This window comes from Notechis scutatus, chromosome 11 (assembly GCF_049901735.1).
Source record: "Notechis scutatus isolate UNSWTSFEM ecotype Mainland chromosome 11, rNotScu1.2, whole genome shotgun sequence".
Lineage (NCBI taxonomy): Eukaryota > Metazoa > Chordata > Lepidosauria > Squamata > Elapidae > Notechis > Notechis scutatus.
In genome coordinates this window covers 9,668,880-9,790,775 of record NC_142019.1, presented here as the reverse complement: position 1 = coordinate 9,790,775, position 121,896 = coordinate 9,668,880, and the positions used below count along the sequence as shown (strand labels likewise).

Here is a 121,896-nt window from a genome sequence, read left to right as displayed (position 1 = left end):
AGGAAGGAAGGAAGGAAGGAAGGAGGGAGGGAGGGAGGGAGGGAGGAGGGGAAGGAAGGGAAGGAGGAGGAAGGAAGGAAGGAAGGAAGGAAGGAAGGAAGGAAGGAAGAAGGAAGGAAGGAAGGAAGGAAGGAAGGACCGTTGTGGTACAGTGGTTACAATGCAGCATTGCAGGCTAACTCTGTCGACTGCCAGCAGTTTGATCCTGAATGGCTCAAGGTTGACTCAGCCTTCCATCTTTCCGAGGTCGGTAAAATGAGGACCCAGATTGTTGGAGGACATATGCTGACTTTGTAAACTGCTTAGAGAGGGCTGTAAAGCACTGGGAAGTGGTATATCAGTCTAAGTGCTATTGCTAAGTTGGAACGAAGGAAGGAAGGAAGGAAGGAAGGAAGGAAGGAAGGAAGGAAGGAAGGAAGGAAGGAAGGAAGGAAGGAAGGAGGGAGGGAGGGAAGGGAAGGGAGGGACGGAGGGAGGGAGGAGGAGGAAGGAAGGAAGGAAGGAAGGAAGGAAGGAAGGAAGGAAGGAAGGAAGGAAGGAAGGAAGGAAGGAAGGACCATTGTGGTACAGTGGTTACAATGCAGCATTGCAGGCTAACTCTGTCGACTGCCAGCAGTTTGATCCTGAATGGCTCAAGGTTGACTCAGCCTTCCATCCTTCTGAGGTCGGACCCAGATTGTTGGGGGCGATAGGCTGACTCTGTAAACTGCTTAGTGCTGTAAAGCACTGTGAAGTGCTATATAAGTCTAAGTGTTATTGCTATTTTCACAGTTACAACTTTTCAAGCATCCCCAAGATCACGTGATCAAAATTCATATGCTTGACAGCTGGCTCATATTTATGACTGTTGCTGTGTCTCAAGATCACATTATCTCCTTTCATGACCTTCTGACAAGCTAAGTCATGGGGCAGCCAGATTCACTTAACAACTAGGTTACTAACGTATCTACAGCAGTGATTCACTTGACAACGGAGGCAAGAAATGTCATAAAATGGGGCAGAACTCACTTAACAAATGCCTCACTGAACCACAGAAATTTTGGGGTCAATTGTGGTCATAAGTCGAGGTCTACCTGTAGTTGGCACCCAAACAGTTGGCTGAATAGGCACACAATTCATGCTTCCTCAATCTTCCCCTTAAATGGAGACTGTGTTTATATTTAAATTTCAGTAATGTTCATCTACCCCAATAAATCAGAACACAAATAGTTCCATGTGGTCCATCTGTTTGCTTTGCAAATTGGACATCTCAGATGACCTTAGCTGACCTACATGGAGTAGTGTTTGGGGTGGCATTTTTAGGGCAGGGATGGGGGGGGTGAGACTAGATATTCTTTTCTAAGCTCCTGGCTGATGATTCAGCATTTCCCGAATTCTCCTGGAGCAGTTCATTTGTATGAACACCAGCAGTTAGGATAGCCCATCCCTGTTCACAAATATTGACCCAGCAATCTCCATGTCCAGTGCTAGGAATAACATTTCTAGGGTAGCTTCATCAGACCAATCTTTGCAGAAGAAAAAGGAGGTGGTGGGAAATGGGTGCTATCAGTCATTTGGACATGTTTTTAGGATCGCTATCAAAGAAGGCTTGTAGTCCTTTAAATCAGGGCATGGCAAGACTCTACAAATACTGATGAAGTACAGTTTGACTATCAGTTATACTTGTCTAGGCTGGTTTAGATAGCTAAGAGTGGTACTTCAGTGGTCCCCAAAAGGCCACGGTTTGCCTAATCTTAGACCAGTTCAATAGTGGTGAAGCCAGGAAGTTAGAAGATAGATATTCCAAGTAGAAACCATTTATCCTTTTGTAATTTACAGCATCTTCACACCATCATCCAAAACATCACTGCACTGATATAAAGGTTTTGTAATGGATAAGGTAAAGGTAAAGGTTCCCCTGCTAGTCATTTCCAGCTCTAGGGGGCAGTGCTCATCTCCGTTACAAAGCCGAAGAGCCAGCACTGTCTAAAGACGTCTCCATGGTCATGTGGCCAGCATGACTAAATGCCGAAGGTGCATGGAACTCTGTTACCTTCCCACTAAAGGTGGCCCCTATTTTTCTACTTGCATTTTTACATGCTTTTGAACTGCTAGATTGGCAGAAGCTGGGACAGTAATGGGAGCTCACTCCGTTACATGGTGCTAGGGATTGGAACCACCGAACTGCTGACCTTTCTGATCAACAAGCTCAGCATCTTAGCCACTGAGCCACCGCGTCCCTGTGTTTGTAATGGATATAATAGTTTAGATTTGTTTTTACTGTTCCAAATTGCTGGCACACTATATAGATTAAGATAAAGGTAACGGTTTCCCTGTTCAGTTGTGTCTAGGGCACGGTGCTCATCTCTGTTTCTTAGCCAAGGGAGCCAGCATTGTCTGAAGACATTTCTGTGTTCATGAGGTCAGCATGTCTATACCCTGAGGTGCACAGAAAGCTGTTATCTTCCTACTGAAGTGGTACCTATTTATCTACTCACATATGCATGTTTTCAAAATGCTAGGTGGGCAGGAGCTGAGGAAGGAATAGGAGCTCACCCTGTTGCACAGAGCTCGAGTCTCGAACCCAGACTGCCAGCTTTCCAGCTGACAAACTCAGCATCTTTAATCGTTGAGCTGTCATGCAAAAATACAAAAGCAAATAAATAAGTTTATTTTGGCATAACAATGCTTGATGCCACTCAAAAACACTGTAAGTTACTAGTGGAAAAATGACTAGATGATGCTCATTTTCTGCACAAAGACCTTCAAGAAACTTATAATATGGAAGCATATCATATGACTTTTAGAAACTAGAAATATAGACACGCCTCCATATTGAGAAAATTGCCTGAAAATCCCTCTTTGGGGAAAAAAACCCCAATCTGTATTTTAATAGAGATCACACACAATGACTTTCCACTGCCTAAATCCCTGGCTCTGATGGCACATCAATCATTTTACATCTTTTTTTCTATTATATGTGTTCTGCTATATTGTTGTTGCTTATGATTGCTGGTCAGTAATATCATTTTATCTTGGACTGTAAGCCACTTGAGAGTGCCAAATAAATCAGTTTGCAGATTTAAAAATGATAGCTGGCTCACAAGAAAAAGATAACAGTAGAATACATCTAGAGGCATTAGTGTTTGTTCTTTTAATGTTTAATTTTCTGACTGGTTTTCCATATGCTCATACCCCATCTTCTATGGAAAAAACAAATGTTCATGCAATCCTACCATTGGAAATATTTTTTAAAAATATATTTAAAAGATTGGAAAAGAGGAGCACAGGTTCCTTCAAAAAAAATGAGTGAAGTAAAACCAAGAGAAAGTCTAATAATAAACCTAACCTTCACTTCTCACCATCTCATAGTCTGGAAATGTCCTGGACCACAGTAGTCCCTTAAACATCATTTCAGTATGCTAATTTTACAAATGACGCTAGGGATGGAATCATCTCTCAAATTCATGAAAATATATGGACTGGAAAAAGGCACCAGAACTGGTGTATATGACTAAACTGACATTCAGTATTTATTTAGCCAAGTAAGCTATAGCTTAATGATTTTAGTAATGGCAGAACTTAATTTATATCAATAATATGGATGTGGTATTGGCAGGGCTTGTATCCCTATGTTTCTATATAGATTCCCACAGTGGGAATTTTGGACTTTCTATATAGATTCCCACAATGGTATTTTGGATTTTTTTTAAAAAAAAAAAAACCTCAATGGGAGGCTTCCAGTTTTCAAATCCATTTTATCCCAGCCTGATTTTGTGCAAATTCTTTTCTTCAGCTTCCAATTGAATTTACTCTGTTGTCATTTCTCATTTCTCCACTCACAACTTGACAGCATCTTCAAGAATCATTAGACCTTCATTGCGATAAAATGAACCATGATTTAGCAAGCCAGTTTCCTCAAAAGGTGAGGTGGGTGGCATATAAATTTAATAAGCAAATAAAAATAAATAAGGATAAGCTTCATAATATTTCAGCAATGGTTGGAAGATGCTATGAAGACCAGTAGAGAGATGATATTGGAATGCTTCATACATTTATTTGTTTGTTTGTTATGTTATGTTTATGTAGAGGTGGAAGTGGAGAGAGGTGGAGACCCTTTGAGAGCTGTATGCAACAAGATTTCATTTTAATGTATGCCGATTACTTTTCATTCAAAGTGACAATAAAGTTATTCTAAGTCTTCTAAGTCTGGAAAAACAGTTTAGAAGTCCAGTCCCGATAAACATAAATAACCCCAGACTGATGAAAGGTATTTCCTTCCCCTCCTTTCTTTTTTCTTGTTTCCAATGTATCTATTTTTTCAATATTTAAATATATTAAAGAAAACTGTGGTTCTGGAGAGAAGGGAGGGTATATCCCATTACTTACATCATTAGTGTTCCCAAATAGCATGTCAGAAAAACAGAAATAACTGCATGAGGTTTGCAGAGATTTTGAACAGGATCTTTATTTGGAAACAAACAAATCAACAAGTGGATTCTTAAATCAAAGTTCACCCATCAACTTACTTGCTAATTCCATGTTCAGTTCTTTGTCCTCAGTTCATCTTGGTTTTGAATAGAGGAACCTGCAATATTTTCCCTGAATTTCAATTCCGATTTACTCTGGGATTAAACCCTTTGATCAAAAAATATGGCTTTAAAAGCAGGGACTGTTGTGGAGTAAACAAATATTAGGTGGAAAATGTTTACCTTGCCATTTATTTTAAAATAGAATCTCTAACAAGTGGGTCCTCTCTTTTTCTCTGTACATTTCATACCACCAAATCAACTCAGATTTTTAAAAAATCATGATTAGGCTTATATTAGGTTCATATGTAAAGGAATAAAAGCAACATGAAAAAAGAGTTTTAAAAAACTGTTGTGAGTCAGCTATAGACATTTCCTAGGAAGCATACAAATTATTGAGATAAGCAAATAAATATAAGGAAGGTTTATTCAACTTCAAAAAGCAAAGTCTGAATTCTGCTTTTAAATTCAAACATGTGAAAACTATAAAAGAGTCCAAGCAAATGTCTTTGTAGCCATTTTTTTTTAAAAAAATTGATATTTGTTACACATTTGTGTCTGTTTAGAAATTACGCCTTTTTCTCTGCTTGAGCTCTCCCTTAATTGACTAATTGTTTAATTGTTTATAAATTAAAAGAAACTGTATAGATCTGGCCTTGATTCTTTGGCCCACCCTTTTTTCATTTGTAAATAATAAAAAAGTGAACCTCAATGTTTCTGCCTTAAACAAGGAATATTGAATTGAAAGAAACTCCCTCAAAGAGGAAGGGGGGGAAATCCTCCCCCAAAATTAAATATTTGGAACAAAGTAACTTCCCAAGCAAGAGAATGGGGGAACATACATTCAAGCATTGGGTTGATCACATTTTTGCAACCCAAATATGTAGCCTTAATATAGTATATGTTACTTTGAACTTCTGAAGGAAAGATGGCAAAGAAACAAATATCTAAACTTGTAGATTGCCCTGCAATACCACCAACCCAACTCCGACACAGGGTTAACAACTTTGCACAATACATTGGTTTGATTTTGATTCAAAGTTAAAAACTAGCACTAACTTTTATAATATTTAAACAATATGGAAAAGCAGTCTCTTGTTGAGGTACAGTTTTACAAAGGAATGATTGAATCTGTCATTTGCACCTCTACAATTGTCTGGTTTGGCATTGCAACCAAACAAGACAGATACAGACATCAAAGGATAATTAGAATTACGGGGGGAGGGGGGGAAATTGCTACCAACCTGCCTTTCATTGAGGATCTGTATAATGCATGAGCCAGAAAGAGGGCTGTGAAAATATCTACAGACCCCTCACATCCTGGATATAAATTGTTTCAATTTCTACCCTCAAAATGACATTATAGGGCACTGCACACCAGAACAACTGGACACAAGGACAGTTTTCCCCCATGCCATCACTCTGCTAAACAACTAATTCCCACAACACTGTCAAACCACCTAGTAGGGCTGCATTACTATTATCCTTCTCATCTTTCCTATTACCTGTTCCTTATCTTCTTATGACTATAACTTTGTTGCTTGTATCTTACAATTTATATTGTTTTATTTAGTATCCTAGTATGATTTGTGTTGATTGCTTATTTAGTAATCTATGACTATCACTGATTGTTGTATCTTATGATTTATGATGAATATCTCTTGTTGCTTGTATGTCCACTGAGAGCTTATGCAATGGAGACAAATCCGTTGTGTGTCCAATCACACTCGGCCAATAAAGAATTCTATTCTATTCTATTCAGCATGTTGTGCAAATGCTGTTTAAGAGTGAATGAAAATGTTATTTAAAAAAATAATAGAATGTGCTGAGATGGATAGATTAACACTTAAAATAAAAGACAAGGAAGAAACAGAATATTTATTGACATGGGACTTGTTTCATCAATGGTTAATAGAATCAGAGATTAGAAATTAATAAGATCTAAAGGATAATAAAAACCTTTGTATTGAGGATTTTGTAAGATGAATAAACTAATTGTATGATTGTTTTGCTATTATTACTGACATGTTTATTATGATTACTGCAATGACATGTTGATTAATATTATATTTCTACTTAATATGCAGACAACCCGCTGTTCAGATTGATATGGAATTTTTAAAAATGATATAAAGGGAAAATGTATTAATGAAACATGTTTTTTTTAAAAAGTGAACAGGGTAATATGGGAACATCTGAATAATGGGAACACTGGTTTGTGTTTCAAGCCTCCTCCAGCTTTTACCTCTGCAGAGTAGAGAAACATTTCGTGAGAAACCATGAAACTTTCATGGGAACCCATAGCATAGCAACCGTCAGTCACCTGAGGTATTCCCTCTATCCATCTACAAGATCAACAGAGTCTTTATTTGTAAAGAGCTGAACTCACAAAATTCTGGCAGAAAAATCAACATTCTGTATTCACCCATACTATAGTCACAACATTCTTCCATTGCCCAGTTTCATCGAACATCGGAAGGGATATACAATGCATTCAGCTTTCATTTGTTTGTCCATATTAGCACCTTCAGTTTTTTATTTGTGCTACATTCTTAGCCCTGTGATTAGCAGAGAAGTTAAAAATGCAAGGGATGGACAACTAGAAAAGAATGGTGAAGTTGGAGCTGGGGTGAAATGGAAGCATTTAAACTAGGTAAAGTAATGCACGTGAACCTTTTCCATCCAAGGTATCTTCTTTGGTACTTACCTGTCCCATCCCAGACATTAGAGGAAATGAAAGCATCAAGAGAAAGCAAAATACTAGCACTTCATGAATAAAAATCTTTTTGGAGTGGGATAGGCAGGGGTGGGATTCTACAGTTCACACCTATTCTCTAGAACCGGTTGTTAACATTCTAAGCAGTTCGGAGAACCGGTTGTTAGAAGAAATGACTGGCCTAATCCTGTAAGGAAGGCAGGAAGGAAACATTCTGGTGTTGCTTACAGAAACTGTCTCTCCGTTAACCCTTATTACATTCTCGGCAGAACTAGACTTCCTGTCTCAGGAACTTCTCTGGAGTTTTTTTCCCCTCCTTTGCTGGTACTTTGCTTGTGTGGAGTGACCATTCAAAGTTACAATGGCACTGAAAAAAGTGACTTATGACCATTTTTCACACTTACAACTGTTGCAGCATCCCCACAGTCATGAGATGCCAGGCAAAGAGATGCATGCCTCGATGTGAGTGATATTGCCCATGCCCAGCCAATAACATGACTACCAAGCCACACCCACCAACTAAGCCACGCCCACAGAACCAGTTGTTAAAAAATTTGAATCCCACCCCTGGGGATAGGAGAATCCATCCCCCTTCAAGGGAGTATCTCCCTTGGCATAAGAAGAAGAAAAGGAAGGAAGGAAGGAAGGAAGAGGAGGAGGGAGTAGAAGAAAACTTTTGAATAAAGCAAAATTCAAAAGATTTTATATACATTATATACATTATCCTGGAAGGGAATTAATGATGTAAATAATGTAGCCTGTAGCTTCATCTTTATTTCTAAGATTGCAAGTTGGCAAACATTATGCATTTTATATAAAATTTTACCTCCTTGTTCTCATTTCTGAAACGTTGGCTGTATTACATGGCATAATTGAGAGACATTAACCTTAGAGAGTTTATCTCTGCTTAGCTTTCCTGTGGCTTAGGGCATTGTTTGAGCTCAACCTATATGATTCTTTTAAGACTCAATGTATTGTGCAAATCTAGAAAATGGGTAAATCCAACAAATCAGGTGGAATGTGTTGTATGAATGAAGCCAGTGGTTAAGCTGGCAACTCAAGCATTTATCAGATAAGGCTTCCAGATGCATTTACAAAGATGAAAGATTAAAAAGCTTGGGCTACCTAGGAAGGAAGCAGAGAGATAACTGCACTGAGCCAAGCAAACAAAAATAAGATTAAGCAAGCTTTCTTTAGTAACCTATGACTAGTAACCTCCTCTGAGGTTACTTCCTTTAAATGAAATGGATCAAATCAAGAATTTCTGACATTTATTTATTTGGAATCTGAATGTGCTATCACTGATTGTGCAGCTGGTTTTTACTGTAGTGTGTAGGTTGCTCTACTTCCTGAGAGAACTTTTTGTTTAATAAAAAGACACAAGCGTTTCCTGAGTCAAATAATAGGGATACCTAATGAAAACGTCAATACTATCCAGTAATAGCTCCAGGGTTAGAATTATAGTTGAGATTTAACATTTGTGTAGCATTTTCAAACTCTCCAAGTTGAATTTGCCAAAGAAAATGTTGTAGCCTTTGTTTAATTATTGTGGTGGATTGGAATGGAGATCAATTTATTTCTGCCTTCCCCAGGAGGGAATTTGCTTAGAAGTAGAATTCTTGCCTTCAGAGTTTTAGGAGGCTGAGTCAGCATCCTGCACAGAATACTTTTTTTCCTTCATTAAGATTTTATTCAGAGAGATATAAAGATTTACCTCTTCTTCCTTGGGGCTATGTATTCAGCTAGTGGATTATGCGGTGTTGCAGTGATTAGAAGCCATGGGTGGCACAGTGGTTAGAATGCAGTACTGCAGGCTAATTGTGCCCACTGCCAGCAGTTCGATCCTGATTGGATCAAAGTTGACTCAGATTTTCATCCTTGTGGGGTTGATAAAATGAGGACCCAGATTGTTGGGGGCAATATGCTGACTTTATAAACCACTTAGAGAGGGCAGTAAAGCACTATGAAGCAGTATTTAAATCTAAGAGCTATTGCTACTGCTACATTGAAATAATGGAGAGTTGTGTGATGGAGAAAAAGAACACTACCCATATCTTTGCAATAACTAAGATTTTTTTACAAAAACATCCAAAGTATTATATGAATAAGAACATTTTTGGAGGTGGATAGGAGAAGAAAACTTTTGGAAAAGACCTTAGCAAAAATATGTTCATCAGTACCATGCATTAGGCTTTCCAATTCATTTTAATGAAGTCAAAGCCATAACACTTTTTATCTAATTTAAATATTTATTTCAATTGTAAATACAGCATATAAACCAGTGGCAGACATGACCTTCTGATTCTAACTCTTCCTTGGACTTGAGGGTGGGATCGCCAAAATTAAAAGATATTATTTTATCATAAGTCCACCTGTCTGGCTTTGCCACCATTTCTTTTCTGAAAAAGACTTCCTGGGGAGACACCCAAACAGGCATCTTTGTAGAAAACCTTATTTTATATTTATTCCAAACATTTAGAATGGCACGTCAAACAAAATGGTTGTTAAAATCAACATTTACTTTAACTTTGCCATACCATAAATAACCATGCCATCCAAACCTTAGTTCATGACCTTCTAAATCTAGTAGCCTCTTATTCTAGAAGTTCACCCACTCTTTTAGCCAGGCCAAATAACAAGCATTGAAATACAGTTTCAAATCCAGTAAACCCAAACCCCTCTTTCTTTAGCATCTTGCAATAGGAATACATTTGCAACTGAGGGCAGGACAAAAAGCAAGGATGGAAATTAATCAAGGACAGAAGCAACCTAGAACTAAGAAGAAATTTCTGACAGTCAGAACAATTAATCAGTGGGATAAGTTGTCCCCAGAAGTTGTGAATGCTCCAATACTGAATTTTTTAAAGAAGAGCTTGAACAACCATTTGTCTGAAATGATATAGGGTTTTCTGCCTAAGCAGGGGGGTTGGACTAGAAGAACTCTAAGGTCCCTTCTATTCTATTCTATTCTATTCTATTCTATTCTATTCTATTCTATTCTATTCTTGTTCTTGTTCCTGTTCCTGTTCCTGTTCCTGTTCCTGTTCCTGTTCCTTTCTCTTCTCTCCACTCCTCTCCTCTCCTATTCTATTCTACTCTACATGGTAGTTCCAAAGCACCCAAATTTTGAAGCCATAACCATGGGGATGCTGTGCTGGCTGTAAGTCATTTTTTTCTATTCCATTGTAATTTTGAATTTACAACAAATGGTTGTAAATCAAGAAATCCCTGTCATGATTGATGCTATCCACTTAAGCGGAAGGCTGGGAAAGGCTCCCTTATAGCCTTCCAATGCATTCCCAGAAAAAGTCTAGTTGGAACAGGGGATTTCCTGATTTTTAACTTAGTTTCTTAGCCTTGTTGGCTTAATGCATCCTTTTTCTGGCTGGTTTGATGAGTAACTGGAAAGATACAGAAGGGGTTATAAAGATAGCTGGGTTGGGATAGCTTTTAAATAGAGCTCACTTTGTAAGGCAGTCCTGTCCTTTTTGGGCATGTCTGCTGCTATTTTTTGCCAGTGGATGAATAAGCCACAATATTTGGGAGAGGGAGGGTACAGAGGAGGGGGTAAGAAAGCTTGTAGCTGTTTATACCTAGCTATGTAAAGTGCCCCAGTCTACACCGCCTGCCATGAGAAGGAGTCTCTTTTACAGCCAGCCACTGCAGGTTAAATAGACACATTGTCCCAGAAACTTTTGGCTAACAACAAAGTGGTGTTAACAACCTGAAGGCCCAACCCACCTGTGGCTAACGAAGAAGGATCCATCTGTCCCAGATATGAACATAAATCTGTTGTAAGTGTCATGACATGGAGATTTCAATTTTGACTTCAGCACATGTAACCCAAGAAGTTGAGAAGAATCCAATCAAATTGGACCAAAACCCCTGCTGGTCTTCTCTACGGACTCACAGACTCCATTTATAACACCTTACCTAATAAAATATCTGGAAAATACTGATATTTTTTTTACATGCAATTACTGTGATCAGATCGGTATGAAGTAGTTCCTCTGAATGTGGCCAAATTCTGCGATAGGGAAAAGTAAAAAACAATCCCTGCAGATGTTACTCTGCCAGTCATTGGTGACTATAGTGGGAGGTGCTCATCTCCGCTTCAAGGCCAATGAGCTAGCACTGTCCGAAGACATTTCCATGGTCACGTGGCCAGCATGATGTCATGGAGCATTGTTACCTTCCCACCAAAGTGGTTCCTATTTATCTACTTGCATTTGCATGTTTTCAAACTGCTAGGTTGAGAGGAGCTCACCCCATCATGTGGTGCTCAGAGTCTCGAACCTGTACTGTCAGCTTTCTAGCCAACAAGCCCAGTGTCATAACTGGTGAGCCACTGTGTCACCCCTGATTCTGCTATTCTGCTGTGCTGTGTGCAAAATTAGGCAAACTTTAACTGCCCACTGTTAATCCACCACCAATTGCAATATATTATTCTGTCTCTTATTTTTATTTTTTGTATCATTATGGTTTTAATGCTTTTATTTGCTGGTCTGTGACAGTAATAAAAAATTGATCAGTTGATTACTGGTCTTGGATCTTTACATGAATGCTTACCTATGAATGATGCATGGAGGTTTTCCCTGGGCCATTCTTTTTCTTCGGTGCACTACAAATAATGAAGATGAGGATGAGGTCTATCATGAGTGAGCATCAAAAACTATTGGTGGTGACATCAGGATGTTGTCAGAATAGATAGAATAAACTATCCCCCTGCTTTTTTTTTCCATTTCAGGGAGAGGAAAATGAAACAAAACAGCTATACAATTTTTGATTGAATGAAAACAAGACCAAAATTGTGCTGCTGAGAGCTAATTTTCAATGGCACCATGCTGGAGGGTCTTGGAGCCTGCAGAAATAGGGAAATGGGTGTCAAGTTGCTCATTCCTGCCCATTCCTGCCCAAGGGACTCTAATATTTAGGAAGCCTATTGACCCTGAACCAAGCAGAGCTAAGCATCTAGTTGTCATCCATAGAGAGCCTGCACAGCAGTCTTTAGAATAACTGCCTCCTCTTCCCTCCACAATTCACATCTCTGGAATTCATCCACCCAAAAAATCAAAAGGTTTCTCTAAACTTCGCTGCTTATAAAAGAAGATAAATGTTCTCCCTCTGTTGTCATTGCATCATCAACATCTCGGTGTTAGTTTTAACAGTTCAAAAAAAAAAAAAAATGAAGCTCAACTCCTGTAAAATTCCAGATAAGCTTCAGAACTAAGAATCATTTAAAGACACTGTCACTCTTCCTAAAGTTTTTTTTTTATATAAACTACCCAAGTTGACATCACTTTGGAAAACTGACATGGAAAATTCCATAAATGTTACAAGGAGTTGTTATGAATCTATTAGACTTTTCCAAATGATTTTTATTTCCTTGTGAAACAGGATTCTGGATTCTTTCAACCTTCATTCTCATCCTGTTTCAGAACGCATTTTCTAATTATTTTATGGTTTGGGGTCTTATCGGATGATTTCCTCTTATAGATAGAAGGATATATTTGCTTACCATATTTCTGTTGAGAGAGAATTACTTAAGGGGTGACTGTTGGGGTGATGGGACAGGTGAGCTGAAGCAAATGATGGGTAGGCAGGATTGCCTGCCATGGAATAAAAAAGAGAAGTCAAGATGATGGCTGCAAATGTACAGAGCCACACCTCTTTTAACACGCTTGATACACATACTGTAAAAACAGGCAGGATTTCAGACAGCTGCAGATGCCATGTTAAATAATTGTTGCTCCTATGGATGGCCCTGACATGGAACCAATATCCAGAACTCATCTCTTCTCTCTTCTCTTCTCTTCTCTTCTCTTCTCTTCTCTTCTCTTCTCTTCTCCTTCCTTCTTTCCTTCTTCTCTTCTCCTCTCCCCTTTCCTTCCCTTTCCTTCCCTTCTCTTCTTTTCTTTCCTCTTTCCTTCCTTCCTTCCTTCTTCTCTTCTCTTCCCTTTTCTCACAGATGATCCTCATTTAATGACTAGCAATTGTCCAGAAACTATTCAAATTTAAGACAGCACTGAACTAGTGATAACTATGACCATTGCAATGTCCCATTACTTTAAAGAATTGAAGAAGGATATTTACATTAAGTGTTCTGTCTCCCCTCACCATACACACTCTGAACTATCTTTATTGGATCTAATCTAAGCATTGATCCAATACCATAACATAATAATTAAAGCATAGTATTCTAAGATTGCATTGGCTATCAGTTCAGAAGGTTTTAAAACTGAAGGTGTCTCACACAAGCATGGATATACTTGTTTTGTTGCTTGCATACAATTTTTGAATCACAAATAGCATCCCTTAAATAACATCTTAGAGAGAGCAGAAGTGAAGACTGCTATCTTCCTGTCAATGCTTATAACCTTCTTGGCCACTCTGTGTGTGCATGCGTGCAGGTGTATGTGTGTGCATGTGTAACAAGATGTTAGAGTAGTCAGGCCTTTAGTATGATCCAGACTCAAAGTTCTAAAGCAAGGGTCTTCAAACTTGGCAAGTTTAAGACTTGTGGACTTCAACTCCCAGAATTCCTGAGCTAACATGACTGGAGGAGGAATTATGGGAATCCACAAGTTTTTAAGCTGTCAAGTTTGAAGACCCCTATTCTAAAATTCTTAAAAGAAGAGGCCATAAAAAGATCAAAGAATCAAAACTGCCATCAGCATTAAAACCAGCTGCTAAATGCACAGCCACTGCACAGGTTACAAAGTCACAGATATCCCTAGTTTAAGGAGATATATTGTAATTGTGTTCAGATGTACCATTATTTCTATGCTTGCATGCTTTTGTATGTGCACATTACTGGATACCTAATCAGATACGACATGGCATTCTTTTTGGGGAGAAATTGTTCCTTAGAAGTGATGCCACTCATCCACATCAGCAGTCTCTGAAGCCAACCAAAAGATCTGAAATTCTGCTAACTTTCCTTTAGTTTAATCAATCAGAATAGAGCTGGAAGGAACCTTGGAGGTCTTCTAGTCCAAGCCCTTGCTCAAGCAGAAGACCCTATACCATTCCAGACAAGTGGATGTCCAGTCTCTTCTTCAGTGATGAAGCAACCACAACTTCTGAAGGCAAGCTATTCCACTGGTTAACGGTCCTCGCTGTTAGGAAGTTTTGCCTTTAATTCCAGGTTGTTTCTCTCCTTGATTAGTTTCCATCCATTATTTCTTGTCCTGCCTTCTGTGCTTTGGAAAATAAGTCCCCCCCCCTCTTTGTGGCAGCCTCTCAAATACTGGAATACTGCTATCATGTCACCCCTGGTCCTTCTTTTCTCTAGACTAGCCAAACCCAAATCCTGCAACCGTTCTTCATGTTTTAGTCACCAGAACTTTAATCATCTTAGTTGCTCTTCTCTGAACTTTTTCCAAAGTCTCAACATCTTCATTTTGTACTATGGTGACCAAAATGGATGCAGTATTCCAGGTGTGGCCTTACTAAGGTTTTATAAAGCTGTACTAATACTTCACGTGATTTTGATTCTAAACCTCTGTTTATATCACCCAGGATTGTATTTAGCTTGCTTGATCTGAGCCACCTCCTATGTAAGATGCTGAATATTTATTTCAAAAGCCAGCTTTGCAGTAATATTGACTGCATTGCAGACACTCTCTTTTTCACTCATCCCTTCTTGCTCAGAGATTGAGGTTAGATGTAGCTGCTTTTTTTTCTCTTTTCAATTAAGTCGTGGTCCTCTGAATCTTATTCCTTGGCTCACACCTTCCTTTTCAAACACTTGTGATGTACAATCTGGCTGGTTTTCCCTCCAGAGGATCCCACATTTTTTTTTGCAAAATCCTTCATTTATGCCCAAGAGCTTTCTGCCTTTCCCTGTTTCTTCCTTCCTCCAAGAGGTTTGGCTCATACTTTTGCTCCTATTCCTGCCTCCCTCCTTCCCTCCTATCCACCCCCATCCCCACCCACCCCTGCCACTCTAGCCCATGTCTTATTTTTCCTGGATCTTTGCCTACCTGACTCAAAGTTTCAGTCCCCTTAGTAATCCACCAACTATAGCAAGAGGTATCTAAAGAAGAACAGGAGGAGTCACAAACCGTCTGCTGCAGACAGTTGCAGCTCAACTTGGACTGTTACTTCGCTCCCTCCTTTCTTCATTCATTTCGACTTTCATTCTAATATTAACCCTGCTGCTGTTTTTGCTGCCTTTCCGACTGAAAATTTGATACACCAGTACCAGGAACTTTGTTTTTTTTGAGGGGTGGGGGCAGGGGGATAAATCAAGAACAAGGTGACCCCAGAGAAAAAGCAAGGACATCTGGAGGCTGTGAAGAAGACTTAACAGGGCTGGTCAGAAGTTATCCTGTCCTCCTGAACTCCCTCAGACACAACTACGAGACTTCTAGCCTTCATTTGGGCATATGGGACTTAACTTCTCAAAGCACTGATTTGTGAAAGGTAAGATGCCGCCTGTTCTTTCTGCTTTTACATTTTAAGGTGTGTACTTGATAAGGGTTTTTGTAGTGATCAAGGGAAGTTGGGTGCATCATTTCTCTCTGCTAGACAGCATTGGGATCATACAGCAGGGGTGAATGTCTTCAGGCTATGTTGATGCTTCCCTAGTAAAATTGTTCCACTTTTTTAAAAAAAGGATGTTGGATTAAGCAGAGGAAACCTTATCCTTCTCCATATAAACATGCAGAATGTCTTTTAAAGCCTACATTGAAGGGGGGGTGGGAATTATTCTCTTTGCCAATTGTTTCAATTAAGTGGCATCCATGAGCACTTGGCTGCCGCAACAGAAAAAGTTTGTTCATGATGGATGGTTGGGTAGATGGATGCTTATCATTGCCAGGCAACCAAGTTAAGGAACAAAACTTACACACAACTTCTTTCCTTGATTTTGTTTTGGGGGTAGTGGGAATGGATCTGTAGACAGAAAGAAATAGATAATTCAATGATATTGTTTTATGAGGGAGGGGTTAGAAGTGAACTCCCATTAAATTGAGATAAGAGAGTATTGAGGAAGGGGGTTCTTTAGCAGCAAACTGATTTGATCCAGCTCTAGGACCAATGCACTAGGAAGTTACGTTGGTTATTGCAGATTCTCATTATTATTATATCACCATTTCTCCTGCTCTGTTAATCTGCTTGGCATGTAGCCAACTTACAGAAGCACCATTAACAGATTTAACAGATAATCAGAGTTGGAAGGGACCTTGTAGGTCATCTAGTCCAACCCCCCCGCCACCCAAGGGGGAGACCCTACATCATTTCTGACAAATGGCAGTCCAATCTCTTCTTGAAAGTCTCAAGTGATGGTGCTCCCACAACTTCTGAGGGCAACTTCTGTTCCATGGGTTGATTGTTCTCACTGTCAGAAAGTTTCTCCTTATTTCCAGGTTAAATCTCTCCTTGTTCAGTTTCCATCCATTATTCCTTGTCTGGCCTACAGACAATAAATGGGTCCTTTCCCAAATAATCTACCTTAAGACTAGGATCACACTAAGCACTGATTGCTTTAACTGCAGTTTACTGAATCACAAATTCACCGGCTTCACACAATGCATAAAACCCTAGTTTACAAACTACAGCAGTAACTATAGCAGTTCACAGTCCATCAAACATTACGACTTAGCGCAATGTATGTCTGCAAGTTGGAAAAGCAGAGATGGAGGGAGGAATGTGGCTAAATGCAACGGATGCTTTGGAATGCGATCTCGAGAGAAGATAAGTGTTTATTGGAGTAAAGAAGTTAACAAGTTTGCAAATATGCAATTAGGATGCAGGCACATAGGCATTTCAAAAAAAGAGAGGCTTAGTCAGTATGATAGCTACTTGCATTATTCATGAGCTAAGCGGTCAAAGTAGCACTAATGTTATGTCATTACTAAGCTTATTAACTACACAACTCCCTCATCCTTTTTGTCTTAAAGGATCACAAATGCCCAAATAGATTTTTCCCCTTTTCTTTTTATTACAACAACCCTATAAGGTATGTTAGACTAAGAAATGAAGATTCCCTTGGCATAACAAGCTTATTCAGGTCAAGCAGAAACTGTGGAGCTGAACTAGGATATCATATTAAGGTTTAGTAACGTTAATTTTGGGTTTTCTATGTGCTTTTGTTTTGATTTGTTCCACAAGTTCAACCCATCTTTTTCGTTTATGGTTTACTATGTTGTGAGAACCTAAAAGATGGGTTCATCCACCAATTAGGTCAAGGAATTTGTGTGAATATAGGCAGCAATGTATGAAGCCATTATTAACAAATGAGGATTTCAGTGGAACAACTTGCCTCCGGAAGTTGTAAATGCTCCAACACTGGAAGATTTTAAGAAGAGATTGGATAACCATTTGTCAGAAATGGTATATAGGGCTTCCTGCCTGAGTAGAGGGGGTTGGACTAGAAGACCTCCAAGGTCCCTTCCAACTCTGTTATTCTATGTCTAAATAATCTTCCCAGTTCAGTATCAAAGTGCTTGGTCATTATTCCATTTTTCTTGGTTATTCATTACTCAGAGACTAAAGCTCGACATTAAAAAAATTGTGAAATTATAGATCTACATCTGCAAACCAAGAGTTCTATTATCCGTTAAGGTACAAACCCGTAATATTTGGCAGTTTGTTCTCAGAATGTTGTTCCTTAATCTTTACTTCGGCCTGTAAAGCTGTCTGGAAAGATGGGATATTTGGCAAATGTAAAAAAAAAAACACATACAAATGATGATGAATGAAAGCATTAAGAGCTGGGGGAGAACAGCGGCCTTAGATCCTGCTTTTCTTTTAAAAAAAAGTTTCTCGCTGTAAAACGTTAATCCTATGTCCCTGGTGACTTCTTACAAGGTCTAGAGTGACGAGGGATTTTTTTTAAAAAAAAATCCAACACATCAGCTTAAAATGGCTAAAGACCTACTTTCTTTTTGAATGAATGCACAGAACTCTTTTTTTTTTTCAATGTGGTTTCATTTTAAAAGAGACTGTGTCATTTCTTCAAGGAATCGGCTTTTTCAAACCCTTCATTAATCCTGAATGCTTGTATTTTCTGCCTGGTGCCAAACCCTTAAACTTTAGCCTTAACCAATTAGAACTATGCTTTGCCCAAAGAGAAAAATGTGACCACATACATTTTTTTTTTTAAAAAAAAAAGGGAAAAAAAGAAAGAACAGGGAACATGCATGGATTATGTTCCTTTATTCTATTAGCCTAGTTCTTCGTGTGTTCTTTAAACTCTTTTTTTTATTGCTAATGGGTAAGACCCAAAATACATGCAATCATTTTTTTCCCTATGGTTAAAGGAGATTGCTTTTCTCCGGGAATAAATCAGTTCCCCCCACCTCTCGACCATAGTAGTTTCAAGATGAGACATGCTGCCAGTGTCAGAAAAAGTTTGACAAACTTTTTAGAAGTAGCCCAAACCACTCACGGTGCACACACTTTCATAGAAGTCAGTAGATTATATAAATAAAACAATCACAACAAAGGTTTATACCTATAGCATAATCACATTTTGGTTCAATAGATATTGAAAATGGGCATCCTTCTCATGAAAAGACTATCACAGTTCTCACACAGAGCAAGTCTCAAATGACAGCCATAGAGATGGTTCCTCATATCATAAAAAAAAATGTTGAGACTCTAGAAAAAATGCAGAGAACAGCAACCAAGAGGATGAGGGGACTGGAGGCTAAAATATACAATGAACAGTTGCAGGAACTGGGCTTGGCTAATCTAGTGAAGAGAAGGACCAGAGGAGATATGACAGTACTGTTCCAATATTTGAGGGGCTGCCACAGAGAGGAAGGGGTCAAGCTATTTTCCAAAGCACCTGTAGGCCAGACAAGGAATAATGGATGGAAACTGATTAAGGAGAGATTCAACCTGGAAATAAGGAGAAATTTTCTGACAGTGAGAGCAATCAATCAATGGAACAGAAGTTGCATTCAGATGTTGTGGGAGCTTCATCACTGGAAGCTTTCAAGAAGAGACTAGACTACCATCTGTCAGAAATGGTGTAGGGTCTCCTGATTGGTCAGGGGGTTGGACCAGACACAGGGGTGTATAATCTAACACACTTCTAAAAGTTGCTGCTGTATTGGGATATTTAAAATTGCAAGGGATGGGAGGTGGGAATTGCTTAGATTGCTGTTAAACATTTCTCTCTCTCTCTCTCTCTCTCTCTCTCTCTCTCTCTGTGTGTGTGTCTGTGTGTCTGTGTGTCTGTGTGTGTGTGTTGGCTCCTGGCAACTGATTGGACAAGTCCTTGCAGTTTTCTTGGTGAGGTTTTTCAGAAGTGGTTTGCCATTGCTTCCTTCCTAGGGTTGAGAGAAAGTTGGCTGGCCCAAATTCACCAGATGGCTTTGTGCCTGTGGTGAGACTAGAACTCACAATTTCCTGCTTTCTAGACTGTACCTTAATCACTACATCATACATGAAAGCAAAGAAATGCTTTTGAATCTAATGACTTTAAGCCTGGATCCATCCATGCCATTTACGAGGCAAAAAATTACAGAAATAGTTTGCCCTGGCCTTCTCTCCTCCAAAGATTGACCAGGTACAGCCCTGCTTAGCTTCCAGGCTTAAAGTCATCCAGAGTTGGTCAGTTGATTTTGTCATTTTTAATGAATTGATGTTTAAATGAATTAACCTTTTTTGTCCCAATTTGACTTCTCTTATTAGTATTCCACTCAAGCTCAGTATGTCCTTCATCTCAAGTTGTGCCTCTCAGTTTTAAATAAAACTCCATCTGTTAGCCTTATCTCCTGCTTATCCTTTAGGGATCTTCCACCATTTTTTTTCTCTGCACCTATTAAAAATTTACAAAGCCTTTTAACATCATAATGTCTTGCATCCCATTCCAATTTCTGATATTGGAAGAGGCCATTCTTTTCTGTTCCAGCATGACAGGTGATTACCTGGTCTCAAATCAAAGTATTCTCAACCCAAAACAGCAGCAGAAATGGTCTGTTTTGAATTTACACCTTTACTTCAAAGCAATTCATATAGTGCTAGCAACAACTTTGTGAAACAGGTTGGGCTGAAATGACTGATTCAAAATTAACCTCAGCTTTGATGGCTGAGGGTAGATTTTTCAAATCCAACCTCCTAAAGGTTGCATCATGCTGCCTTGATCTAAAGGCCTGTTTAGTTAGTCCATTTAACTTTAAAGCTTCCTAAGAGATTAGAAAAGGAAGCATTTTGTCTTTGGGGAGGTAGGCACTGAATAAAAGGCAATAAACCAGTACTTTTATCAATACTGATGAAAAGTATTGGAAGATGGGGGAAGGCGGAAGGCCAGACAAGGAATAATGGATGGAAACTGAACAAGATTCAACCTCAAAATAAGGATAAACTTTCTGACAGTGAGGACAATCAACCCATGGAACAGAAGTTGCCTTCAGAAGCTGTGGGGGCTTCATCACTGGAGGCTTTCAAGAACAGACTGGATTGCCATCTGTCAGAAATGGTATAGAGTCTCCTGCTTGGATGGGGAGATGAGAGTAGATGACCTACAAGGACCCATCTAAATCTATTATTGTGTATCTATCTATCTATCTATCTATCTATCTATCTATCTATCTATCTATCTATCTATCTATCTATCTATCTATAGCTGTAGCTGTAGCTGTAGCTATCTATATCTATATCTTTTTATCTATCTATATATATTTTTATCTATCTATCTATCTATCTATCTATCTATCTATCTATCTATCTATCTATCTATATCTGTATCTGTCTATATCTATATCTATATCTTTTTATCTATCTATATCTATATCTTTTTATCTATCTATCTATCTATCTATCTATCTATCTATCTATCTATCTATCTATCTATCATCTATCTATCTAATCTATTCTATAAGAACAGTTACAGGAACTGGGCATGCCTGGTCTAAGGAAGAGAAGGACTAGGAGTGACATGATAGCATCTTCCAATACTTGAGGGGCTACCACAGAGAGGAAGGGGTCAAGCTATTTTCCAAAGCACCTGTAGGCCAGACAAGGAACAATGGATGGAAACTGATCAAGGAGAGATTCAACCTAGAAATAAGGAGGAATTTTCTGACAGTGAAAGTAATCAACCAATGGAACAGAAGTTGCCTTCGGAAGTTGTGGGAGCTTCATCACTGGAGGCTTTCAAGAAGAGACTGGACTGCCATCGGTCAGAAATGGTATAGGATCTCCTGCTTGGGTGAGGGGTTGGGACTAGATGACCTACAAAGTCCCTTCCAACTCTTATTATTCTGTTTTTTAAATCATTAATTCTAAACATGTGCAGATTTACAAGCTTTTTTTGATGTAGGGTTTGTTTGGGTTTTTCTTTTTTCTTTTTTGGCCAGGTTGTGTGCAATGACTGCCTAACTAGCTTTCGGTATTCATTTCTCATGGCTACAAGTTAATGATAGGTAACTCCTTCATAGCTAGGGTCACACTCTGGCTGGTGGATAGTGACAATGTGCTGCTAATGAAATGACACTGAAATGTTGAAGGGTCTGTAGTTGTTGTCTTTTCAGTGTCACTGAGACAGGTGAAATGCTGATATGCTCTGTTCATTCTGGCAGGGCTCCAAGGGAGTGTGTTTAGCGCGGAAGACTTTCTTCCATTGTCATTTCTAAAATGAAACAGCGAAAAGTATTCCAGTAAAAAAAAATACAGTGTCATCTTAGGACAGCTTCATATGGTCTTGGATTAATCTGCAACCCTTGCTTTAAAGTGAGGATCCCAGATTCATTTGCATCTTCCCCAGAATGCTCCTAGATCAGACATGCAAACCTCAGCAGCCAAATGACCTATTAAAGCTGCCCTTTCTAGTGATTTTTGTTCACTTGCTTGCCTGCTGACTCTCAATCTGGCCTAGAGCAAAAAGACCACACAATTGGACCCTCACTCCCATCAAAGGCTTAGAAAAATACATTTCAATCCCGCTAAGTATACAACTCCTTGGCTGGAAATAATTGACTTGCCCAGTCCTGCTTTAAAGGAATGGAAAGCTCTGATTTAAGAAGAAATCACACAGTCCTCAGACTTTGCATCAGCTGTGCCAATAGAGCAAGAATAAGCCAACCTGGCAAGCTCCCAGCTCTTTATTTCTCTAGAAAATTAAATGACAGGTTGCACCTGTTGAAGTCCTCTTTCTACACATCTAGAAAAAGAAATATGAATGGCTTCTCTGGTAGCTTCCTGCCCCACCTATCAGATTCTCCCATTTTCATTTGCTCCACCATCATCTTGTTCTGGCTCCGCCTTCATCAGGGTTCCAAAAAGAATTTATGATCTTCTTCTGGGGCTTTATCTCATTTAGATCCACTCATGAGGTTCACCTACATAATAACTATATATATATATTTTGCATTCTGCAAGTCCCTGCAAGTTGCATCATATGTGAGCACAGGATTGGGTTGACATGCATGAACCTGTGACTCCCTTTGTTCATATGCATGTCTCTCTCATACATTTCTCTTCTACCCTTATGTTGCCCTTGCATATTAACTTTGAGCAGGCAGGGAAAGCAACAAAGCTTTCTCCCACTTGTCATAGATAAGTTGGTTTTATTTGATATGAAAGACCAGCAGTTTTCCCCCAATTAAGTACTATAGAATTAACTCATCTGCTTGGTGTTCCTTATCTGGTTTACCCTGCAAGGCCAACCTCAACCTTGCAAGTCTAAAACTACCTCATCCCTGTCTCCTTTACAGCCTGAGAAACTGTTTCCACCCACTATACAATTGCAGGCTACGTTGTCTCTTATCTGACTGTTCCCTTAACAGCAGCTCTTTGCCCAGACTCTCAAGGTCTTTCCTATCTAACCATACAAAAATAAAGACAGAATTGCTCTAGAATTGCTCTTCAATTATATGTCTCGAAAAATGAGAACAGGTAAAATAGCAGGTAAAGCATTCCCTCCTACCACAATAATCTTTTTTAAAAAACAAAAAACAAAACCAAATGTTTAAAAACATTTCACAATCCTGCAAGATGTAACATCCACCAAGAGCCATGATGGCGCAGTGGATAGAATGCAGTATTCAATCCTGACCAGCTCAAGGTTGATTCAGCCTTCCATCCTTCTGAGGTCGGTAAAATGAAGACCAGGTTGTTTGGGGGCAACATGCTGACACTGTAAACTGCTCAGACAGTGCTGCAAAGCAGGGATTCCCCAACCCCCAGGCCATGTCCCACTCTTGGGCCATGAACTGTTCAGAGCCGGGCCACCCAAAGCAGTGGACAAGCGTGAAGGTGTGCACCCCCAACTTGTGTGAACAGAGGGCGAGCGTGTGCACATATGCCACATTTGCATGAGCAGCAGGCAAGCATGTGCACACCACTCATGTAAATAAAGTTGTGTGGACCAGTGTTCTTGCCTGCCACTCATGCAGACCCATCCCCTCTCTTCCCCCACCACCAGTCCACAAAGTCAGAAAGGTTGAGCAACTCTGCTGAAAAGCACTATGAAGCGGTATATAAATTTAAGTGCTATTGCTCTAAGTGCCGTCATCTCGGCCACCTTTACAATGGATGAATATAAAAGGATAGAACAGTGGTGGCTAACCTTTTTGGGCTCTTGTGCCAAAAATTGTGCGCGCACTTGCACAGGTGCACTTGCGTGCCAGCACCCAGAAGGCAATGTGTGCACCCCCCCACACACACCCCTGTGCATGCGCACGCAATCCCCCGCCCCCTTACCTGCACTGTGCCTCCAAGATGATTTTCGGCTGGTTTGAGGCCTTTTTCGGCATCCCAGGCTTGAGGAAAGCCTCTGCAGCCTGAAAAATAGGCCAGTATTTCTGGAAATACAGGAAATGATGAAACGGGCCTATTTTTCAGGCTGCAGAGGCTTTCCTCAAGCCTGGGAGGCCCAAAAAAGGCCTCAAACCAGCCGAAAATCAGCTGTGAGGCGCGCACATGTGCAGTGAGGTAAGTTTGCCTGCGGCTCGCATGCCAGCACAAATGGCTCTGCGTGCCACAGGTTTGCCATCACGGGGATAGAATAATAGAGTTGGAAGGGACCTTGGAGGTCTTCTGGGCCAACCCTCTGCCCAATCAGGAAACTCTATATCAATATGACTCAAACAAAAGGGATAAATCTTTAACACCCATTTACATTACTGCATGTTACACCATTATAACCAGCAACCTACTCTTACAATGGTTGGATTTTGGCATAAAATTGAACCGACTCATCAATGCATTATGGAAATGGGCACGATGGCCTAGTTCATCCAGCATGCTATATTAATTGATCATTAACATATTGGATGTTCTAGGCCATCATGCCTTTTTTTTTTTATCATTGAGCTATCCCATTTTCTGCGAGTCATATTTTGTTCATCCAGATTTAGAATTTAGCATGTTGCTTCCACCGAGCTCCTGGGAGTTCCGACTGGCTTTTCTAATGGATTCCTAACTTTCCAGTACTGCCAGTCCCGAGAAATCTGGCCCATTTCAGACACAATAATTCTGCTCTACAACAATGCAAATGTTCATGGGCACAATAGGGGTAGACACTTGCTGAGGTTATTATTCAAGACCTGCTCACTTAAGCAAACTTTTCAAGATCGGAATGGTCCATCACTTCTGCAATTCTCACACACAAAGCTGAGACAATGCTATGCCAGGAGCAGAAAACAGGGGCCAAAAACAACAGGATGCACTTTTATGTTTGATTTTATGTAACACCATCCGTGGACTTTTATAGAAACATCATTCAATTCCCAGTTCCTTCTCCCCGATTTATAGTCAGTAATTATAAAATGGGATTGTTATTAGTCCAGCCTTCTTGATTCCTATCCCATGCTCATTTCTTCCCAATCCAGTAGAAATTCAAATACAGCCAGACAAATGCAACAAGGTGATTTGCATCTATCCCAGCCTCCATTATTTGCTCACTTTATGTGGGGAGCCCTGTATAAGTTTCCTTGGTGCTTGGCTTAAAACAAAAATAATATTGGCACAGCCCTGCCTTTATTTTTCACAAGGAGGCACATTGGTATGCAGCTGGAGTCAACTCTCCCAGAGTCTTCGGCGTCTTCATTTCATTTTAGAGACCGACAGGCAGGTTCATCGGTTTTAAATAAGACATTTCCAATACTACTATCTGTCTGCTGCTGCTGTTGCTTCTACTTTTTCTTTGCTGTTGCAAAGTTTCCCCTTCCCATAATTTGGTCATCTCCTCAAAGGCCTCCACTACAATTTCCATTGCCCTGAAAAAGCCAGCTGCCATGTTGCCCATCAGGCCAGGACACAATGAAATCTCTTTAATTTTGGTTCTGCAACCCAACAAGACAGACACAGACTTCAGAGACTAATTAGGATTGCAGAAAAAAGTTACTACCAACCTGCCTTCCATTGAGGACCTGTATACTGCACAAGTCAAAAAGAAGGCTGTGAAAATATCTACAGACCCCTCACATCCCTGACACAAACTGTTTCAACTCCTTCCCTCAAAATGATGCTATAGAGCCCTGCACACCAGAACAGCTAGACACAAGGACAGTTTTCCCCCAAACGCCATTACTCTGCTAAACAAATAATTCCCTCAACACTGTCCAACTATTTATAAAGTCTGCACTATTAATCTTCTCATCAATCCTTATCACCCATCCCCTCCCACTTGTGACTGTATGACTGTAACTTTGTCGCTTGTATCCTTACGATTTATATTTACTGTTTCCTAGTATGATTTGATTGCATATTGTACCCTATGACTGTTATTAAGTGTTGTATCTTATGATTCTTGATTCTTGATGAATGTATCTTTTCTTTTATGTACACTGAAGGCATTTGCACCAAGACAAATTCCTTGTGTGTCCAATCACATTTGGCCAATAAAGAATTCTATTCTATTCTATTTCACAACATATAAACAGACTTAACCATAGCTTCAATTGGGAAAATGTAACCATCCTAGATCAAGTCAATTCCAAAAACCACAAGGAATTTCTAGAAGCCTGGCTTGCTGACAAATTAGCCATCAATAGATACATAAAAAATAATGGCGACAATTTGCCTTAACGATCTTAAAGTGGCAATCAACATAGAATGAGGTATACTTCAAGGTGATACAATATCACCTATCCTTTTCTCAGCCTGCCTTGAAGAATTATTTCACAAACTAGACTGGGTAAAAGATGGAGTAGAAATCAATGGCACCTATTTAAATCACTTAAGATTTGCAGATAGTGTTGTTCTCATGTCACAAGATCCAGAAGAGCTACAAAGACACATACAAGAGCTGTACAAAGCAGGAAAACCATTTGGCTCAAAAATAAGCCTGAAAAAGAGCCAGGTTATATTTGATAAATTCACTAAAGAAAGAAAGATTTTATATCTTGAGAAGAACTAGTCATAATAGATCAGTACATACACCTTGGCCAATAGATCTCAATGGAAGACGATACAATAAAGGAAGTAGAACAGCGTGTTAAATGTGGTTGGCAAACATTTGGCAAGCTAAGCATAATTTTTAAGCAAAATCTCCCCGTATGCTTGAAGAGAAAGGTTTTCAATCAGTGTCTGCTACCTGCTCTAACATATGCCAGAGAAACATGGACACTAGCTGTCAGGATTCCAGCAGTTACCCCAATTAAATCATGAGCCTTGCACCAAACTTCCAAAACTACAAAGGATTTATTGGGAGTTAACATGTCAGCATGACCTGGATGTAGCAAACTCTGAGACACATAATTCACTGTCACTCTTGAACCTGTTTTTCCCCCACTCCTCTGGGTGTATCATAATTCATATTCCCCAAAGAAACACGTCCATAGCCAAGAGTCATCAATCATGTTCTCCAATTAGATTTTTGCACAGCAGAAACTTCAGTCGCCTAGTTACAATCTCTGGAAAAATATGAATGGAATGCACTTTCAATTCCAAACTGCTACACTGCTCTTTCACACTCCTTCCCCCCTCCCTCACTTTCTGTTGGCAACTATAAAATCGGCATAGAAATGTTTTATGAGTTGACACTAACCTCACAATCAATCCAAAGGCTACGAGTGTCACAAAGAGCCATGGAAAGATACATGCTTGGCATTACAACACAAGATAGATGGATCGACCACATCAGCAAGTATTGCGGGTGAAATTGGCAAAAAAAAAAAAAAGCTCAGGACCGTATGGGTTAGAAAGATGCAGAAGAGACCTTCATCCTGCAGCAGACAGAAAGTGGCTAAAATGATGATGATGATGATGATGATGATGATAATGATGATGATGATGATATACACAGACATTAACAACATCTACAGACAATGCAAAAGAGACAATCAACCAGCTAAAAGGAGAACAAAAGATCCAAGCACCTCTCCACCAGCAATAACCACCCAGATCAGGATAGCTTAATTCCAAGACTAACATCAGACCAACAGTCAAGTAAACAATATCCCAGTCAAAAGAAGCCAGCAGTCATCAGCACAACCAAAGAACCTCTAAGACCAACCCCGCTAGCACTGGCAGGGCATATCACTGGAATATAAACTGAGAGCAAACTACACTGCTTAACTAGCGTTGATGCTGTTACCTAGTTGGGTAATGAAACATCTGCAAGGGAACAAGCAAGCTCAGAGAGCACCAAGGATCCCATGTGTTTGCCATTCCATAGCCAGTGTCTCTGCAACAGCAACAAAAATTGTGTTCATCTCACAGTCCATACACTGCTGGCTTTTGCCTGCTGCGGAGCATGAAAGACCTTTAAAACAAGGGTCTTCCAACTTGGCCATTTTAAGACTTGTGGACTTCAACTTCCAGAATTCCCGAGCTAACATGACTGGAGGAGGAATTCTGGGAGTTGCAGTCCACAAGTCTTAAAGCTGTCAAGTTTGAAGACCCCTGCTTAAAAAATTCTTATTAAAAAAGTTCCACTCTTTTTCTGAAGAGGGCAAGAGAGAAGGGTGGCAGGGTGGCTGGGATGGCTGTTGAGGTGGAGTGAGAAACAGAGCAAGTGGCTACATATTAAATTAACCCAAACAAGATGCAACGGCAGAAATCATAGCATTTGCTTTTGAAAAACTCCCTGTTCTCCTTGGAGGGGAGCAGAACAGTTCGCCCTATGTTTGCATAACTACAACTACTCCAGTCTCCATCCATCTGTGTATACAAGGGGAACGGGTGTGAGCAGCTGTTTCTGCCCATCTTCCCTCAATAGACTTACAGTGCAAGCGTATAGAAGCTTTTTTGTTGAGCCATGGAATAGATGGGGCCTTTTTTTAAAAAAAAAAAAACTCTATAATGGGGATCATCCAGCTTTAAAAAAAAACTATTCACAGCAACTGCACATGCACATACAAATTTGAGACTGAGCCTCATGGAGATTTCCTCTGAACAAATGGATGGATTGTGTCTTTAGATTACATGCTGTTGGACATAAAAGAAATTCAAGAGGTATCTCATGAGATTGTCACAGGCTAGCTATTTTCACATGGAACACCAGGTTATGTTCCAATGCAAGGGTCTCCAACCTTGGCCACTTTAAGCCTGGTGGACTTCGACTCCCAGAATTCCCCATTTAACCATGCCTGCTGGTTGTTATTTTCCCCTCCTACTCCCTAGAGTGGAGAGATTGCAGAGGAAGGGATGACAAGAGAGTAAGCAGGCATAGAGAATTGAAGTCTTAATGAAGCTGGCTGGGGAATTCTGGGAGTTGAAGTCCACCAGGCTTAAAGTGGCCAAGGTTGGAGACCTCTGTTCCAATGGGACCAGATTGCTAGGGGTTCAATACATTGTGGGAACCTTGCCATGGTCTAAGAAGGAACAGGTGGAAGATCATTAAAGAGAGGTCCAACTTAGAACTAAGGAGAAGTTTTCTAACAGTGAGAATAATTAATCAGTGGAATGGCTTGCCTCCAAAGTCGAGAATGCTCCATCACTGGAGGTTTTCAAGAAGAATTGGATGCCATTTGTCTGAAATGGTATAGGCGTTCTGCTTGAGCAGGAAGTTTGGACCTCCAAGATCCCTTCCAGCCCTATTACTCTAAGCTCTATGGTCTTAGCTTAATGTGTGAAATAGGTAATCATATTAAATATAATGTTTGCTCGTCTTGTTTTTATGTCAGTTTCCTGAATTTGGACTCTAAGGCTCTGATTGATTTTCTTGGAATATCTCTCCTATTGTTTAGAGTTTATCTCTGATTTATGCCTACCTTCTGATTGAGTATTCAATTAACAATGAGGTTAGTTAGCTCCCCTCACTTACTAAAGATGCAACAGGATATTTTCTCCCTTGACCCAATGATTGGCACCAGAATATAATTTTCCCAATGGCCTTGATGGCTGTTAGGACACTGGGAAAGCTATATTTCCTCTAGTAGCAGAAAAATGATTAGCTTCAGATTCTGGAGAGATAGAAAGGAAAACATGCACACATCAGTAATGTAAAATGAAAGGAAAAGGAGCAGCTGAGCCAAGGAGAGAAATTCAGAGCAAGTGTTGTCCTTTGGCAAATTTTAGGAATGACATTTAGAGAAATATGATATTACAGCTGAAATCCCATTGGCTGTAATAAGCAGGCCACAACTAGTCTGATGCCTGAACATCACAAGCGTCCACCTTCTACTTGTATACTTCCGTGGAAAAGCATCTAAAAACAGAATAAGAGACTTGGAAAGGACCTCAGAGAAATTCTAGTCCAACCCAATGCTCAGGCAGGAAACCCTGTACCATTTTCAGACAAATGGTTGACTGATCTCTTCTTAAAAACTTCCAATAGTAGAATACCCACAACATCTGGAGGAATGAAATGGCCAGAGAAATATTTCTAGTAATACTAAATATGTATAAATTATATGCTGACTAAACAATTTGTACAAATTGCTACTCTTTGGTTTAAGACTGGGTGAAGGATGGCCAGGGAAGGGTGTGACTTTATCTAAAACTTGATAAATGTGATGTCTTTCAAGACTCACGCAAGAGCTAAAGTTGCCATAAAAATCAAGGAGTGGGAAAAGTGTCTGCAAGATGAGAGATGCAGGGAGGTGTGAAATTTCTACAACAAAGGGGGCTTAGAAAGAGCACCCAGGGGCAGGGCACTTTGGGATCCACCCAAACCACAGCCCGGACTGGGGAAGCAGACAGAAGCTTCTTTGTGAAGCAGAAAACCTTCGTGTTTGTCTCCTTGTTAAGCTATGAAAAAGTTATGTTGGGTTTTAATTCTAGGTGTGGCCATTTCAAGCAATTTCATTCATCTGTGGTCTTGTTTAAATGCAGATGTGACTCATTCAGCTCTTTACTCACTAGAAAATAATTTATTCTTTTAAAAAAAAAACTGAAATGAGAAGGTTGTTCCATCTACTTTCAGCCTTGTACAAAATGGTTCTTCTAAGCATCTCTAAGCATGAGTGATTTGACATAACAATGGCCATCTTGTTTTTGGAAATGGTGAAGTTCTCCAAGACACTCTGCTCCAACCTGGATGCTCCCAGATAGATAAACTTCATCTCCCATAATTCTCAGCCATTTTGGGAAGCGTTAAAGATTCTGGAGTTAAATTCTCCAGAAACTCCACACATTCAGAGGCGTCCTAGTTAAGAAAGGCTAATCAGGAGAAAAGATTTCAGCCTAGTTCAAGGCAATAAAGATAACAAATTAACCAAGTTATAAATAAACATAGTTTGAAGTATCAGAATTTTTAGAGCTCAGTGCTTTAATTAACAACTCAATTACCTTGGAATTTTTGTGTTTCTAAGAGTGTACTTATTCCATGTTAGTTATAGAAAGGTTTATGATATTGTAATTAATAATTCAAATATCAGAGTTATAGAGTTCAGTGATTTATGGTTCTCTGTATAGTTCCTTTGTAGCAAGGGCACGAAGTCAACTGTTTTAATGATTAACTTACATTGCCTTGAAACTTTTGTGTTTGTGTTGTTTGAATAAGAACATACTCATTCAATGTTAGTTATGGAAAGATTGATGATATTGTACTGAAATGATATTCACATTGATTGGTATAGCTGTGTTTTTATTGCTGCTGTTCTTAAATTATTATTGCCTTTAACATTGTTATTTTGCTTGTAATCATGTTCCTAACTGCTTAGAAGCTGAAATAAAATGGAACAAAATGAATGGAAGTAGGGTTGATTTAATTATTATTTTTTAAAGAAGGTCTAATGAACATTTGCAATAGACTAAAGAATGTGCAATTAACACAATTCAAATGTGAAGGCAACATATTCACAGCTAGGAAAAATTCTCAGGACTTAGTTTATTTTTAAAAAATGTCTCTCTTTTGCATATTTCCCGTTAAGAAACAGAATGCAAGAGAAAACTCCTTGGGCAGATTTGGCTTCCTCAAAGTGCAAGTTAATTTATTAAGTGAACCTGGCGAGACTGGTGGCATTTTTCAGGGCAATGCTTCATTCTGTGCATTGTCTTTTTTATCTCCTTCCCTCCCTTTTTTCTTCTGCAATTAAGTAGTTGACAGACCAGTAAGGAAGGACTTCCCTAAAATAATTGAGGCACTTGATGTTCTTTTCCTCCATGACCCAGAACAAAGAGCTGTAAAGTTTCTCAGTTTTGACTTTTGTCTTTCTTTGTTCTCTAACAGCTTGATTGATTCCAAAAAACACCCAGTGGAGAATAACAGCAAAACATGAGGTTTTTTTTAAAGTGTTCTCTTCCCCCCACTCACCTTCCCCCCTCCAAAAAAAGAACAAGCTTAATCCAAAGTAATTATTTATTTGCTGGGTCCATGGATAGAAAGAGGCAGGACTTGCTGGAATACACCGAATTCAGCAGACCTGCACAAATTTTGATTTCCTAAGTGGGACATAGTACATCAGCATCTGTAGGCAGCCTTTGGAGAACACCACTAAACCTGTTTCTTGAATAACTCCTTCTTCTGGGTTTGTGCAATACATCAAACTGTAAATTACTGAGCTGGAGGTTTTCTACAAAGGTGAAGAAACCAAGTTTAAATCTGGCTAAACAGGCTATATCACTATGAATGAACAAATTATCTGATTTTGCTCTATTGTGCTGCAAAATATAAAGAAGGTAGTTTTCACGCATTTATCTTATCACAATATATAGCCAAAATGGGCCATCTCACCACGGGACAATTCAACAAAGAGAAACATTAATTTCCACAGAACCGTGGCCTATAATAATAAAATAAAGAAAATCAACCCAGAAATACAAGAGTTACAATCATTTCAATGAAAACGTGGTCATCAATAGAAAAGTAACTGAATGAAATGATTAATACAGTGTGGAATTATCCAATGGGAAGTTGGCTGTGGCAAGCTGGTCGCAATGAGTTAGCCATGATGAGTTGTCCTAGACCTAGACCCACATATAGCAGGAGAGCAGTACATTCAGTTTGACATTCCAGCTATGGACCTATGTTGATTAGTGGTTGATTATGTGCCATCAATTAGATGTTGAATCTTAGCAGACATATAGATAGATCTTCTCCAGGATGTTGCCCTAATCTGGCCCTTCCAGGCTTCCAACGGGGTACCAATCCATCTTGTGACTAGTTGGCCTCTTCCTCGTTTTCATTCCATCTTTCTCAGCACTATAGAACAGAGCCTAAGAGAGCTAGATCTTTCTATAATGCATCCTGCTTTGACTAATTTGGTCTTGGTCATTTGTGCTGGATTAAATTGAGAATTAGTTTATTCTGTAATCCATTTGTTCATTTTCCCACTGCGGTGGCAGAGTGGTTAGAATGCAGTATTGCAGGCTACTTCTGCTGACTTCCATCTGCTTGCAATTGGGCAGTTTGAATCTCACCAGATTCGAGGTTGACTCAGCCTTCCATCCTTCCGAGGTCAGTAAAATGAGGACCCAGACTGTTGTAGGAAAGATGCTGACTCTGTAAACTGCTTAGTGAGGGCTGTAAAAGCACTATAAAGCAGTATATAAGTCTAAGTGTTACTGCTATTGCTATCAAGAAACAAATTGTGGTGGATATAGCAGGCTAGATAGACGGTAAAAAAAAAACCTTAGTGGTAAAATGTTTGGAGAATTTCATTTGTCCTTGGAAAGATTCCATGAAATTGCTCCTATCTTCTCCCTCTTTCATTCCCCATCTGACCAGAACTAAATTGGAGAATTTTGAAAGATGATTTCTGCATCTTTTTTTTTTGGCCTTCCTAGGAATCCAATAATATATGACTTGGTATATTAAGTACACTTTATTGTCTGGCTCAACTTGACCCATATTCTATTCTCCACTTATGCTCTTAAGCCAATTCTACTTTAATATCAACTTATGCCTCATTAGATATCTGGATATGAAGCCAGCTGAGCTCCTGCATTACACAGTATTCAGTTTTTATAGTGAAATTTCAATTCACTGAAGAATTGCTGCAAGTATAGTTTGTGCCATACCTAAGCCAATTTCCTTGTTCAGATGCATCAGAAAACTGTGGTTTAATAAACCTTAGCAGCAATAGGCAGCTGCTAATTAGGAGGTGAGAATGTCCAGTTTCTAGCTGTGACTAAACACCAATTTTGAACAACTCCAGCTGGTCTGAACACTGGTAAGGGATGTGGAAATTCTAGCTCATCAACATCTGGAAATCTGGACATTGTCACCTCTTCATTTAAAGTCCGTATTGACTAATAGGCAGCACATCCAAAATATTGAAATGCAGAGTATTTTCCTTCCTTGCCAGCTAGAGAAGGTGAAATCCTAAACACGTCATTGTATAAAATATTGCTGTCTGTCTATGTGCTTGATATGGACTGCAAAATTGTCCTTGGTTATTGTTATGTTCTTCAGTACCAAAAATACTAATTCATTATCCTCTGTATTTCAGGAAAAGCATGACCACTTTACTACTAGCATTTGTGTGTTTGCATGTCATCGCTGCAGCAGCCACCTCTGTGGAAGTTTTAGGTATGTCACACCTGGGGCTCATCTTTACTATGAATTGTAAACAAAACAGAAGCAATTCAGTGCCTTTTCTGGGAAGTAATTGACAATGCTCTTTCAGTTTGTAAAAGTACTAGCATGCTGCTGCTTCGTCTACATCAGGGGTGTCAAACTTGATTTGAGTGAGAGCTGTGCTTGGTTGTGTTTGACCTCGGGGGTCGGGGGGGGCATGGCTGGGGTGGGCATAGCCAGAATGGGTGTGGCCAGCTCGACATCACTCATAAAGGCTCCATTTTTGGCTGCGACAGCCTCCTGCAGCCCTCTGCCAGTGAAAACGAAGCCACCCTAGGCTCCATTTTTGCTGGCAGAGGGCTGCAGGAGGCTGTCATGGTTAAAAATGCAGCCCTCCCAAGCTCCCTTTTTGCTGACAGAGGCACCCCGGGCCAGTCCTTCACTGTTTCCAGGGCGGCCGCGCAGGCCAGATCTAAGCACCCCACAGGCCGGATCTGGCCCACAGGTTTTGTGTTTGAAACCCCTGTTCTACATTCTAATTTATCAGAGTTTTCATCTTGTGATATTGAACCGCTTCTAAAGCAAGAAGGAATGTCATATCACCATCTATATGACGGTAACTTGCAATCTCCATCATCCTATATTATTAAGCATATTGGTTGAGTTTATGGAAGTTGTGGCTCTTATTGTACATCCAGAAGACTTTGTGTCCTCTGCCCTTGTCTTAAGGAACTCTCCACATTTTAGAGATGCATACACTTACAGCTAAAATGACCACAGTAGAAACTAAAGAAGAAGGATAAAATATAGTAGAGAAACAACAAGCGAAATAACAATAAGTGGGCTCAGTCCCCAAATGCTCTACAAAAGAGCTCTGTTTTAAGTTTTTTGCAAAAGGCCATTAGAGAGAGAGAGAGCCAAACTAATGTCAACCAGGAGGCCATTCCAAAGGGGCGGCACTGCCACAAAGAAGCGACTTCCCAGAATTGAGGAACCACAATCCCTTTCACCTCCTGGAAGTGAGGAACCACAAAGCTGCTTCTTCTGGAATAGTTGTGCAGCTCCAGCTGATTCTAACCGGAGAAAGCAGCCTTGGAAGCAACCAAGTGCCAAGCCATAGAGGGTTATATTGATTGAAACCAGTACTTTAAATTGAACTTAGAAGCTTATTGGCAACTCGTGTAGGGTTGTTGCACATGCATAATGTTCTCTCAATGACACAAATTAGTGAGCACACACAGGCTGCTGCAATCTGGACCCTCTGTAGCTTCCAAGTAGGTTTTTAAACAGTCCCATGTACAGCATACAAGAGAAGGCTTGTAAGCTAATGGGAAGGGCATGAGCCATTTTAGTGAAGTTCTTTTTACCCAAGTAGGGCCATTGTTAGTGTACCATCAAAGCCAAGCAAAGCCTCCATGGCCATGGACTTCACCTTCTCTTTGAGAAGAAGTCCAAGAGGACCCTTAAGTTGAAGGCCTGCTTCTTCATGGGTAGGAGTTTCCCACTAAAAAAACAACAATGGAGCAATCAAAGAGCTTTGGTGGACAATAATAATTCCGTATTGCTTGGATTTATTTATTTATTTGATTTGTCAATTGCTTACAAGATAATAGGTATAAGTATAAACATAGTTATGAATACATGGATACATATAAGAAAATAAAAGAAACAATAGGACAGGGGCTGTAGGCACTTTGGTGTGCTTATGTACGTCCCCTACAGACCTCTTAGGAAAGGGGTGAGGTCAATAGTAGACGGTCTAAGTCTAAGTAGGAACAGGCTCAGTCTAACAACTGAGCCTGTTCCTACTGTTCAGACTTTTGTTTTTCCTGCTGTAATACAATAGACTTTTGATGGCCTTTCCAGCACTATGAAATCACATAGTGACAGCTGGTGCTCCATTCAAAATCCAAGAAACAAATACTTAGACTCCATTAATTAGAGAAAAGATATCTTTTACTGGAAATCAAGTGGTAGCAACAAAAGAATTCTGAATCTGAGAAAATGAGCGCATAAATCACATATACAAAGTGATGGCAACGTTCCCACCCCCAATAGTTCAATTGGCTCATGCAATTAAAAGTTGTGTATATCATCATGTGGGCATCTCCAGGTGGTGATGAGGCCTCTGTCCATTGACCTTGACATATTTTGATAAAGAGTTGCAGCTGTGCATAGCATAGGATAGAAGCCTAAGCAAGAACCTCCCCCCCAACTTATACAGTTCTGTTTTGTAACACCTCCAGCTCACTTCCCATAACCATATCCCCCCTCCTCCTCCCGTTACTTATGACAACCGAAAGATGCAATGCAAAGGGAGAAAATCTTGAAGGCTGACATTCGGCCCTCCTGCAAAAGAGGCATTAGTCCTATAAAAGATAAAAATAGAAGGTAACAGAAAATATACATGTAACACCATAATACTATTTTTTGGGGTTTATCAGGATATTTAGTACGAAATGCATTGATAAGCTTAGGAGCTCTAACATCCTTCTCATTCACCCATTCAGACTGGGAAGGAGGAAAATGTTTCCAAACAATCAAATATTGGAGTCAACCCCTTTGTTTTCGAGAATCCAAAATTTCTTTATCTTCAAAATGTTCTTCCATGGGGTCTGGTTTGGAAAGGATTCTGCCTGTTCAACAACAAGGATGATTCTGTGGTACAGATATTTCACTCTTCTTTTTTCCTTTTCTTTTGGGGATTAGTAGATCACGGAGGCACACTCAGTGTGAGCATACCTTTACGTTCTCCTCTGCGGGTTCCCCTGGGAAGAACGTTGACCATTCCCTGCTACTTTATCGATACTTTGGGGCCAGTCACCACAGCTCCCAACACTCCACCAGTGTCCCCAAGAATCAAATGGAGCAAACTATCAGAAGGCAAAGAAGTTGTCCTTCTAGTGGCCATGGATGGGCAGGTACAGGTCAACACTACCTACCAGGAGTCTATCTCTCTACCCAATTATCCTTCCATACCAACTGATGCTACTTTGGAAATCAAGACACTCCAGTCCAATGACACTGGTATCTACCGCTGTGAAGTCATTCATGGTATCGAGGATAGCCAGGACATGGTGGAGGTGAAAGTTAAAGGTGAGAAAGCAAATCTTCTTTATTGCTTTGGAATTGGGGGAATTCCAAATTTTGATTGGGGGAATGCTACAAAGTTCTCCTCCATTTTTATGAAGGGTCCTTGGTGTTCTCTGAGCTTGGTTGTTTCCATGAGTGCTAGCACTGATGACGTTACCTAATTTGGGTATTGAAATATCTGCAAGAAAACCCCCAATCTCAGAGAGCACCAAGGACCTCTCATTTCAACCCTAATATACAAATATTCTTCTTTATTGGTACCTCCATTTTTATTTTTATTGGTCTTCATTTCTTTTGATGAAAGAGTATATGTTTAATTATGAGCCAGAAGGCTAAATTGAATGTCAGAAAGTATGAACTAGTGTCACTTAGATTGCTCTGAATGAACAACTAAAATTTTGGAAGTTTTATGGCAGTTACAGTATGTGTTATAATAAAAGAACTAGAGATGAGCTTTAGAGAAAAAAAAATGTACAATATTCTCTGATCCAGCATAATAAAATATTCTGCTAAGTAGCCTGAATGTATAGGTGGGAATAAGATGAAGTAGTACAGAGAACAATGAGTCATTCAGAGATCTAAGAATGATCAAGAAGAGTGACTGGGGGATATCTGCATTGAGCGTGTTTACATTGAAATCATATTCATTTGAATGTGACAAAGAAGCAAATATAAATCTAAAAGCATTACTAATATATTGTTGATATGATGAAGGTTAAAAGGTTATAGCTTTGGTTTGGCAAGATTCTGTCTATTGGGTATAAGGATCAGTTTCAATTAGATTCACTATCTCATCTCTTGGCTTGAGCCTGACATCAATCTTGCCAAATTAAAATATAATCTAAGTTGCTAGATATATCCTGAAAGATTCTAGAGTGTAGTTACCCTGAAGTTCTTTCCCCTCCTGCTTCCATCTTGGGATTGCCTCAGTGGCGCAGTGGTTAGAGTGCAGTATTGCAAGCTACTTCTGCTGTAGCCAGCTGCCTACAATTTGGCAGATCGAATCCCACCAGGCTCAAGATTGACTCAGTCTTCCATCCTTCCAAGGTGGGTAAAATGAGGAGCCAAATTGTTGGGGGCAAGAGGCTGACTCTGTAAACCACTTAGAAAGGGCTGTAAAGCACTATAAAGTGATATATAAGTCTACGTGCTATTGCTATTCACATTCCCTTGATCTGGCTCTCTATCTGGGATTGTCTGTTTTGGCAAAAGCCACCCTTTCTGCTGCTGCAAGTGCACAGTCTATCACAATGATATCGATGAGTCCAAAAGGTATTAGTACAACTACACCATATGCACAGACAAAGGATAAAGTGACTACTTTCAGTATAAATGACATGTACTTTCACTGGGTTTCACTTCCTTTGGCTTGTGAGGTCACCATGCCATTTGGGTGATATGATTTCATTGAGTGAAGCCAGAAATATTCATGCTTTTTTGTAGGGTGTTAAGTGTCAAACTTGATGTGCGAAATGAAGATCACATTTTTTCCATAGGAAGATGGGAAGGCTAAGAAGTCAGTCTTTTGACCATTTTTGCCTGAAAATGGTTTTAGATTTTGTCCTTGACCTCTATGGATATGAATGGTTCAATTACAAGTACACATCATACAAAGATTGGCTAGTTTTGGGGGAACTAGCATCTTGTAAACACTCAACCATTTTTTAAAGCTAGGTATGAAAATGTTGCACCAATCCAGAAGTTGGATTAGTCCAAGTGAAACGTGTTGTGTGAACTGAATCAATGTCTTTTCCAGGAATTGTGTTCCATTACAGAGCCATCTCTACCCGCTACACATTAAATTTTGAGAAGGCAAAACAGGCATGCATCCAGAACAGTGCAGTCATTGCAACTCCTGAGCAGCTCCAGGCTGCCTATGATGATGGCTTTGACCAATGTGATGCTGGTTGGTTGTCTGATCAAACAGTCAGGTAAGCAATTGCCGGGGGAGGGGGGTTGTATACCATTTCCTCCAACACATCTGTCAGGAGCGAAGAATTGGGACCACATACTAAGTTCCAGTTAAGATGAGGTTTTATTCATGTCTATATACAAGAATCTAGTCAACACTCATCACTAAATTGGCACAAGATAGAGTCAGTGGAATTCAAAAGGAATTGGATTTAAACCATTTGTGGGAATGAGAATGTAATGATTCTAGAGGATGCGGTGGCTCAGTGGCTAAGATGCTGAGCTTATCAATCAGAAAGGTCAACAGTTCGGCAGTTCGAATCCCTAGCATCACGTAACCAAGTGAGCTTCCATTACTTGTCCCAGCTTCTGCCAACCTAGCAGTTCAAAAGCATGTAAAAATGCAAGTAGAAAAATAGGGACCACTTTGGTGGGAAGGTAACAGCATTCCGTGTGCCTTCAGCATTCAGTCATGCCAGCCACATGACCATGGAGACGTCTTTGGGCAGCTCTAGCTCTTCGGTTGTGTAACGGAGATGAGCACTGCCCCCTAGAGCCAGAAACGACTAGCACATATGTGTGAGGGGAACCTTTATCTTTACCTTTAATGACTCTAGACTGATTCTTGACTCCCCCACCTGGCTCTTCCTGCTCATCTCCTACACCATCTGGATAAACTAGAATACATTTCTGTGTTCCCCAGCCAGGGTGGTCAGTATGGGGAAGCCTGGCTCTATGCAAACACAGGGTAGAGAATAATCATGGTGAAATATTAAGTGGTGCTGTAGGTCAGCAATTAGAGAAAGGCTAGGAAATTATGTGTCTTGGCTATCTCTCCTGTCCATTTGATGAGAATTGAAGGCTTTATAGCAGGTGAGGAGTCAGGTTTCTCTCTCCACAGAATTCTGCTGGCCTGGATAATATTAGCCAGAAAAAAAAAATTTTTTTAAACCATGGTGCACCGCTTATAGATCTTCAGGTGTCACTGAACTACTTCTCCCACCATCCTTCACAGATTGGCTTGCTTGCTGGGAGTTGTAGTTAAGTGACTTCCAGAAGGTTAAGTTTTGTATAACTGTGCTGCAAGGCAGAGATGGGCAACTTGAGGCTTCATCCCTGAGTTTTAAAGCTCCAGAATCCAGTCATCATGGTTTCCTAACAGTTAAAGGTAGGAAACTCATTGAGCTACAGTAAAAGCCCTACAAGAGTCTTAACCAAGTTGGAAAAAAATCCAAAACAACTGAACAGAACAGAATAACTGAGTTGGAAGAGACCTTGGAGGTCTTCTAGTCCAACCCCCTGCTCAGGCAGGAAACCTTATACCATTTCAGACAAATTGTTGTCCAATCTCTTCTTAAAAACTTCCAGTGTTGGAGCATTCACAACTTCTGGAGGCAAATTGTTCTACTGATTAATAGTTCTGTCAGGAAATGTCTCCTTAGTTCTAAGTTGCTTATCTCCTTGATTGGTTTCCACCCATGGCTTCTTGTCCTGCCCTCGGGTGCTTTGGAGAATAGCTTGACTCCCTCTTCTTTGTGGCAGCCCCTGAGATATTGGAACACTGCTAACATGTCACCCTAGTCCTTCTTTTCATTAAACTAGACATACCCAACCATTTTAGCCTCTAGTCCCCTAATCATCTTTGTTGCTCTTCTGTGCACTTTTTCTAGTGTTTCAACATCTTTTTTTATATCATGGCACCTGAAACTAAAAGTCTCTCTCTCTCAAATATTTTTTTTAATCTAATCCTAGCCACATGACTCAATCATTGTGGTCCTAGGCACTTTGACATGCTACATACAGTTCCTGGCAGTGAAAATGTCACCCATTCATAAGTTTGTCCCTCTGAGTCATAATCCCAATTCTTTCTGTTTCTCTGTAGAGCCAGAGAAAACAATCACAGCTTGTAATTCTGTGTTTTTTTTTAAAGAAAGAAACATTACTATCAGAGCTTGGAACAAGAGTTTCCCTAAGGGAGAAATCTCTTACTTTTATGAGCAAAAAATTATGGGATGGACAATTTAAAGAAAGAAAATGAAGCTTGAAAAGAGTGAGAAGCCAGAGAACTGAATGATGGAACTCATTTGTCCACAAAGTGAAGGTTCTCCATGTTAGTTTTCCACTTAACATAAAAGCTATCGTTCCAAATGCTCCTTCAGTCTCAATTATCTTTTTGATTTTTCTAGAAATTATTTCTATCCCAGAATATACTATTTCCTTTCTCTGTCCTCTCCCCGCGAAAATAAATTTTGCTCTCCCTAACTCTTTTATTAAACTAGGTACCCAATGCATCATCCTCGAGAAGGTTGTTATGGTGACAAGGATGAATTTCCTGGAGTGAGGACATATGGTGTTCGGGATACAGATGAGACATATGATGTCTATTGTTATGCACAGGAAATGGAAGGTAATGGTTTCTTTTTATACTCAACACACTTGTATTCTATTCTTCAGCTAGAAGGCCTTAATGATAACTTGTGCAGGGTTTAAAACATTGCTCAATGATTTAAGCAGCAAAATAAACACATTGATTTGATGTGCTTTTAGGTGCTTTTTAGGGTTGTGAGCTCTCAACCCAAGTTATACAAAGATTATTAAATGGGAGTTCTTGTCCTCTAAAACAGTGATCCCCAACCTTTTTTACGCCACGGCCCGGTATCCCCAACCTTTTTTATGGTGCGGCCCGGTACCGGCATTAGCTGGGCGCTGCCATCTTTTTTTTGATGAAAACGTGCTTCCGGTGAGCTTTCTACCCGGAAAAGCTCACCGGAAGCACTTTTTCATCAAAAAAAGATGGCGGCGCCCAGCAAGCCAGCGGCCCGGTAGGACTTGTTCCGCGGACCGGTACCAATCCGCGGACCGGTGGTTGGGCACCCCTGCTCTAAAATATTGGGGATATCCACAACACTCAAGAAAGGTACTGTGGATATTTTAATCAGCACAATTAAAGGCAACATCAAAAAAAGAAAATGTTCAAGGTAAATCAATGTGAGGACCACATGAAGCAGTTGCAGAGCAGCTCTTAAGATCAACCACTTTGATCCACCATCAAAGCAAAGATTAATCTTGTTCTTCTTTGTTCATTCCCCTTATCCATCTACAGATACCCATTCAAGAGTTCCATAGAATCAAGAGTTCTACAGAATCTCTTGAATTTGAAACTAGAGTCACATCTTAGCTAGATAATAATGATATCAAAACATGATTTCTGGATGATTTATCCAAAGAGCAATATGGTTTGCCTCCAGAAGTTGTAAATGTTCCAACACTGGAGGTTTTCAAGAAGAGATTGGACAACCATTTGTCTGAAATGGTAGAGGGTTTCCTGCCTGAGCAAGGAATTGGATTAGAAGACCTCCATGGTCCCTTCCAACTCTATTATTCTGTTCTGGGGTTTTTTGAAGGGGGAAGTGGGGACAGGGAATTTTTTGAAGGAACGGACCTCCCTTTTCTGAATTCTGAAATTATTTTGGAAAATGAGATGTCCCTAACATTAAAGGAAATGATCTTTAATAAGTGTTTGAGATCTGTTGGTATCAACTAGATATTACAAGTAAATTTGTACTGTAATAACTGCACCATCAATAGCAACCGTATTCAGAACATTTTCTAGATTTATCAAAACTCTTATTTTCTTACTTTTTAAAATCCTGTACTCAAGAATCTCAAAATAGCGGATTTGGTACCCTGCTTCTAATTTAATCCTCTCAGCAACCCATGGAGATAAATTATGCTGAGAGAAAAATTGGCCAAAATTGTAGGGGGTGACTGGTGGGCTTTATAGTTTAATATTCTGGATTCATCTTTAGGACTGAATGAAAAAGTTGAGCTTGCAGGTAGAAAACTTGGGGAGGAAGGAGCAATTTGCAGACTATTCCCAGGGAGACATAATTCTCTTCTACGATGTAGCATCTGAGCAGTTAATGAAAATGTATTATAAGTGAAAGAAGGAACAAGCTGAGGACGGAAAATCTTAAGAGAAAAAGATAGAGGACACCTGTTATTCTTTTCAAATGGATCCAACAGGGAATAACCTCAATCATTATCCACATTTTTCATTGTGGCCATGACTGATAAAATGGGTGGGGTTGTCTTAATAGGGGCTGAAATTTTTCCATGCTCCAGTTCTCAAGAAATCAAGAGTTCCAATTTCTATTAGGTTCCTTCTCAGATATTTCTAATCTGTTTTCACCACCAACGTGTTTTCCTCTGGACACTTCAGTCCCTGTATGTAAGCAAAGATGATGGATGGAAAAGTCTAATGAAAGTTCTCTGTAGATGGAAGGGGCACCATTGAGCAGCTAATCAGTTGAGCAGCTAATAATTGTTTTTTTTATTTTTTTTATTTATTTAATTGTTTTTTATTTTATTATTTATTTTGTTTTTTTATTTTATTATTTATTTAATTGTTTTTTGTATTAGATTACAGATATAATTAGAACATAATTATGATTACATGAAATGGGTATGAATAAAAGGGGACATTAGGACAGGGACAGGGACGTGCCGTTGGTGCACTTATGCATGCCCATTATAGACCTCTTAGGAAGGGGGTGAGTTCGACAGTAAACAGTCGAAGGTTAAAGTTTTGGGGGTTTGGGGAAGAAACCACAGAGTCAGGTAGTGCATTCCAGGCATTGACCACTCTGTTGATGAAGTCATATTTTCTGCAATCGAGTTTGGAGCGCTTTACCTTAAGTTTGTGTCTATTGTGTGCTCATGTATTGTTGTGATTGAAGCTGAAGTAATCATTGACAGGTAGGACATTGTAGCAGATAATTTTATGTACTACGCTTAAGTCAGACCGAAGGTGGCATAGTTCTAAGTTGTCTAAGCCCAAAATTTCAAGTATAAGGCATTCTGTTGAAAAGCAGAAGAGTGGAGGACACTTCTAATGAAATATCTCTGGACTCTCTCAATTGTATTAATGTTCGATATGCAGTGCAGATTCCAGACAGATGAGCTGTATTCCAGAACTGGTCTAACAAATGTTGTGTATGTTCCAGTTAGCAGTACAATATTACCAGAGAAGAAGCTACGCAATTGTGCATTGTGCTTTCAATTTCAATTTACAATTGTGTGTTGTGATTTCAGGCAAGGTCTTCTATGCCACCTCTGCTGAGAAGTTCACCTTCACAGAAGCAGCAGAGAAATGCCATAGTCTTGGGGCACGTTTGGCAACCACTGGAGAGTTATATCTGGCCTGGAAGGACGGGATGGATGTCTGCAGTGCTGGTTGGCTGGCAGACCGCAGTGTCCGGTATCCCATCAACAAACCAAGTCCCATCTGTGGTGGCAACCTGGTGGGAGTACGTACAGTGTATCTTTATGTCAACCAGACAGGGTATCCTTACCCTCATTCCCGCTATGATGCCATTTGCTACACTGGTGAGTAGAATCAGAAAGAGGCATTGGGTTTTTTTTTCCCCATTCTGTCTTCGTTTTGGCAGTTCTTTCTTTCTATATTTCATGTTACCTTCTGCTCCCCACCCTCTTTTTTAAAAAAAAACACAGGTGTGCATTGCTCTTCCTTTCAAATATGCATTGGTGTGTCAATGTCCTTCTAAAATTCACAGCCTGACCTTCCATTTTGAGCTTCTTCAGCAACAGACCAAAATCTGCGATTATGCGCAGTTTCGATCTGTGCTCGCCGCTGGAGAGCCCTGAGTTGGCTGGTTTCAGGGCTAAGCCACCTTGTAGAGGTGGTGAAGAGGGGGGAGACTGCCAGAAGGGTTGAGGAGAGTCACATCTCTCCTCCCTAGCTGGCCATTACTCCCTTTCCTGAAGGCAGTTGCAGCGGTGGTCAGAAATGGCCACCTCAAAGAAGAACTCGGCCGGAAAAGAATGTGCAGGAGGAAGATAAGAAAAGAAAGTTTCAGCTGACTGGGTCAAACTGAAAAAACAACAATATAAGGTACCCTGGAATTTGAATTATAAAGAACAACATTGTTCCCAAAGAAGACTTTGAAGTGGCAAATGAGAGAGGGAAGGGAAAGGATTTGGTTTTTCTTTTCTTTTCTTCCCTATATCAACAACTAAGAGATTTAAGCAAGAAATCAGCAAAAATCTACTTTGACATTAACAGGTATTTAAGATGAAAATAAAATGTCAAAGAGATAATAAAGATTTCTGGATTCTAAAACACTTTTAAAAGAAGGAAAAAACCAAAAGGGTGGGATCTGGAAAAATGGAGGAGACCACTTGGAAGTGAAAGGAATTAACAGTGAAACTTTCACAAGATTTCTAAAAGATACATTTTAACTGAAACTTTGTAACAAGATAAGAGAACCCCAGGAAGAGAAAGTGGAAAAAAGAAGCAAGAAGAAACAGCTTTTGATTATTTGGATTACTTGGTGATTTTTGGATTTTTGGCTATTGGGTCTAAAGAACTAAAATTAATCAGGTGGTTGTTTAAAAGTTTTTAAAATGGTATCACTCTTGGAAGAACTGAGAATGGAACTTAAAAAACAGAAAGAAGATGCACAAGAAGGAAGAGGTTCTTTTGGCTTCGTATTTCAATTTTTAGAAATGAAGATCCTGAACTATGAGAAACAACAAGAAATGCCTGTAGAACAAGAAGGGTGGAACAAAGAAGAAGCCATCTTCAATTACCAAGTATTTCTATGTGGGGAAAAGAAAGGAAAGGGGGAAAAGAGAGTGAAAAACTTAAGATCTGAAAAAACAACCCAAAAAGAGAATAATTTGAAAAGTAATTACAACATTAGGAAGAAACAGAAGAGAGGGTTACAGAAGAGAGAATCAGAATTAGAGAGAGAAGGGGTTAAAAAGGGAAGGGAGAAGAAGAGGGAAAGGAAAAGAAATTATAAAGGACAGAAACAGGACATAGAGAAACAGGGAAAATGTACAAGACACAGAGATAATGGGTGAAAACTTAATTGAAAGGGGATTCTGCAAGGGTACATAAGATAGTATTGTTATATTACAAATAGAAATGAACTTTGAAAATATGAAACAAGTGTGATTAAAATGATAGATAAAATACTCATTGTAATGGAATGGAATGTTTAATAAATAAATGAAATAAAGAAAATGAGAGAATGAAACTAGGAAAGGAGGGGAACATTTTAATTATTATAAATGTGTTATAAAAATTTAAGTGAAGAGGAATATGAAAGAAACATGAAAAAATTATGCAAATATTATGTGTTCCTAGAAGTATGATACCCTATTGAAAAGAAGTGTTAAAGATGTCAAAGATTATAACTAACATTAATGATAGAGCTGAATTGAAATAGAATAGCTATTTTATTTATTATTATTATATATATATATATTCTCTTTAAGAACAGTGCATATTTTAAGAATGCACCAAGCAGAATTCGAATGGAAGTTATGTGTTATATTGAATGTTATAATTGTAAAGGCATAAATTGAAGTTTAAATAAGAGTTGAATGGATAAAAATGAAAAGATACAAAGGTATCATACTCCAATTAGTAACTACAGGGAAAAAATTTTTTAATGAGAAAAGAAAATATGAAATCGAAACAGGACAGACAAAAGTATAAATATAATGACTAGAAAGATATTGAAACTTAGAAAAAGATAGATATAATTGAATTTAGGAAGGAATGAGATAATTAAAAGTAAGATTGAGAAAACTAAAGGAAGTAAAAATTATTGAGAAAATGTTAAAATAGTAATAAGATATGGAATAGAACACAAAGATGAATATGAAACTGAATTTGTGTCTGCACGGAGAAGTGATAACCCGGGACCATGCTATTCTTAAAAAAAGAAATTTTACTTTTATTATGTTTTGTGAAAACCCAAATAAATTTTTTATAAAAAAAATAAAATAGAATTCACAGCCTTATAAGTTTTCTTTTCTTTCATCTACAAAACTACATGCATCCCAAAACAGGAGCAGTAGTTGGGATATTTAGAGAATAATTGTTCTGTTCTCGTTGTGATATTTTCTCCATTAAAAAACAAACAGTTCAAACAAATGTGTCCAGCATCACTTTCACTAGAATTTACCATTTCAAAGCTATTTAAAAATGCATTTGTTTGACCAACATGCCCTCAGAAGATCAAGTTCCACTGACTTTTGTAGAATAGAAACTGTCGCTAAACATATATAATTATGGTTTGTTTGAACTGAACATTGCGAAACAAGAGAGTAGCTGGGTGTATACTATGCTAAGCCATAAGCCATGATTACAAGCCATAATGACTGGACACACAGACCTCAATCAAAGCTGAATAAATCATACAAGAGATTAGTGCAATGTGTGATCCCAGCTTGGGATCAGAATTAAAGTGCTAATTAACAAGGTATACCTATGCAACTTTCTTAAAACATAGTTTCTGCTTTGTGTATAATGCTTACCGCCAGGTCGATGCTTACTCACAAGTCAATTTAATTCTCTATCACAAGTGAGCCAAATTTGAGTCCTTAGGTTCTGAAACCCTTCGGAACAGGTACAAGAGTCCTCTAAATGTTTTTATTATTTTTCATGTGACCAAAGCAAAAAAGGATACATATGTGACTAGAAAGTAATCATGGTAACTACATCAGGTATTAAATTTATAAACAAAAAACAAGGTGGTGCAATGGTTAGAATGCAGCATTGCAGGCTAACTCTGCCCACTGCCAGAAGTTCAATCCTGAATGGCTCAAAGTTGATTCATTCTTCCATCCTTTCCAGGTCAGTAACATGAGGATCCAGATTGTTGGGGGCAATATGCTGACTCTGTAAACCACTTAGAGAGGGCTGTAAAGCACTGAGTCTAAGCTATCTCTAAAAGAATATAAATCAAATTTGAATTTAATTCTGATTTATGGTATCCCTTTAAAAATCTGGCAGTGAACTTACTCCCAATGGCTCAGATAGAAAGGTCCATTGTGGCCTTTCCAAATTCTATTGACTCATCTTCCCCAACCAGCTGTTTCATTTATCTATACCATTCAATATCATATATTCTAGCATTTTTAAGTGCCACCTAAACAAAGCCCTAGTAACTGGGTCAAAGAAAGGAATGAGATCTCTGAAGCAATGAGAACACTGTTACCATTGCTACCTGCCTTCACCACTGAGTTGCAGTGGCACAGTGGTTAGAATGCAGTACTGCCGGCTACTTCTGTTGACTGCTAGCTGCCAGCAATTTGGCAGTTCGAATCTCACTAGGCTCAAAGTTGATTCAGCCTTGCATCCTTCCAAGGTGGGTAAAATGAGGACCCAGATTGTTGGGGGCAACAGGCTGACTCTGTAAATCACTTAGAGAGGGCTGTAAAAGCACTGTGAAGCGGTATATAAGTCTAAGTGCTATTGCTATTGCTAAATGATAGTCCTGGAAACAGCCCTAAAAAGGGTGAGTTCCCTATTGAGATTTGCTTTACCAAAGTGAATAACTTGACAGTTACCTTCTTTGTGCTTTAGATGTTGGTGTTCATGTCACCCATGACAATATCACAGATGACTCTGTCGATGAAGTGGGCAGTAGCTTCACCATCCAGACATTCACGGGGACAGATATTGAGCTGGAACTTCCACACAGCACTACTAAAGAAGAAGCTCGGGGAAGCATTGCAACTTTGGAACCTATAGACTTTACTACTGCCACCTTAGAGGTGGATGAAGCTATCACAGAAACTCCAGATCTCTTTCCAACAGGCTTCACCGATGAGACAGAGAACAGGACTGAGATTGGGATCTGGGAGGACCCAGAAAATGGTACTATTTCAATCCTGGATACCCTCTTCCCCACTGATATCCCAGAAACTACATCAGAGGAATATGGTTCATGGTCTACTACCACAACAGAATCCGAATCAGCCTCACCATTTACAGTAGAAGAGCAAATTGTGCCAGGGACAGCTGCTTCTGCTGTTGATCAAGTCCCTCAGAAACCCACTTCTCCCCCAGGTACACAACCAAGGCTATCCTCTCTTTTTCAATGAATATTTCATCTTCCTATATGTTAAGGTAAACCATCAAGCTGATTAATAGACAAAAAATAATAGAGAATTCAACAATAATCAGCAAAAGCACTGAAATGATTAGTAGCATGGCTTGGGATCAGGTTATCTGAAGGACAATTTTCCCCTGTCACATCTACTGGACCCATCGGTGTGGGGAGGCAGGGAATGTTGCTAGTCCCCTCTCCTAATGAGGTACATCTGGTGGGACCCAGAAGGGCCTTCCCCATGGAAATTCAGTTGGCCCCCATTTTGACACTCTTTTGCAAAGTCCTGAAGACCTAGTTTGCCAACGGGGTTAGGGAATCTAGAGTGGGATGGAGTCCATCAAGTGGCTTATCTGATTTATTATTGTCACCAGGGAAGTGGGAAGGAGCTATTGTCTTTATTGTTTGTTGGATTTTATTGTATATTGGATTTTTCTTTTTGCAAGCTGAGTGAATTAGGGAATCTAGAGTGGGATGGAGTCCATCAAGTGGCTTATCGGATTTATTATTGTCACCAGGGAAGTGGGAAGGAGCTATTGTCTTTATTGTTTGTTGGATTTTATTGTATATCGGATTTTTCTTTTTGCAAGCTGAGTGGGCAGCCATATAAATTTTGTTCAACAAACAAACAAATATTACTCAAAAGCATGGCCAAGGAGAAAGGTTTGGGGTCTTTGCTTGTAGATTCAGAGTGGGAGTGATGTCCATGAGAATGCATTTCCTAATTGGAAGAGAGACAGGAGCTGATCCTGCCATGTGCAAACAACAGAGTGAGCATTTCTAAGCCAGGTTTCTAACATGGTGAAATCCTTCTGCTAAGCTACGGAAGCAACTTCACCAAACTGAGTCATCTCATTGAGCAGGTTGTGTGAACATGATTTCTCGGCTCTCTTCCTCAGCTCCTGGGCATCTTCTAACTCGCTCCATACTTTTCCCCTTCTTCTCTTGACACCTTTTCTCTCTTCAGCTTTTCAACATAGGTGGATGCACAGTAGAGCCGACCAACCATCTTCATGATTCTTTCCATGAGAAAGGAAAGAGACACAATCTCTGCTGAGATTTTGGATGAGGATGTTTTTAAACAAACCTTTTCTGAATCTTTGCACCACATAGGAACACTACCCTCCTCCCATGGGTCATATGAATCAGATGCCAAGAATTGTGTGGAATGCAGGAATAACTTCCAGCAAAATATTTTATCTTGTTCTTGTTTCCTTAATTACCACCTGTGTGTCCTATTTCTTTTTCAACCTACTTCCTACCTCTGTTGTGTTGATTTCTCTGCAGGTGTTGTTTTTCATTACCGGCCATCAACCAACAGATATTCCCTGACTTTTGTTGAAGCTCAGCAAGCTTGCCTAAACAATCATGCTGTTATTGCTACTCCAGAACAACTACAGGCTGCCTATGAAGAAGGGTACGAGCAGTGTGATGCTGGCTGGCTGAATGACCAGACTGTCAGGTAAGGCTTTGGGCTGATGGATAAGAAAGGAAAGCATCACACAGACAGAGGGATTTTCCTGTCTGCAGATCATATTTTCCTATCTATTTTAATCAGCCTCTAGGGATTCCCCATTAAACAGGATTACCACTCATTTCTATTGATTCTGTTATTGGGAGGCCAAGGAAAATTTTCCCCATATTATCTATCTGGTTTCAAGAATAGAAATCCAGGAATATATGGGATTCTTTTCCAAAGGTGTTTTTTTTTTCAAGAGGCAACTGGACTTTCTTGTTTCTCTTTGAAGACTTTTTGCTTCTCATCCAAGAAGCTTCTTCAGCTCTGATTGGATGGTGGGAAATGGAAAGATTTATATTCCTTGCAGTCAGAGCTGAAGAAGCTTCTTGGATGAGAAGCAAAACATCTTCAAAGAAAAATCAGAAAGTCCAGTTGCCTCTTGAAAAAGCACCTTTGGGACAACTATGACCTGGATGACTGAGAATCTCCATAGACATATGGAATTCTGCATATTGGTCCTCCCAAAGATTCCACTGGACTAATTTTCAATACAAAATGGGGAGCTGCACACAATACACAATGCTAAATTAATCCATTTTTGTTAGATCCCATGATGTCTTGGATCTTACACTAGCCAAATTGGTTGAGCTTGCAGAAACAGGCCAGCTGTCCAAAAGACTGAACAGCATTTAAATGATATGGTGTTTTGTATAAGCAACCAATGTGATCTTAAGTGCCCTAGGTATACCTGTTATAGGAGCCCAATCAAGCATTAATTGATTGTGTCTAGTTGATCAAATTATAATTCAAATGTAATTAATCACATTTAATTTTCTCCTGGCCTTCTTGAATACGATGCTTGTGTGTCACTTAAAGACCAAAGCCAATCCTGAGCTTGTGCACTTGGATCAGTCTTCTGTGATCCTAAAAAATAAGAAGGCTTAGCCTTCTACATGATTTGCTGTTTTTCTAGCCACAGAGATGGATTTCAATGGAAATTCCATCAGGAGTGTTCCTGCTGCAGATTAAAATAATACAATTGAGATTCAAGTTTATAAATTCAGTTGAATCTTACTCCAAGAGATTCTTCCTGGAAAAGGATGCTTGAAATTCTAGGTAAAGGCATAATACCAATAAAGGAGAATATTTGTAGCTCAGGACTGAAATAAGTGGCCCTTGGTGCTCTCTGACCTTGCTTGTTTTCTTAATGCCACATCTGCAAGAAAACAAGCAAGCTCAGAAAGCACCAAGAACCCCTCAAAGACATAACTTCTAAAGCCTAAACCAAGGCTTTGAAGCACTGGTATGGGGCTCTGTCTACCTAAGAGACATTTCTTTCTCTCCAGAAAAATATTTACACCAAACTGGTCAGCTCACAGGAGAGTTTCAAATTCTTCAAACTGTAGTGAAGAAACTGCCAATGACGTAGTTTGCAAACCTGAAAGGAAATGCGCTGTTCTGGCTTAAACATGTTCTTGATTACTAAGTATATTTTCTCTCCCCCACAGATTTCAAAGTCCGCTTCTATTTATTTCTTATCTGTTTTGTTAAATATATAAGGCTGTTTGATGGCAAGGAACCTCTAAGTGGTTCACAATTGATTTGAAGACATATCATAAAACAAAACAGAAATCAGCAATAATGACAGCAGCACATATAGAAGAATACAAAACTTCAAGCTAAGAAGCAATGCAGAATAAATAGGGTTGGAAAAATGTATAAACTTGAATCTCAATGCAGGTTCACAATGATTTTGAAATTATGCAAAGTTGTTGTCACATTCTTTTGCATTTTGTTCAACAAAGAGATTGTTCACGTAACTGTGTGCCAGAACTTAGTTCAGATCTTCCCATTGTGACCTCGCCAGGTACCCAAAGGCAAAGCTTTGGATGGACTATGAAGTATTTCCAAAAGTTGTCAGCAAACTACAGCTCTTAACATTTTATCCATCAAGTACATGTGAAGTGATCATAACCTTTATTGAGTTAATTAAATATACATTTATGAAATAGTTTTAGACTTATTTCCTTTGGGAATGTAGCTCCAAACACATTCCCCAAAAGCTAAGGGCAATCCTTATACTGAAAACACTTACATGATCATAGCCCAACTAAAGCATTTCTCAACTATTAGTGAAAAATTCTGAGACCTTTGATGAGATTCATCCCTGTTGGCTAGGTATCCCATTGTCACTCCACGCAGTAAATGTTCCGGAGACAAACAGAACTTCCCCGGAGTGAGGTCGTATGGTATGCGCCCAGCATCGGAAAAGTTTGATGTCTACTGTTACATTGAAAGACTGAAAGGTATGTTTACATTTATGGGACCTTCTAAGAAGTGCTTTATTCATTTGTGATGTAGTCATGGAAAGAGAGCTGGGCAACATTTTAGTTTCAATCTCCAAAGATGAAGCAAGGTAGACGCAGTTTACAACATCTTAAGATATTGAAGGCTGAAGTGCTCTGTAGGTGTGAGACAGAGACTTTTTTTGAGAGCAGGAATATAACCTGAGCAAAGTTTAGTGAAGCGGGTTTCATAGCAGAGAGGATATTTATTTACAGGAAAAGCATTGTAGACACAGCCTAGACCAGTGGTTGCCAACCCGTGGGCCAGGGACCACTGGTGGTCCACTAGAAAATTTTGGTGGTCCTCAGAGAAATATTGCCCCCAAAGCACTCCCCCCAAAAGCAATTAATCCAGGCTGTGTGGGAACACAAGGCTGTGCCAGCCACATGGCCTGCCCACCCACTGGCCCCCACCCTTTGGCTGAGCGCAAACTTTACCTTGAGTAGAGCCACATGAGCTGGAACTGGAAGGTAAGACCAATGGCAGGGGAGGGAAATCCACCCCAGGGTGGCTTGCTGACATTGGTGGGAAAGTCGGTCCCGTATTCCAGAGCTGCAGTAGTCACAGGACTGGAACTTTGGTCATCCCAGAGCAGCTCCTCCAGTCCATGGCAGGCCAGTGCACTGGGTGGAGGAGCAGCTGCTCCAGGATAACCAAAGGGCCAGTCCTGTGACTACTGCAACTCTAGAATATGGGACCAACTTTCCCACCAATGTCAGCAAGCCACTGTTAGTCAAAATTCATATTAGTGGTCCACAGGATTTAAAATTATGAGTTTGGTGGTCCCTGAGGTCCAAAAGGTTGGTGACCCCTGTCCTAGTCCCTAGCTTACTATAGCCCACTGGGAAGTGAGTCAAAGATTTGAGCTTTATTATAAAGATATCCTGGAAGAAAGACAGAAGTAAGTGACTTCAGATTAGCAGTAACTTAGACCAGCATTTCTGAACCTTGGCAACTTTAAGACATATATACTTCAGCTCCCAGAATTCTCCAACCAGAATTCTAAGAGTTGAAATCCACATATTTTAAAAGTTGGTAAGGTTGAGAAAGGCTCAGTGGCTAAGATGCTGAACTTGTCGACCAGAAAGGTCGGCAGTTTGGCGGTTCGAATCCCTAGCACCGCATAACAGAGTGAGCTCCCGTTACTTGTCCCAGCTTCTGCCAACCTAGCAGTTCAAAAGCATGTAAAAATGCAAGTAGAAAAATAGGGACCACTTTGGTGGGAAGGTAACAGCATTCCATGTGCCTTGGCATTTAGTCATGCCGGCCACATGACCACGGAGACGTCTTTGGACAGTGCTGGCTCTTCAGCTTTGTAACAAAGATGAGCACTGCCCTCTAGAGCCAGAAACAACTAGCCCATATGTGTGAGGGGAACCTTTACCGTTACCTAAGGTCGAGAAACACTAAGATAAAGAGCAAGCAAAAGGTGAAGTCAAGAAGATCTATTGTTATCAGGAAGTGTTGATGAAATGACGCATTGGATTTGGACCTCCCACAAAATCAACTGCATCCATTATGGGATTTTTCAGCTGCTTGGGGGTGCTTTGGATATGTGCTAGATCTATGCTCCCTAGAATTTGAGGACAATTGAATCCCAAGTATTGTGTACCTATAATGGAGATAGGATCTCACCACCTTTCATTCATTATCTGTAGGTGAGGTCTTCTTTGCGACTCAGACAGCACAATTCACCTTCGTGGAAGCCCAAAGATACTGTGAGAGTCAAAATGCCACCATGGCTTCCACTGGACAACTCTATGCCGCTTGGAGACTAGGCCAGGATAACTGTCAGGCAGGCTGGTTGGCTGATGGAAGTCTCCGATATCCCATTGTTCATCCCCGCCCTACCTGTGGTGGAGAGAAGCCTGGTGTGAGAACGATTTACCTGTATTCCAATCAGACAGGATTCCCTGACCAGCTATCGAAGCATCATGTCTTTTGCTTCAGAGGTAAGGAACTACTCATCTTTCTAGAACTAGGAAAACCATTTTTTCTATCCAGAATTCAACCTTCATTCATTTACATCAGGGATCCCCAAGCCTGGCAACTTTAAGACTTGTGGATTTCAACTCCCAGAATTCCCCAGCCATCCTGGAGTTTGGAAACCTCTGCTTTATATCATAGGACATCAAATCATAGGGTTGGAAGGGACCTTGGATATCTTCTAGTCCAACCCCTTGCTCAAGCAGGAGACTCTACCCTAGGTATATCCAAATTTGGCAACCCCAAGACTCCCAGACTGAAACTCCAAGAATTCTCCAGTCATCCAGAATTTATTACAGTTACTCCTCGACTTACAAGAGTTTGTTTAGTGATCGTTCGAAGTTACAAGACCATCATGAAGATTTCATTCTACATCTATCTCAGATTTCTCTATTTGGGTATTCTGAACCATGATTTCTGTCTTTCAGCAACACCATCTTTGTATGGGGAAATAGACAAAGACTTAATTGCAGTCCAGACAATCCCCGGTGTAGAAGAAGTTCCTTCTGGGGAAGAAACAACTGTGGAAATGGAGTTTGCCACTGATTCCGACAATCAAACGGAGTGGGGAACAGAAGTATTTCCAACTGATACATCACTGTTATCTGGTAAATAAGTTCTATTGGTTCAACTTCAGAATAAACTGTTGCAGCTCAAATTTTCTGAGAGTATAGAAAATTGTGAATATATATTTAACAATAAGGCCTTATCTTAATATTTGTATATTTAAACTGATTGTCAGCTCAACCCTAGTAGACTCAAAATGGATTCCCGTTTAACAGGTTTCAAATTTAATGAATGAAATCTAGATCCAGACTATCCTCCCCACTCCCCCAAATGCATCCAGATAATATCAAATGGTTTTGGTACATAAGTTTTTTTAAAAAAATTACATTGTTTGCACATATCTACTACCTTTGTCATGTACTTTATTCACTTGTAAACTGCATGATACAAATGACATACATTTATGCTATGTAACTCTAGATTGAGAGTTTAGTGTGTGATGTGAACCCAGCTCCAGACTCTTTTTGGTGCCAGTTTTATATTTAAATTAAATAGCAAACCACTTTAGGAAAAAACTTTCCCAAGAAAATTTCAGGGATTTGTCCAGGCAGTCTCTAAGAATTCAACAGAATTGAACAAAATTCCCTCATTATAACCCATTGATATCTGCAGCTTTCTGAAACTGGTCAGATTCTTTGCCTAAAACCCTCTCTCTGCTATGCTGATGCAAATTGGCAAACCAAACCAAAAAACCCACAGAGGATTCTTAATGAAATAAATACAGCAATATGGCCTCCTTTCAACTTATCAGATCAATAACAAAAATCCCGCAAATGTTGACACAGACTTTAGCAGAGAAAGAAAAGCTAGATCTGCGTCAAGTAATGGGCATTAACACTACTGCCAAAAAAATTTAAACTCTTGGAAAGCTGTTTGACAAAAATAATACAAACTTGGTTTAAAATACTTATTTACAGAGTTGGAGGAATAATATAGCAGATGTTTCCAGATGGGAAAAATTAAACCTTTTCTGGTTAGGAAGAATTACCGCTATCAAAACGAATATTTTACCAAGACTTAACTTGCTTTTCTGTATGATTCCAATGCATTGAAAAGGTATTAAGCAACTGGCACAAATGAATAATGAATTGCATATGCTCCAATAAAAGATCAAGGATTACATTCAAGATGTTACAGGATTCAAAAGAGTAAAACAAATTAAAAAGAGTGAGGATGGCATTCATAGATATTTCTGGTCTGTTACAAATAGAAACAAACTGCGGAATAAATTATGCAGTAATAAGTAATATATTAAATGTCTGGGATGAAACAAGAAAATAATGTCCTGATTGTTCCCCTGTTAGTTTGTTATTAACTGTTTATTTTCATGAGGAGCAAAACACTGAAATTCATTCAGTGGCAAGAGAACAATCTGTTTAGATTGCAATATTTGATTACGAACAAGATAAAGATAAAATCTGCTGAGAGTCTTCACAATGCTCTAGTACACTTGACTGAATTTATCTTCATAAAAAGAGAGTACAAAAATAACTGCAGAAACAAACAGAGGAAACATCGAGACTCCACTGAATTTAAACATTTTATAATGTATCACTCAGAATATCTGTGTGACCTTATTTATAAACAGATGATTCAGAAACAAGTGGAAAAGTATACAGTAGAATTAAAAGGATGCAGAACTTGTAGATGTAGTAACGGATGTGCAACAATGAAAACTCCAAGAAATTTATTCTGAATATTAAAAATTATAAATGTCACTCTTGATATATTACTCCAGTTTTGATTACCAAAATGGAGAAACTTTTTTCTTAAGATGTTCTTGGTCTGTAGCCCTGTATCTATATGCTAATATATATTTCATGTATTGCAGAATAATGTTGCTTTTTTAAGAAAGGAGTTTGAATGTAGCCTAAAGTTGATGTTCCTTTTTGTATTGCTTTACATCCGTGCTCTCTGTTTTTCTTTCATGCAAGTGAGTCCACCAGATGTGAGTCAATCAACCGTTTTTCCCATTGATGCAATGCCTGATGAAACAAGTCCAGAAGCTCCAATCACAGAGACATCTGCTTCTGGTTGGACTTCTGGAGCCCCAGAGATAACTGGAACAGTCGAACCTAGTGAAAAACCATCAGGATTTGGAGAATTTCCCTCTGAAGTCCCTGAAATGAGTGGGCTGCCTTCTGGAGAAAGTGGACTGCCCTCAGGAGACATAAGTGGAGTATCTTCTGGCATTACTGAAGACAGCACCTTACCTTCTGGAGAAGAAGAATTACCAGAGATTAGTTCAGGAACCCAACCTGGGTTCCAGGAAGGCAAAAGGATCCCAGAATTTAGTGGGTTGCCTTCTGGATTTAGTGGAGACCACTCTGGTATTGATCCCAGTGGCCCACCATCTGGAGAGTATGACTATAGTGGTCTCACATCTGGATTTCCTACTGTGTCTCTGGTGAATGCCACTTTGACAGAAGTTGTGACCACAACAACAGAAAGGGAAATGGAAGGGAAAGGGACCATTGGAGTCAGTGGAGATGGAGATGCATCAGGTTTCCCCTCTGCCGACTGGGGTGTTAGTGGTATAACCAGTGGATTGCCCTCCGGAGTTGATGTCTATGGAACCAGTGGGTTTTCTTCAGGAATTGATATCAGTAGGGAACTATCTAGCACACCTGATATCGGTGAACTACCATCAGGACTTGATGTTAGTGGACAGTCATCTGGCCTATTAGATATCAATGGATTGTCCTCAGGAATTGACTTCAGTGGAACATCTGTTGGGACACCTCATCAAAGTGGTGATGTTGAATTAAGTGGCCAAGCTTCAGGTATTGATGGGAGTGGTGAACCTTCAGGTGTTACCTTCATTGATACTAAATTATTTGAGGTGACAACTCCTTCATCTAAAGAAGAAGAAGGGAAAGGATTTGTAGAAGTAAGTGGATTACCTTCAGGAGATGAAGATCTATCAGGCACTACACCAGGAATTTTAGATGTGAGTGGCCAGCCTTCTTCTGGACAAGTACACTTCAGTGGGTGGGCTTCAGGAGTTACTGAAGTCAGTGGGCTTCCTAGTGGACTAACAGACATTAGTAGAGAAAGCTCTGGCATTGATCTTGTCAGTGGCATTTCATCTGGAACATATGATTATAGTGGTCTCACATCAGGGTTTTCTACAGTTTCCCTTGTGGATACAACTTTGGTGGAAACCATAACACAGCCATCTGTTGCACAAGAATTTGGAGAAGGGACATCTGGGATATTAGAAATAAGTGGGCTTCCTTCAGGAGAGGGGGAAACATCTGGATCATTGTATGATGTGACAACATCTAGTGGAGTATTCTCTGAGAAAGTTGACTTCAGCGGGACTTCCTCAGGCATTCCATATTTTGGTAGAGAAACTGATGATCTCACTGATGTAAGTGGAGCATCTTCAACCACAGCCAGTGCTAGTGGTCATGTCTCTGGAATCCCAGAAATTATCTTAATAACTGATTCCATAGAAACAGTGACAAGACCAACAGATTCACAGCAACTGATTGGAGGAACAGAGGCAACCTATTTCCATTTTCATGAATCAAGTGTGGAAGCCTCCACATCTGGGGCAGAAGTTTCAATATATCCTGAAAGTACCATATCATCCCCAGAATATCATGAAATCAGTAGTAAGGCATCCACATTTCATGCAACTAGTGTAGAAACCCCTTTGTTTAATGAAACAAGTGATGAAATATCCGTCTCATCAAAAAGCCACCTGGAAACCTCGACCCATTATGAATCAAGTGGAGAAATGTCTTCATTATCTGAAAGCTACTCAGAAACATCTGAGGCACCATTTATCAGTGGCTTACCCTCTTGGACTTTAGATGAAAGGACTCAGTTTAATGGAGACAGTTCAGGTCCAGCACCTGAGGCAGTGTCAGATACACCAGAGGAACTCAGTACCAGCAGTCCAGGTGTTGAATTAACTGAACATTCAAAGCTTCTAACAGAGACTCAGGCTGAAACAGAGACCAGTACATACCCAACACCAGAGTTGGAAACAGGAGACATTGCTGCTCCAGGGATTCCACTACCATCACCAACATCTGCTGATCTCCTTCCTAAAGTTTCATCGGAGATGACTGATGGAATACAGCTTATTACACAAGGTAAATTCAGAAATGCATGTATGCAATGGAACTGCCACTAAACACTATCCTAAATATTAGGATAGTGAAAGTTAAATCTCAGGAAGGTTAATCTAAGTGGTTGATTAACTAAAGATTGTGAACATTCATTTGTCTCTCTCTCCTATTGTTCAATAATTTTTAAAGCATGTTTTGATCAATTTTTAACAAACAACATCAGGTAACTGCATCAACATAAATTCAAGGTACCAAAGGGGAAGGGGAGGAAAAATAGACAAAATGTTAAAGAGATTTACTACAATGAGAATAGACAGGTACTGCCATGTATATATGAAGTATTCCAATGGATTATAAATCACTGAGATAAACCATAAAATCCATCCAAATATGATGAAATTGTGGTTCCTGCCTCTGATGTCTCATTCATTTAACTTTGTGGTAGTTCTTTTTTGAAGAGGCCTCATTCATTCATAATTCAATTGTTATATTATCTAGAGTTTTTCAATATTGCACAATTATCATTTTGGCCACTAAAGTTAAATATATAAGTTATTTATTTTAAGCTTATGGTTTGTTTCCATAAATTAATGCAGTAAGCCTAGCCCTGGGCAGCATTCAATTCTTCAGTTAGTAATAGTAGTTATCTCCACAAAGATTTATATATTTTGCTTATAGTATTTTACTTAAGAAGCCCTGGTGGCAAAGTGGTTAGAATGCAGTATTGCAGGCTAATTCTGCCCCCTGCCAGGAGTTCAATCCTGACTGGCTCAAGGTTGGTTCAGCCTTCCATCCTTCTGATGTTGATAAAATGGGAACTGTTGGGGGCAATAGGCTGACTCTGTAAACCTCTTAGAGAGGGCTGAAAAGCACCATGAAGTCTAAGCACTATTGCTACTTACCACAGATTTTATAATACTGGGAAGATGAGTATTAACACTTAGTAAAAGTAGGGGGGGGGGGGGGGGGGGGGGGGGGGGGGGGGGGGGGGGGGGGGGGGGGGGGGGGGGGGGGGGGGGGGGGGGGGGGGGGGGGGGGGGGGGGGGGGGGGGGGGGGGGGGGGGGGGGGGGTTCGGAGGGGGGGGGGGGGGGGGGGGGGGGGGGGGGGGGGGGGGGGGGGGGGGGGGGGGGGGGGGGGGGGGGGGGGGGGGGGGGGGGTTTGGGGGGAAAAGCGCCCGGGGGGTATCTGTATTTTGATCTCTTGTTATTACCTCACCTCTTTTGCCACAGCTGAGAGATAAGAGAAGTTAGAACATTGTAATGTCAGAGAGACTCATACATTCTATAACTTTCCAAATAGGAGGGAGCAAAAAAAAAATACAACTGCATATCTGTTCCTTATACCTGCTGATTTGTTAATGTTTTTACCTATCTAGGAAATAAAATTCTCAAATTTCTCTAAAGTATTGATGAAAAACCCAAAGTTCTTTGAACCCTACTATATCGCATACTCAGAAAGGACTTGTATATCGACCAATAAAAGCACATGGTTATAAAATTATATTTGTCTCACCAAAAATCATGAACTATTATTTCCATATGATCTCACATGTGGTAGCTGTACAAAGTTCATGGGCACTGAAAGCCTATGCTTTCTGCCCAAAGCTTTGGACCAAATATATTCCTTAATTTACTTTTACACTCCTTAAAGTACACAGGGGCAACAAGAGTGAGTGAAGTAGAGTTCACAGGTGTGGACAAACCATGTTGCCTTACTAGGGAAAGGAAGTTTGTTACAGGATTGTGCTAAGATGCCATTGGTTTTATTTAATCAACACTAGAATTGAATCTTTATTTGAGGGGACAAGAAAGTCACTCTATGCTGTAATGGAAAAGGGGCTTGACTTTAAAAGTAACTTTCAGCTTGATGACTCTGAAGAATAATTAAAGAAAAAATATTTGTGGTTGCAGCTACACCTAAGACTTGTGAGGAGAAACTATGTGGAAGTGGGACCTGCCACAAACAAGAAGGAAACATCACCTGTTTATGCCCAACTGGATTTATGGGTGATTACTGTGAGATAGGTGAGTCTTAATGATGATGATGATGTGTCTGACTCTTGATGATTTTATGGGCCAGGTGTCTCTTCATCTTCCAAATGTGCACCAATTCTTGGTATAAGTTTCTATGCTCTGGCTGGGATCAGCTTTGATGAAGTCCAGTCATCCTGTTCTTTGGCAGCCTGGTTTTCTTTTACTGCTAACTCTTCAAAACATAATTGCTTTCTCCAGTGAATTCCCCCATGTGACATGATATGACCAAAATAAGTGAAATGCAATTTTGTGATTTTTGCCTTCCAGTGACATGCCTGGTGTTATGCACTCCAGGACTTTGCTGTCCAAGGAATATGCAGGAGCTTTCACCAGCACCACAGCTCAAATGAGTTAACGTGCTTTCCGTCTTGCTTTTTTTAAGATCCAACTTTCACAATCATAGATAGCTACGGGGAACACAACATAGTGGACTAACCTATTTTTGGTTGCAGGCTGGTGTCCTTGCTTTTCCATATTTCCATATTTGGTTCATGTTCATCATTGCTGTGCAGGCTAGTGCAATCCAACATTTTATTCTGGGCTGCATTCACCATTGTGAGCAATTTGCGATCCTAGTAAAGAGAATTTTTTTTCACACATTCGATCTCTTCTGCTGCTTTGTTTCATTTACACAATAGCCATGTAGGAAAAATGGCTATTGCTTTGATTACCTCAGCTTATGTTGTTTGTTTGTTTGTTTTTGTTTTTTGTTTTGCAATTTATTAATGTTATAGCCATGAGGAAGGAAGAAGAAAACATATATTAATAAGGATTTAATGGAATTCCAATTATATAAAAGCTATTTTATTCTATGTATTTCCTTTTCAATTTTAGTATTATATGTTTCCTGTCCATTGTAGGGTTATACAGTATGTTCTATGGGACTAATGCTAGAGAAGCACATTCACATGAGCAAAGTTCAGTATTTTACCTTCAGTCTAATAAAGGGGATTCTCTAACCCTTTTATACATGCAAAATGTTTCTAGTTCTTTTCCAACTCTGCTTTCATTGCCCTTTCTATTGTGTTTGGTGTGCAGAGGTCATAATCCACACCTTACCCACGAGGCTGCCTGTTCTGAGTTCCAGTTATCTATGTTTGACTTGCTGATTTCTCCACTGAAGTTTTCAATCATGGAACAAAAGGTTCACTCAATTGCAATTGCTACTAGATAGTTCAAAAGCATCTGTTTACTTACGCACAGTGGATTAACATGGTAGATTAAAGTCCTTGACCTTGAATGAAGAAATTTTCATCCTGCAGTGGATAAATTCAAGATTCTCCTGCTGCTGCTGATTTCCGACTTTTGTTATATTTTATTTTATTCTACTGCACTCCCCTTCAGTGACTTCTTACTTCTTGGAGATGGGGAGATTGTATGTTTTGGGCATGGGGCTATAAACTAATAAAGTATGTCCATTGTTTTCTTCTTCTTATCTCAAAATTCATTGTTAACCACTGAGATGCAAAGTGGCTAAAACATTAATCATGACAGGTCAGCTTTCCGAAAGCATGTTTGAATTCCAAATATTGATCTGATCTCAACTCCATTATATCTAGAACTCTTCCAACGAAGATCTCTGTCAGAAGGAGTAAATAGTAGAGCAGAATTACATCCCAAGAATGCTGGATCTGCCTTTCTTACTGAACAATTGTAAAGCTCTTGTCAATTGTAGGAATTTGAAACTGAAATGGCAGGTTGGCGGTCAGGATTAACTTTCATCTCAGCTGCTATACTTTCAACTTTCATCTTCACTCCTCTACACTCATGTTGTTGTAACATAAGAGGAAAGCAGAATAGTAAATTTTAGGAGAGAATTGGGGAGAAGAAGGCAGAAACAGTGGAATGGGACAACTCGCCATGGACAACTCACTGTGGAACAACTTGCTGCAGGGCAATTCAATTTAATTATTTGAAACAAATAAAGCATTGTTTTAATTTTTGTCATTCAGATTTTATTCCGTCCCTCTTTTTGCACCCTTTCTTAAATGATTCTATTCTACCATTTCTTTGATATTAGTGTAAGAGCGCAGTGATTAGAATGCAGTACTGCAGGCTACTTCTGCTGACTGCCAGCTGCCAACAGTTTGGCAGTTTGAGACTCAGCTTTCCATCCTTCTGAGGTCAATAAAATGAGGACCCAGATTGTTGGGGACAAGATGCTGACTTTGTAAATTGCTTAGAGAGGGATGTGAAACTGTATGTAAGTCTAAGTGCTATTGGTAACCTACAGCAAGTTGTCCCATGATTAATTGGCCATGAAAAATCAGTTGTGGAAATCTGGCCATGGTGTGTTGGCTGTGACAAATTGTCTGCAGTAAATTGTCATAGACCTAGAAACAGAAACATGAGGACAAGAATGTACTCATCTAGTACAAGGAGTAAGGGTGGATCCAGAAGTAGCCAGGCAACCATCATAACAAATGAAGGATAATGGGTTGGTAGGAAGAATAAAATCTCAAGTCTAACCTTGAGATATTGCAAATCTAGGATGGGGTGTGATTGGAAGAGTAAGTGGGGAGGTGTTTGCAAATTTCAAGTCTTGTTTTGCAATTAATTGATTCATTTTGTGTTTCTGAGTCAGAATTCACAAAAATCATGGGCCAATTTATGAATGGCATGGGGATCAATGGGTAGTAGTTTTGAAGGCAGAATGTCTGCCTCTGAAGGCCATCTTCTGAGAGACTAGTGGGCTTTCTTGTACAGTTGATTGGTATTCTGAGGGCAGCTGAGACTACTTGAGTAAGGGATCCATCTGGGCACTACTTAGAAAACTACAAAGATAATAAATGTTTTGGTCTTTTGGTTGGTAACATACTTTGTTGAATGCCACTGTGGTGGATCGCTTTTTTGAAATTTCATACTCTCATTTTCTGTTTTGGTTGATTTGAAGAAAATACATGAGCCATAGATAGGAAGATATATTATAGATATTGTGCTTTGCAGATAAAAAGGGGGCGGGATCTACTTCTGACAGCATAGTTCACATATACCAAAAATTGATGCCTGAGCTCTTCATTCATATGCTGTTGCACATTGTTCTGCACTGTTTGCTAAATATTTATTATAAGAATTTGTTATTTTTTTAAAGTACATTGCAAGCCACAAAATCCCAAGTCACATATAAAAATATCCCCCTCTGTTGTGAAATTAATTGATAACCCTTCACCTCTGCAGTCTTGGGCAAAGGCATGCATTTTCTAGAATTTTTCTTATTATAAAAGCCTTCCCAAAGTTATGTGGCCCTCAGATGTGTGGATATCATGCACTCAACATTCCATAGGCATTGTTGATAATTCTGGGAAATAAGCTCAAATATCTGGAGGCTGCCAGGTGGGAAACATCCATGTTTGGTGATGATTTTCCCAGGAAACAAAACTGCAGCCTCCTATGTCCATGAATGTGTCTCAGGGAAGCAGAATTTATAGAAGGCAAATTGCTACAGTCAGCTGATAAAGAAAACAAGACCTTGTACTGCATTCAAAATTCAAACCTTAGATACCAGAAGAGAAATGTCAAGACAGGCCAGAATCATGGTCAAGAATATCAAGTGGAAAATGTTTTCAGCACCCTGGACAGGTCATTACGGGTAATGACTTGTGTCACTGCAGCAACAAAACTTTTATAGAACTTCTAGTCCTGATTATTTCCTGCCCTAGACTTTCCATAGTGGAAACACGATCCCTACCTTGTGCCTTGCCAGCATTCATGAATATGAAAATATAGATATATACATTTATTATTCTTTGCTGCAAAACATTTTTCTTATCTAGGCCACCATCTTTGTACATTTGCAGCAAATGCTAATCTTTTTTTTAGCCCTACTGTATGGATAATTTCTAGATTATCAGTATTTCAGGAACAACATTTCTAAAGCTTTTCGCTCCCTCAGAAACTGATGGAAAATCTTTCAAGGATAAAGGTACAGTTTCATTAACAAACATAAACAAGAGCCAATTCTATTTGATAGCCTTGAATATTTTTTCTTACAATTAAAATTGTTTCCATGCATGTTGGTTTTGTTTTCTTGAGCTAAAAAAAACATCATCAGGCAACTTTTACTGTCTTTTTCACCAATCAGTAAAGCAGCAGGAAAGTACACTTCTAATGGACTCAAGCTTTCAGACTCACGAAACACTGATCTTACTACAATCTATCATGATATTTTGAAGGCAATTCTGGTATGCTTGTATGACATTCTTGGTCAACAAGTAGTAGAGGAAAATTTAGCTCTCTCTCAGGATAGGCAGCCTTCAATGACCATTCATTCAACCCAGGTCTCCTGTCATTGGGCTGGTCACAAGTTAACAGTTGAGTCTTTTCAGGAACATTGGGGAGCTTCAGTTAATGCTGCTTGAGCAGAAAATGATTTATGCATTACTATTTGGGTTAAATGCATTTAGAAGAATAGGATAGGATAGGATAGGATAGGATAGGATAGGATAGGATAGGATAGGATAGAACAGAACAGAACAGAAGAGGAGTAGAGCAGAGCACAGCTGAACAGAACAGAGCAGAATAAAACAGAACAGAATATTTTTTATTGGCCTTATATGATTGGATATACAAAGAATTTGTCTCTGGTGCATAAGCACTTATGAGTTTTTATTGACTTTTTATTTTATGAGATTATTGAATTTTCTTTGCTGAGCTCTAAGAAAATTAGACCCTTCAATGAACCAAGCATAAGAAAGTGGCCATTCCCCATATTTTTGTTACATTGACTAATTAAGGATATCCCACTCTTCCCATATTTTAGAGTGATTGGATTCCATCTTGGCTTGACTCTCATTCTGGTGGTCTTTGAAACATTATGGTAGCCAGATAGTTGCCAAGCTTTTTTTCCCCCCTTATGGTTGGGAAATTCTTCCCTTCGATTTTCCACTCATTTTTGTCTGGTTCAGTGGCTTCAGTTGGAAGAGACCTTGTAGGTCATATAGTCCAACCCCCTCCCCAAGCAGGAGACCCTACACCATTTCTGACAGATGGGAGTCCAATCTCTTCTTGAACGTCTCAAGTGATGCCGCTCCCACAACTTCCGAGAGCAAGCTGTTCCATTGGTTGATTGTTCTCACTATCAGAAAATTTCTCCTTATTTCCAGGTTAAATCTCTCCTTGTTCAGTTTCTATCCGTTATTCCTTGTCTGGCCTTCAGATGCTTTAGAAAATAGTTTGGCCCACCCCCTCCTCTCTATGGCAGCCCCTCAAATATTGGAAGAGTGCTATCCTGTCTCCCCTGGCCCTTCTCTTCCCTAGATTAGCCATGCTCGGTTCCTATAACTGTTCTTCATATGTTTTAGCCTCCAGTCCCCTCATCATCCTGGTTGCTCTTCTCTGTATTTTTTCTAGAGTCTCAACATCTTTTTTATAGTGTGGGGACCAAAACTGGATGCAGTACTCTAGGTGTGGTCTTACTAAGGCTGTATAGAATGGTATTAGTACCTCACTTGATTTTGATTGTATCCCTATGTTAATGCAACTTAAGTGGCATTTACTCTGTTAATGCAACTCCAAATGTGTCTTGTTGCCTCTACGAATCCTTTGGTATACTTCTGCTTCCTTCTATATTCTGGTTAAATCAAGAAAACCCAGTCTCCTTTTGTGGACTTTCTGCCCAGCCAAAGTCCTAATGGCAGCCCTTGATTTCTTCCAGACATTGATGAGTGCCACTCCAACCCCTGTCTGAATGGAGCTACCTGTGTTGATGGCATCCACACTTTCATATGCTTATGCCTTCCCAGCTACGGAGGGAACCTCTGTGACATTGGTATGGCCTGCTACCTTACCCAGCTTCAGCTAACTCTACTAACTGTATATCCCTTCTTTTTTTCATAGGGGGTTGGGGGCGAAGACAATCTAACACATATACATCTAGTACTATTGTATTGCGACCTTTTCTCATCTCCTCACAATTAACTCCTAAAATATCTGTTGCTGGAGGTGGCAGGGAGGGGGAAAAATTCTTATAGCAGTAGTACTTAGACTTACATACTGCCCCCTAATGCTTTACAGCACTCTCTGGGAGGTTTACAATGTCAGCATATTGCCCCCCAACTATCTGGGTCCTCATTTTAACAACCTCAGAAGGATGGAAGGCTGAGTCAACCTTGAACCGGTCAGGATTGAACTCCTGGCTGTGAGCAGAGTTAGCCTGCAATACTGCATTCTAACCACTGCACCACTAGGGCTCTTATCATGATCTATCATGAGTGGTGGCACAGTGGTTGGAATACAGTATTGCAGGCTACTTCTGTGGATTGCCCGCTGCCAACATTTCGGCAGTTCAATTCTCACCAGGCTCAAGGTTGACTCAGCCTTCAATCTTTCTTCTTCTTCTTTATTTTTTGTAAAAAAATTTATTTGGGTTTTCACAAAACATAACACAAACAAAATATCTTTTGAGAATAGCATGATCCCGGGTTGTCACTTTTCCATACAGACACAAACTCAATTTCATATTCATCTTTGTATTCTATTCCATAACTTATTACTATTTTAGCATTTTCTCAGTGATTTTTCCCTTCTCTTAGTTTTCTCAACCTTGTTTTTGATTATCTCATTCCTTTTTAAGTTCAATTACATATCTTTTTCTAAGTTTCAATATCTTTCTAATCATTATGTTTATACTTTTGTCTGTCCTGTTTCAATTTCATATTTTCTTTTCTCATTAAACAAGTTTTCCCCTGTAGTTATTGATTGGAGTATGACACCTTTGTATCTTTTAATTTTTGTCCATTCAGATCTTATTTAAACTTCAATTTATGCCTTTACAATTATAACATTCAATATCTAACCTCTATTTTATAACACATAACTTTTGCCAATTGAATTCTGCTTGGTACATTCTTAAAATACACACTAAGTTCTTAAAGATTATATATATATATATATATATATATATATATATATATATATATATATATATGTGTGTGTGTGTGTGTGTGTGTGTGTGTGTGTGTGTGTGTGTGTGTGTGTGTGTGTGTGTGTGTGTGTGTATATATATATATATATAACAATAATACATAAAATACTCATTCTATTCCAATTCGGCTCCACCATTAATGTTAGTTACAATCTTTCACTAATGTTAATTAACATCTTTAACATTTCTTTTCTATTAAATATCATACATCCTTAGGAACACTTGTAATATTTCCATATTTTTTCATATTTCTCTTCACTTAAATTTTTATAAATCATTAATAACAATTAAAATGTACCCATCCTTTCCTAATTTCATTCTCTCATTCTCTTTATTTCATTTATTTATTAACAAACATTCCATTCCATTACAATAAGTATTTTATCTATCACTTTAATCACACTTGTTTCATATTTTCTAAATTTATTTCTAATATAGCAATGCTATCTTATGTACCCTTGCAGAATCCTCTCTTTCAATTGAATTTTCACCCATTATCTCTATGTCTTCTAAATAGGGCTTATATCTTTAATCCTTGTACGTTTTCTCTGTTTCTCTATATCCTGTTTCTGTCCTTTATAACTTCTTTTCCTTTCCTTCTTCCCCCTCTTCTTCTCCCTCCCCTTTTTGACCCCTTGTCTCTCTAATTCTAATTCTCTCTTCTGTAATCCTCTCTTCTGTTTCTTCCTAATATTGTAACTGCTTTTCAAACTGTTACTTTTTTTAGTTGTTTTTTCAAATCTTAAATTTTTCACTCTCTTTCCCCCCTTTCCTTTTTTCCCTCACATAGAATTACTTGATCATTAAAGATGGTTTCTTTGTCCTGCCGTTCTTGTTCTTCAAGCATTTCTTGTTGTTTCTCATAGTTCAAGATCTCCATTTCTAAAAATTGAAATACAAAGCCAAATAAACCTCTTCCTTCTTGTGCATCTTCTTTCTGTTTTTTAAGTTCCATTTTTGGTTGTTCCAAGAGTGATGCCATTTTAAACACTTTTAAACAACCACCCAATTGATTTTAGTCATTTAAATCCAATAACCAAAAGTCCAAAAATCACCAAGTAATCCAAATAGTCCAAAGCTGTTTCTTCTTGTTTCTTTTTTTCCACTTTCTCTTCCTGGGGTTCTATTATCTTGTTACAAAGTTTCAGTTAGAATGTATTTTTTAGGAATCTTGTTAAGGTTTCACTGTTAATTCCTTTTACTTCCAGGTGGTCTCCTCCATTTTTCCAGATCCCACCCTTTTGTTCTTTCCTTTTCTCTCCTTTCCTTCTTTTAAAAGTTTTTAAATATCCAAGAAATATTTATTATCCCTTTGACATTTTATTTGCAGCTTAAATGCCTATTAATGTCAAAGGGAGTTTTTTTCAATTTCTTACTTAAGTCTCTTAGCTATCAGTATGGAGAAGGAAAGAAAAAAAACCCAAATCTTTTCCCTTCTCTCTCTCCTTCGCTGCTTCAGAAATTTTCTTTGGGAACAATGTTTTTATAGTTCAAATACCAGGGTCCCTTATGTTGTTGCTTTTTCAATTCAACCCGGTCAGTCAAAGCTTTCTCTTCTTATCTTCCTCCTACACAATCTTTTCTGGTCGGGTTCTTCTTTGAGGTGTCCATTTCTGACCACTGCTGCAACCGCCTTTGGGAAAGGGAGTAATGGCCAGCTGGGGAGGAGAGATGCAGCTCTCCTCGACCCTGCTAGCAATCTCCCCCCTCTTCACCACCTCTACGGGGTGGCTTAGCCCCCAAATCCAGCCAGCTCGGGGCACTCCAGCAGCGAGCATGGATCGAAACTGCGCACGATCACGGATTTTGGTCCATCACCAAAGAAGCCCTAACCAGAAGTCAGCCTTCAATCTTTCTGAGGTGGATAAAATGAGGAGCCAGTTTGTTGTTGACTCTGTAAACTGCTTAGAGAAGGCTGGAAAGCACTGTGGAGTGGTATATATAAGTCTAAGTGCTGTTGCTACCTACCATTGACCTCAGTCAAACACACGAAGGCTTGGAAGTTCAACAGAGTCAGGCCTGGCTGGGGCCAACATGGAAACCATCCGGAAATGTTGAGAGTGCTTCTAAGCTCATACAAAGGAAACACCTATAGCTTCTATAGGGAATTTTTCAATCCCTTCACTAGTATAGGCCATGGAGAAGATCTGTATTTTCTCCTGCATAATGAACGAGCATCTCGTGTTTGTGTGCACTTTCTCTTCAGGGATTAATTGGAGTACATATTGCATTTTGTTATAAAAGAATATTCTAATCAGGTGGATGTATACATGCTGCTTCTGTTTGTGTGCCATGGTTCTAATTGGGGCACAGGCAGTGAGTTTGGGTTTCTATGGCTGCTCTCACAGGCAGAGAAGGTTGCATGCCATTTGCTCCAAATCATCTGACTGGAATGGCTGGGACTTAGGATGAAGGAGGAGTTAGGAGTTTTCTGAACTTCTGGCCTACCGTCTTTCCGATAGGGAAGGAGAATTTGAGAATTGTTCTTTTTTTTCCCAAAGCCCTCAGCCTCATTCTGCTTACTTCTAAATTTGATCTTTCTTTTGCCAGTTTCTTCTCCCATAACGAATTCTGTTTTCCAAGTTATCCTGCTGCAAAGTCCGAGACCTGTTCCATAATTCTTTTCATCACAGAATAATACACCATTTCTATATTATTGCCAGTTAATAGATAACAGGGATATGTTTGTGCAATCCTGAGGAATACAGCTTCATTTTGAGAAGTCTTTACTATTTGATGCAGCTGGTCCTTCACTTTCTCAGGGAGCTTTCGCTGTTAAAAGGACACTGAAGAAGAATCATTGCAATTGGCCCTCAAGGTGTAGCTATCATAGCATCTCCGCTGTCACGTGATTATGACTTGGTCACATGATTGCCATTGGTAATCATAGCTGGCTTCCAACAAGCAATAGCACTTAGACTTATATACCACTTCATAGTGCTTTCCAGCCCTCTCTAAGCAATTTACAGAGTCAGCATCTTGCCCCCAATAACCTGGGTCCTCATTTTAGCGACCTTGAAAGGATGGAAGGCTGAATCAACCTTGAGCTGGTCAGGATCAAACTGCCAGCAGTAGGCAGATTTAGCCTGCAATAGCAATAGGCATAGTAATTAGAATTATATTCAGCGTCATAGTGCTTTACATAGCAATAGCACTGAGACTTATATACCACTTCATAGTGCTTTACATAGCAATAGCACTTAGACTTATATACCACTTCATAGTGCTTTATAGCAATAGCAATAGCACTTAGATTTACATACCACTTCACGGTGCTTTATAGCCCTCTCTAAGTGGTTTACAGAGTCAGCCTATTGCCTCCCAACAATCTGGGTCCTCATTTTACTGACCTCAGAAGGATGGAAGGCTAAGTCAACCTTGAGCTGGTCAGGATCGGACTTCTGGCAGTCTGCAGAATTAGCCTGCAATATTGCATTCTAACCACTGTGCCACCAGGACTAAAATAAAGTCAATGGAGAAGCCACCAGCAAGTTGCAAGTTGTAGTTATGTGAGACTGCACTTAACAAGTGCATCATGTAGTGACAGAGTTACCAGTCCCAATTGCGGGTGATAGGTGAGAACTATTTGCACACTTTGAGCTAGACATCCACCAACTTTGGGACTGATGGCCACCATTGAAATAAGCCTGACAGCTAGCATATATAGCAGGGGTGTCCAACCTTGGCACCTTTAAGACCTGTGGACTTCAAGAATTCCACAGCCAGCCAGCCAGGCTGGGGAATTCTGGGAGTTGAAGTCTACAGGTCTTAAGTTGCCAAGGTTGGTCAGTCATGATATATATGATGCTCCCGGCATGCCTTCATCCATTTTTATGCGCGGAAAGGCACATTTTCAAACACAGCAATGGGGTGCCATCATCCACTATATATTTGTTTTCTAAGAATGTCTATGTGGCCCAGGATGCAAACAACCACTGCTGGAAATATTTAATTCAGAGGTTTATTTTAAAAGTTTAAAGGCCGACAGCAATAGCACTTAGCAATAGCACTTAGACTTATATACTGCTTCACAGTGCTTTTACAGCCCCCTCTAAGTGGTTTTACAGTGTCAGCCTATTGCCATCAAAAATCTAGGTCCTCATTTTACCGACCTCGGAAGAATGAAAGGCTGCATCAACCTTGAGCCTGGTGAGATTCGAACTGCCAAATTGCACCATCACAACTCTTAGGATAGGATAGGATAGGATAGGGTAGGGTAGGGTAGGATAGGGAACTTGGCAGAGAGCAAGGGAGATGTTTGTTATCACACTGTTATCCAAAAGCAATCCCCACTTTAGTGTTGGGTGTGTGTGCATGTGTCTCTGAAGCTCTAAGATACCTGACTGTTTGTATTACCATTTTTCATAAGCAGAGAAAACCTTATAGCTAAATCTATAGGCAATTCTCCCTCAACCTCAATTACAACTGCCACTTGAAAAATCATATCCTTTGTTAGAAGCAATTTTCCCTGAAAATTATGCATTTTATTCAAGTGCTTCTTCTTTTGGTACTCTTCGTTCCCTAAGCATCTATTTCCGTATGCATACCTTGATCAAAGCTGTACGGTGGAACCTTGGAAGTTGTGAGAGAAAACAGACAGATAATTGCTTTCCCCTTTGTCTTGCAAAATAGACTGGTTTGTATTCAAAATGCGAGCCACAACAATGTATGGATGCTTGAATGCGTGCTCAGCTAACAGCTTTTGGAAGCCTCCCTACAGAAAAAGGAAATCTGAATTATAGGGAGTCCTCAAATTACGAAGACAATGGAGCCCCAAACTTCTGTTGGGAAGGGAGACAGTTGTTTAGGGAGTTTTGCCCCATTTCATGACCTTTCTTAGCAGTTGTTAAGTGAATCACTGCAGTTGTTAAGTTATTCACGCAGTTGTTAAGTGAATTAGGCTTTGCTTGTCAGAAGCAGTGGTGGTATTCTACCAGTTTGGCCCGGTTCTGCCGAGCCGATAGCAGCAATGAGTAGTGGAGACCGAACCAGTTCTCTCCACTGCTCTGCTGTTGGGCCCACCCACCCACCTGGGCTCCCATACTCACCTTTATCCTCTGAATTTGAAGCGCAGCTGCTTTGCGCGGCACAGAAGAATGCCACGTGGCAGCTGCTGAAGCGACCGGGATCGTGCAAGCTTGCAGGAGGCAAGTTAGAACACCTCTATGCCTGTGCAAAGTGCATGTTTGGCACATGCACGCATGTAAAGTGTGTGCACGTGCGCAAAATGTGCCCACCAAGCCACGCCCACCGAACCAGGGATTAAAAATATTTGAATCCCACCACTGGTCAGAAGGTGTTGTGGTTAGCCAGCAGCAGATGCAGATGGCTGAGGAGAGCGAGGACTCTGATTAGGGGCCAGGACCATCAGGGAATGAACTGCTACCTTCAAAGATTGTGGGGGCTGGCAGCAGTGATGAGGAGGTTCCCGAGGAGCCTGTGCCAAATGCGCATGCACGAAGGATTACTTGGAGGAAAGAATAATTACAGCAGCACAGGCCCCTCCCTCAAGAGGATAAAAGCCAGGTTTGAAAAAGTGTTCTTTGCAGAAAGCAAAGAAGCTCTTAAACTCAACTGGTGGACATCTTAGTTCGTGTTTGGAGGATTTTGTAAATTAGTTCTTATCTCTGAGTTTTTGGCAGCCTTGACAAACAACTTGGCAAGGCTTTTTCTTGTCGGAGTTAATTAGTGGAAAGCAGCCTTCAGAACAGAATTCATTATTAAACCTTAAAAGGTGGGGGCTGCTGCCTTTGTCTGTGTTTGCTCTTTGGGAACCTGGTTGGGTCAGAACAGAAGGTCGTAAAAGGTGATCACATGATCACCCGGGACATTGCAACCATCATAAATATGAGTCAGCTGTCAAGGCTCTGAATTTTGATCATGTAACCATGGGGATGCTGCAATGGTTGTAAGTGTGGAAAAATTGTCATAAATCACTTTTTTCAATGCTGTTGTAACTTCAAACGGTCACTAAATGAATTGTTGTAAGTGGAGGACTACCAGTATTCAAGCTTTTATTTGCACCATGGTGAATTTGAGAGGGACAAAATTGCCTGACAATTATTCATAGGGGAAAAAGCTGTGAAGAGTGAGAGCCAAAAAATAACTTTCTGTGTATCAGATGTACTTAAGATGTATCTATTAGGTCCTTCATCTCTGTCTTCTATAAAAGGGTACTTATTTTTAGAAGTAGAAAACAAGGAGAAGAGAAAACACGTACTTATTCTGTTCTACTTGGCATTAATAATGTTATGATTGTGTTCATCTTTCATCTCTCATTACAAAAGGTTCCTGTTTATTTGTCTCCCTCACAGAAAATGTAGACTCGTCTCTGACTACTGAGATGCTTAGGGACAAAAAAATCAAATATATTGAGATCTCTGCACTTATGATTTCAGAACAAAATTAGAAGGTTTATTTATTTAAAAGGACAAGAACGCAGTATGCCTCTATGCAATGCAAAGTACATAAGTATGAAATAGTACATTTTAGATGGTAGACATAATCCTCAATGAAACACTGCCAACAGATGGCAGATCTTCTCTGCCCTATGGCATAGCATACCTGCTGATATTCAGATGGGCCTGACCTTGGTGGCCTTCATAAGGCTTGAAAATCTGGGTTTCTCCTGGCATTGAGCTAGGATGTTGGTCTAAGAGAATAACTTTTGATACATATCACAGAATATCACAGTCGGAAGGAACTTTGGAGGTCTTCTGCTCAAGCAGGAGATCCTAAATCATTTTAGACAAGTGATGTCCAACGTCTTCTTAAAAACATCCATTGATGGGGCACCCACAACTTCTGAAGACAAGCTGTTCTTACTATGTCCTTACTATTCTTTTTATGTTTTATTACTTTATTACGTTTAAATGGGCATGGCTAGTCTAGTGAAGAGAAGGACCAGGGGAGATATGATAGCAGTCACCTAATATTTGAGGGGTTGCCACAGAGAGGAGGGGGGGGGGTCAAGCTAATTTCCAAAGCATCTGAAAGCTAGACAAGGAATAATGGATGGAACTGAACAAGGAGAGATTCAACCTGAAAATAAGGAGAAATTTTCTGACAGTGAGAGCAATTAAACCAATGGAACAGAAGTTGCCTTTGGAAGTTATGGGAGCTTCATCACTGGAAGCTTTCAAGAAGAGACTGGACTGCCACCTGTCAGAAATGGTGTAGGATCTGCTTGGGCAGGGGGTTGGACTAGATGACCTACAAGGTCCCTTTCTACTCTGTTAATCTGTTAAAAAATCTCTTCTAGACAATTATAGATCCCACAGTCACAGTTTGCAAGCTGGGCAGTCACATAAACTGATGAAATGCATGCATATACAGTGTAAAACTTTAGGTGCCCTTTGCATGTGAGAAAATGCAAAGGGCACAACAATTAAATCCACAAGCACATGGAACTGGTTTTTTTTAATTTCATATTCCCTCTTAAGGAAATTGTATGGATTAATTTATCCACAACATATATCAAGTTATTAAAGAATATCCTGCAGGATTTTTTTTTCACTAGCTCATAATCTGAATATTTCCTTAGATAGAAGTTCTATAGTTTTAGATGTCTGTCAAACCTTTTGGCAGTTCTAATAAACTCTGCAATACCCTTTATCTTAAAGGGATGTCATTCATTGGCAAGAAATCAGTAATTCTTTGTTTTTGGAGAAAACAGGTAAATTTTACACAACTTCTGAGTCAACTACCATCAAATTTTCTACAAAGAGATTTGGAAGGGGTTAAATGTCGCTCTCTGCTTTGATTCTTCTTCATATGATCTTTTTGTGTTCATGTCTAGATCTGGCAGAATGTGAAACAGGCTGGACTAAATTTCAAGGTAACTGCTACAAGCATTTTGAAGAGAAACTCACCTGGATGGAGGCAGAGAAACTATGCAGAAAACATCAATCCCACCTGAGCAGTATCATCACACCTGAAGAGCAAGAATTCGTGAACAGTAAGTATGGCAACTTGACATTTCTTTAAAAAAATAAAAATACCCCAAAACCAATGAACTTCTAGGATTACAACACTGATACAGAATACAGTACTAATTCTGAATTTCACTTAGGAGAAATGGGTTGTCTAGATAGATTGACTTTTCATGTCTCAGCCTTTAAGTGATTTAAGTATTTTAATAGACTGCATCAGTGCTATTGTATATTATGATCATGAAATGTAGTGCACAAAAGCTGTGTTAAAATCAAAGTTGGCAATATTTCAGTGGACGGAGCCACAAGTTAATCTATCAACCTATTTATCTCTTGTATTTCCATTTTAGTAATCTTTTCAGTTGCATTATATTCCAAATTTTCAAATTCTATTTCAAAACGAAATGTAATATTTTATTCATGTTCTAATCCACCCAAAGAATTTCAGTAAGTAATTAGATGCATTGTAAATGTGCTAAATATATCACCATTCAGTTGATATTCAGTAATTATTATGGGACAAGCTAGATTGGACTAGACTTTAGGTTCTTAAACTGTGATATGTAAATTGCTGGCAGTCTCTGTGATATGTAAATTGCTGGCAGTCTACTTTTCTGGAGGGAAGTGTTTGAGATTCTTTTTAATCTAAGTATTGAATGTCTTTTGAATATCCAAACAACTTGAAATTATATAAGTTATTAGTTTTATTTACTATGGAAAATTGAAGTATGTAAAACTTTGGGGGGTGTCATAAATTCATCATTAATAACAAATTTGGGCTTTAATGTCTTGCATTCATTTCATCCATTTTTCCCTTGCTTTTTTCAGTCTATTTGAATGTTGCTTATTGAATTCATAAATTTTTCACTTTAGAAATAAAAACTGCGTGGAAATTTGATAGATCACTAAAACAGCTAAAATAGTTGTATGTCTTCACTCTATATTAACATTGATCAAGCAGCAAAACATGCATTTCAGAGCTTAATTTTTATTTATTTTAAAAAGAATGTCAAACTTGATAATAAGATGGGAGGCTATGAAATCTCTCACATAAATAGAATATAGAAGCCATGGGAGCCCAATTAAAACTTCACAATTAGCAAGTAGATTAGGTTTAGAGAAATCAATAATTTCTAAGTAAAGTATAACAAGAAAGGTTCCCAAAATATATGCAATTACAAGAAAGAAAAGAAAATACCTAGTAGTTTATAATAAAATATGCCAGAAAAGTTAAGAATATATGCATTTGACCTTGCAGTTGATTTTTTTTTAATAAAATGGTTCTGGATATTAGGTACTTTAGTACACCTTTGGGCTATATGATACCGTATGAGGATGTCTGTTTTTTTTTTTTCTATTAAAAAAACCATACCATTTAAAGAGACCTTTCATTTATTGATAATGAAAAATGGACCATTTTAGAAAACTATTTGATATGGATGTAATGGTGTGCTAGAGGTCTGTAAATCATTCACAATGTAATTTGGATTTTCAAATGGATTCAAAGACCTGACTTGACCTAATTCAGACTTCTGAAATAATTTGGCACAAGTGCTTTTCCCCAGATGCAAAAGGCCCCTGAATTGCCGATTAAGATCCAAATCAATTCAGAGGCATCCAATTTGAAGCTTCAGATCAATTCAGATTCCAATTGACTAGTCGTGTTTCTAAACTGATGGTTTGCATAGACCCATGGTTTACAATTCATAAGAACATCTAGAAGCTTCCATCTGGGTGTTCAGCACCCACCCCATAAAGCCAGCTGGGTATGCCTGTAAAACTGAGTCTTTTGATCACTGTTCCCAATCTGTGGTACTCATTACTGAGCCTCAGTGGCACATAAAGGGGTATATACGGTAAGTCTAAGTGCTATTGCTATTACTCATCTGTTCAAATTCTTGCCAATGCTGACTCAGAAAATGAAAATCTGGTTTGAACAAACCAGTGTTAATCATCATTGATTTTGCTGGGAGAAAATCAATCTTTTACAGGGATCCATAGTAGCTTTTTAATACTCATAGAAAAAATAAATATGAAACTATTTTAAGAAAATGAGTAATGACTGAAGTCAGGCACAATTAGTTTACCACAGTTTTATCACTGGGCAAGTCATTGCTCTTTAGGCATAAGAAGAAGAGGAAATCATTATTTGAAGAAAGAAATTTTACTTGGTCTTATTTATCCAAGGAGGCTCAGGCTATATCATACAATTATCCCCATTTTTAAAAAAAACCTCTCCATAGTCCTGGAGGCTTTCCGGAGAGGGCAACCAATTTAAGCTTGTGAGTTTCTGAAATGACTGGAGTTTTCTTCTGCAGTAACTGGCAGACAAGAAAAGTAAGGTCAGAACATCTGGTTAGAAGAAAAACCAAACCTGCCAACAAAACTCCATGGATGTCTCCAGGAGAGAGATGATCTGAGCTTGAAAAAGTCTCTGAACTCTTTCAAAATTATTCCACCTTGCTTGTTGTTTTGAAAAATAAAAGTAGGATCCAGTTGTGTATCCTGTTAATTAACATTCAGCTTGACTCTTCTCCCCACCAAAAAAGACTGTGTATCAGAAATGAAGGTTTATGGAGATTCTCAGTCATCCAGGCCATGGTTTCCCCAAAGGTGCTTTTTCAAGAGGCAACTGGACTTCCTGTTTTTTCTTTGAAGACATTTTGCAAAGCTTCTCAGATGAGAAGCAAAACATCTTCCAAGAAAAACCAGAAAGTCCAGTTGCCTCTTGAAAAAGCACCTTTGGGACAATAATAAAGGTCTTGTATCAATTTTGATGTTCCAAAGCATCTTTTTGTATTGAATTTGAAGTGCTCCTTAGTTTAGTTTGAATCTTGCTCTTAGGCTCCAAGTCCAGAGACTCATCCTCTGCCTCCAAATAAACCAGCATTCATTGTTAATTTCTCTTTCTCTGTATGTTATCTAGGCAATGCACAGAACTACCAGTGGGTTGGGCTAAGTGACCGAGCTGTAGAAGATGACTTTCGCTGGTCTGATGGACATTCTCTTGTAAGTTAAACTCTGGAAGATATCAAATATAGAGATGTTTCTGGACTGTTGGGAAATCAATGCTTCAGAAATCCAAGAATCCAACAGGATTCTTATTATTTGGGGACTGCCAATATGAGAAAACACTATACGGACAGGACAGGAGGAAGTATGGGAAATAGAGCTATGTTTGTAGCATTGATACAAATCACCCTTCTTACTCTAGAAGTACAATATATTAGCCAAGTCCCCAGATCTTCCTAGAGCAGCCCAAAGTCTTAGCAATAACTTACAGAACCAACCAAATAATTATTTTTAATGTTACAGGAGGGAAATGATTAAATATGCAGGGGGTAATGTTACTCATGGTGTCTTTCCATTTTTACTAATATTGAGAGGGCGACCAAATTAAATCAGTATTGATTTTGGCTCCATCTTTAATCTTAGAAATGCCCCCTTTAGAATGTAGCCCTCAGACACCAAAATAATCCATGGTCCAAAAAAGAGGTTGGGTATCTCAAAGCAGATGGATTAGGCATTTTCCTTAATTAAAATTCCTTTCTTCCTCAAAAGTTGCTTGTGAGGCTTGGTGGGAAAAATACAGAGCTACCTAGCAAGCAGATTATGACCCTCAAATTCCAGCGTTATAGGGCAAAAGCACTTTATGGGAAAGCTGCAACTGCTTCTAACTTTTAAAAAAATGGAGAACTGTGAAAGATCTCATGACTTCTTTCCTCAAAAGCATAGGTACAGTATATGTGGTACCTTGCTCAATAGTAATAACTGTGAGAGAGATCTCGCAGTCCTAGTGGACAACCATTTAAGTATGAACCAGGCATGTGCTGCAGCTGCCAAAAAAGCCAACACAATTCTAGACTGCATAAACAGAGGTATAGAATCAAGATCACATGAAGTGTTAATACTACTTTATCATGCCTTAGTAAGGCCACACTTGGAATACTGCATCCAGTTTTGGTCGCCACGATGTAAAAAAGATTTGGAGACTCTAGAAAGCAACAAAGTACAGAGCAACAAAGATGATTAGGGGACTGGAGGCTAAAACATAGAACGGTTGTTGAAATTGGGTATGTCTAGTTTGATGAAAAGAAGGACTAGAGATGACATGATAGCAGTGTTGTAATATCTGAGGGGTTGCCACAAAGAAGAGGGAGTCAAGCTATTCTCCAAAGCACCTGAGGGAAGGACAAAAAGCAATGGGTGGAAACTAATCAAGGAGAGAAGTAATCCAGAACTAAGGAGAAATTTCCTGATAGTTAGAACAATTAACCAGTGGAACAAGTTGCCTCCAGAAGTTGTGAATGCTCCAACACTGGAAGTTTTTAAGAAGAGATTGGATAACCATTGTCTGAAATGGTATAGAGTTTCCTGCCTAAGCTGGGGGTTGGACTAGAAGACCTCCAAGGTCCCTTCCAAATCTGTTATGCTATGCTATGCTATGCTATGCTATGCTATGCTATGCTATTCAACTTTGTTCCTTCTCCCCTTGCCCTCCCCCCATTTCATCTGGCTCTCTATTTTACTCCAGATCTTTTTCTCTCTTTCCTTAGCAATATGAGAACTGGCGACCTAACCAGCCGGATAACTTTTTTGCCAAAGACGAAGACTGCGTGGTTATGATCTGGCATGAGAAAGGGGAATGGAATGATGTGCCATGCAATTACCACCTCCCGTTCACTTGCAAGAAAGGAACAGGTGAGGCTCAATGTCCTGTGCAAAAGGTCTTACAGCCCATTCAAGCAATCCAAGACTACGACTGCAAAAAGGCTTGCATCTCAGCAGTCAAGATCCTGAGGGCAGAATAGTAAGCCACTGTCAGGGCTGAGCAATGATTAAGGGTGCTAAGCAGTGAGGCAAGAACTTGAGGAGAAGGACATGGCACATCCAAGGACAGGCTGTCCCAGCAGCTGAAAATGAAATATTGAAAGCTGCTGGCTCTGTTCCAACACATGCTAATCATAACCAGTTGTAGAAAACAGGCCTCTTGGAAGCAATAATTCATTCTAAGGATATTGCTACAAGCGCTACATTCATGGGCCTCTTCCAGGTAATTTAACATGTCTTCATTTTGGACTTCTCCAGGGTACATGCATTTCTCAGGTACAATTCTCTGCCTGCTTCATGCCTTGTGTGATCTTTGTTCTTCTTTCTGGGATGACAGTTTGAGAAGATTATAATCCATGTCTCCTGGAGTTAATAAAGAAAGGCCATAGCACATTTCCCAAGCTGTAGTTTCTGGCCTAATGTTGCAATCAGCACCACATAGCTGGGTCTAGTCTTTACTTAAATGTCCTACGATGCTTCCACACCACATTGAATTATGACACTATGGGAAATTGAAGCATAACCATTTGCTGCAGTGCTACTAGTTCTCGGGCCGTTGTTTCCCTAAGTCTCTCTCAAGCCACTCCTGATCTTATTTGTAATATCTAAGGATCTTCTTCTGTAAAAGTCACGTTATTCTTACCACTGACTCAATTCCCACTGGAGTGCCTTATCACTTCAAAGTTGCCCTGATACTTTGGTATACAGCTAAATATTATCCTGTTTGCCTTCAAGTGGCAAGATCAGATCAAAAACCAGCACAATGCACTTGTGGTAAGGTTAGTGGGCCAAACCACAATTCTAAAACAAGGCCAGAGGTTGAAACATAAACATGAAAAATTACAATTTTCTGGGTTAAGCTGCAAGACAATCAGACGTTCCAAGAAACTAAGATGGTTTAGAGTCCAGACACAAAGTCATATTGATACTATACATTTTCAAGCCTTTGACTGTGTTTATATGGTCTGCTGCATTCTGATGATCAGACATTTTAATGACAGTAGCAGCTAGGAGCATTCTATTAGCTTTGAGCAGAAAGCAATTTTTAAAAATGTCCTTTTCTTCCCCAGTTGCTTGTGGAGATCCTCCTGCAGTTGAGAATGCCAGGCACTTTGGCAAGAAGAAAGATCGCTATGAGATCAATGCTATGGTGCGCTACCAGTGCAGTCAGGGTTACCTACAGCGCAATGTGCCCATCATCCGATGCCAATCAAATGGACAGTGGGAAGAGCCTCGGATAGCCTGTATAGACCGTACGTAAGGTTTTCTAATGAACTTTCAGCATTTGTACCCTTTCCCTTATAATCAATAGAAGGAGGGTATAGTAGCCCAAAGAGAGAGTGGTGCAGTGACCTAGAGGTGGAGCTCTTACCTCCCAATCAGGAGGCTGTGAGTTCGATTCTAGGTAGAGGCAGATATTTCATTCTCTGGGCACAATGAGAATATATGTGCTGAATAAAACTCTACATTAGCGACAGGAAAGGCATCCAGCCAGTAAACACTGTGCTAGCTCCATTCAGTTGCTCAGACTCCACCCTGGAAAGGATTATGGGGGGTCGTTAAAAGAAGATGATGATGATAGCAGCCCAAATGGAAATTTACAATAATATTGATTCAACTGGATTAGATATAGGCATGATGTTAATTAATTAAATTTTCTGGGTTTGTATTAGCTTGGTTTACAAATCAAATGGGTTAGTTCTGACTAGCCAGCTAGCATGTGACCATCTATATTAAGTATTTCTGGATTTTAAAAAAAGGAGGGGAGGTAAAGTTTGGGTATTATTTGCCTGGGGTGACTCAGTGAAGTAGACGACTAGGGAGAAAATAAAGTAGAAGGAGACATACTGTCTTTCCTCCTGATAGAGTTAGAGCTGCAGCAGATTCCTTGCTTCTCTTGATCCTGTTCACACTATTTGTATGAACCACCTACTCATTTGTAATGTTCTTTTAATTAGGAGGGAAATCCCTGAAAGACTTTCCACAAATGAGATGTAAACCTGCTTTCAATTAAGACAATGCCTGTGCTGCTACAAAGCATCCCTCGTGTACCAAGTTTCTGTTCCACCTTTTCTTTCCTTGTTAGCAGCGATCAGATGATTCATTCTAACATCCATGCTGCTCCACAGAACCTCTCCCTACATGGGGAAATGCTCTTGACAGTAGCTTTAACATTACAAAGATTACGGACTCAAAACATCTCCTAGAAAAGCTGGACTGCAAGGGCTGGCTGGTAATGGAGCACTGAGCCCTTTAATTAACTAAAGGATTGCCAATAGTTGGCAAGGTCTTCTTGGACAACATGTGGTCCTCAGCAAATTTCTATAAATCTTGGGTTTCTCAGAATTGTACAAGAACAGAGCAAGTAGAGGAACTCGCAAGACAGGATGAGTATAAATTAAAGAGGGGTGAAAGTAGTGGCTTCCAGGGGTTTGGAATTCAACCTTTCAGCTCAGCCAACTGGTCAGTGGTAGAAAAATGTGAAGTTCCAGTGCAAGCTCTTCATTCTCCACACCGTATCCTCAACATTTCCTGGAATGGTCATGTAAGCACATATTGCGCATCGCATGGCCATCCCAAAACACATCCGAAAAGATGGATGTAAGGAATAAGACTCCAAACTGAATCAGAAATCGGTTTGCTAACACATGCAATATGGCATTTTGGAGAAGAACAAAGGCAGGAGGTTCCTTCTCGACAAGATAAAAGCCTGATCTTTTGGTGCATGGGTTTGTTTTGGACAAACCAAGAGGCAAAGAAGAAAAGTGGTCCTAAGCTGCAGGACTTGGTCATTTTCCTGCTCAATTCGTGCATTTTTTTTCTTTTCTTCAAACGTTGCACACACAGAGGTCAACGTAAGATTGCTGTTGAATGTGCGTGAGAGAGTGCATATGCACCCTTGAATCACTGTCCACTCCTGATAATTATGTCTGGACAAGTCCCTGCAGTATTCCGGGCAAAATTTTGCAGAGTGCTTTCCTATTGCCTCTACCTCCCTGGAGCTGAAAGAGAAGGTCTGGCCCAAGGTCACCCAGCTAATTTTGTGTCTAAAGTAAGAGTAGAATTCATGGTATCTACCTCTACAACAAACTGACTCTCTGTTTGAACAGTATTCTAAGCCAGCTGGAGAATTTGAGCTATACCACAAAACTGTCCAGCCTGTGTGGATCTGTATAATCCGAGTTGGTTCTTTTATTAGAAATGATAGCATAATCTTCTTCATAGAACATAGGGCTGCAGGAGACCTTTGAGGTCTTCTAGTCCACCCCCCTGCTCAAGATAGGAGATCTTATACCATCCCGGTTAAATGGTTCTCCGGTCTACTTTGGAAAACCTCCAGTGATGGAGCACCCACAGGAGACAAGCTATTCCATTGATCAATTGTTCTCATTGTCAGAAAATTCTCCCTTAGTTCTAAGTTGGATCTCTCTTTAACAAGGTTCCACCCATTATTCTTGTCCTGCCCTTGAGTGCTGTGGAAAATAAGCCAATCCCTTCTTCTCAAGTACTCCAAGACAGCTATCATCTTCCCCTAATCCTTTTTTTTTTATAGCCTAAGCATGCCTTAGGGCAGTGATGGCTAACCTTTTCTACTTCGCATGCCAAAAGTGTGTGCGCACGCACGCATGCACGTGCCTGCACCCATGATGCAATGCACACACCCCTGCCCCCCCCGCGCATGCACCGTATACCTCTGCGCATGTCCATGCAACCATCCCTGCACCGTGCGCCTCAGCGCATGCATGCATGGACACCCCCCCGCACATCCCGCTCCCACGGGCATCTCCCCTACGCGCGTCTCCCTGCATGTGCAGCAGACACCCAACAATCAGCTAGCTGGCAGGGAGCACGCACACATGCGCAGTGGGGCTCTTCCGGGCGACCTCTCGCACGCCAGCAGAAATGGCTCTGCGTGCCTCTTCCGGCATGCGTGCCATAGGTTTGTCATCACGGCCTTAGGGGTTAGATTTCAAGGCTCCAAGAAAGTCTTGGCCCATTTTCTATCCTCATCATAAAATGCTGGATGTGGGGGGGAGAGCTCCTGTTTCATTTTAAGCCAGGCGGTCAAAAGATTAAATTTTCCTAACTCTTAATGCTAACAAGGCTTTCATTTACAAACAACTCCCCCTCTCCATCTGGGTCCCTTCAAAAAACTCATCCACAGGACAGGAACAGAATTCTCTCTGGCAGCAGGGCCTGAAATCTGTTTGTGGGAAGGAGGAGTGGAGGGATAGGGAGAATGCAGGACACGACCTGCCCCCCGAATGCATCGAGAAATTGCCCACCCAACTAATACATCAACTCCCGGGGGTCCAAAAGTAAGAAAAAGCACAATTGTGCAAGAGGAAAAAATCTGGCACCATCGTGCGCTCGCCATGGGCAGCCAAAGAGACGACACACTGCAGCCTCGGTGGTGTTTTTCCACAGGGAGAGAGCGAGAGAGCCAGTGGGAGGGAAAATCTCATTCAATCCAACCCAGGACAAGCCAGGCCTGTATAGCTACCATTCCTGAGTAAAGAAGGCCTCCTTTCTTCCCTCTGTCTCCTCCCACAGCCTCTACCTATAAACGCAGACTACACAAAAGAAGCTCGCGGGCTCGATCAAGGACCAATGGAAAGATGACGGCATGATCAACCCTTTCAAGAGAGCAATCGGGGAGCAGAGACAGACAGACAAAGACAGAGAATTTATGGAACAGTTATATTAACAAAATTGATATATTTTTCATTGTTGTTGCTTTTAAGGGGGGAAGTCTCATTATATAAGGAACAATGTGTACATATAAAGAAAAAGAACAAAAAAAAAAAGAAGGGAGAGAGAGGAGGGGGAAACCCTTTGCAAAATAGGAAGCGAACACAATTCCAGCATTTTTTTTAAAAAAAAATAATGATTGTTAGAGCCAACTATCTTTGTGCCTTCATGGGGAAAGGGAAAGGGAGGGTTACAGAGGGTTAAGTTAAATAAATAGATTATTTGGAGGAGGAGGAGGAGGAGGAGGAGGAGGAGGAGGAGGACGATAGGGGGAAATCCTGATTTTTATCTTACAAGAAGCATAATTTTTAAACTGCAGAGTGGACAAGTACTTTTCAAAAGCCCCCCTTTCCACGGATTGCAGCAAAAATCATGGGATTGTTTGGGAACTACAGAGAGAAGCAGAAGCGGGTAAAAGTATTGTTAAGGAGGGGAGGAAAGTCCGGGAAGCTCTTTTTCAGTTCTCCCGAATATACATCACCATCGTTGCAAATGGTGATTGCTTGTTTTGGATATGTTCATTCTTTTAAATAAATGCAAAATGTCAAATCAACGTGTGGAAGTTGAAATTAGCCAGAGCATCAGAGCCGCTCAAATGCAGGTAAGAAGTGGAGGAGGGGGCAGAACAAAACTCCACACCTTACTGCCTTTTTTCAGTTCCAGACCTTCATCCTAGCTGAATCTGATGCTGCATCTCTTCTGACTTGTTCCTCTCCTCCCGCTCCCCATTTTGATTCTGCGGGAACAGGCTGGAAGCAGGCTGGGGCGCATGGCAACACAACTTCATATGCCTATGTTTCTTCTTGCTGCAGTTTTCGTCCCTAGGACACCTAGCAGGCGGAACCAGCTCCCCATCCTGAGATGGCATATTCTCTCTCACAGGGAATGGTGCAGGGCACTTGAGATTCCCTACACCTATTTATATTTTTTAAAATATATATGTGTGTGTGTTATATTAATTGAAAGCAGAGAGGAAACCGAGAGGAGTCGTTTTTACAGTAACTTAAATGGACTTGCCAATGCCTTGGAAATGCTGGTAGTTATTCAGCTTTGGGTATGTGCTCTGTATCCAATGAGGAAGGGGGGCGGGGCTGTGGGAAGAGTACAAAACCTCTTGTACAAAACCAGGAAGAGCTTTTTTTATTTTGCAAAAGAAAAAAAGAAAAAGCCACCCAGGAAAAGAGCCCCAGAATTTTATTTTATCTTTTCTTTTAAAGTCCTGTGCACAAAAAAAAAAAAGCAGCTCTGGAATGAAAAAAGAGCCAAGCCTATTGCTGTCAGTGCTATGGTGAATCCTTGTACAATAAAAATTGTTGTAATTTAACCTGGCTGAGGTGCTATTTGCATGCACTGGGGGAGGAGGGAGATGCACCTGGATGCATGAATGTATTTGATTACATGGACCGCTTGTGGGTGAGTGGTGCGGTGGCCTAGAGGTGGAGCTCTTGCCTCACAATCAGGAGGCTATGAGTTCAATCCTAGGTAGAGGCAGATATTTCATTCTCTGGGCACAATGAACTAAACTCCACACTGGCAACAGGAAGGGCAGCCGGCCAGTAAAAACTCTGCTAGCTCCATTCAGTTGCCCAGACTCCACCCCGCAAGGGATTATGGGGTTATTAAAAGATGATGGTGCACCGCTTGTGGGTATTGTAGGGCAGATCAAATGCCCTGCTTGGTCACATCTAAATGAGACCCCTTAGCTTAGAAGATTCATGTGGAGGTGTGGAGATGACAAGGCCCTTCAAAAGATGCACCTAAAATCAATCGTAATGAGTTGACATTTCTCACTGAAGCCGCTTCCTGTCTTGTACATCCTTTTATAAGTGGGGAGGGGTTTGTAAACATTTAAAAATGCTCATCCATTTGTGTTTGCTTACCTTCCACAGCATAGTGGTAGAAAACTCAGATTTTATAATCCTGAAATTGTAAACAGTCCCAATATCCGAGTGAAACCAGGGGAGTAAATTTAAAGCATGTGGGTGGGGAGAAGGTAACCGAGCGTTTATGACCAAAGTGTAATTAGGAGTCCTTGGTAGTATCTGAGCTTGGTGCTTTTCTTGGTGCATTTCATTACCCAAACTAGGTAACATCATTGGTGCTAGTGGTAGCATCTGATAACATCATCAGGACTAGCACTGATGATGTTGCCTAATTTGGCTAATGAAAACATCCGCAAGAAAACCACCTAGTTCAGAAACCACCAAGGACCCCCTCATTCCATCCTTGAGCTACAAATATTCTCCTTTATTGGTATAAAGCTACTGGGAAAGTAAGCAGGAAAGAGATGAAGATACAATTCTCCAATAGACCCTGTGCTGTCCTACACACAGCAAGGGGGTCAACACCCTTAAACATGGTAATGTCTCCTGCAGTCTGAGGCTGGCTTCAATGGTAAGAAGAGTAAAGCAACCTCTGCAAACGATTTAAATAAAGAGGGTGGTTTAATTTGATTTCAATATTTAGGCAGAGAGTTTCGATCTGGGCTGTAAACAGCAGAGACCTTTCATTAGTTATGATGAATGCAGCTCATTCAAAGTTCCTTCCATCAGCCTTCCAGTTTTTTCCTTTGGCTCCTCCACCTCTCCCCATATTTCCTTTCCACCCCCCTGCCCAATGCATCTCACTTTTCAACACTTTCTTTCCATTCTGCTCCAAAATGCTCAGGATTCATCATGGTTATCCCACTACCCACCTCAGTGCTATTTCTATTTCTGTTCTGGTAGAATCGAATAGGAAAAAAAAGAACTTCTGGAGAAAATTAGGATTGGTTGACGGACAGCTTCAGTAATCAGGATGGCTTATATCCAATTGATATCCAAGTTACTTCTTTGTGGGGATGTCTTCCAAGTTTTATTAGCAGACATCCCAGAGACCCCATCTTTAGACCCCACAAGACAGTGTTCAACTCACATTTGACAATACAAAAGATACGGAAGCAATTGTTCTCCAAAATAATGGTTTGGTTGAATGTCCCAACAGAGTTTTGCTTGTTTGGCATACAAAAACTGACAAAATAACATGGCTTGGTGAGCTGTGTTAATCCAGGTCCGCCCTTACATCAGGATGAATATCAATTGTCAATAATTCTTTGTTTTCTCCTCAAATTGGCCTACCTCTAAACTAGAGGAGGTTTATGTGTAGGGTTTTACAAAGATGAAAATCTGGATTCATACATTACTCCAAGTCATCGTTTTAACTACAGTTCACTAAATGGTTGAGTTTGCACAACAATCTATGCCCCAAACCAAACAATATACAAGATAGCAGAGACTATTGTGTAAGCCCAGCCATTCCACTTTCTCGTCACCTTATAAAAAAGAAGAGGATATAAATTGGTGACCTCACAGGCACTGCTCAATATGGATCTAGGTCCAATCCATCATTAATCAGGAGGAATTGCATTTCCCCCAGTTCATATTGACAGTCTGAAGAACAGGAGAAAAGATACTGAGAAATAGCCCCTTCTGCATCCATTTTTGCCCTGAGATTCTTGTTGATCACTTATCATACAGCATCCTGAGCCATTAAAATAGCCACTTCGATTTGAAAGTTGTAAATATTGGACCCCTTAAGATGAGATCATATGCTACTAAGAGTTGGGAATGTCACACTGGGGCAGGAATTCCTTTCTCAAGAGAGTCATTATAACAGCTGCCTAACCATACTTCAGATGGCTTCCTAATCTCACTGGCAGATGTTGGCAGGAGCAAAAGACATCATAAAATTGCAAAAGACATCATAATCAGATGAGCATCTTCTCACATGTGCATGCCCCATCCCTAAGCTCAGGTTTTCCGAACACATGATTAAATGGGCAACGAAGCCGGAAGCTCTTCCAACCAACACCAAGGCAACTCAATTTCCACATCACAGCTTGTACAGCATTTTTCTGTTTCATGACAAAAGTGGTTTTTTTTAAAAAAAAAAAAAGAAACCAGAAACTTGAAAATATACAGTTAAAACAGACCCCCTCCCCCCAAGAGACTGGCCCTTTAAATAATAAACTCTAGGTGGTGATAAAAAGGACACCGTCCACCGATGAAGGGAGCTTTTCCTTAGCTCATCTTGTAACAGTAGACTCCAAATTTCCCAGTTTGGGGAAAGCCAAAACTTCGGACTCCTGTTTCTGGTGGGCCACAGTTGGGCCGGGGAGAAGTGATGGGGTAGCGCACGCTGCCATCCGCCAACCAGCCAGAATCACAGCGGTCCAGGTCCAAGAACTTCCATGCTGAGTAGAGCTGACCCACCTTGGCAATTTCAGCTTGGTCATCTTGGCAGGCTTGCTTGGCTTCTTCTAAGGTGAACTTCTTCTTGTGATCAAGATAGTAGACAGTCCCTGTTCGGGAGGGCAAAGAATATTTTACTGACATTCATGTATTTTTTTACATACATAACATGCATGCATACACACACACATACACACACACATATATATGTAGGTCTAGGTGTGTTCGGGTCTTTTCCCGTGTAAGATTAAGAGTATCTTGGCGACGTTCCGGCAAGGTCCCACTCGCCATCCTCAGGCTGGTGCTTTCGACTTCGTGCCATGCAAGCAGTGTGTGATCGGAGCTGCCATCTCTCTATAAATACTGGTTATTTATAGAGAGATGGCAGCTCCCCAGTATTTATAGAGAGACGGCAGCTCCGATCACACACTGCTTGCATGGCACGAAGCTGAAAGCACCAGCCTGAGGATGGCAAGTGGGACCTCGCCGAAACGTCGCCAAGATACTCTTAATCTTACACGGGAAAAGACCCGAACACACCTAGACCTACATACCTGTACCCGTGAAAATCTATGAAAACATATACATATACATATACATATACATATACATATACATATACATATATATATATATATAACAACTTTTCTAAAAATATGAGTTCCAGGTATACTTGTAAAAGAAGAAACAGACATCCTGAGATCTCCAGAACTAAAAATTCTATTTATTGTACTTACTAAGCTTTTGTCAGCCTCTGCTGACATGTCAGCGTATTAAGCTACCATTACAGAGATCTTGCCTTTGTATATCATTAATCAATTTAGCCCTTGCACATGTAATAGCCCTTCCAATCATCTCCCATCTGTAATTAACTTTTTTGCTTCAGTCATGTTAGTCAAAGGAGGCTTATCTCTTGTTGTTGGTTCCTCCCTTGGAATGCTTATCTCTATGAGGTGATGTTAACCTGCCAGCTATTGCAATTTGTTGCTTTGCTCAGAATTTAGTCAGAATTGCTAAAAAGAAAAGATAATGAATGCATTGCAACTGGTTAGGTTTGCATACTTGTTGAGCTTGTTATAGTCAAACAAGCCCATTGTTGGCTAACATAGTTTATGCTAAACAATAGTTATGAAACAAACCAGAGGGGCATAGATGACATAGTGCTAAGCCAGTGATTGGCAAGACATGTTTGATGAGTTCCTACATTGCTCTAACCTAAAAGTTAAAGTGATAAGCAGGTGATATGTGATTTCCCCCAAATATATACATATATATATGCTTTGTCTATGGAGATCCAGGTCATGGTTGTCTCAAAGATGCTCAATAGGTAATGGGAGATTAATGTACCCACCAGAACATGATAAAACAAAAGCAAAATTATAGTTGAGGTTGATTTCAACGCAAACCAAAAATCAAACAAAATAAGTAAGATGATGGCACATTCAAAGTATTCAAGAAAGGGATCCAGCCATGTGTATGTATATGTACACACACACACACACACACACACACACACATCTGAAAATGAAGTCTCTATTAATGTTGATACAATACAACTCAACAGAAGAACACTTTTTTAATGAAAAACGGTATTGGATTCCATCCTTAATCATTTTAGCTAAGAGGTCCAACAACAAATCAATGGTCCTACTTTGAAGATGCTCCCATTAACTGGTCTATAATTTAGTCTTTGGATACTTTTCATTTGATTAATTGCTGTTTTCAAAGCTCCTTCAAAGGCAGACAGGTGTACAGGACATGCTATTGGTGGATCACAAGTGATATCAGAACATGGACATCACCAAAAAGAGAAAAGATCCCCAGCCTATTACCTCTTTCTCAATACATGCTTCTCAATATAGACATACTCTTACATGTCTATAGAGGTTCTCAGTCACCTAGTCATCAGTTGTCCTAAAGGTGCTTTTTCTAGACACAACTGAACTTTCTGGTTTTTCTTTGAAAGCATTTCACTTTTCATCCAGGAAGCTTCTTCAGCTCTGACTGGATGGTGGGGAATGGTCTGCTTCTACAAATAGTTGCAGCCCCAGAGATAATTGCACTCACCTTTCAGGGCAGAAGAGAAGCAAAAGACATCAAAACGATGGAGGTTCTTGTGACGTTCTCCATAGCTTCTGATACCAGGTTGCAGGTGATGCCCACCACAAGGTTCCCGGGGTACTGTGATAGGATACTGGGCTGTGCCATCAATCAGCCAACCAGCATTGCACCAGTCTAAGCCATCTAACCAGGCCTGGAAGAGCTGGTCAAAGGAGGCTATTACTGCATCCTGATCTTCACAGATCTTCTTGGCTTCGTGGAAGTTAAGCTTATAGCGTCCATGGGGAGATTGGTATGGAAAGACCACTCCTGAATTGGGAAAAGCGAGCGAATATAAATGGAAAGATTACTGAAGGTGTGCATTTCGTAACTGGATAATCCAACATTCAAAACAAAGTACAGAGTTACATTGATGCCTGGAATTGGGGAGTGAATCAAACCCAACTTAAATTATCTTAATTTGGGAAAATGTTGTGTAAAACCGAGTTGGGCAACTTGTGGCCACTTAGACAGTGTTCGACTGGAACACATAGCATCCCTCACTGCTAGCCATACTGATAATAACAGCTGGAATTTTTAGTCAGCAACAAATGTTTTTAAAATATATCTCCAGATTACAGGCCGCATATTTTTGCTTTGGATCTGGATAATGTCAAAGCAATTGCACAATAGGCTGCTTACATCAAAAGGATACCAATAAAAATGACAGACTGATGGTGACATCTGGTGGCCAGAAAAAGGAAGAAACTCTATGTTATCTGGTCACCAAAATAAATATAATTGATTGATTCACATCCCTCCATCCATCTTTGCTGATCTACTCTTTCTAAATAAAACAGGAAAATACTTTCTTGCTATAGTCAGAAGTTAATCCATCAGATTAAATGTCTCGTTTCTACATTCATATCTTCACACCATACACATGCTTTTAAAAGCCTCATACACATTTTTGTAACTCTTTCTCCAATACACATTTCTTCTTACAGTTTTGTCTAGTGTACATAGCTGTCTCATAAGGTATGCCCTTAATTTGTTTTTTTAAGAATATATTCATCTTTATGCAATATTATCTTAATATAAATACGATTTGCGAGCATCTCGTTCTGTGGCTTTATTGTACATTTTTACTATATTTTTGCATCTGCATTTCAACTTTTACCTGAAAGCTCAAGAGAGTATATATGGAAATTGCTCTCTATTTTATTACTACAATAACCTAGTGCAGGAAATGTATCTTTAGAAGAGCAGGCAGAACCTGGGGGTGGGGTCAAGTGAGTAATCAGCCTAGAGTCATTACGTTGCCACAAGCAATCCAAGTCCAGCCACCCTTTAATTCTGTTGATCTAGTGCCAATTTAATGGCCATTAGTTGCCTTGATTCTTGTGAAAAAGCATGATCAATAAATCATCTTAACTGGAACTTAATGTGTAGTTCTGATTCTTCCTGCCTGACAGCATCTGTCTCTTAACATCATCCAGAAGCTCTGAGGCCAAATGGGTCTTCCCAGTTCAAGGCCAACTTCTTAATCATGTCATTATATCTCAGAATAAGTGGTGCAGTGACCTAGAGGTGGATATTGCCTCACAATCAGGAAGCTGTGGGTTCAATCCTAGGTAGAGGCTGATATTTCTCTCCCTAGGCACAATGAGAATATATCTGCTGAACACAACTCCTCATTGGCAACAGGAAGGGAATCCGGCCAGTAAACATTCTGCTAGTTCCATTCAGTTGCCCCGACTCCACCCTGCAAGGGATTACAGGGTCATTAAAAGACAAAAACAAAAATTATATGTCAGAATATTGGCCACATCAGTTCAATCCTACTCACCTTGCAATTCTAGATCCACAGTCCCACTTTCATCTTCCAAACCATCAATGACTTCACAGCGGTACTTCCCAGCATCATCCAAGCGCAGGTCATTGATCACCAAGGAGGCTTCATCAGAAGACTCTTGCTGCAGATGAGTCCGTCCACGGAACTCGCCAAAGCTGCGGTGATTTCTCCCAGATGCCACCAACACATCTCGATCTTTAGAGTTGTCCTCCCGCAGCTTGGACCATTTGATGCGGATCCTACGAGGGGCATCCAGTTTAGGGGCATAGTGATAATGGCAGGGCAGTGTAACATTGGCACCACGCTGGGTAGAGATGGCATCATCGGAGGTCTCAACCGTCAGTCGGACACCATTGAACGGACCTGAAAAAGGAAGAAACCAAGGTCAGATGTCAGGCAACAAGACTCAAAATACCAGATCAGGTGAACTACACTGGGAGAAGGTGCTTCTCAGATAAACTACAGTGGGAGGAGGTGTATCTCAGGTGAACCACAGTGGGAGAAGGTGCTTCTCAAGTGAACCACAGTGGGAGAAGGTGCTTCTCGGGTGAACCACAGTGGGAGAAGCTGTATCTCAGATGAACCACACTGGGAGAAATTGCTTCTCAAGTGAACCACACTGAGAGAAGATGTATCTCAAGTGAACCACAGTGGGAGAAGGTGTATCTCAGGTGAACCACAGTGGGATAAGGTGCTTCTCAAGTGAACCACTCTGGGAGAAGGTGCATCTGAGATAAACTACAGTGGGAGAAGGTGTATCTCAAGTGAACCACTCTGGGAGAAGGTGCATCTGAGATAAACTACAGTGGGAGAAGGTGTATCTCAGGTGTACCACAGTGGGAGAAGGTGCTTCTCAGATGAACCACACTGGGAGAAAGTGCTTCTTGGGTGAACCACACTGGGAGAAGGTGTATCTAAGGTGAACCACAGTGGGAGAAAGGTGCTTCTCAAGTGAACCACACTGGGAGAAAGTGCTTCTGGGTGAACCACACTGGGAGAAGGTGTATCTCAGGTGAATCACAGTGGGAGAAGGTGCTTCTCAAGTGAACCACACTGGGAGAAAGTGCTTCTTGGGTGAACCACACTGGGAGAAGGTGTATCTCAGGTGAACCACAGTGGGAGAAGGTGCTTCTCAAGTTAACCACAGTGGGAGAAGGTATATCTCAGGTAAACCACAGTGGGACAAGGTGCTTCTCGGGTGAACTACAGTGGGAGAAGCTGTATCTCAGGTGAACCACAGTGGGAGAAGGTGCTTCTCAAGTGAACCACTGGGAGAAAGTGCTTCTTGGGTGAACCACACTGGGAGAAGGTGTATCTCAGGTGAATCACAGTGGGAGAAGGTGCTTCTCAAGTGAACCACAGTGGGAGAAGGTGTTTCTCGGGTGAACCACAGTGGGAGAAGGTGATTCTCAGGTGAACCACAGTGGGAGAAGGTGCTTCTCAAGTGAACCACACTGGGAGAAAGTGTTCTCAGGTGAACCACAGTGGGAGAAGTTGCTTCTCAAGTGAACCACACTGAGAGAAGGTGTATCTCAAGTGAACCACAGTGGGAGAAGGTGTATCTCAGGTGAACCACACTGGGAGAAGGTGCATCTGAGATAAACTACAGTGGGAGAAGGTGTATCTCAAGTGAACCACACTGGGAGAAGGTGTATCTCAGGTGAACCACAGTGGGAGAAGGTGCTTCTCAAGTGAACCACAGTGGGAGAAGGTGCTTCTCAAGTGAACCACTCTGGGAGAAAGTGCTTCTCGGGTGAACCACACTGGGAGAAAGTGCTTCTGGGTGAACCACACTGGGAGAAGGTGTATCTCAGGTGAACCACAGTGGGAGAAAGTGCTTCTCGAGTGAACCACACTGGGAGAAGGTGTATCTCAGGTGAACCACAGTGGGAGAAGGTGCTTCTCAAGTGAACCACAGTGGGAGAAGGTGCTTCTCAAGTGAACCACAGTGGGAGAAGGTGTATCTCAGGTGAACCACACTGGGAGAAGGTGCATCTGAGATAAACTACAGTGGGAGAAGGTGTATCTCAGGTGTACCACAGTGGGAGAAGGTGCTTCTCAAGTGAACCACTGGGAGAAAGTGCTTCTTGGGTGAACCACACTGGGAGAAGGTGTATCTCAGGTGAACCACAGTGGGAGAAGGTGCTTCTCAAGTGAACCACAGTGGGAGAAGGTGTATCTTGGGTGAACCACAGTGGGAGAAGGTGCTTCTCGGGTGAACCACAGTGGGAGAAGGTGTATCTCAGGTGAACCACAGTGGGAGAAGGTGCTTCTTGGGTGAACCACACTGGGAGAAGGTGTATCTCAGGTGAACCACAGTGGGAGAAATTGCTTCTCAAGTGAACCACACTGAGAGAAGGTGTATCTCAAGTGAACCACAGTGGGAGAAGGTGTATCTCAGGTGAACCACACTGGGAGAAGGTGCATCTGAGATAAACTACAGTGGGAGAAGGTGTATCTCAAGTGAACCACTCTGGGAGAAGGTGCATCTGAGATAAACTACAGTGGGAGAAGGTGTATCTCAGGTGAACCACAGTGGGAGAAGGTGCTTCTCAAGTGAACCACTCTGGGAGAAAGTGCTTCTCGGGTGAACCACTCTGGGAGAAAGTGCTTCTCGGGTGAACCACACTGGGAGAAGGTGTATCTCAGGTGAACCACAGTGGGAGAAAGTGCTTCTCGAGTGAACCACACTGAGAGAAGGTGTATCTCAAGGGAACCACAGTGGGAGAAGGTGCTTCTCAAGTGAACCACAGTGGGAGAAGGTGCTTCTCAAGTGAACCACTCTGGGAGAAGGTGCATCTGAGATAAACTACAGTGGGAGAAGGTGTATCTCAGGTGAACCACAGTGGGAGAAGGTGCTTCTCAAGTGAACCACAGTGGGAGAAGGTGTATCTCAAGGGAACCACAGTGGGAGAAGGTGCTTCTCAAGTGAACCACAGTGGGAGAAGGTGCTTCTCAAGTGAACCACAGTGGGAGAAGGTGTATCTCAGGTGAATGACAATGGGAGAAGGTGTATCTCAGGTGAACCACACTGGGAAAAGATGCTTCTCAGGTGAACCACACTGGGAGAAGGTGTTCTCCAGCTCTGGTTTGCAGACGCCCTAAAGGAGGGCCTGGCAATTAATTTTCCGAAGGAGCCACATAAGAAACTAGAGTGTTGTGGAGGGTTGAACTAATAGGGAAGTGAAGGTACATAGCATGCACACACTCCCATAGGTATATTGAGAAATAATAGCAGTTGCCTTCAAAATAAAAGAAATCCATGTGGGCCAAACAGGGACAACCAAAGGACCAGATGTGACCTGGGGGTCAAAAAATGCCCAAAGGCAAACAAAAGGCTGAACTGAAATGGACCTTGGACTAACTCAGTAGAGCAATTTTTATAATTTAATGTAATTTGCAAACAACTGCAGTGCTATAAAATGTGCACATTTCTTGTTAGGTCAAACAATTCTCTGACCCCAGTTGTCCATAAATCATATCAAAATTAAATGGGAAAATTGTGAAAGCTCGACTACAGTTTTTATTTCTCTCCTGTATGCTCTAATATTCTCCTATCAGAGCCCTGGTATTTTTTTTCTATAAATTTTCAATGAATTGATTTGTTAACTATTTACTCTACCCACCAAGCCCAGGTACTCATCTCCCCCATCCAAACTGCATCTTCTCCATCTCCTTGATCATCACCTTTATCATTCATGAGTCCGTCATAGTAGAAGCCATTGTAGAAAGGGAGGCTGCCATGACCACTCCCTGTCTGTAGCAACATCACCACCAGGGGAAGGAGCATCACTTCTGGAAGATTCTGGAACTGGAAGGAAAACCTGACAAGTGAAGGAAGAAACCATCCAGATTAATAGTGTCTTACTACATTGCCTCACCTGCAGGCAGCATCAAATTGACTTTAGGTGATTCCCCCTCAAGCTAAGCAAGATAGACCCATAGCATAGGACAGGAAGAAACAAACACAGTTTATTAATTTTGACTTTATATGAGCCGCGGTGGTGCAGGCTACTTCTGCTGACTGCCAGCTGCCTGCAATTTGGCAGTTCGAATCTCACCAGGCTCAAGGTTGACTCAGCCTTCCATTCTTCTGAAGTGGGTAAAATGAGGACCCAGATTGTTGGGGGCAATACACTGACGCTGTAAACTGCTTAGAGAGGGCTGTAAAAGCACTATGAAGCACTATGAAGCTATTACTCTTTATCCCACTTTTATTGCTTTAGAAAAAACTCAAGGCAGCAATCACATAGAAACAACTCAAGGCAGCAAAACATATAGAATACTCCTTCCTCTTCCTATTTTCACCACAAGGACCACCTGTGGGGTGGCTGAGAGAATGTGTCTGGCCCCCCAGCAGTCTTCCATGCCAAAGACAGGACTAGAACTCAGTCTCCTGGTTTCTCAGCCAGTACTCTAACCACTACACCAAATTGACTTAGGTCAGTGCATTCTATCTCTTAGCAATCCTGGCTTCAGGAAAAGGAACTGGGCATTGGCAATCTAACTGAATTTGTACCATACTGAGGAAATATCCCAATACAAATAAGGTTTTTCAACTTCCTTCTTAAGGGCTTTGATTTATTCATGCTTTTTCTTTCCCACCTTTCTCCCTAACTTCCAAAGTTCAAATGATGCTTGGACTTTTTAAAATAGTATTTTAGAAATTTGTATCCTGTTTGGAAAGAGGGTTTTGTTTCATTTTGGGGTTTTGTCGCATTTAGGAACTGACATTTGTCTGCATGCTGAGAAAGATATGCATCCCCTGAATTTTTTTTTTCAAAGGCTGGAGTTTCACAGTAGTTTCAAAATGTCATGACTTCATGAAATCATCCTTTTATTTGTGAGATGGGTGGTCTCTACATATTTAATTTTATATATATAATAAATAATAATAAATAAATAAAAAATAAACATATTTATTTAATTTTAAGCAACCTTACTCCTCTTCCCCCAGAATTCACGGACTCCTCCATAAACCACTTTTCGTGGTTTTCCTCTGTTGTTTTTTATCCCTTTTTTTATTTACATGATGCAAGGGTCCTCGAGAACACAACTAAATAGAGGTCTACAGTTAAAGGATAAAGATTCCCTCAATTTGAGTTCAATTTCCAGTGACAACATAAAGATAGACAGTTCCTTGGCAGCAGTCCTGAAGTGGCTTGTAATTTCCTTCCTCAAGGAAGTTTTACTAACTTTTCCATCTAGCATATAATTCTGGAATTTCCTGGTGATATCTCCTCCAAGCAATCCTGCTTAGCCTTTTTATGATCAGCCAAGGTCAGCTAAGTAATGTTGCCTATCTGGGCAAAACTATTTTGGAATGCTTTTATGGCTTTCCAAGTGCCATAAAACATTTTTAATTCTGAAGTTTCCAAAATCTTTAAAAAAAAAAACACTGGGGAAACCACTTCTCAATACTTCTTTGTTCTTTTCTATTCTTTAAATCTAAAACATGTCATGATGAGTCCTTTTTTTGTACTCACAGTTTTCTGCCTGCCTTGGGCTCACTTAGCCTAGAAAAATATAAATACCGTGGCTTTTGGAGAATGGATTTATATAACTTGGGTGAAAGGCAACTTAAAGCTGCGAATTCTAAGTGGTTGGCAACCCATTTTTTCCAACTCTTAGCATTGGAAGAACAGATTCAGCAGATGTTCAAATGTCCATTCTTAAGGGGATTAAAGAAGAATAACAGAATAACAGAGTTGGAAGGGACCTTGGAGGTCTTCTAGTCCAACTCCCTGCTCAGGCAAGAAGCCATATACCCTTTCAGACAAATGGTTGTCCAATCCCTCCTTTAAAACGTTCAGTGTTGGAGCATTCACAACTTCTGGAGGCAACTGATTAATTGTTCTGTCAGGAAATTCCTCCTTAGTTCTAAGTTGCTTCTCTCCTTGATTGGTTTCCATCCATTGCTTCTTGTCCTGTCCTCGGGTGCTTTGGCTTGACCCCCTCTCCCTTGTGGAAACCCCTGAGACACTGGAACACTGCTATTATGTTATCCCTAGCCCTTCTTTTCATTAAAGTAGAATACTCAATTCCAGAAACCCTTCCTTATATGTTTTAGCCTCCAATACCCAGAAATTACTACATATATATTAAAAAGTAATTGCTTCCTTTAACTGAGTTCAAAATTTGGTGATTATGTAGACACCTCCATGGAAAAGGGGACAACAACATGGTGCTTTTTCAAAAGGCAACTGAAGTTTGTTTTTTCTCTCTTGAAGACGTTTCACTTCTTATCCAAGAGGCATATTCAGTTCAGATTTAAAATAAGTCTTGGTCAGGCAGAGATTCAGCATCGTGAGCCACAATGAAGCAGTGGTTAGAATGCAGTACTGCAGGCTACTTCTGCTGACTGCTGGCTTCCAGCAATTCGAGTCCCACCAGGCTCAAGGTTGACTCAGCCTTCCCTCCTTCCAAGGTTGGTAAAATGAGGACCCAGATTGTTGGGGAAAATAGGCTGACTCTGTAAACCATTTAGAGAGGGCTGTAAAGCATTGTGAAGCACTTTATAAGTCTAAATGCTATTGCTATTGTACATATGTGGTCTGGGCTGAGGTTAGTTCCATCACCTAACATGCTGTTTTATAACAGTTGCTTCTTCACTACCACAACAGCTTCACCTGCTGGAATGCAGATGAAGAGTGAAGACACATCGTAAGAAGCCATAGTCTCATCCAGATTCAGATTCAGTTTCCAAACCTTGCTGACAAAGCCTGAAGAACAAAGATGCATCTTGGATGAGAAGTGAAACATCTTCAAGAGAAATTAAAACAAACACAGAAAGTCCAGTTGCCTTTTGAAAAAAGTACCCTTGGAACTCTTCTGCTATTTTTTTTCTTCCCATGTAGCTAATAAGCCAAGATTTACTAAAGGAACTTGCATTCCATTGCTAGTTAGCCCTAATCCTGCTTTCTTCTGTGCCTTCTCCAGGTCAGAGAGCTGCTTCCACTTGCTGAGACATACATTAAATAACATAAAAGAAATCAAATCCAATATTAGCGACCACCCACTCTTTGGAGGGTGGTCCCTAGCATGCTACCTAAAGGCCAATTGTGTCTGCCAGCCTCAAAAATATTGCACACCCTTAGTATAACCCCTCGAATACAAATGAGCTCCAGTGAAGCACACACAAATCACATACTTTTGCAGCTAAGCATGCCTCCCCCACCCCCAAAATTAATTTGATGGAAAAGTGCTTCACCAGAACTTCATTGTATCTCATAGACAGTACATCTCATTAAGGTGACATGAATGCATCTTTAATTTCTCCTCCAAAGCAAGAATGGATCTCTTTCTCTCCTTCTCGCAGGGCAATACTATTGCAAGTTGCCTGGCTTGATAGATTGAATCTCAAAATGCTGTTCCTTTCTGCCCACAGAGGGCACTTTGCACCCATCACTAATTTTTCCCTGTAGCTCTGTTTGCTCAGAGTTTTGACTTGTTGGCCTCCAGGCTAGGCAAAGATTGAATCTCCTTTCAAAATTGCCACCTCCCTGTCTGCACCAAAGGAGCAGCTTTATCAAGAGGATTCCCCCACCCCACTTCTTATCAAAGGCCTTAAATGGCCTTTCTCATCACACCCACATATTGCAGAAATTCACATGCTTGGCTTCTTACTTACTGAGCCCAATAATGAGTGTCTTCTTAGCCCTGTGAACTCTGGAAAAAATGTCAAAGGTGGTCATCATAGTAACTGCAAACTGATGTGTTAAATTACAGCAGAACAGAGCCAAAATGTTGTTGGGTGTGGTGGCAGAATACTAAGAAGATGGAAAGGCAGGTATCATAAAACAGCATAACTGGCTGGCTGATGCCTTCAATAGGAGCATCCCAGGTGAAGTATTTTGTAGGCCTCATTTATCCATATTCAAGGGACAGAATAACCTGTGCTATCCTCTAATTTGCTTAAATTTCTTAAATAAAGCCATGTTTAAGCACCAGAGGGCAGGACAAGAAGTGATGGGTGGAAGCTTGTTAAAGAGAATTCCAGCCTAGAACTAGCTTTGGTCACCACACTATAAAACAGATGTTGAGACTCTAGAAAGAGTGCAGAGAAGAGCAACCAAGATGATTACGGGACCAGAGCAGTGATAGGATTCAAATTGTTCTTACTACCAGTTCTGTGGGCATGGTTTGGTGGGCATGGCAGGGGAAGGATACTGTAAAATCTCCAGTCAGAGGTGGGATTTGCCGGTATTCAAAATTTCTGCTACCAGTTCTCCAGAATTGGTCAGAACCTGCTGAATACCACCTCTGGGCCAGAGGCTAAAACATACGATGAAAGGTTGCAGGAACTGGGCATGGCTAGTTAGTGAAGAGAAGGACCAGGGGAGACATGATAACAGTCTTCCAATATTTGAGGGGCTGCCACAGGGAGGAAGGGGTCAAGCTATTTTCCAAAGCACCCGAAGGCCAGACAAGGATGGAAACTAATCAAGGAGAGATTCAAACTAGAAATAAGGAAAACTTTTCTGACAGTGAAAGCAATCAACCCATGGAACAGAAGTTGCCTTCAGAAGTTGTGGGAGCTTCATCACTGGAGGCTTTCAAGAAGAGACTGGACTGCCATTTGTCAGCAATGGTGTAGGACAAGGGTCTTCAAACTTGACAGCTTTGAGACTTGTGGACTTCAACTCCCTGAATTCCTTCTCCAGTCATGTTAGCTCAGGAATTCTGGGAGTTGAAGTCCACAAATCTTAAACTTGTCAAGCTTGAAGACCCTCAGTGTAGGGTCTCCTGTAAAAGGCAGTCATTATAGTAACTTGAAGCTGATATGCCAAATTACAGCAGAATATAATCAAAATGTCACAGAATGTTTACTGTTAGGAGTGGGTGGCAGAAAAGTAAGAAGATGGTAGAGTTGGATTAGAAGACCTATAAGGTCCCTTCCAAGTCTGTTAATCTGTTTAATCTGCTTAACTAAGGATACATTTTCTGACAGTGACAGTGGGAACAATTAATCAATGGAGCAGCATGCCTCCTGGAGTTGTGGCTGCTCCATCACTGGAGGTTTTCAAAGATAGACTGGACAGCCTTTTGACCTGGATGTTATAAGGTTTCCTGCTTGAGGAAGGTGTTGGATTAGAAGACCCCTGGGGTCCCTTCCAGCCTTTCTTGAACAAGCCTCAGTTCAATTCAGGTTCTTGAATAAGCCACCATCGCATGGACTCACGCACAGGCAGAGTCTTGGCCATGGTTTAACAACCCACAGTGACTGCATTTGCACATAAAGGCCAAATCAAGGCAACCACATCATGGTTTTGTGCAAGCCACATTTGTTTAAATGCAAAATGCCTAGAGTTCAGTCCATGTATCCCTAAACTAAAGGTAATTATCCTTTTTACTACCAAGATGTGCCGGAGACATATTTCACTTTTACAGCAATAGTATTTCCTTTCCAACTGAAACACAGTAAGAATTGCTTGCTTGCGCATTCATCCGTCTGCCCATATTTCTGAGCTAACAGCTCGAACCTATGCAAGTTAAGCACTGTTTAAGTTCCAGGAGAGTGCATGGAACTGAGCCCTAGGCTGCTGCCTAACTGAACATCTGTACACATGTTTATGGAGACAAATCCTATTAAGTGTATCAGGATTTAGGATTTCAGCTAAATCTCTGTGTATTTAGTTCCTTGAATGGAAGAGAATGGTATGCAAGGAGGGAGATTCTGTTAAAGGATGCTACAGAAGCAGAGATCCAACCTTTAGGAAGGGCAGGAATAAAATCTCTGCCAGCTTATAACTTTAAATTCAGAACGTCTCATGCAGCAGAGAATAGGCAGCCTCATCTGTGGCATTAGAGATTGGCTTCAAAATATGCTTTATTTTGACATTTAAATCATGCCACTCTTCTATTTATTTATTACATTTAAGAGCCATGGTGGCGCAATGATTAACATGCAGTATTGCGGGCTAATTCTTCAGACTGCCAGCAGTTCGATTCTGACCAGCTAAAGGTTGAGTCAGTTTCTATCCTTCCGAGGTCGCTAAAATGAGGAGCCAGATTGTTGGGGGCAAGAGGCTGACTCTGTAAACCGCTTAGAGAGGGCTGGAAAGCACTGCAAAGTGGTATATAAGTCTAAGTGCTATTGCTATTCACAGCCCAATTTCTCTTCCAGAAATTCAAGATTGTGAGTGTATCCTCTCTACTCCCATAACATTTTAGCCTCAAAAACACCCTGAGAGATCAATTAGGTGCAAAGTCTAGATGACCCAAGGTTAAGCCTAAGGGTATACGTATGTAAATATATATTATGCATATGTCCTGTAAAAGTTTTATTAGCACTTTGAATCTGCACCACCTCATTCTTGGACCAGTACTCTAAACCCAAGGTTCCTTTAAAAGGAACAACCAATTAAAGAGTCAAAATGCAAATGGATATATCTGGGAGAAATTTCCAGGCAACATGTTCTACAGAGTGACAAATTGATCTTGTCTAAGAACAAGCATCCATGTTCTTAAAGCAGAACTAACCTGAAGGTGGAATCCTCATATTAAACGATTTTGTACTGTATCATAGATTTGCTAATGCTAATGAGCATAATAAAAAGGGGCAGATTAGAACATAAAACAATAGAGTTGGAAAGAACCCCAGGTTTTCTATTCCAACCTCTTGCTTGAGCAGGAGACCCTACACCATTTCAGATAAATGATTGTTGGATCTTTTTTTTTGAAAGCTTCCAGTGATAGAGCACCCACAATTTTTGAAGGCAAGCTGCTCCACTGGTTGATTGTTCTCACCATTAGGAAATTTCTCCTTAATTCTTGGTTGCTTCTCTAGGTTAGTTTTCAAACATTGTTTCTCATCTTGCCTTCTGGTGCTTTGGAAAATAGTTTGATCCCATCATCTTTGTAGGAGCCACTCAAATACTAGAACAGTACTATCATATCACTCCTAGTCCTTCTTTTCATTAGATGACACCTACCCAATTCCTGCAACCGTTCTTCATATGTTTTCAGCCCCCTAATCATCTTTGTTGCTCTTCTCTGCACTCTTTCTAGAGGCTCAACATCTTTTTTTTATATTGTGGTGATCAGAAATGGATGCATATTCTGAGTGTGCCTTACTAAAGCAGTACTAGAACTTCTCTTGATCTTGATTCTATCCCTCTATTAATGCAGCCTAGGATTTAACTGCCTTGTTTATGAAGCAGGCAAACAGCATCCTTTCAGGCCTGCCTATTTCAATGAGAGCTAGTTTGGCATAGTGGTAAAGGCGAAACCAGGATATTGTGAGTTCTAGTCCCACCTTAGGCACCATGCCAGCTGAGTGACCTTGGGCTAGTCACTTTCTCTCAGCCCTAGGAAGGAGGCAATGGCAAACCACTTCTGGAAAACCTCGTCAAGAAAACTGCAGAGATAGGCCATCTCTGAGAATTGAATAGAAGGGAGGAAAAATGGAACAGAAACTATTCTTCAATTTCTTGACTCAAACTGCCTATTCCTTTACAACTCTGACATAAAATAGACATCATCGTGGTGGCACCAGGATAAAAAAATAAGTAAATAGACTTAATATTACAAATTGGGGGATTCTAGGAGAGTTGTGCATGGCTTGGTTGGAGCTATTATCGCTTGTCTTTAAACAGAGCCATTGGTTCTGGAACAATCCTTAGAACACGAGTTCTATCATCTTTTGTGCAGCTAATCACATTTCCCCTAAGCCCCCCCCCCCCCAACCCTTTATTTCTCTCAAAATTGTCCACTATAAATTGTGATTACGGTCTTTGGAAGGACTTTTATTTTAAAAACACCCAGCACAATGCCTCTTCAAAGTCCCACCATTATTTATCATGTAATAATAGCATTGACAAGAGTAAATTACATGTTGGCATTCTTTTTAGATTTCCCACAGAGAAGGGGGGGTGGGAATCAGAGACATCCTTGTACATTCTACAAGTTTTTAAAAAAATCTTAACTTACAGAAATGATGAAATAAAACAGAAAAGGGGCAGGGAGTACCTTTAAAAGACTCCCCAATCCTATCAAATCGAGACTTAACATAAGAAGAAGTGTATATACTACACACAATCTAATACTTACACACAATCCAAACAAGAGAATCTGTTTTATCTGGTAGGTGGGAAGTAAAACAATTAACCTGATCCTTTTGCGATCAGTTTTTACATATTCACTGCACCCAGTTTGGGAGATGCCAAGAAGATTCATTCAGCTTTTTAACAGCCAAGTGTAAGCTATTCTCCAAAGCACCTGAGGGTAAGACAAGAAGCAACGGGTGGAAACTCACCCAGAAGCAACTTAGAACTAAGGAGAAATTTCCTGACAGTTAGAACAATTAATCAGTGGAATGACTTTCCTCCAGAGGCTGTGAAGGTTCCAACACTGGAAATTTTTAAGAAGAGTTTGGATAACCTTTTCTCTGAAGTGGTGTAGGGTTTCCTGCCTAAGCAGGGGGTTGGACTAGAAGACCTCCAAGTTCCCTTCCAACTCTGTTACTCTACTCCACTCCACTCCACTCCACTCCACTCCACTCCATTAGAGGCAAAGCCCCATAAATTTCAAGGAGCGGCTTCTGCAGGACATGGTTAATCTTGCTTGATCTACAAAATCTAAGCAAAAATACTGGTTCCATTGGGATTCACCAAGGAATCCCAAGGCTGGAAATCAAAACAACTATATCCACAGACTCTCCAGAAATTCAGCTTGACTCAAATTTGAAACTTTATGTTCCTTAGCCTACTTTGTCTAGCAGCACCTGGCCAAACTTGGTTTGTCTAAGAAGCTAAGTAAGGTAGATCCTGTTTAGCAATAGGGTAGGAGAGCACCAGAGAATCCTTTAAGCAAGACTGGAAAGTACAGAGAGTGATTGACCTACGAACTCAACGTAGCACCAAATCTCTGTTGCTAAGCAAGACATTTGTTAAATCCATTTTGCCCCATTTTATGACCTTTCTTGATACAATTGTTAAGTGAATCACTGCAGTTGTTGAGTTAGTCACACGGTCGTTAAGTTAAATCTGACTTCCTCACTGACTTTGCTTGTCAGAAGGTCGCAAAAGGGGATCACATGATCCCAGAACACTGCAACAGTCATAAATACGAGTCAGTTGCCAAGTCATCTAAATTTTGATCGCGTGACCATGGGGATACTGCAATGGTCTTAAGTGTGAAAAATGGTCATATGTCATTTTTTTGCCATGCCATTGTAACTTTGAACACTCACTGAAATGAACTGTTGTGAGAACTATTAAAAAAAGTTTCAATGGTTACAAAAGGAGAACCTTATTAAGGTGAAGAGAGCGAGACCCTCTGACTTACAACAATTCATTTAACAACTGTTTGAAGTTACAATGGTGCTGAAAAACTGACACGCGACCAGTCCTCAGACTTATGACCTTTGCAGCATCCCTACCATCATGTAATCAAAATTCAGGTGTTTGGCAACTAGCTTGTATTTATAACAACCAACAACCTATACCAGGTTGTTGCTAACCTTTTTGGGCTCTTGTGCCAAAAATTGTGCGCGTGCTGGCATGCGCGCGCTCATGTGCCAGCATCCAGAAGGCAATATGCACCCACACACACACGCCCCTGTGCATGCACGCACAATCCCCCACACTGCCCCCTTGGCCCCCTTACCTGTATGCGCCTCACAGCTGATTTTTTGGCCGGTTTGAGGCCTTTTTCAGTCTCCCAGAGGCTTGAAAAAAGCCTCTGCAGGTTTTGCAGGCCGAATAATAGGCCTGTTTTGTCACTTCCGGCATTACAGGAAGTGATGAAACAGGCCTATTTGGCCTGCAGAGTCTTTTTTCAAGCCTCTGGGAGACCGAAAAAGGCCTCAAACCAGCCAAAAATCAGCTGTGAGGCACGTGCATGCACAGTGAGGTAAGTTTGCCTGCGGCTCGTGGGCCGGCACAAATGGCTCTGCGAGCCACAGGTTTGCCATCACAGATCTATACCATTTGTCTGAAATGCTATAGGGTTTCCTTTCTGAGCAGGGGGTTGGACTAGAAGACCTCCAAGGTTCCTTCCAACTCTCTTATTCTATTCTAACATGGCAGCATCTGGGGTGATATGATGGCCATTTGTGACTTTTCTAGGGATCTTCTGACAAGCGAAGCCAATGGGGGAGAAAGCCAGATTCACTTAAGAACCACACAATTCACTTAATGACTGTGTGGCCAAAAAAAAAGGTTGCAATCCATTCAATGAGCACATCGCTTATTGACAGATGTTCCAATCCCAATTATGGTTGCAAATTATGGATTATCTCTATATAGATCTGTCCATAATAGCATAACATCGTGGATCTAGTGAGCAAGTTGACCTGCTGTTCAGGAAAACTTATTTGCTGGTTCTAAAAGGTGCTATCAGATTCCTTTTGATTTATGGACATGCATAAATGAAATTGCCAGGAGTCCAGTTAGACTCAAAGAAAGCTCTACCTTCTCACTAGGAGGTAAACAAGTTTACAGTCCCTAAGATTGGACGTGTTTTTTTTTTCACCATTAGCCACTGAACCATTTCCTGTTCGTAGTAAGAAAGTTTGGGTAAAGAGCATCCATTCAAATCTAGCAGTAAAAATAAATTCTTGGACTGAGAACCTCTTCCAGATATTCTAGGTTTTCAAGCCAAGCTAGATTACTTCCAGAGTTATTAACTTGCATAGGGAAAACTCAGGATTTTATATAAAATTAAAGTAGATCCCGTAATCCTGATTTTAACTGTAACCCTGACCAAATTTATTTGGAAGGAAGCGTTGGTGTAAAGCACTTATACTTCTAAGGAGTGGGTTGCACATCATGGGCAATGGAATAGCAATAGAAATAGCACTTAGATTTATATACCGCTTCCCAGTGCTTTACATTCATCTCTAAGCGGTTTACAGAGTCAGCATATTGCCCCTAACAATCTGGGTCATTTTACCGACCTCAGAAAGATGGAAGGCTGAGTCAACCTTCAGCCAGTGAGAATCAAACTGCTGGCAGTGGGTAGAGTTAGCCTGCAGTCTCAAAAGCACTTAGACTTATATATTGCTTCACAGTGCTTTACAGCCCTCTCTAAGCAGTTTACAGAGTCAGCAACTTGCCCACCACAATCTGCATCCTCATTTTACCCACCTCGGAAGGATGGAAAGTTGAGTCAACCTTGAGCCTGGTGAGAACTGAACTGCCAAATTTACAGGCAGCCAGCAGCCAGCAAAAGCAGCCTGCAGTACTGCAATCTAACCACTGCACCACCGTGGCTCATACACCGAGGTATACATTTTATTAACACACCGTTAAGCAAACTGATTTGGGAAGTCAAGTTAGTTGAATGGTACAAGAGTCCATTTAGTGACCAAAGTTACAATGGCACTGAAAAAGTGACATGACCTTTTTCACACCATTGCAGCATCCTCATGTTCACTGTGAACAAAATGTGGGTGCTTGGCAGCTAGTTCATATTTATGATGGTTGCAGTGTCCTGGAGTTAGGTGATCAGCTTTTGTGACTTTCTCTTCAGCAAAGTCAATAGGGAAGCCCAGATTCACTTAGCAACCAAGTTACTAATAACTACAATGACTCATTTAACAACAGTGGCAAGAAAGGTGGTCAATGGGGCAAAACTCACTTAGCAAATGTCTCACTTAACAACATAAATGTTGGGCTCCATGGCGATCATAAGTCAAGGACTACCTGTATCCCAAAGTTGGTTCTGAAGAGGGAAGGGGTAAAAAGTGATCAATTACAGAATTCAGTAAAAGTTATCACAAGAACAGGAGTCATTGGCAAACACAATAGAACCAGAGGGATTCCTTCATCCCTCTTTAGATGAGATCCATTACTAGCCTGATATTGAAAGGGTCACCAAAGCAGCAGAATTACATGGCCAGCATTAAGACTGGGGCTCCAAAGCCACCACTGAGTCAAAGATGAGTCATGAATTTCCAAAGGTTGATGAATTCAGAATAGTTTCCCTGGCATCATTGATAGGTGGTGCTAAGTCAGCATGGAATTTTGGAAAGAAATCAAACATGTCCCTCAGCTGATGATGGCTTCATTACTTTGCAACATATCTGTCTACTGCCTTTCTTTATCAAGTGGAGCAGTGGTGGGATTCAAATATTTTTTACTACCGGTTCTGTGGGTGTGGCTTGGTGGGCGTGGCAGGGGAAGGATACTGCAAAATCTCCAATCAGAGGTGGTTCTCTGAACTACTCAAAATTTCTGCTACCGGTTCTCTAGAACTGGTCAGAACCTGCTGAATGCCACCTCTGGAGTGGAGGCAAGTAGTATCTCTTCCAACTAACAGTTTTATTCAAAGGTACAATTTCCCACGAACTGCAATCACTTCATCAGAGCCATAGTATTAGTCTGAAAGGATGCTTCAGACTCCAGTGCCCCCCACCATTGATTAACAGGGCTCTCCTCTGACAATGCCTGTGAAATATAGAATGGAGAGAACAAAGAGTTAGAAGAGACCTTGGAGTTCTTCTAATCCAACCCCCTGTTGGAGCAGGAGACCCTATATCTAATAGGGTATAATAATTTGATCATTCCTGATAGGACTGATTAAATTATTATACTGGGATGCATCATAACCTGGGATGGTTTAAGTTTTAGGTAGGAAGGTTGAAGATTCCCACTATCTATTGTGGAAGGTGTAAGATATATTACTTTTACAAAAAGACTTTGGCATCTCTCAGAGAAGGAAAATGGACCCCTGATGCAAAGCAAGTTTTAAGGCATCAGCATTTCAGTGTTATCACAGATCCACCAACTCATCTTGAAGAAACCGGTGCTGCAATCCAATCCATGCTTGTACCAGAGTGGAAAATTTAGAAAATCTGTTGGCTCAGTGGGACAGGGTTTCCAAGTATATATAGAAAGGCAGAGTTGCTTTCATAAATTCCATCAAGAGACCAAGCAGTGCAAAACATACAGCTATGTATTTGCTTTAGTTTATCCCAACCCATAGAGCAGCTGGAAAGAGTTCATCACGTCAGGGTAGTCATACAGTGCATAGAATTCCCCAACCTGAAGTGAAGTCATGGCTTATTGTAAATAATTAATCAGCAGTAGGTAAAAGTTGCTAAGTTAGCTCAGTGGCTAAGGCGCTGAGCTTGTCGACCAGAAAGGTCGGCAGTTCAGCAGTTCAAATCCCTAGCTCTGTGTAACAGAGTGAACTCCCACTACTTGTCCCAGCTTCTGCCAACCTAGCAGTTTGAAAGCACGTAAAAATGCAAGTAGAAAAATAAGGGACCACTTTGGTGGGAAGGTAACAGTGTTCTGTGCACCTTTGGCATTTAGTCATGCCAGCCACATGACCACGGAGACGTCTTTGGACAGCACTGGCTCTTCGGCTTTATAACACAGATGAGCACCACCCCCTAGAGCCAGAAACGACAAGAAGACAAGAACGTATGTGCAAGGGGAACCTTTACCTTTAAGTAAAAGTTACTAATTCAAATAATCGTGCAATTTCACCATTCTTGGGAGGTAATCTGACAGTTAATCTCAGGTTTTCATCGAATGAGACCACAGTCCACAGGCTATTCCTTTCCGTCATCCTTTTCTAGGAAAAGTTATTATTTACATTGGTCTGGTTACCGGTTTATCAGTTTGGTCAAGTGGTTAAGGCACCAGACTATAAACCAGGAGACTATGAATTCTCGTTCCACCTTAGATATGAAAGCTGGCTGGGTGATTTTGAGCCAATCACTAGGAGATGGTGAGGTCTAGTCCTGCCTTAGACATAAAAGCCAGTTAGGTGGCTTTTTGGCCAATCTCCAGGAGCCAGTGAGTTCTAGTCCCTCCTTAGGTATGAAATCTGGCTGGGTGACTTTAGGGCAGTCTCTCTTTCTCAGCCCAACCCACATCACAGGGTTGTTGTTGCACGGAAGATAGGAGGAGGAGGAAGTATGTTTGCTGCCTTGAGTTATTGATAAAAAAATAAGACAGAATACAATACATAAATTGTAATTACTTTGGACGAATTTTCTCCACTCCCTTTCCTTATTCACTTCAAAATTATCCTGTATCCATTCAAGGATTTCATCACTGGATATCAAGTTTATGCCTGTTAAAACTTTCTTTCGTATCAGCAGTTCTCTGCCTGCTAGGCTCAGATGGGTTTCCATCCATCCTCCTGTTCCTTTCCTACACTCAGGTGGTAGCCCAGGTAATTTCATCCTTACATATGTTGGGCTCAGTCTTAATACCCCTTTTTTAAGAGGTCGCTGGCCACTAAATGCAAAGGGATGCTTCCCAACAATGCAACCTGATCAGGCCATACATTTCAGGTCTCTTTGGCAGCCGAGCCCACCTTGATAACACCAGAGGCATCTCCATGCTTGTAGACAATCAGTCCAGTTGAGTTTGGTCTTAAGATCAAGGCGCCGTTTGGACGAACTTCAAAGTAGCTGGATCCTCCCCACTGCTCTCCAGCACAAATATGAAAAAGATAAAACGAAATCAGCCTGTACTGCAATGGCCCTGTGCAACCTGACAATACGCCAATAAGAGGCAGGCTTGAAATGTTCCAAAGTGTCTTAATTGGTAGGGATCTTCTGCTTGGTAGTTTTAACAGAACGGCAGTGTTGGAAGGGACCTTGGAGGTCTTCTAGTCCAACCCCACCCCACCCCGCCGCCGCCTTCAAGCAGGACACCCTATACCATTTCAAACAAATGGTTGTCCGATCTCTTCTTTCACAAAAAAAGAGATCCATAGCTTGGCGATACTCCACACCTTCGTTTGCCTCTCTAGCCTTGCACAAGGGTTGTGTGTGTTCCCGCAAGGTGCAGATTTACCAAAATTCACACATTCTCTGGGTTGCACAATACGCTGAATTACACCCGGACCAAACAAGCTGAGTTCACACAACCAAGTAAAAACCAAGGCTGGGGAGGACAACAAACCCTAACTGAGATAAACCCTTAAAAATCAAGGCTCTGCACCCGCCAGGTTTATCACCCACCGGCCGGATTCTCTAGGTGTGTGTGGTATCCTCGTTACCCCCTCTGCAAATTGCTCCCTACTTCTCCCCTTCCTCAAATTTCTCCTCCACTTCTCACGTTCCGCCTCATACCCGCGGATCGGGTTGCCTAGGTGGACCGCAAAGGGGTTTAAAATTGCGCCAGGGCGCGTTCGTGCCTCCCGCACTCCGATCCTGCCTCCTCCCGGTTCGCCCCTCCGGGGGATGAAAGTCAAAGTCCCAGCGGAGAAAAAGAGGGTCTCTCTCTCTCCCCTTCCTCCCTCTCTCTCTTTCCCTCCCTCTCTCTTTCTCCCTCCCTCTCTCTTTCTCTCTCTCAGTCTTTCTCTTCCTCCCTCCCTCTCTCCCTCCATTTCTCTTTCTCTCTCCCCCTCCAACGCGTTGTGATTTTCTTTCTCTCCCTCCCTCTCTCTCTCTCTCTCTCTCTCCCTCCCACCCTCTTTCTCTCTCTCCAGCTTCTGCAAATCTTACTTACGGAGCAAGAGGGCATAACAAGCCCGCAGCGTCCTGAAACGGACTCTACCAGCAGCAACTGCAGCAGCAGCAGCAACAGCCGAAAAGTTGAAACTTCCCTCCGCGGCGGGCAAAAACCAACTGAGCCTCTTGCAACTTTAGCGAAGTGGGTTGTAGAGCCGCAGGGCGGGGCGGCGGCGACCCAAAAGGAAACCGCGGCAGGACCAACCCCTTAAAGGAACACGCGAGCCCTCCACCCCCCGACCCCACCAGCTCCCCCCGAGCCTGGGACCCCGGGAAGGACTCCGCTGGCTTCTCGCTTTCTGATTTTTTTTTTTTCCCTCGCGCTGAGATTTTCGGCAACACCCGTCTCGTCTGAAGGTGGGGAAAGGTCCCCCGGGGCAGGGGCAGGGGCAGAGTTAGCCTTCCCTAATTCTTATTCACGCCTTTGCTTCAGAGGGAGCTTGTCTTATTTACGGCTTGGCTTCGGCGCTTTAAATATTTGTCGGCTGCTTCCAGTTAGAAACATGCCAAATAATTTTTATTTGTTTTTATTTTTTTGGTAACAGCTACTGCGAGAGTTTGCAAGGGTTACTGCAAATTTTAACAGGTCTTGTGGCCAGGATTGTCCTTTCGTTATTTATTTATTTATTTTATCGAGGAGGAGGAGGAGGAGGAGGAGGAGGAGAGAATATTGGATGAAAAAAAAAAGCACAATATTTTCATCGTTTAAGCATGTGTGCGAGAGGTTATTACATAACCCTGATCCATAACAACATCTGATCTGAACTGATCTGGACCTCCAGAAACTGTGGATGCTCCAACACTGGAAGTTTTCAAGAAGAGATTGGACAACCCTTTGTCTGAAGTGGTGTAGGGTTTCCTGCCTGAGAAGGGGGTTGGACTAGAAGATCTCCAAGGTCCCTTCCAACTCTGTTATTCTATTCTATTATGTTCATCTTCATAATCATAAGGGAATCATAGTGAAATTGAAGGAGAAAATGGGTAAACAAAGGCTTATTCTTTTAAAAAAATGACTTTTCCCCTTATGTTGAAAATATCAGCTTACTCCAACACTTAACGTTTTCATCATTAAGCTTAAAATGTACATCCCAAAAACGATAGATGGCATCCAATTTTCTACCAGGGAAAAACCATTTGTTTTCCCAATCAATTTACACCAAAATGTATTATTGAGCAGTGGCCAAGAAAGATGGCTTGGGTTTTGCATTAGAATTGCTTCTTGGGTTCTAGCCATGGTTAAAAGCCACATGTGTTGGACCGCAGTTCCTGTTACCCCAGCCAATCTGGTTATGCTAGCTGGGGATAATAAAAATTGCAGTCTGCTTGATTGGGGTTGCCTAAGGCTATCTTAAAGCCATTTCCATAATATTCTTATTCTACATTTGTGTATAGTATCGGAATAGGCATGTGGTAAGCTTTTAGCAGTTTTTAAGGAATACCTTTTCAATGGTATTCTGATCTTCATTATCATGGAGCGTTTAGGATTGCACAAAGAGTGGAAAGACCCAGATTCAAGTTCTCATTTTCTCCAGGAAGTTTCTCTGCTGAGTCTGCATTAGTCATGATCTCTTAGGCAATCTTTCTTACCTGGAATAGTGAATGATGTATGATCCCTTGAGCAAAAGGAGAAAAAGAAAAAGGTGAGGTGAGGTGTAAATAAGCAATAAAAGTGATGGCCTTTGCTGCAGGTGCTGTCTGACGTCCACATACAAGGCAGAATCTTCCAAGAAGGATGCTTTGTTTGAGTTATCACTCTTAAGACCTCGGGGAATGGATGATGGATAAAACTGGGAGAGCAAATTCCTTTGAGTGTGGCTGATTCTGGGCAGATAGAATGAAGCTTGCACTGCATAAAATTCCTGTCTTTAGACGTTCTTCAACTTCTGAAACCATTGGTAGGTAGCAAGTAGGAAAATAAGGAACCAAGGGTTTGCTCATTTCATCCCTCCATTTTCAAAAGGGGTTTCCTGCTTAAATTTTGAATGCTAATCTTATGTTAACAGCATGAGAAAAGAACTTTGTTGAAATGAAGCAAATTTGGCAGGATGACCTCTTGTCGGAGTTATCTTCTGCCTCATCAATCATCTCTTTAGATGCCTGATCTGATGGTAGGCCCAGTAGCTTTCCACTCATGTGCCCAAGGGTGGTTTTTTTTTCCAGGTCTTGTGGTCACAACACTCTGAGCCATAATTCCATTGTCATTTGGTCTGGCTTAGCACATTTATTTCACATCAATGCTGTGGTTTTCATTTTACCACATCTACCGTGTTTCTCATATAATAAGGCCGGGTCTTATTTTTTTTTTGAGCCACGAAAAAATGGCTAGGCCGTCTTTTCGGGGGTGACTTAATTCCCCCCCCCTTGCATCTTCGGGCGGGCAGCGACGGCTTGGATGTTGACCTCGGCGTTGGTGGGGCACTTCATATCGGAGTCAACGCAGGCAGCACCATATCCGGGTGTGCAACAAAAGTACTTCCTAATGACAAGCCCCCCCACCATTCCCCCCATTTTGCATGTTTTAATATAGGCCTTAATTTGGGGGGAGGGGCTTAATTTCATTTCATGCCTATAAAACATGCTGGGACTTCCTATTGGGGGAGGCCATATTGTTGGAGAAACAGGGTAGCATGGAATTTGAATGTAACCTATTCTTTCCACATGTGCTTCAGAGGTGAGTATTCAGCAGGTTCTGACCAGTTCTGGAGAACCGGTAGCGGAAAATTTGAGTAGTTCGGAGAACCGGCAAATCCCACCTCTGACCGGCCCCGCCCCCCTCTATTCTCTGCCTCCCATTGAGTCCCAGCTGATCGGCTGGGTCTTCTTTGGTTGCCCTGCACAGGAGAACAGAACTGGAAAGCAGGTTAGTGGGCTGGGGTAGGAATGGAGATTTTACAGTATCCTTCCCATGCCACACCCACCAAGCCATGCCATGCTCACCAAGCCACGCCCACGGAATCGGTAGTAAAAATGTTTGAATCCCACTACTGATCTGTCAATAAGGCCATCAACTGCTCAAAGAACATGTCAATTAATCCATCCACAGTCCAAATCGCCCACATGATCTAAATTAGTTTTAATACAGTGTTCTTTAACCTTGGCAACTTTAAGATGCCAAGTATGCTGGCTGGGGAATTTTGGGAGTTGAAGTCAATCTTTCCATTCCCCCCACCCATTCCTGTCAGAACCTATCATTCCTCCGCCCACCAACCAATCTCAACTGTCAATAACTCTTTCCATCTCCCACGCCATCCAATACAACCGATGAAGCTTCCGAGATAGGAAGCAAAAGGTCTTTTTCTTCTACCTCCTCAAAACAATCAGTCCAGTTGCCTTTTCAAAAAATCAAAACCACCTTTTGATACAACTACAACCTATGAGAATCTTCATAGATACACATCATAAAGTTGCCAAGTTTGACAAACACTGCTCTGATACAATTTTTGGCAATTGTCCATGGAGATTCTCAGCCATCCATGTCATGGTTGTCCCAAAGGGCTTTCTGGTTTTTCTTTGAAGATGTTTTGCTTCTCATCCAAGAAGCTTCTTCAGCTCTGACTGGATGGTGGGAAAAGTCAGAGCTGAGGAAGCTTCTTGGATGAGAAGCGAAACATCTTCAAAGAAAAAACAGAAAGTACAGTTGCCTCTTGGAAAAATAAAACCTTTGGGACAATTTTTGGTAATGTTTTTTGCCATCCTGACCAGAAATTATGGAAAGACTGAAAGAAAATGGATGCAGTAGAGGCTCATATTTGGAATAGACTCTCCTCTTCGAGCAGGGGGTTGGACCAGATGACCTCTAAGATCCCTTCCAACTCTGTTATTCTATGTCTATGTTCAAATCTGCAGCAAAACATTGCGACTAGATTTCCTGGGCCCTGATATTACGAAGGACAATTTTTGGTGATTTCACTGGTATTGGTTGAAGGGCTGAGTTTATCAAGAAAAAGCTTCCCAAAAAAGTTCAGGTTAGTCTCTTAAATGGGGACTCTGGAAGCCAGAAGAAAACCAATATCCGATCTCAAGCTAGTTAAGATGAGTTAAGCTTTGATGGTGTGAATTTCAGCTGAACACATCTGTAAGGATTCTGATTGGGGGAGAGGGCTATGGTTTCTTCTGCCTTCCAGGCACAAATTCCTGTCTTCTGCCTGTCGCTGCTTAACTGCTGGACTGTTGTACCAAAAGGAATTGGAAAATTGTGTGCACTGTGACCTCTCGGCCCTTTGGGCTGCAGCTTAGCAGGGCAACTTTGTTATTCTAGGATGAGGAAATGGGGTTTGGATCCAGGCAAAACTCTGGAATCAGGAACTGCTCAAAGTAGAATGAAAACAGCCTTTGATTTTAAATAACAATAATAACAACAACAGCAATAAAACAACAACAATAAAAACAACAATAATAAAGCATCTGCCCGGCTTGGAGCACCACATGTGGATGTCACCCTAAATCTGAGGATTTTTGCAAGCAAGGTCTGTGTTCTGGTGTTCAGCTATGGAGTATCTCTTCCCCAGACAGCTGTTTCTGCTTATTTAATTAATATGGACATGTTAGCGAGTCTCTGGTGGCTTCCCGAGACCTCCCTTCCTGGCTCACTTGCTCTGCACGGGGGCAGCCCTAGCCAACTAGCTATCTCTCACCCAGATGCTGCTCCTTCCCAGACTCTTTCTTTGATCTTGGGGGCCCAAGTATCCTGGCTAAAGGCTGGAGTGACGCTATTCTCTTTCTGCTTCTCTGATAAACAGCAAGTGGCTTTATCAGACAAAACCAGTCTGTCTCCGGATTCCCAAACAAGGAAGCCTTGTCTAGAAAGGATGAGGGTTAAAATTTCTTTGCTTCTGGGGTTACCTTTGGAAGGTACCCTGTACTGGACAGGCAAAGTTTGATGCCTAAGTACTTCTTATTTCGGCAGGCTTCTCTCTTGCACCTGAGACCTGTTCCTTGGTATTTGCAGTCTCACCTAAAAGTGTTATGTTGAAAGGAGGAGGAGGAGGAGGAGGAGGAGGAGGAGGAGGAGGAGGAGGAGGAGGAGGAGGAGGAGGAGGAGGAGGAAGAAGAAGAAGAAGAAGAAGAAGAAGAAGAAGAAGAAGAAGAAGAAGAAGAAGAAGAAGAAGAAGAAGAAGAAGAAGAAGAAGAAGAAGAAGAAGAAGAAGAAGAAGAAGAAGAAGAAGAAGAAGAAGAAGAAGCCATTGTTTGTAAATATTTATTTGTATTCATATTAACAGACTGGGGAATCCAGGTTTATTAAAAAGTAAAAGCAAGAAAGCAATGGGTTGGAAACTAATCAAGGAGACGATCAAATTTCCTGACAGTGAGAACAATTAACCAATGGAACAGTTTATCTCCAGAAGCTGTGGATACTCCATCACTGGAGGTTTTTCAAATCAGATAACTTAATTATGGTCATTAAGAGACTGGACAGCCATTTATCTGAAATGGTATAGACTAGAGTCTCCTGCTTAAGCAAGGGGGTTGGACTAGAAGACCTCCAAGGTCCTTTCCAATCCTGTTAAACATCTCCTCCTGCCTTCCTTCTAGAATCCTAGGTAGCTTCTACAAGGATCTGTCTTTATTTAGCAAAGAAATCCTAGAAAAAGTCAATGGCAAACAACTTCCATATCTTTGCCAAAGAAAGAACATGAACATATCGACCAACAGTCATCTATCAACAGAGATCTATCAACAGCTATCATCAGATCCTGAGAATGTAGACATGGGAGAAAGGTCATTATAGAAGATGTGACAAAAAAAAAAACATTCCGGAATTCAAAGGAGAGGGAAAAACTTAAGAAAAAGACTCAGATTAACTCCACCTTAATTAGGCTTGGTATAAATTGAGCTAGAGAATTGCTTTCAAGACATTGTTGCACTACACAACAATGCAAGGAAGATTTTTTTCCAGAAATCCAAGTGTTTCTTGTTTCCTGGGCTTGCCTGCTTAGCACATCTCACTCCCATGAGCTAAGCTCAACTCAAAGGAGTTTTTAATTTTTATCCAGCCCCAGACACTACTTTTTGGAATGCAGGCTTGGCTCACCAAGTCAAAGAGCAAACTTTGACCTGAAAAAAATTGCACACATTTGGTTTAAACTACACCTTGGGGGCTTCACTTCATGAGGGTTTTGGGTTTGCATTACGAATTAGGGTTTGTTACTTACATACTGTACATTATCTATTTTATATGCAGCCTGAAACAATTCCTCTTTATTCAATGTGGCGCAGGCAAGCCAAAAGTTTGTGAAAACCCAAATAATTTTTTTTACAAAAAATAAAGAAGAAGAAAGATTGAAGGCTGAGTCAACCTTGAGCCTGGTGAGAATTGAACTGCCGAACTGTTGGCAGCAGGCAGTCCACAGAAGTAGCCTGCAATACTGTATTCCAACCACTGTGCCACCACTCATGACAGATCATGATAAGAGCCCTAGTGTTGCAGTGGTTAGAATGCAGTGTTGCAGGCTAACTCTGCTCACATTGCCAGGAGTTTCTGACCAGCTCAAGATTGACTCAGCCTTCCATCCTTCCGAGGTTGGTAAAATGAGGACCCAGATTGTTCGGAGCGATATGCTGACTCTGTAAACCACTTAAAGAGGGCTGTAAAGCACTGTGAAGCGGTATGTAAGTCTATGGCTATTAGCCCCCTCCCAGACCCTGACACAAATGTATCTCAAGTCCACCAAACCCCATTTCTACACACCGTAGGGGAAAAATAGGATATCTTTTTAATCAAATGCAATAATACAAATGTGATTTCCCAGTGTTGCATTTGTTGATATTTATCAATGTTCTAATCTAGCCAACCTCTCTGGAAATCTCACTCTGGAGTCTCTCATCCCAGCATTATCCAACCCTGCTTAATTTAGGAGCTGGGATAATTCCCTACCACCTGTTGAGGCTGTGGAGGAAAACACATTTATTTACTCCAAGTTTGGATTAGGTTTTTTTTATCACAAAGCAGTTATGTCTGTCATTATTTTCATATACTCTGCACTCCTTGTTGATTATTCTCTGTCATGCATAAAGATTATCAATTTTGGTTATTGTGTTGCATCTGTAGACCTTTTCACATCTAAATCTGCTGAGGATAGTGGTATGCTATTAGAAGCATAATACAAAAATATGTTGTTCTTAAAATAAAATGGAAAGATCTAAAAACCCAGGCATTTCCTAGCACAAGACTTCTCGGTATATGGCAAAATATGTTGTACACGCAAGAATCATTCCATAGACTCTTCCTCTCTTTCTTGTTCCCATATGGCTTAATAAAAATAGCTTGGCAAGAGATTTGAGTACGAGAAATGCTGAAGCATTTAATAGAGGTTAAAATCTGATTGAACTACGAGAGGGGGAACCTGGCTACAGAAAAGGAAAAGGAGATTGAAGGTTTCATGTGTCACACAGTGCTGTTGATTTTGGATTATACTTTTCTAATGAGGCACCTGAATCTGGGCGTCTAGATGGTGCCAGGAAAAGAATATTGATTCAGATGGAACCCCAATTGAGGAAGTTACCCCCAACTTCCATGAAGTACTTTTGCAGTTTCTTGGAATGAATTCCCTCATTAGATACCAATGATGGTAGTTTTGCAAAACCCAACGTTACAATCTCTTTGAGGATTATTTTTTTTTAGTGCTAGGTTGAGAAATATTCATGCATCCCCCCCCTCCTCCTTTATCCATTCACACTTAGTTTGATGGACGAGAATTTGCTTCTGAAGCTCTTTTCCATGGAGAATGTTTTGGTGCAATTCACATCAATGAAAGTTGTGTTTTTGCACCCACTGGATGGCCGGAATGCGTATGTGAATGTTTCAGTCTGTCAGCTGCCACTTTATGCTGGCTTGTGTGCTTCGCTACCATGCAGTGACAGTCTTCCATGAACTCTGGGGAGGGTAGATGGGAGGAGGAATGCTTGGGGGAAAGCGAAAGTAACTACTGTATCTCTCCGAGATGCTGCTTCAAGTTCACCTGGCTGGGAGAAGAAGGCAACCACATACCAACCTAAGCTTGAAGTGACCATTCTGAAAACATCTTACTTGAACCTGATTGGTCATGGGAGGGGGGGAATCAATGATGAGAGTCAGTTAAGGGAAGGAAAAGTAGAACTTAGGGATTTTGGCACATGTGATTCTCAGTTCTGTATGCAATACACTTGACTTCTACAGAATTATAGAAGATATATCTTTCTCAACTAATGGAGCCAAGGATCATTCCTACTTAGAGGCTTAAGTGCTGACATGTCTGTCTTTCACTACCACTTTCTAGCACTTGGAAGGCTCCATTCAACCCCAAGAAAAATATTGGGAGGGACATTTTCCCAAGAACTTTTCCAGTAAGAAATCCAGTAAGGTGCTACTTGTTACCACTAGTAAGGAATCCTATTTTCATGCTTTGTCTGTGTTTTTGTGTTCTTGGGATAGCAGGCACCTGAGAAAGTGATTATATTAGCAATGCTAATAATTTTCCCACTTTTTTTGTAAACCTCCAAAG

The 121,896-nt window shown here is 40.6% G+C and overlaps 2 protein-coding genes across 4 annotated transcripts; one reads left to right on the top strand and one right to left on the bottom strand.

Moving 5' to 3' along the window:
- Positions 1–15,292: 15,292 nt before the first annotated feature.
- ACAN (aggrecan) lies at positions 15,293–85,928 on the top strand. The gene is made up of 18 exons (XM_087972770.1): positions 15,293–15,651; positions 33,963–34,042; positions 36,740–37,126; positions 38,880–39,054; positions 41,314–41,441; positions 44,129–44,422; positions 48,438–48,923; positions 50,251–50,425; positions 52,601–52,728; positions 54,427–54,720; positions 55,183–55,362; positions 57,256–59,427; positions 61,315–61,428; positions 76,158–76,316; positions 79,217–79,299; positions 80,847–80,991; positions 82,191–82,373; positions 85,675–85,928. The coding sequence occupies exons 2-18, from the start codon at positions 33,970–33,972 to the stop codon at positions 85,749–85,751; spliced, it is 5,253 nt and encodes a 1,750-aa protein (XP_087828896.1). The 5' UTR covers positions 15,293–15,651; positions 33,963–33,969; the 3' UTR covers positions 85,752–85,928.
- A 3,780-nt stretch (positions 85,929–89,708) lies between these two features.
- HAPLN3 (hyaluronan and proteoglycan link protein 3) lies at positions 89,709–113,717 on the bottom strand. Of its 3 annotated transcripts, none has more exons than XM_026681866.2 (6): positions 113,415–113,717; positions 112,273–112,383; positions 97,684–97,820; positions 93,991–94,359; positions 92,169–92,471; positions 89,709–90,211 (listed from the first exon to the last, which is right to left on the bottom strand). In XM_026681866.2, the coding sequence occupies exons 2-6, from the start codon at positions 112,296–112,298 to the stop codon at positions 89,931–89,933; spliced, it is 1,116 nt and encodes a 371-aa protein (XP_026537651.1). In that variant the 5' UTR covers positions 112,299–112,383; positions 113,415–113,717; the 3' UTR covers positions 89,709–89,930. The 3 variants fall into 3 exon arrangements, with proteins under 3 accessions (XP_026537651.1, XP_087828899.1, XP_087828898.1); XM_087972773.1 differs by lacking the exon at positions 112,273–112,383 and adding an exon at positions 106,048–106,215 and having other exon boundaries at positions 113,415–113,573; XM_087972772.1 differs by lacking the exon at positions 112,273–112,383 and having other exon boundaries at positions 113,415–113,560.
- Between the last annotated feature and the right edge of the window lie 8,179 nt (positions 113,718–121,896).

Bases quoted from the DNA above. Each gene is read 5' to 3' on its own strand.
- HAPLN3 (XM_026681866.2), bottom strand. From the start codon at position 112,298: ATGGAGATGCCTCTGGTGTTATCAAG. The intron at 92,472-93,990 runs GTGAGTAGGATT...TTCCCAATTCAG, and splicing joins TGTGGATCTAGAATTGCAAG to GAGTGGTCTTTCCATACCAA. The intron at 90,212-92,168 runs GTGAGTGCAATT...CCTCCCGAACAG, and splicing joins CTTCTCTTCTGCCCTGAAAG to GGACTGTCTACTATCTTGAT.
- ACAN (XM_087972770.1), top strand. From the start codon at position 33,970: ATGACCACTTTACTACTAGCATTTGTGTGTTTGCATGTCATCGCTGCA. The intron at 44,423-48,437 runs GTGAGTAGAATC...TTTGTGCTTTAG, and splicing joins TGATGCCATTTGCTACACTG to ATGTTGGTGTTCATGTCACC. The intron at 59,428-61,314 runs GTAAATTCAGAA...TTGTGGTTGCAG, and splicing joins AATACAGCTTATTACACAAG to CTACACCTAAGACTTGTGAG.